General features: G+C 44.1%; 2 protein-coding genes across 2 annotated transcripts; both read left to right on the top strand.

Moving 5' to 3' along the window:
- Positions 1-12404: 12404 nt before the first annotated feature.
- On the top strand, positions 12405-77681 carry LOC111963573 (phosphatidylinositol 4-phosphate 3-kinase C2 domain-containing subunit beta-like). The gene is given in 34 exon segments (XM_023987119.2): positions 12405-12679; positions 29278-30220; positions 30512-30612; positions 31018-31178; positions 32155-32275; positions 35366-35405; positions 35407-35448; positions 35451-35480; positions 35638-35717; positions 36232-36295; positions 36488-36634; positions 36851-36884; positions 39921-40116; positions 43728-43850; positions 46058-46228; positions 46307-46415; positions 50487-50629; positions 54261-54449; positions 60158-60251; positions 60393-60487; positions 63641-63929; positions 66080-66172; positions 66289-66418; positions 66693-66829; positions 66984-67153; positions 67540-67696; positions 67789-67898; positions 68711-68912; positions 71342-71466; positions 71812-71929; positions 72545-72632; positions 73420-73526; positions 73730-73858; positions 73952-77681. Coding segments are annotated over 33 exon segments (4836 nt in total). The 5' UTR covers positions 12405-12679; positions 29278-29371; the 3' UTR covers positions 74144-77681.
- Positions 77682-80069: 2388 nt separating this feature from the next.
- LOC111963564 (protein phosphatase 1 regulatory subunit 15B) lies at positions 80070-85998 on the top strand. The gene is made up of 2 exons (XM_023987107.2): positions 80070-82534; positions 85706-85998. The coding sequence occupies exons 1-2, from the start codon at positions 80582-80584 to the stop codon at positions 85898-85900; spliced, it is 2148 nt and encodes a 715-aa protein (XP_023842875.1). The 5' UTR covers positions 80070-80581; the 3' UTR covers positions 85901-85998.
- Positions 85999-120260: the final 34262 nt, after the last annotated feature.

Below are 120260 nucleotides of genomic sequence, written 5' to 3'. Positions count from 1 at the left end.
AGTGTTATAACATGACATAATAAAGGAATGGTGGGTTATGATATTATAATGAAGACATAGCTTGTTTTAAAGACAATGATTGCATGTTCTCCCAATAACTGACTAATGGATGTTAATTTTGTGTTCATCAGTTACTACTATTCGGCTCATTTGTACAATCCAGTATCTTCCATTGATACCGGCGTTTACGCTTAAACATCTCAGCTGGTTAGACAACAATCAGACTTCAGTGTTTACAGAGATGTTAGTGGGAAAAGTTTAAATTGAAGTATATTAAGGCACGTTTGTTGAAGCTGGGTGTTTTTTGTGTGTTGCCATTTGAACCGTCTGTCTTCACATTTGGACTCAAGCGAGAAAGATAGAGGACATATCAGTCCACAGGAGTAGTAATAAGTGTCCCTTCAGGTCTGGCACTGTAGTTTTACTGTTTCAATAAGCACAAACTTGCAGAAAAATACCTATAAATTTATTTAATATATTAGATAGACTGTTTGGAAAAATAAATAATCCCCAATATTAAAATGTTGATTTTTTGAACCTACTATCACATTTGGTCGTCCTTAGATAATATATGAAGGTGCATAGTATTTATTGTAACAAAACTTTGTTTGGTCGTGGCCTCTGCTTGTTGTTTTTTTAAATTGAGAATGGATATACACAGCAGTTTGTTATGTCTTAGTCTCAATGTGTTTTTTCAAACCAAACATGTGGTGGCTTTCACACAAACCCATTATGTCTTAATTTGGTAATATTCCTTTATGGTAGTTTCTCCTAAGACGTGCGCACTTCAAAAACCTTTCTTGCAACGTTTGCTTTTATTACATTTCCATACATCAATGGCAGTTATAGCATTGTATTGTGGGTTTTTTCTGTGTTTGTTGGTTGGAATTCTCCTAAGGGGAGGTTTTCATGAATTTACTGTATGCACATTACCTCTTCTCATATTGGCCAGCTCCATGGAACTTTACAGTATTAAACTGGAAATTCCAAACTATTTCTGAAGATTTCACAATGTTTGCATTTGTCACAAATGTCCCAAAATGGAACCCTTTTCTTATATTAGTGCACGTACTTTTGACCTGAGCCTAAACCAGACCCCCCAGTAAAAGTAGGCACTAATAGGGAATAGGTTGTACCATTTGGGACAACTACCCATGTCTGTCTGTGGCATGTGCCCTCCCACTTTCTAGACTACTGGACTCTGTTCTTATTACAGTGAACACCCTCTCTCTGTGTTTTCCAGAAATGTGTTATTTGTGTTTAGGACGTGCTATCGTCAGTACTATGGCATTGGATTGTCTCCTGTAACCTGGCTTCTTTCTGGCTTAGTTGTCAACAGATTTTGTCTTTTTGAAATCGTTCGAGCCATATAACTATGCTTTTAGAACCTTTTTCTTTAGTAGTTTCTCAAACTTTTGCACCTTCAATTTCAGAAATAAGATTCTGTAAGAAAAGCTCCTGGACGTGGGAACCCGTTGCCGGAAGCTAAAGTCAAACTGTGAACACGTCTTCGCGCGTAGATGTGGGGTGGACGTGGGAGCCGGCACAGGTGGCACCGGACTGGTGACACGCACTTCACGGACGGTGCTGGGAGCAGACACAGGACGTACCGGACTGGGGAGGTGCACTGAAAGCCTGGTGCGTGGAGCCGGCCCAGGTGGCACCGGACTGGTGACAAGCACTTCAGGGTGGAGTGCGAGGAGCAGCACAGGACGTACCGGACTGGGGAGGCGCACTGGAGGCCTGGTGCGTGGAGCCATGCACAGGTGGCACCGGACTGGTGACACGCACTTCAGGACGAGTGCGGGAGCAGGCACAGGACGTACCGGACTGGGGAGGCGGCACTGGAAGCCTGGTGCATGGGGCCGGCACAGTGGCACCGGACTGGTGACACGCACTTCAGGGCGAGTGTGGGGAGCAGGCCACAGGACGTACCGGACTGGGGAGGCGCACTGGAAGCCTGGTGCGTGGAGCCGGCACATGTGGCACCGGAATGGTGAAACACACTTCAGGGCGAGTGCGGGAAGATGGCACAGGACATACGGGGCTGGGGAGGTGCACTGGTGGCCTGATGCGTGGAGCTGGCACAGATGGTACCGGGCTGAGAAGGCGCTCCTCAGCGCACTTGCGCTGCTCCATACTCCTTACCAAAACCTCTCTCCGGTATCTCTCAGTACCTTCCTCTATTGACTCCCACACAGGCTCTGGCACTCTCCACTGCACGACCGCTAGCTCCGCCGACCACCCCTCGTGCCCTCCCCKAAAAAATCTTGGGGTTGTCCTTGGACTTTCTGTGGGTGCGAACCCTGTCACAGTCCTCCCTTTTTTCCTTCCGTCTGCCGCCAAGGAAGGGTTTCGCATCCTCTCATGTCCTCCCAAGTCCAAAACGTCCTCATCTCATGTTCACGCTGCTTGGTCCTTTGTTGGTGGGATCTTCTGTCACGGTTGTGTGGAGCGACGGACCAAGGCGCAGCGTGATTAAAGTTCCACATATTTATTTACGCGAAACTTCCAAACAAAAAGAAACAAACAATGAACCGTGACATCAGAGGTGCCACATGCACTAACTCAAAACAAGATCCCACAAAAAAACAGTGGGGAAAGGGCTGCCTAAATATGATCCCCAATCAGAGACATTGCTAAACAGCTGCCTCTGATTGGGAACCATACCAGGCCAACATAGAACTAAAACAACCTAGATTACCCACCCTAGTCACACCCCGACCAAACCAAAATAGAGAATAAAAAGGCTCTCTATGGTCAGGGCGTGACATCTACGTGCTAAATATAAAAATATTATATAKATGTGCTAAATATGGTAAAAACAGAGACTACGGCACATGCACAAATGTTATTCTGAAACCAAAATGGTAGATGGCAGAATGGACACCCTCAGGTAGAATCCATCTGCAGATCAATTGAATTCATTTGGTTATGGTATTCAACCCCTTTAATGTTGTAAATCCTTTTGACATGTTTCAAAATCAGTATACTTTAACATCCTCTGGGAATGTCAAAGGGCCTTGCTCTCTGGGATCCTTGGGATGTCCCAACTCTGACGTTACCCCATTGAAGTTGACATTTTAAATGGTTAAGGTAAGGGGTATGTGTCACGATCGTGTGGAGGAGAGACGGACCAAAACGCAGCATTTGGAAAATAAGCCATCTTCCTTTTAATAATGAAGAAGGCAAAACGAAACAAAAACACTTACAAACTAACCAAAACAATAAACGACCGTGAAGCTAATAAACGTAGTGCACATACACATGCTACAAACGTTCAGACATAGACAATTACCCACCTCAAACGAAAGCCTATGGCTACCTTAAATATGGCTCCCAATCAGAGACAACAGAAACCAGCTGTCTCTAATTGGGAACCCATTCAGGCAACCATAGACTTTCCTAGACAACTACACACAACATAGACACAGCTAGACAACTATACTAAACATAAAGCCAACTACTCTAAATAAACCCCCTAAACCTTACAATCACCCTGGACACTACAAAACCCACATAAATACCCATGTCACACCCTGACCTAACTAAAATAATAAAGAAAACAAAGAATACTAAGGCCAGGGCGTGACAGTATGGTTAGGGTTGAGTAGGGGTTAAGGTAAGGGTAGGGGTTAAGGTTAGGGTACGTCAAATAATAGAGGAAATAGTCTCATTATCTCCTCATCTCTTCCTGTATGAGCATCCTTAAAGAGATCATCTGGACATCACGGGCTGCTTGCTGATCTAGGATCACGTCCCCCTTGTCAAAGTGATCTTGTTCATTATGAACCAAATGTTACATCTGATCCTAGATGATCACTCTTACTCTGAGACGTTTTATGAGTATGGGTCCAGAATCTAAGGACTGTTTCGTCTCTCATCAGAAACAACAAAGTWGTGGCCCTGTGGTTGTCTAGCGTTAGGGCCTCTGCCTTCAGGTTACACACCACTCGCCGCTCTGCCATAAAGCACCGTGTCCCTGGGCAGTAACGTAAGGATGGCGTGCATCTCACGGATAAGGCAACAAGCTCTTCCTTGAAAGCCTGAGAGCTGGTCTCTCCTCCATTCTAGCAAGATCCATGCAGTAGTACACACCACCACACTCACTTCCACTTTCCTGCCACTCCACAAACCCAAATGCTCTTTTAAGAGCCACCTAAATAAGTGCAAATAAGTGTGTGTGTGTGTGTGTGTTGGGAGGGGGCTGTCAAAACTATAAACTAAATAATGGTCAAAATGTATTCTCCGGGTGGCGAACCCACAATCTTCAATTCCACAGGTGGTAACTATAACTATTACACTACGAACCCTGTTCTTTAAAACATTGATTTCGACAGACCATTTAAATGGACKGTCTGGAAGCATTCGTTCCAAAAGGATTTTGTTCATTCACTCAGTACTGATTGAACGTTTATTTATCTTGTTTGGTTAAAATACAATAGTCTAGAACGGTTGATTTGTTGAAAGCAGACTCATTTTAATCACATAGCTTTTAACAAGTTAGCAAGCACGCCATTTTCTTTTGACTGCACACAGCATGGCACACAAATTCAGCAAGCAGAGAGGGGGTTCGATTAATCTGGCCAGCCCGTCATGTCATCGGGCAAAAGCGGAGAGGGAAGTCAGATAAAAAGCTTTTTTATCGAAAGCAATCACTTTTGCATGTGAAAACACAGAATTCTACTCATTACTACACTAAGTTTTGAGCCGACTTCTCCGTCGGACAGAGCAGGGAACCCGGCTCACACCTGGGAGGCAGCCAGGTTCCAAATCGAATTCAAAATGTCTACACGGGCACCCGGTTGAGATTAATCAAACCATCTCAATGATTCTGATGTTGTTATACCGTGTGCAGCACTATTTGACAACTTTTTACTTACGGATGGCAATTTAAGATTTTCTGGGAACACACTGAAAAGTAAATTGACACCGTGTTAATCAGTCAGCACAAATGTGGATTATAATGACAAGGCAGTAGAGGAAGCATATTCTGTGGCTGGAATCTATTCTACATGTTTGAAACAGCGATGCTTTCAGTGAGTCTGGTCAATTGTCTGATGCTAACATGCATTTGCACACTTGCAGTGCACAACTGAACTGAGGCTCGGTTTACATGTGCGTTTGGGGTTCAACCATTGATTATATGCGGTTCATAACTAGCTTACTGTTTCTTAACAAAGCAATTTGTTTTCTCGGCTATGGTTTGCTTTGTGGTCTTGGATGTTCTTAGCTAAGGAAATGTAGCATAGCTAACTGCAGTGTTTGCGAAGGATATACTGCTTTCTCCCCATCATTTGCCTGAAGAAAAGACAGAGAAAAATGGGGCTAAGGTCGGCTGCCTTCTGAAAATTCGTAGGCGAGTAAGTAAATCCCCTCTACCATCAGTCCTATTAGCCAAAGTGCAATCATTGGATAACAAAATGGATGAGCTCGAATCAAGGATATCCTACCAACAGGACATTAAAAACTGTAATAACTTATGTTTCACAGAGTCATGGCTGAACGACATGGATAACATACAGCAGGTGGTGTTTTCGGTCCATTGGCAAGATAGAAGGAAGTGGTCAGAGGACGCAGATGTTAACTACAGGACTGTTTTGCTGGAATATGTTTCAGGATTCTTCCGATGGCATTGAGGAGTACACCACATCAGTCACTGGCTTCATCAATAAGTGCATCGATGACATCGTCCCCACAGTGTCCATACGTACATAACCCAACCAGAAGCCATGGATTACAGGCAACATCCGCACTGAGCTAAAGGGTAAAGGTACCGCTTTCAAGGAGCGGGACTCTAACCCGGACGATTATAAGAAATTCCGTTATGCCCTCCGACGAACCATCAAACAGGCAAGCGTCAATACAGGACTAAGATTGAATCGTACTACACCGGCTCCGACACTCGTCGGAGGTATCAGGAAGACTGTGTGATCACACTCTCCGTAGCCGACGTGAGCAAGACCTTTAAACAGGTCAACATTTACAAGGCCGCAGCGCCAGACGGATTACCAGGATGTGTAGTCCAAGCATGCACTGACCAATTGGCAAGTGTCTTTATTGACATTTTCAAACTGTCCCTAGCCGAGTCTGTAATACCAACATGTTTCAAGCAGACCACCATAGTCCCTGTGCCCAAAAACACAAAGGTAACCTGCCGAAATGACTACCGACCCGTAGCACTCACGTCTGTAGCCATGAAGTGCTTTGAAAGGCTGGTCATGGCTCAKATCAACWCSATTATCCTAGAAACCCTAGACCCACTCCAATTTGCATACCGCCCCAACAGATTCACAGATGATGCAATCGCTATTGCAGTCAAAACTGCCCTTTGCCACCTGGACAAAAGGAACACCTATGTGAGAATGCTATTCATTGACAACAGCTCAGCGTTCAACACCATAATGCTAATCACTAAGCTAAGGACCCTGGGGCTAAACACCTCCCTCTGCAACAGGATCCTGGACTTTCTAACGGGCCGCCGCTAGATGGTAAGTATAGGTAACAACACATCTGCGACGCTGATCCTCAACACAGGGGCCCGTCAGGGTGTGTGCTCAGTCCCCTCCTGCACTCCCTGCACCCCCTGTTCACCCATGACTGCATGACCAAGCACGACTCCAAAAAAACATCATTAACTTTGCCTACGCCACACCAGTGGTAAGCCTGATCACTGACAACGATGAGACAGCCTATAGGGAGGAGGTCAGAGACCTGGCCGTGTGGTGCCAGGATAACAACATCTCCCTCAACGTGATCAAGACAAAGGAGATGATTGTGGACTACAGYCAAAGGAGGACCGAGCACACCCCCATTCTCATCGACAGGGCTGTAGTGGAGCAGGTTGAGAGCTTCAAGTTTCTTGAAACTATCATGGTCCACACACACCAACAGTCGTGAAGAGGGCACAATAATGCCTATTCCACCTCAGGAGACTGAAAAAAATTGGTATCGCAACTGCTCGGCCTCCGACCGCAAGGCACTACAGAGGGTAGTGTGTGCGGCCCAGTACAACACTGGGACCAAGCTTCCTTCCATCCAGGTCCTCTATACCAGGCGGTGTCAGAGGAAGGCCCAAGAAATTGCCAAGGACTCCAGCCACCATAGTCATAGACTGTTCTCTATGCTACAGCACGTCAAGCGGTACCGGATCGCCAAGTCTAGGTCAAAAAGGCTTCTTAACAACTTCTACCCCCATGCTAATCAAAAGACTACCCGGACTATTTGCATTGTCCCAACCCCACCCCCCATTTTTACACTGTTCCTACTCTCTGTTTATTATCCATGCATAGTCACTTTATCTCTACCTACATGTCAATACTACCTCAATTACCTCGACTAACCGGTGCCCCCGCACATTGACTCTGTAACCGAACCCCCTCGCTACTGTTATTTTATTGTTGATCCTTAATTATTTGTTATATTTCTTTTTTTAACTGCATTGTTGGTTAAGGGCTTGTAAGTAAGCGTTTCACTGTTATATTCGTCGCATATGACTAATACAATTTGATTTGATTTGATTTAATGTTGTGGTGCATGAACTCGTCATGCATGTTAGCTAAAGTTACACTTTTACATTTGCTAACGTTACCTAGCAAACATTAACTGGCGGGTGGGATGAAATGGCGACTGTGCTTGGATCTGAAAGTGCGGCAAGTGAAGTGTGTGACTTTTAATGGAAAATAATGAAATCAAAGAAAGGAACAAAACAAGCAAAAGTTGTAGTAGAAGACAAGGACTGGTCCAATAATGTATTTCTTGTTGGACTGAATTTTTTGGACAAGGAGTTTAATTTGGTAATCCATTTGTAATATCGAGAACAGTAAAGAAAACAGTGGGAAAGGTGGATTCAATCAAGGTGACTAGAAGCAGCCTTGTTTTGGTTAATTGTGTCGATGAAGAAGCATGCACTGGAACTGGCAAAATTGTCCACGTCAGAAGTAAAATGTAATGATCTTCGGAGCAGGGCGCCTGCCAAAGGAGTTGTAGCTGGAGTCTCGTTGGATATAGATGACGAGTACCTTAATCAGAAAATCCCAGGAGTGGTCAGTACATGTAATCTGACCTGTATGGTAGTTGGAAGGAAAGAGAAAAGCCTATCGATATTATTGTTGTTTGAGGAGACTCTATCTGAATATGTGAAGCTTGGATATATGATGTATGCGGTAAGAGCATTTGTGTCCAAACCATTATAGAGTGGGAATTGAAAAGGATATGGTCACGTGTCAAATGTTTGTAGACGGGAGAAGTATGGTATTGAAGAATCTGTGAATTGAGAATGTTGCAACTGTGGTGGGGATCATACTCTGGCTAAAATGGTTGCTCGCTAGCCTAACTTCCATTCATGGGCAACGTTAGCTAGTTAACATTAGCCTTCTACATCTAGCTACATATTGAACCTCCATACTCTTTCATGCCAGGGGCACAACAATGTATGAATTAATGGTTGAATCAGAATCATTGTTATAATCACTGGTCAGTACAGAGAATTAAATAAAACCACAAATCCAAATCCCTATCTCCATCCATAGCTAATTTAGGAAAGGGCCAACTTTAGCCAGCTAGCTAGCTAGCCACCGGCGGACAACAATTGTTTACACTTTTTTTGTCAAGGGAGGCCAAATGCTTGCTGGCTTCCTTTGCATTCAATGCTACTCATTTGGACCAGACAGCATCAGATAGATGGCCTACACATAGAGAGACAGAGTAGCGCTGTTTCGCTCGCTCGGATGCTTTATCCTGTGAGATCCATTCAGCCTCTAGCGAATTGAAGGAAAGTTATGAAACACAGAGAGACGAAAGCTAAAAAATTTGATATTTTTGTGTTGGATTTTTTTGGTAAATTTCTTGGGGAAGCCTGCTTGGCCACCATGAATGCGCACCACTGGTATGGAACCAGATAGCTGCCAAAAAGTTGAACGTACGTATCATTAGGATTGTGAGAAAACCCATACGTAAATTGTTAGATCGTTAGAAAAGCCATGCGTGAAACGTGAAACGTAAACGTTAAATGAGATCTGTAAACATACGTTACGACTATGAATTAATATTTACAAATTAAATTCTTACTTTACTCGGTTACAGGTATTTTTATACATACACATTTTTGTCAGGAATGTGGCATTTGCAAAGAACATGAACCAAAAGTAGCTCGTCAATCAAGCAGCTCTAGCCTACATGTTTTTATTTAACCAGGTAAGTTGACTGAGAACACATTCTCATTTGCATCAACAACCTGGGGAACAGTTTCAGGGGATAGGAGGGGGATGAATGAGCCTATTGTAAGCTGGGGATGATTAGGTGACCGTGGTGGTATGAGGGCCAGATTGAGAATTTAGCCAGGACACCGAGGCTAACATCCCTACTCTTACAATAAGTGCCATGGGATCTTTAGTGACCACAGAAAGTCAAGACACCCGAAAGACAGCAACCTACACAGGGCAATGTCCTGGAGCATTGGGATATTTAGACCAGAGGAAAGGTTGCTCCTACTGGCCTTACAACACCACTTCCAGCAGAATCTAGTCTCCCATCCAGGGACTGACCAGGACCAACCATGCTTAGCTTCAGAAGCAAGCCAGCAGTGGGATGCAGGGTGGTATGCTGCTGGCAACATTAGAGTTGCTTTGCAGCTTTCGGGTTTCATTTTCAAAATAAAAGTCTAGGGCTTGTTTTAAAACGGAATTTGATAACGCCGTTATACCAGTAGATGGCATAGTATAGGCTTGGGCCTATTGGGCAGAAAAAGCCATAAAAAGTACAACAACGAAAAAGATATCCAAAAAAAGAATTGCAACACAAGATTTGTTCAAGACTAATATGTTAGTCCATAATCGTAACATGGTGTTTGTGTGTTCACAGATGACATTTCACATTAATTTACAAATGTATTTTCTCATGATCCTAACGATACGCACGTTCAACCTTTTGGCAGCTATCTGGCTCCAAACACTGGCCAAAAGGTGGCAAGTCTAATGGTCCCTTTATGGACGCTGTAGTCTCGTTCTTATCTGACACTTAGCTATTGAGCTAGTTCTGAGCAAAACAATTGTCTGATGACCCTAATGCTAATGACCCTGTTAAAAATCTGGTATGTGGTTCTCGGTAACGGACTGATGGCTCGTGACGAGAGGCGGGATGTGTGTTGTGCACCTCCAATCAAGTCGATTTGCGAATTTTCATCTGGATTGGTGTCATATTGGCATAGATATGATGGTAGGGAGATTGAATTTAACATTGAGCTTCAACCAATACCTATATTTCACCCCCACAATAATTTGTTTCCTCGATTGTTTCAACGTTCTCTGAGGATGTTACAATACGTAGCCTACGGTACAGCCAATAAGTCTCAGGATAGCAGTCACTTTTTGTTGTATTTGGGGCTGTGTGATTGCTATCCACTAGTCAATCAGCAGCCAAGGTCGCCATGGATACAGCAGGTCAGGAGACCTAACTGCACAGAGGAGACACAGCTCCCCGCCTTTGTGCATGAGGGATGGAGGAACTATCCTCTTCTGCCACCTACTGGTCCATAAGGTGTAAATGCTGGGATGAATTGGCCAACCAATGATGATGTCATACATACAGGCTGTACTCAGCTGACTTTTCTACCGTTCTTTTATGTTGTATAGATGCATTGTTCATTAGAAACATAAAGACACCACATAATGTATTGACAAGGAGACAACAAATAAGCCCTTTTTAGAGTAACATATTTCTTGCCAAATCCATAATAACCAAGCTTTTATTGCCTGATTTGATGTGATGTCAGAATCAGACAACATCAGACTTGCTAAACCACAGCTGCACACACGGACACAGGCCACGCCAACATCAGGACCCCTAGTGATGAAGAGTCATAAGGAAGGGCAGAACATGTACTACCAAACATGACCACATAGTGGTGCTGCTTTCCTCCTGTTTAAAACAGATGTCAAATCCAGCTTTCACTATGGTCACTTCTTATCAACACTGGCTGACAACTCTACTGCACTGCCAGCTGAGAGAAAGACGGAGAGAGAGAGAGAGAGAGAGAGAGAGAGAGAGAGAGAGAGAGAGAGAGAGAGAGAGAGAGAGAGAGAGGGAGGGAGGGAAGGAAGAAGGGAGCTGTGTCTTTCTGTATATATTCTTTTCTAGAACTGATAACCTCATTTCATTTGTAAGGAAAGAATGACATCAAGATGAATGTGCTCACATAGAATATGACGTAGTTTTCTAAAACAAAACAAAACACAGACATATACAGAAATCAATTCAGTTCCTACTGTATTGTTTCCTATTCTAAATTTTAACACCTACTCATAACAGCTGGTGACTGGGTCATGTCACGCAACTTCCACTTGAATCCTGTCTATAACACCAGCATTTTGCCACATTGCTTTCAATCTCCTTCCTTATTCGTTATTATTCTTATTCTTATCGGTATTATCAGACTACTGATCACTTTCTTTCATTTTGAAAAAAGAATCAACATTGGTTGGCCTAAGTTTTATGCAGCTGCCTTCACTGACATTGGCCTACCTTGGTGCAAGGTAATAATGACGTGAGATGTTCCCTCAGAGGTGTCATGCCCATAGGGGGCACAATGTCAAGTGCCCCCTCAGATTTGTCCTTTTTTCCCCTTCCGATTTTAAATGAATTGATAGAATTTGTTTTTAAGCCCCGGTTTTATCTGTCAAATGTATTTTGTGGAGGTGGCACACTGACTGGACTCCTCTCCCTAGTAAGTGGTTCCTTCAAAGGTGCACCACTGAGCAAAGATATGCCTAGGCAGGAAGCTAGATACTCTAGTGTGTGCATACAGTATCATCAGTGGACGAGGAGAGAGTGTAGAGTTCCTTCTTGATGAATAAATACAACTATATACCAGTATAAAAGTTCCTAAAGAACCAATGTGCATCATTAATTAAAATGACAATTGAACAAGTAAAGAGGTATGCTGATATAACCTATGCAGGCTCTAGATTGCAGGATAAAACAGGTGTTTGTTTCAGGTGTTTGAAAAATGCAAAATTCTCCAACTTCAGGAGTGGGGATCAGCCCCCCTACAGACRACCACCCTCCATCCACATGTACTTCATGTCCCCTCTAAAATAATGGATGCATAACGCCCTTGGGTTCCTTTATACTTTATTTACTACGGAATAGTATTTAGGAATGTTAGTTTGTCTGGTTGCAGATTTTCACAGCTCTGGGGGTTTCTAACTGGGCTAGCGGGATCTCTAGGTTTGCTCAGCAGCAGTCACTGTGGATCATTTACGTATGAGGAAAGACAAGGGAAGTCAGGCAACATAGCAACAAGAAAAGAGGGCGCTGTTACTTACAAAAGCTGTCCGCCAGAGGTCACGTTCCTACAAGTAATTCCCACGCTCCCCTCCAGCCCCACACACACTGATGAGAGGGCGATGCGCAGCCGATCATCAAAACCTAAAACCTCAGCAACTCGCTTACAAAATAAGCGGGGTTTGGTGGCGAGAGCTACTGACTGTATTATTCAACAATTAGGGACGCGGGCGCCCTTTCGATTTGGTTAATGACAGATATATCGACAATATCAGACGCCGGATACCACTGCCGGATACCACTGCCGGGGAATTGTTTGATATATTTTGGAATCATTATTTGAGCAGACTGAAAGCAGAATAATTAGAATATTATGGCGGCCATAGATCTAGAGCAGGTAAGGGATTTTCCACCTGGAATTAACAATTAATGTCCACATACGTTAGCCTACAAATCAGATTACATATGTGTGTTTTGTTGCATGGTGTGTTTCGTGAGCAGTGAAGTTCGTAGCTCGTGTCTACTTGCAGTAAAATATCGACTGCGCTATATCGCTGCTTGAGCAGTGACGCTGTTTAGTGGCCGACGAAGCACAGTAGGCTATTGCTACGACTATTTTATACAATTCTAGTTATGAGAGAAATTATAATAAATCCCCTAGGCCTAGTTTGTGGGCAATAGAAAAACAATTATTCCAAGTGTAGGCCAACCTTAATGTGGTGTTACAATGTTGCAAACCTCAGCCATGCTATGGCTACAATAGTCAGTGTGACAAGTTAGATGGGCGCTACAGTGTAATAAACCACGCAGTGGTTGCACCAGCAAGCTTTCTGCTGTGGCATTGTTTTGAAGTCAAAGCTGTCAAATTTGTACGTAGTTGTATGCATCCGGCCATGTCATAAAATAGCCAACAAACAGTGATAACAAGCAGCTGCTGGTGTCCTAGGTTGCTGGGCTAATGGTGAAATTGTATAGTAGGGCTATTGGAGTTTTGACTGAGCAGGGGTGTATTCATTCCGCCAAACAGTTGGAAATGTTTTGCAACTACATCGAGCGTTTCTATTGGACAAATTCAGGTATGTCCCTCCCCGTTTCGTTCTATTAGCTTCCGTTCGAGAAACTTTTTGCAACCGAGTAGGCAGAATGAATACACGGCATGGCACATTTGTGACAAGCTAGTGCACGTTATACGGTAGGCATGTAATAAGCAATTGTAAAAACGTGGCTTAATTATGAACAATTTGCATACAATTTGCCAAGTTGTCATAAGTATTTTGTAAGTTACAGAGAAGAAAAGAGAACGAAAGGTTGTCAATTTATCCTCACACATCACCACACACCTTTCTAATGTTCTGTCTGTAATAATGAAAACATGCAGTCTGGCCGGCGATGCTTGTGTCAGCCTCATGTGCCGCCTGATCCCGTGAGGCTATGCGATATGACCATACACTGCAGATGTATTTGTAATAAACTTTATGGAGGCTGGTGTTATCCTTTATATCCATGTGACCTTTGGAATATGGGATCCAGATGCCCCAACCCAGAACACTCTCTCGCTCTCTATCTCTTCTCTCTCTCTCTCCCTCTTCTCTTTCTCATCTCTCTCTCTTTTCTCTTTTCTCTCTCTCAAACTGCAGCTGCTGTAACTCCCAGCCCTGTAACAACTGACATAGGATCAGTTCTCCCAACACCAGTCCTATCCTTAAAGAGACAGGTCACCTTATAAATCAAAGTCWGTTTTTTTGTGTTGATCTACATAATAATCTTACCTAATATTATTWTTTTTTTAAACATCCTATCACTCCCACACTTGATAAATGCAGGCCCTGGTCTAACGTGGCATAACGTTGAGTCCATATTCCTCAGTCTGTTTAACAGACCAGACCCTGCATTAGGGCCAATTCCACTTTAAGTGATGCTGAGACTCCAACATTTTTCCACTTTAAAATGTATGCCAAACCGAAACCAATGATTTGTAAAGTTAACCAAACCATACAACTCTATCCACAAGGATTTATTTGAACAATTTCCCCAAAGATTTGACAAAAACACATTTACTTGAAGAACAGTGCAGAGGCAAAGTGTGGTTATAGAACACAAACAACGATTTGCGTTGTTTGTGCCGTCAATCTGTTACCAAACTTTTTGCATTTGGACTGTACTTCGAGTGAATGTGTCTTTGTAAAATGTTCTGTGGAAATGATTACAAGTCGTCTTTGGCACCCTCTAATTCCATTCTGGGATCAACTGTCCCATTGTTCTGCTCCGAGCAGAGGAAGTGACGCGTATCATCTCTATGATTGCTTATAGCTTTACTCTTATTATACAGTAGCTGTACTGGCAGAGGTTAGTACTGGCAGAGGTTAGTACTGGCAGAGGTTAGCTCTGTCATGTCAGGTAGGGTAACTGCCACTAATAAAGTTGCTTATGAGAATTCAGAAAATATCCACGCCTCCCACTCCATAAATAATCCCTCTCCTATCCTCTGTTGGCTTTCTGTCGTGCAGCCTTATACACTGAGTGTACAAAACCTCAGGAACACCTACTCTTTCCGTGACACAGACTGACCATGTGAACGTTATGATCCCTTGTTGATGTTAAATACACTTCAATCAGTGTAGATGAGGGGGATTTATTTTATTTTATTAGCACCTCTTTTTGTCCCCATTTGGAGAAATCTTCCAAGAGTCCTTAAACATTCAAATACAATATATAATACAATCACATTTTCACATATAACACACTGTTACAAACAACAGACATAATACACTGACATATTGACCAGATGAATACTTTAACAGTCTGAAAGTATAGATTAAGGAACCAATCTACCATAGTCCTGCACAATCTTCAAATTGAGTATATTTACGTGGTTCTAAAGTATTGTTTGAGTTTCTAAATTGAAGGAGAGGAAAGAGGTTAAAGAAGGATTTTTCATCCTTGAGACATTTGGGCTGCRGAGTGGCGCAGCGGTCTAAGGCACTGCATCTCAGTGCTAGAGGCATCACTACAGACCCTGGTTTGATTCCAGGCTGTATCACAACCGGCCGTGATTGGGAGTCCCATATGGCAGCGCACAATTGGCCCAGCGTCGTTAGGGTTTGACCGGGGTAGGCCATKATTGTAAATAAGAATTTGTTCTTAACTGACTTGCCTAGTTAAATAAAAATTAATGGCATGAATTGTGTACGTGTGTTGAATGGGCAAGACAAAAGATTTATTAAGGGCCTTTGAACAGGGTATGGTAGTAGGTGCCAGGTGRACTGGTTTGAGTGTGTCAAGAACTGCAACGCTGTTGGGTTTTTCACGCTCAACAGATTCCTGTGTGTATCAAGAATGGTCCACCACCCAAAGGACATCCAGCCAACTTGACACAACTGTGGGAAGCATTAGTCAACATGGGGCGGCATCCCTGTGGAACGCTTTCGACACCTTGCGGAGTCCATGACCCAACGAATTGAGGCWGTTCTGAGGGCAAATGGGGGTGCAACTCAATATCAGGAAGGTGTTCCTAATGTTTTATACACTCAGTATATAAGGTCCTTTATTAGGCCCTACAGCGCAGCACTGTAATGGTTTAGTAGTCTACCCCACACAACAAGACCAACTGGCCTGACTACATTACAGCAACTTTTTGCTTATCTTAGGTCCTAACCTTTGTTTAGTGGGAGGGGCTGTAGCCTAAGTGATCAACCTTGAGTGATAATGTCAGTCCACCACACTGTACACCACATAGGCTTTATACCAGAGGATTGACCAATGGGGTAACCTGCTGTATGTAATTACGCTGTAACAAACTACTACTTGTCTCTCCTATTGTTTTATATGTTTGGGAAAACCGATAGGCTACAGTAATAGTCGTTACCCTGCCTGGACTAATGCTGACCAATGTGAAGCGTTGCCATGGTTTCGATCAGCACACTAACTCCTCCTACTGTGGACCTGAATACAGTGTGGAGAGACGTGCGGACCAATTCTCTATCTGAATGAGTTCGTATTGACATTGACTGTATCCAATCCACTGTATGGATACATGCAGATGCACACAGTCACATCTGTGGGTATGCCTGTGCATCGAATAGAGCGAGAGCGCTGCCGTGAGATTCATTCTGGTGGGAGAGGAGGAGCAGGGAGGTGTGGTGCTGGTAAAAGTGTGATGGATCATTGCAGCGTCACAACTCTGGACCAGCCCTGCATGGCATCAGCTGGCAGCAGCAGAAAAGGTTGCAACTATGGTGGCACACAGCAGCCTAGTTTGTGCGTTACGGTGTCCGTGTGTGGGTTGGTGGGGGGAGGGGTGGGGGCCATGCGGCGATGACAGCAGCCCCTTTGTCTCTGGCCTGCCAAGCCGTGTGAACGTGTCTGTCTGACCCTCCTCACGTGACACACGCGTCCTTTGTTCTTCCAATCTGGGACACCCCCCCTCGAATTGAATGGGATTACATCCCGATGGGGACAGATTCCAGGGGGTTGGATCTGGCCTTGGTCTCCCTTTCCCTAACCACCCCCTCTTCATCCCTCTCCAAACAATGTGGCCCGCCTCCATCTCCACCCCTTCCGTCCCATCTCCTCAGCCCCACTCTGGGTTGCCCCCCGCCCGGGCTACAGGCCATGCAGTCTGCCCCTGTATGAGGATCCATCTCACCCCCACCCTCTCATTGATCCCACTCTGGTCTGCTCCCCCCGGTACAGGCCATGCAGTCTGCCCCCTGTATAGAGGATCCATCTCCACCCCCCCTTCATTGATCCCACTCTGGTCTGCTCCCCCCCGGGCTACAGGCCATGCAGTCTGCCCCCTGTATAGAGGATCCATCTCCACCCCCACCCTCTCATTGATCCCACTCTGGTCTGCTCCCCCCCGGGCTACAGGCCAGGTCCTGCTGTCTCCTCACCCTGGGACCCAAATGACTGACACTTGCTGAGATTGAAGGACAGACCGTATAAGCAAGAATGGATTGAAGTGGTCTAGTGGAAAAATCATATCATATCTTCTTGGAGGGAGAGCCATTACAGCTGTCCTTTCTGACCACTCGGCGTGTGTGTGTGTGTGTGTGTGTGAAACATTTCTACACTCCAAAATGTCCAGGAATTTCACCAAAACAAAGCCGTGCGTGTGTGTGACTCTCCATCTGCTGAGGTCTGGAGCTGAGCCTGTGTGTATATACACGTCTGGATCTTGGTTGGCTACTTTATTAAAGGACACACTCACGCCTAAGCGGTCTCGTTCATTACAGTAATGGTGATCTACACTGAATGTACAAAACATTAAGAAAACCTTCCTAATATTGAGTTGCACCCCCCCTCCCCTTTTGCCCTCTGAGCAGCCTCAATTCGTCAGAGTATGGAATCTACAAGGTGTCGAAAGCGTTGACTCCAATACTTCCCACGGTCGTGTCAAGTTGGCTGGATGTTCTTTGGATGGTGGACCATTCTTGATACACACAGAAAACTATTGAGCGTGAAAAACCCAGCAGCTGCAGTTCTTGACACACTCAAACCAGTGTTCCTGGCACCTACTACCGTACCCCGTTCAAAGGCACTTCAATATTTTGTCTTGCCCATTCACCCTCTGAATGGCACWCATACYCAATCCATGTCTCAATTTAACCTGTCTCCTCACCTTCATCTACACTGATTTGAAGTGGATTTAACAAGTGGCATCAATAAGGGATCACAGCTTTCACCTGGATTCACCTGGTCAGTCTGTCATYGAAAGAGCAGGTGTTCCTAATATTTTGTACACTCTGTGTATCTTTCGAATGTTTTCCTGACACATCTCACCACCGACCCAGAATCTTAGAATGGAGCAGAGTGTTGAAATGGAAGCTGCAAGCTAATAGGGTGGATATTGGAAATGTATTGTAGTCAGAATAGTTTTCTCCATACCTCCCCCGTATCCTCTCTTTCTCTCTCTGTGTGTATGCACATTTGTTGAAACACACTGTATTGTGCAGTATCTGCTTGTCAAATGGCCCATAGAGGTTAGGTATTCTGAACTYAGCTAGCATATTCTCTCCGTGGGCCCTGGTCTTGACTGTCTGGCTGGGAAAGGGTTTATGTCATAATCTTCCTCCCATTCCCCAGGAAACACAAGCTGCACCACAAGGCTCCAACTAAACAGATAGGGAGCTGCCTCCCTCCCTGATCCTTCTCTTTCTCTCTTTCTATCTGGTTTCCCTCTCTTTCTTTAGGATTCCGTCACGCACAACATGCACGCACGCACACACACATTCATGCATACACACCCTTTGAGAACTTCCTGAAGGAGGGTGTTCTGGGCGGGAGGTCAAACTCTGGGTCTCTGTGGGAGTGGCTGGCCTAGTCTCCATGGTAACCAGGGTCAGGAGAGGTCGCGTGCCTCCATCCTCTGCTGTGAGGCCGTAACAGAGGCAGAGGAAACCAGAATTAAAGCTCTGCCCTTTGTCTCATATAGCTGAGACCCAACAGACAGACATCTGAGTGTTTCCCACACAGTGCTGGCCTCTGTCACAGYGAGAAAGTTTAAWGTTTTAATGCCACGTGCACAAGTATGCCTTTCTTGCATGCTCCAAACCCAGCAATGCAGTAATCAATATCAATGTAGCACTAAAAATAATATTAGGTAAAACAAAAACAAACAATCAAATGTAAAATAAGAACACAAGAAAGTTTGAAGCTATATTATGGCTGACCCCATTTAGTTGACTGGTCGATTGTTTGGTTTATAGGCTGTTGGTCGACCAAGATTTTTTTAGGTGAGCAGTCTAATATATATAAACAGTTGGAGTCGGAAGTTTACATACACCTTAGCCAAATACATTTAAACTCAGTTTTTCACAATTCCTGACATTTAACCAGCAAAAAACCCTTTCTTAGGTCAGTTAGGATCCACCACTTTATTTTAAGAATGTTAAAATGTCAGAATAATATAGAGAGAATGATTTATTTCAGTTTTATTTTCTTTCATCACATTCCCAGTGGGTCAGAAGTTTACATACACTCAATTATATTTGGTAGCATTGCTTTAAATTGGTTTAACTTGGTCAAACGTTCGGGTAGCCTTTCCACAAGCTTCCCAAATAAGTTGGTGTGAATTTTGCCATTTCTCCTGACAGACTGGTGAACTGAGTCAGGTGTGGCTCCTGGCTCGCACACACTTTTTCAGTTCTGCCCACACATTTCTATAGGATTAAGTCAGGGCTTTGTATGGCCACTCCAATACCTTGACTTTTTGTCCTTAAGCCATTTTGCCACAAATTTGGAAGTATGCTTGGTCATTGTCCTTTGGAAGACCCATTTCGACCAAGCTTTACTTCCTGACTATGTCTTGGATGTTGCTTCAATATATCCCATCATTTCCTACCTCATGATGCCATCTATTTGTGAAGTGCACCAGTTCCCTTCCGCAGAAAAGCACCCCCACAACATGATGCTGCCACCCCGTGCTCACGGTTAGGATGATTCTTTAGCTTGCAAGCCTCCACCTGGCTTGCAAGCCTCCACCCTTTTCCTACAAACATAACGATATCATTAGTCCAAGCAGTTCATTTGTTGTCATCACACGAGTAACATTTCTCCAAATAGTACAATCTTTGTCCCCATGTGTAGTTGCAAACCGTAGTCTGTTTTTTATGGGTTTGGAGCATGGCTTCTTCTTGCAATGAGCGGCCTTTCAGTCTATGAATTTAGGACTGTTCACTGTGATAAGATACTTGTACCTTTCCTCCAGCATCTTCACAAGGTCCTTTGCTGTTTTTCTAGAATTGATTTGGCACCTTTCGCCACCAAAGTAAGTTCATCTCAGGAGACAGAATGCGTCTCCTTCGCTGACGGTATGACCGGCCTGTGCCCATTTTTTACTTGCGTACTATGTTTGACAATAAAACTGTTTTTCAGCTTGGAAGATCTTCCAAGAGAACCAACATGGAGTCTGCAATTCTATTTTGATCTTGGCTGATTTCTTTTATTTTCCCATCATGCCAAGCAAAGAGCTACTAGTTTGGAAAGTAGGCTTGAAATAATCACGATACACCTCCAATGACTCAAAAAGAGTCAATACCTATGCAGAAGTTCTTAAAGCCCATACATCATTTTTGAATTTTCCAAGCTGTTTAAAGGCACAGTCAACTTAGTGTATGTAAACTTCTGACCCACTGGAATTGTGATACAGTGAATTATAAGTGAAATAATCTGTCTGTAAATAATTGTTGGAAAAATTACTTGTGTCATGCACAAAGTAGATGTCCTAACCAACTTMCCAAAACTATAGTTTGTTAACAAGAAATTTGTGGAGTGGTTGAAAAACTAGTTTTAATGACTCCAACCTACTAAGTGTATGTAAACATCTGACTTCAACTGTATATAATATATATATATATATTTTTATGGCACGAGACACGGTCATTCACGTCTATCTCAGTGGACTAATCCATTGCCAAGGCTGCGGGGATGGCACACCATTTACAGTTAATTCCCATAATTTCTAATCTACAATGTTTGTTTGGTTATGGTAATTTCTGTTAATGCTTTCAATATATTATTATGATGACAGTCTTCTACCATTCTCATTGTCAGAGTGAACACGTTGTTTGCGCACCGCACAACCTAGGCTACACTTGTGAGGAGAAAGTTTCCGTTTATTTCAGTCCATTTAGGAGTTGTCAATTTATTCATTGTTTTTTGTAGAGCTCCTGTCAATGTTGAGTAAGGACGCGCACCTGATTATACATAGAAGTAGGCCTAGGCTACCTGGCCTGCGCGCAAATGTAGCGTATTTTAAAAATCTTTCCAGCTCTCTCCCTTTCGATAACCACTCAGCATAAAAGGGGGAAAAAATGTAATGTTCTGATAGGGTGGAAACGTAATTAAAATAGGTCGACGTGATTACTTCTTATCCATTGCGCAAATAGCCTACAGCTATGTCTGGCCGGAGCTCACTGGAGCAGGAAACTCTGAGGGCCCAGAATATTTTATACATGTTGCAAGTTCCTTGCAGACAGGGCATGCATAGCCAATTTTGATTTATATGATATTTATTTTTATTAGGATATTTTCTACCTGCAGGCTGCAATGTTTTTATTTGTTGGCTTTATGTAGGCTATTTTTTACATAATTTGCAATGGCAATAGAAGTTACATTTAGAATTATGATTAACCACATGATAATGATTTTYAGATACAAATATTGTAAATTAAATGAAACTGTTGCACGAATATGTGTTTATAAAAAATAATAACTCGCATGCATATCGGTAGAAATTGTAAGATAAATTTGCACTCCAAATAGAAAAGGTTACAGACCCCTAGTGTAGCCTATTAGAAGCGTATCAACAGGAGCGTAACAGCATAATCTGTGAGGGCCGACAGCAGTGGGAGGAAGAGGGTCAGGAACTGTTTATTTTCTTTCTGGTTAGGTTATCTTGATCTCTGGSTCCCTCGAGTCATTTGTGTGTCTTAATTACTCAATCACAGTGTGCTTAAAGCATCAGACAAGCTCAGTAGCCTACATATAGTTGATTTTATTTAAAACAAATTGGGCGTGCTCTATATAGGGAAAAATACACGTTTAAAATTAGGGACACAATCGATTGGTCGAAAGAAAAGACGACTCTTAGTCAACCAAATTTTTTTGTTTGCGTTGGGACAGCCCTAAGCGTCCAATTCCATATTTAAACAATGTGCAGGATATTGAGTGATGAAGGAAAGATAAAGTAAGTGCTATTCAAAAACAGTATTCAGACCCCTGACTTGTTCACATTTTGTTACGTACAGCCTTATTCTAAGAAATTTATTAAATATTTTTCTCTCATCAAATCTTCACACAATACTTCCATAATGACAAACAAAAAACAGTTTTTAGAAATTGAGTCAAAGTATAAAAAATGTAAAACAGAAATACCTTATTTGGCATATAAGTATTCAGACCCCTTTGCGATGAGATTCGAAATTGAGCTCAGTGCATCCTGTTTTCCATTTTATCATCCTTGAGATTTGTTTTCTACACTTGATTAGATTTTCATCTTGGTAAATTAAATGTGATTGGACATGATTTGGAAAGCACACACCTGCCTATATAAGGTCCCCACAGTGACATTGCATGTAAGTGCAAAAATCAAAGCCATGAGGTCGAAGGGAAATGTCAGAGACAGGTGTGTCGAGGCCACAGATCGTGGAGAAGGGTAGCCAAACCACAGAGACTCTGTCCGAAAGCTAGCCAAACTGAGCAATCCGGGGAGAAGGGCCTGTCAAGGAGGTGACAATAGAACCTGATGGGTCACTCTGACAGAGCTCCAGAGTCCTCTTGTGGAATAGGGAGAACCGTCCAGAAGAAGACAACGCATCCTGCAGCCAGTTCACCAATCAGGCCTTTATGGTAGAGTGCCCAACAAGAAGCTATTCCTCAGTAAAAGGCACATGGACAAGCCTCTTGAGTTTGGCCGGAAAAGCACCTAAAGAACTCGGACCATGAGAAACAAGATTTCACATGGTCTGATGAATCCAGGATTGAACTCTTTGGCCTGAATGCCAGATCAAGTCTCTAAATGACCTTGATTGGCCCAGCCAGAGCCCGACTTGAACTGACAAAACATCTCTGGAAGACCTGAAAATGCTTTGCAGCGACGCTCCCCATCCAACCTGACAGACTTGACAGGATCTGCAGAGAAAAATGGGAGAAACTCCCCAAATACAGTGTGCCAAGCTTTGTAGCCGCATACTCAAGAAGACTCGAGGCTGTAATTGCTACCAAAAAGTGCTTCAACAAAGTACTGAGTAAAGGGTCTGAATACGTATGTTAAAGTGATATTAAGTTTTGTTTTAAATTATACATTTGCAAAACATTTATAATAATCTGTTTTTGCTTTTCATTATGGGGTATTGTGTGTAGATGATAGGGGAAAAAACAATTTAATACATTTTTAGAATAAGGCTTAATGTAACAAAATGTGTAAAAAGTCAAGGTCTGAATACTTTCCTAATTAAGATCCGGATATATGATAAACCAGAGTAGCATCAGCGTAAATTATTGTCTGTGAGTGTGTGTTATGAGCGCGGTGTGTGTAGGAATCGTGTAAATGTATGTGCGTGTTATTGTATGTTTGGAGAGTCAGTGTGCGTGATTGTGTAGAGAGTGCAAAAAGCGCTCATTTAAGCAATCCTTGCGGCTTGGAGATAGAAGCTGTACAGTAGGCCTGTTGGTGTCAGACTTGATGCATCGTACCGCTGTTGCAGCGAGAACAGCCTATGGCTTTGGTGGCTGGAGTCTTTCACAAGAATAGAGAGGTTTTGTAGGGAAGAGAGCTGTCATATGTACCTTCACAAAGTGTTTGAATCTGTGTGAGAGGGGGAGAGAAAGTGGTGTATAGGGTTAGAGCAACAGTAACCTATTAAAAAGATATCCGTAGCAATCAGGTTTGTGCAGTAGGCTATAGGCCCAATTAGGGCTGTGGCGTTCACAACATTTTGTCAGCCAGTGATTGTCAAGCAAATAACTGTCGGTCTCACGGTAATTGACCATTAATTAACTTAAACACATTTAGCATCTCCTGGATTCCACACACATCCTACAAGCCACTGATGCAGACCTTTGGAACATCTACATTTTTAAAAAGTCTAATAAATCCATGTCATGTAGTCTACACCTTCACAATAAATCCATGATTTATTTTAGACGGGTCTAATGAAGCATGATATGAAGAAAATGTAGTCTTTCTCAGAAGAAAATAATAGCATACTCTGTGTTGTCCTTATGTTAGGTCCTGATCTGGCTATGCCAAATGGCTGTGGGCTACATTAGTTCATTTAGCAGACAAGATTCCCTTACAATTCCTTGGCATGATTTTATAGTATGAAGAATACAATTGAACAAAGCTGAATAAAATAGAAAGGTTATTTTCTCCAAACGATTTGAGGGAGGATATTCTGTGTTGAGCGGTTAACAAAGAAATAGGTACTCCTATATGCTACATTTAGTTATTAATGTAACTTTAAATGTTCTAAAAACGTTGGGCTATATGTTTTGATATTGACTACGTTGGAAGGCTGCATGATGCGACTCTAATGATGATTTGAAAAAAGTTSCCTAAAAGGCATGAGCTCTGCTTTGTATTTTGCGCAGGCTGTACACACTTTATGTCTCTCATTCACAATTTGACAGGCACTTGATAATGCCTAGAATTTAACGGTGTCATCCCCTTTGTGTGGCCGTAATGCACCCCCCCCCAAAAAAAAAATCCATGCCTTTTGTGGCCGTTGTACGCTTCTCCCTGACTGCTGCGCCCTCCATCACGTGATCAGGTCTTTCTCATAGGCTACAAGTGAAGACACACATTGAGGACGCAACTGTGCGTGTCCTTATCCAATTCCAAAGGTGCATATTAAAGATATTGGAAGAACTGTCCACATTTACTTTTTGTTAGCAAACAATAAACAGTAGCCCTAACGCACAGCAAAAGCACTAGCCTACGTCAATCTACTATCCCCCATAGTACAAAAGTTGACCTATTCTGTGCGAGAAATAAATATTCCAAACATAGTCTGGGACAGTTGTGGGATGCGAAAGATCCCAGATTAATACAACCGCTAGCATCAAAAAACATTTTTTATGTATGCAGAACATTTAGCTTAAAATGTTGACAAACTATTAGGCTATTTATTCACACTATAAGCACAGCAATGCACAGGRTATATGCGCAAATGTTCCATTTGTGGAAAAACACCATTATCAAAAGTGACCGCAAATGCAATTGTGCATGTAATGCTTTTATTATAAAGGTGCATTTTATGGTGAAAATGATCTTCCCCAAACGTGAAACTCACGCGCTGTTTATGMATGCCAGTTAGTCTCTCATGAATAGTGTGACTATGATTCTAAAAAGTCCKCAAAAAAGGCATTGTTTCTTATGCTGGGCATCATTCACAAGTGATAATATATAATATATATTGTCACCCATCAGACTATTCTTAATTGAATATTGTCTTTACATATACTAAATAACATGTGTGACATTTGTTTTGATTTAGAATGGACCATTATCATGCACCTGTATCGAAACAGGGTCAGCTGGGAAAAATACATGTCATCTATGCACTTAAATAGCAAATGGAGGACGCTTTTCCCCGTGGTTCATTTTTATGCCAGCCAGCTAGGCCATTCTCCTGTTGTAAATATACGCAATGTGCTTAATATTAGGAAAGTTGATCAATAAATATAGTAGGCATAGCCTATAGAAKGCTGATCCTTCTATTTTTAGTAGAGGCCATCACTCTGTTTRCTTGAGCAATTGCKTAGCCTATTGAAATGTTGCGCAACAAGAGCTCATGGGCTCTCATGAATTGTTTGATTCGATTTTCGAGTACGAACTTGAGTTATAGGATCACACTGGTAATAGGTCATCATTTGTTGTGTTACTTGTGAGGCACAGCTAAGTGAGCATAAATTGAAGTCTCAGCGAAGGGAGAGCATCAGAGGGTCCGCCTCACTGTCTCAGCTCTCCCCCCTATGCTAAGATTGACCAATAAGAGTCTTCGAGCTGATGATGAAACTCGAGTCACACCGCATTATTTCTGCCTCATGCACAAATTCATGTTGTTGCTCCTAATGAACAGAGAAAGTGAAATGTTCCTTGATATAAAAAAACACACACAGCGCTAATCATAACGCCAGCCTATCGATACACTTTGCTACGCTTTCATATAAGGCGCAGTGCTGTTTGCAYCACGAGTGGAGAACTGCGTTTCATGTTCACAATGCTGAATAAAAACTTAAACATGAACTCACTCGTAAAAACCGCAGCTCTTTTCTGTAMTCGTTGACAGTCTCGCTAGTCATGGTTTTAGACGTTTTGAAATCACAGTATCAATGAGAAAGCTGTAGATATGATGATCTGAACAATCCAATGGACTAGCAGTAGCTTCAGACGCATGACACGGTTAAAAATGGGAACACTTTGCCTACCCGGCACGCAGGGCAGCTGAAACAAGTGCCCCTACTGTCAACATCATTGTTTTATTGTTTTTAATAGAAACGACCGTTTGGTGAACAACTGGGTTAGAGAATGCTGCCTCAGCTTCTCTTCCTCACACAGTTAGAGCGAGTCTGCAGAGCCTCTGTTTTTGTGTGTGCTGTGGGACATGTGCATGTTGTGCGCTTGCATGCATGCTGTGTGTGTGTGAGGCCATATTATGGGTTTAACATGTCCATGGGAGGTCAGGAATCTGGGCTGTGATACTGCTGAGTTGCAGTTTCCTGTCTGAACCAGCCAAGTCTGTTTTACTAAACATTAGTACCTATTCACAGTTTGTTAACCATGTGTCAATTGTTACATGCGACTTGTCCTGTATAAGACCTTTTGTTCTTTAAATAGTGGTTAATAAGCCGTTTATGCAGTCCTCCAAATAATGAAAACGTGAAGAAAAGGGGGAATCAGCTAGTTATGGGGGAAACAAGGATGCAGTTACATATCTAGGGCCGTATAAAATCTGTTTCATTTTTTCCCAAATTCCGTTTTCACCGTTTTTAGTTTCTCCAGGTTTCAGATTTTTCCCAGTTTTTCTTTTTTCTTTCAATCACACTTTTTTAATTGGATGTTTTAACTCCACAACAATGCTTTAAACCACAACAGGAGACCACTTTTGAGGTCTGGGAAAAATCTATTAATTTTATTTTGGGGGGTGTAAATACCATTTTAATTCAAGTGCACACCATCAAGAGACAAACAAATAGCCGCCCCATTTTAGGGGACCAAAAGTATTAGGACAAATTCACTTGTGTATTAAAGTAGTAAAAAGGGAAATATTTGGTCCCATATTCATAGCACGCAATAACTACATCAAGCTTGTGACTACAAATTTGCTGTTTGTTTTGATAGTGTTTCAGATTATTTTCTAGAAAATGTATCGTAAATAATGTTGTGTCATTTTGGAGTGAGAAAGTTAGACGCACAAATATTGTACCCCAAAGACGTGCTAACCTCTCACCATTACAATAACAGGGGAGGTTAGCATTTTTTGGGGTACAATATTTGTGCGTCTAACTTCCTCACTCATCATTGTCACGATTCATTCAGGATTAGCCGTAGTCATGGTAGCATTCACATTTAATGTAGACGTGTGTTTAGAAACATTCTATTCTTATTTACAATGAAGTGACTTAAACAAATCACCGCTGGATCGATGCAAATAATCACATCATTCTGCCAGGTTGACGTACTCTACTTTGTAGTTAACATTTCATTGAGAAGGTTTTTGTGGAGGCCTTTCCATCTAGCAGAAGACGGCGATCATTAGCATCATTGCTAACGGCTACACAAAGTGGTAGACAAACATGCACACGCGCACAGAGGCATTCCCGCGCCGATGCCTCATCAGAAAGTTGAAGGAAAATACAAATCGCTAATGCGTATTGTTCGTGCCTTGTCATAATTAACACCTTTTCTAATTAATTCAATACATTTTTGAATATTGCCGAATTCCGTTTTAATGTCTGRCACGTTCTACGCATCGCGGATTTGATTGCTCCCTGTATATCGCAATATTATTTTGGACGATATTATATAGAAACTTTGACTCCAAGTATCGATTTGTAATAAAAATACATGTTTTTCTAAGTAGCGTTAGCTAGCCCTAGTCGGCTCTACCTGCACCAAAACGCCGATATTTTTCATCCTATAGCTTGTTCACCATCTTCTTTTTAAGTGGTGAACCAACGTGTTTTCAACACTTTGATTTCCATGACTGATCATAACAGGGGTGAAAGTAAGCCATTGGCTCACGTTTTACCGGTATGGCGTACCCCACTATTTATTTTGCCGGGACGCCGTACCGGTAAAACGTGAGCCTATCACAATTAACACAACATGCCCAAAAAACTATAGGTTGTTAAACTATTATTTAACATTACTGCATGTCAGCCACATTAACATTTAGCAATTTTTATTTATTATTATAAAACCTTTATTTAACCAGGAAGGGCTCATTGAGATTTAAAAATCTCTTTTTCAAGAGCGTCCTGGCCAAGATAGGCAGCACCAAGTCATTACAAAAAATCCTTCAATTGACTGGAAACCGGGTGGTATTCGCTCCAAATTGCATTGTGGTTTGAGGAGAACACTTACATTTTATCAAGGRGGAGATGTGTGGCCGAGACCAAGGCACGCTTGGACGAATCAATTCAGTATACAAGTGTAGGCCTAATGACAATCGCAGAATGTCATTACAATAAACATAGGTGTTTTGTAACAGATGTCTTTTTGCATTCATCAAATTGTGGGTGTACAAAACAGAACCGGCTCCATATGTCGTGGACTCTACAAGGTGTCGAAAGTGTTCCACAGGGATGCTGGCCCATGTTGACTCCAATGCTTCCCACAGTTGTGTCAAGTTGGCTGGATGTCATTTTGGTGGTGGACCATTCTTGATACACACGGGAAACTGTTGAGCGTGAAAAACCCAGTAGCGGTCCAGTTCTTGACACACTCAAACCGGTGCGCCTGGCACCTACTACCATACCCCGGTCAAAGGCACTTAAATATTTTGTCTTGCCCATTCACCCTCTGAATGTCTCAATTGTCTCAAGGCTTAAATCCTTCTTTAACCTGTCTCCTCCCCTTCATCTACACTGATTTGAAGTGGATTTAACAAGTGACATCAATAAGGGATCATAGCTTTCACCTGGATTCACCTGGTCAGTCTATGTCATGGAAAGAGCATAATGTTCATAATGTTTCGAACACTTAGTGCAACGTGAGCAATATGTTTGGATCATCAAATTACAATAACATCTCAGTGTCGAATCACAATACATATAGAATCGTAAGAATCACAATACATATCGTATTGTGAGGTCACTGGCAATTCCCAGCRCTAGAATCAGCTGTGTTTTTGTAGAATACACCTGAAACTAAGAGCACTTGGCATCTGTGGTCTGAATGGCAGGACCGAAATGCATCCCTCTGTCTCACTTTGACTACTTCCTCTTTTTTTACTCTTTCTGATTACCTCTCTCTCTCTCGCTCCACAGAGCGTATTCTGAGGCCCATGTCTCTTCTCTGGAAGCCCTAGAACCCGTGTCCTTCTCCTCCTCTTCTGTTGGTGGTGGCTTCCCCTGTAGGAGCATGTCGGCAGCACAGACTCAGAAGGACGGTGAAGGCCCCTGGGGACTGGATTCCCTGGGCCTGAGCCAGAGAGAGTTGGTAATGGCTGAAGCTCTACAGATGGAGTATGATGCCCTGTCAAGACTTAAACAGGACAAGGGTGGGGAGAGCGAGGGGACCAGCAGCCAGGGGGTTGGGAGGTTACCTACGCTACCCCCTAGGGAGGGCCAGAGCCAGATCGATCGCCCCCTCCCACCCTGCCCCAGCCCTCTTCCTCCAGGAGGGAGTTTGCTAAGAGGGCTGTCTGGTTCGGACCCATTCCTCAACCACCTTCAGCCTGGGGGGTCCCACTCCCCACGTCCCTCCCCAGCCAGGGCCACTCCTCCTCTGGGAAGCTACAGCAAAGAGCCCCTCTATATCCTGGAGAGTTCAGGGAAGGGGGACTACCTGAACTCCAGCTATGGGCACTCAGGGTCTAGCTATGGTTCTCCTCTGACTCTGCTTAAAGGCTTCCCCCCTCCTCCGGATGACCCTCCTCCTGCTGTACCCCCAAGGACCCCTCTACCCCCCTCCACTGAGCCCTTCCCACCCTCCCGACGCACTGTGGCGCCCCGGGATGTCAACCTGTTCACCCCTGAGGTAGACCAGCCCAAACTGTCGTCAGGGGAGATGCTCAACTACGAGAGCCTCAACGACGCCCTCTCCAAGCTCAATGGCGATTGGCTGGCGCCAAGGGGTAGGCGGGCCAATGGGGACCAATCAGGGAAGCCGGTGGCTCGGAGTAAGACCCTCCCCCCTCAGGTGCCCCCCCGCACTTACGTACCTATCCAGAAGAGCAACAAGAACCAGCGCAGAGTGTCGGCCGACCCGGTAACTACTCACCCTATGACAGGCTCACTACAGATTCATTACGTCACTATGCATGACACAGCATTATTTCACATCTAGTGTTACCTCACACCCTCATTCRGTGTTTCCAGAGTCAAACCTAGACACAAATAAACGATCCTTGAAAGGTCTAGGCTTGTCTCCAGCTTACTCCAGTCAAGTCAGTCTATTCCAACGGAGTCCAGTCCAGCTGTGTTCTGTTCCGTGACTCTGAATGCTCTGTTACAGTCAGTTCTGTGACTGATCGTTCCTGTGTCTGTGTGTGATTGGCAGGTGTCTCTGGGCCCCAGGCTTAATGGTTTCGGCTATGAGCTCTTCCAGGTGTCAGAGGAAAGAGATGAGGAGGTGGCCGCCTTCTGTCACATGCTCGACGTGTAAGTGTACGGCCCAATCCCAAATCAACCCCTAAGCCAAACGCCCTATGCACTTGTGGAGATCTGAGAGGATTTGATTGGTATAAACTATATGGTGAAACTTCCACCTAGCCTATCAGAGTGCTAAATAGAGCTATTACCATATTGTTCACACCTGTCAGATCCTCTCAAATATCTACAAGTGCATTGGGCGTAAGGTTTAGGGGTTGATTTGTGATTGGACTAAAAATGTACCCTCTCGCCCTCAGTCAGGCTGTTTAGAACCATTCGTGTGCTGTGGTTTTGTTGTGGTTGTATTGTGGTCAGGCTGACTATAAGCAGTTATAACCATAACTGTGTGTTGTGGTTAATTCACAGTCAGCTATTTATTACCTTTTAATAACCATCCCTGTGTGTTGTTTTCAGGTTGCGGTCGGCGTATCCAAGCAACGACCGCTCTAAGAACTCTGGGTTTGTGTGGTCGCCTTCAGTGGGGCCCGAAGAGTTGCAACAGGGGTTAGGGGTCAGCGTCAAAGTTACGGTCATCAGCGACCACGCCAGAGAACCACTCACCTTCACCTGTGACGGTAAGATGCACATACTCCCACTCACTCATTCGCAAACACACACACTCAGACACCCCGCAGGTTCATCAGCACAGAGATCACTCACCCCTATTTTCATACACACAGCGAATGTCATGTCTGCTTCACTCAGTCCTGTCCAGGCCACTGCGGTTTTCCAYTGGGAATGTTTTGGCCAGTATCAGGGATAAAGGAAAGCATGTGGTTGGAGTTCCCTTAATGGAATTACACTGACCGGATCCCAGCCAACCAACTGTCTAATCTGGCCTCATTCATGGGTCTGGGAGAAAGGGAGAAAGAGGGGGAGATTTAAGGGAAGGGGAAGGAGAGACCGCTTTGGAAACATCACTGTTCATGCTARGAAGGCCTCCTCTCTCTCTGTTTCTCTCTCTACCTCACCCTGTCTCCCTTAGTGGTGTGTGAGACTATGTGCTGTGGGTACAGTAAGGTCAGCTCATGACTCATGATGGCGGAAGAGAGTATGTTTGCTCTCACTCAGAGAGATCGAACTGGCCAAGTAAACAGAGTCAGAGACCCCCCCCCCCCTCCATTCTCTCTCTCTTTTCTATCCCCATCTCTTGTCTGTCTTTGTCTCTCTGTCTCACCTCACCCCCCCCCCCCCTCTGTCTCAAAGTGGTTGTTTCCCTCTTTCTTCATTCTGTAAGATAATTTAAGATCAACTACAGCAATCAACACACACAGCAGTCAGTCAGTCTGAATCATTTCTTCCAGTACATCCGTCCCTGTGACTCTTCCTGTCAATAGAATGGTTGGGTCGGTGTGCACTGACTCAGTCCAGAGAGGTTGAATCAAAGAACCCACACATTCACCTCTCTCTCTCTCTCTCTCTCTCTCTCTCTCTCTCTCTCCCTGTCTCTCTATCGCTTTCCTCTTCCATCCACCCTCTCTCTCTCTTCCTCTGTTTTTGTTTCTGTCATGTACTGTAATTTACGTTCTGTTCCCCACATCTCTCTCTAAGGGTCATCTACAGTGGACCTGTTGATCTACCAGACGTTGTGTTATGCTAATGAGGACCTGGACCACATCGACGTCGACCACTACCTGCTCAAAGTCTGCGGTCAAGCTGAGTTCCTAGAGAAGTAAGGAGCACTTCTCTCGTGCCTTTCTCTCCTCAACTTCTTCTCCCTCTCTCTGTATCTCCACTCCTCTCGCCCATCTGTCTGCAATATGTGTGAATACTGGAAGAGGCGGCTGGGATTTGGCTTTTGAGTGTTTTTAAAGGGATACTTCGGGATTTTGGCAATGAGGCCCATTTATCAACTTCCCCAGAGTCTGATGAAGTCGTGGATACCAATTTTATTAGCATTGGCGCCATGAAACTACCGCTAACTTCCTTCATACTGAACACAGAGACATCGAAGTGGTGTCCACGAGTTCATCTGTCTCTGGGGGAAGTAGATAAAGGGCCTCATTGCCAATATCCCGACGTWTCCCTTTAATTTCCTTCACTGCTGAATAAGCTCCACACATGCCCTGTCAGTCCACACTCCATTGGCAACATTACACTATGCTGCTTCCCCTCMTTCTCTCCTCCCACGCCTTCCCTCTCTTTCCCTTCTTCCCTGCCCATCCCCCTCTCTCTTCTGGCTCCATGCCCACCCCATTGTGGATGGGTGCCAGGGGGCAGTCTGCCAACTCTCTGCCCAGTAGAGCTCACCCTGGCTGGGCTGCGGCAGCGATGGTGCCCCCCTGTCCCCCACTACTCCATGGAACAGGCCAAGCACAGGGTGGAATGAGTAGAGGAGAGCCAACTAATCATAACACATCACCAGCCATGTTAGTTGGGCCCGGAGGGTGGGACTGGGAGGTAGAGAGCACATGTACGCACACATACACACACACACACACACACATGCATGTGAATACAGAAACAGCTGTTCTATAAGACCGAGAGCCAGAGCAATTCCCCTCAGATAAACTGAGAAGAGCCTTGCCTTGGAAAAATCGCGTAGACCTTGGCTATACACTCGTACTCTCAGCCATATGTGTTTGTGTGTGTACCGTATGCATGTCTCAACCTTGTGTCTTTGTATGTGTGCGTTTTTGGTTTTACTATCCTTGTGGGGACCAGACGTCCTCACAAGGTTGGTAAAACAAAGGAAAATTGTGGGGATATTTTGCCGGGTCCCCACAAGGAAAAAGGCTATAGGCTTAGGGGTTAGGTTTAGGGTTAGGGTTACAATCAGGGTTAGGTTTTAGGGTTAGGGTTACAATCAGGGTTAGGTTTAGGGTTAGGGTTACAATCAGGGTTAGGTTTAGGGTTGGGGTTACAATCAGGGTTAGGCTTAGGGTTAGGGTTACAATCAGGGTTAGGTTTAGGGTTAGGGTTACAATCAGGGTTAGGTTTAGGGTTGGGTTACAATCAGGGTTAGGCTAGGGTTAGGGTTACAATCAGGGTTAGGTTTAGGGTTAGGGTTACAATCAGGGTTAGGCTTAGGGTTAGGGTTACAATCAGGGTTAGTTTAGGGTTGGGGTTACAATCAGGGTTTAGGCTTAGGGTTAGGGTTACAATTAGGGTTAGGCTTAGGGTTGGGGTTACAATCAGGGTTAGGTGGGGTTACAATCAGGTGAGCTTAGGGTTAGGGTTACAATCAGGGTTAGGCTTAGGTTAGGGTTACAATCAGGTTAGGTTTAGGGTTGGGTTACAATCAGGGTTAGGCTTAGGGTTAGGGTTACAATTAGGGTTAGGCTTAGGGTTGGGGTTACAATCAGGTTAGGTTGGGTTACAATCAGGGTTAGGCTTAGGGTTAGGGTTACAATCAGGGTTAGGCTTAGGGTTAGGGTTATAATCAGGGTTAGGCTTAGGGTTAGGGTTACAATCAGGGTTAGTTTAGGGTTAGGGTTACAATCAGGGTTAGCTTAGGGTTAGGTTACAATCAGGGTTAGGTTTAGGGTTAGGGTTACAAATCAGGGTTAGGCTTAGGGTTGGGGTTAGGATTTAAGGTTAGGGTTAAGGGTTAGGGTTAGAGAAAATTGGATTTTGAATGTGAATCAATTGTTTGGTCCCCACAGAAGATAGTAAAACAAATGTGTGTGTGTTGCGCGTGTGTGCGTGTGGGTGAGGCCCAGGCTATAGGAATACGTTTGGCTTTATCGAGAAAGAACAGGGCAGTGAGTTGGGGGTTAAACTGAGGAGAGAGAGAAGGCTGGAGTGTGTGTGTGGTTTGTGGTCCAGATATACACACTCATATAACTGAAAGGCCTCAATTATGGCCGTTTTTAACAAGCTCTGCTGATGTCTGAGGGCCGACCTAAACCTCAGGGATTTCCCCAGTAAAAACACACTATTCTATACACACACACACACACACACACAGTTGTGGGCCAACATGACCTTTCGTACCCACACCACACGCACCTGACACACACTCCTCCCCACTCTTCTCTAAAGTCTTCCTCTTCGAGAGAAACAGCCAGCTAGTGTTTAAATGTGTTTTACAGTAAGCTCCATTCCAGTACAGTGAATCTGAGCATATGTAATATGTGTGTGGTGTGTGGTGGTGTGTGTGTGTGGTGTGTGTGTGGTGTGTGTGTGTGTGTTGTGTGTGTGTGTGTGTGTTGTGTTGTGTGTGTGTGTGTGTGTGTGTGTGGGTGTGTGGTGTGTGTGTGTGTGTGTGTGTGTGTTGTGTGTGTGTGCGCGCGCACCATGTTTTGTGAGTCTGTGCACATGTGTGTGTATGTCTGTCTTTTCCACGTTGTTTTTATTTTCCTTGTTCGTGTGTGTGGACATGGCTGAGCAGCAGCAGGAAGTGGGTTTTCCCCTGATAACCTGCAGCTGGTAAAATAGGTTAGGACTTCCTCTGTGTGCTGAGGTCATGGTTTGTTACACAGCTTTGTCAATCCCAGCTTGACAGTAGCAGAGACGGAAGAGGAAACGAGACAGCCCACGCCTTCCTTTTTTCTGTGTTCAAATAGAAATCCATGAACTAATTAACGGACTCAGCTTGCTTTCCGCATCGGTGTCTATGGGAGAGCCACCCCTTAAGTAGACAGGAACTGCATTTTTTTTTTTTATTGGTAATGGCCTGAGTGAACTATCTTAATTTATCCATCATCTTTGACAGTAGCAGGGTTAATGCTATCCTCTCTCTTCTCTTCTCTCCTCTCTCTCTCTCTCTCTCCCTTTTCTCTTTCTCTTTCTCTTTCTCTCTCTCTCTCTCCCCCCTCAGTTCCCAGACATTGGCAGAGTTGGAGTATATCCAGCTGTGTTCTGAAGTTTGACTGGGACATCCGTCTCTTCCTGACCAAGAGAAGGCCTCTGTCAACACAGAACTGGCCGCACCGGTGTGCACACCCATGCCCACACACACACACAACACACACACACGGCCACAAACACGCATGCACACGACACACACACACACACACACACACACACACACACACACACACAGACAATCGTACGCACACACTCATCGTGTCGTTATGTTGTGATTGACAGGAGGATGATGATGACACGCCCTCTACGATGAACCACGGCATTCTGCTGCAGGAACGACCAATCAGACAGACCGTTACTAGGTGAGGGGGAGGGGCCTAGATCTCTCACACCACGAATTACATTAGAAAGCATTTAAAGGCCTTGAGCTGGGACTTTCATACCCTTGATAGTAGCTAGTTTCCGTCCAATTGGCGGCAGATTTTCATGCGAATATTCTAAACTCCGCAAAAACAACAATATGCGCATTTTCCCACCAGAAATGTGTTTCCATCAAATTGACTTGATGCGGATTAAAGGCTGTGCGTAATGATGCAGTGCCCATCAAAACAACTCTTTCATGGGAGAACCACACATGTCATAGTGTGACTCCAAGCATTCGTCGATGTGATGGTTATTTTATCAATATTTGCGCATAACACTGCCATTTGTTGCATAATAAATGTTTTACCGACTCAAAAAGATCCCACCTCGTCTAGTGTATTTTGTTTTGTCGACATTTGGAAGGTTTCCATGTTCTGACATGCACTTTACTCTCGTACAAAGGTTGGATAGAAACCTGGTTAGTGTTGTTGATATTGACTTGTGTTTGAACAGAGAGGCTTTGACTCTGCTCCTGGATACCTTTCACAACGAGGCTGAGTCCTTTCTACTATCAGAGGTAACCTACTACACACGCGCACACAAACACGCATACAGGCACAGACACACACACAAATGCACGTACACACACACACACACACACACACTGTCACAACACACACACAAACGAAAGCAAACATGTTTGGCTCTTTTATTTTGAAAATGTATGTGTGAGGTTGAAATCGCTCTGTTCTCCCTCCCCCCTCTGAAGGTGGAGCTTGTGTTGCATGTGGAACGGTTGGTCCAATCAGTGAAGGCTCTCTGCAGCTCGCTGGCTGCCGTGGAAACGCCTGACATCACCTCCGCCCTCAACCAGCTCCCAGCYTGCCCCTGTCGTCTGCAGCCTAGAGTACAGAAGGTAAACACACACACACACTGCCACATTTCAGATAGAAATGACCTTTAGACACAGCTCTAATTTAACCTTTAGACACAGAGAGTTAAAAAACAAAACTGAGCGTAGATCAGGCATAAATTAATTACCCATACAGTATTCTGTACACCTGTAACTCCAGAACCAAGGTTAGTCAATTTGTTGAATGCATTCTGTAACTGTATGAGTGTCTCTTCACAGGATCCGTCACTGCTGGCCATCAAAGAGAACAGAGGTAGGTTCCTCATGTCTTACTGTGCTACAACACAGAATAACACACAGACAGATACCGTAGCGTAGGGGATGATAGACAGGACAGACGGAGGGGAAGAGGAAGGAGAAAGAAGACAGAGAGAGGATGGGAAAGAGAAGAGGAAGTACAGACGGGGAGGAAAGAAGGAGATTAAATGATACTGTAGATGGGAGAAAGAGGACAGATGGAGAGGAGGATCGCCGGGTTATAGGGTCATGGGATGATGGACAAGTCTGTACAGTAGTGTGACAGAATTACATTTACATTTACATTTAAGTCATTTAGCAGACGCTCTTATCCAGAGCGACTTACATGTTGATATTGAAGGGATAGTTCACCCAAATTATAAAATGACACATTGGTTTCCTTACTGTGTAAGCAGTTTATGGACAATGTATGACTGCAATCCATGCGTCGGTTTAGTTTCCTGCACATGCTAATGTTTTAAGTCATGGGACCGATATTAGCATTTCTCATGATGCTCGAAAAATGCTGATATCGGTTCTTTGACTTGAATGGGGGCGGCAGGTAGCCTAGTGGTTAGAGTGTTGGGCCAGTAACCSAAAGGTTGCTAGATCAAATCCCCGAGCTGACAAGGTAAAAATCTGTCGTTCTGCCCCTGAACACGGCAGTTGACCCACTGTTCCTAGGCCGTCATTGTAACTAAAAATGTGTTCTTAACTCACTTGCCTGGTTAAATATACAGTTGAAGTCGGAAGTTTACATACATCTTAACCAAATACATTTAAACTCAGTTTTTCACAATTCCTGACATTTAATCCTAGTAAAAAATTCCCTGTTTTAGGTCAGTTAAGATGACCAGTTTATTTTAAGAATGTGAAATGTCAGAATAATAGTAGAGAAAATGATTTATTTCAGCTTTTATTTCTTTCATCACATTCCCAGTGGGTCAGAAGTTTACATACACTCAATTATTATTTGGTAGCATTGCCTTTAAATTGTTTAACTTGGGTCAAACGTTTCGGGTAGCCTTCCACAAGATTCCCACAATAAATTGGGTGAATTTTGGCCCATTCCTCCTGACAGAGCTGGTGTACCTGAGTCAGGTTTATAGGCCTCCTTGCTCTTTTTCAGTTCTGCCCACAAATTTTCTATAGGATTGAGGTCAGGGCTTTGTGATGGCCACTCCGATACCTTGACTTTTTTGTCCTTAAGCCATTTTGCCACAAATTTGGAAGTATTCTTGGGGTCATTGTCCGTTTGGAAGACCCATTTGCGACCAAGCTTTAACTTCCTGACTGATGTCTTGAGATGTTGCTTCAATATATCCACATACTTTTCCTACCTCATGATGCCATCTATTTTGTGAAGTGCACCAGTCCCTTCTGCAGCAAAGCACCCCCACAACATGATGCTGCCACCCCCGTGCTTCACGGTTGGGATGATGTTCTTCAGCTTGCAAGCCTCCCTCTTTTTCCTCCAAACATAACAATGGTCATTATGGCCAAACAGTTCTCTTTTTGTTTCATCAGACCAGAGGACATTTCTCCAAAGTACAAAGTACATGTCCTAACCGACTTGCCAAAACTATAGTTTGTTAACAAGAAATTTGTGGAGTGGTTGAAAAACAAGTTTTAATGACCCCAACCTAAGTGTATGTAAACTTCCGACTTTAACTGTATATATATATTTTATTAAATGGGATTTGTGCCACGAATGCTAAAATGATAGCATGTGGAAACAGTGCCAGGGAAACTAAACCAAAGCATGGATTGCTCTCATACCTTGTCCATAGACTGATTATAGGGGAAACCAATGTCTTTTTGTAATTTGGGTGAACCATCCCCTTAAGATCATACCTTAAGCTCTCCCAACAGCTTAAAATGTCTCCAATCACATCACCGAATTACTAGCTTTTCAGCAGCACAAGAACGTTGTGAAGCGGGCGGTCAGGTGTGTTTGCGTGGCATAGGAACCTGGATTGAGCTGCTGTACGGACAGTGTACCGAGATGGGGAAGAAGCTACACTGCTAAGCAGGCACACTGGTCTGTCACAGTAGCCCTACCTCATGTCAGAGCGGAAGTGTCCTTGACTCGCTGTGACGTACGCCACGGATGTCCCTCTTTACCGATTTCTCTGGCTGGGTCCCAAATGGCACCTCATTTCCTTTATATTGCACTACTTCTGACCAGGGCCCGTGCTCTGTTCAAAGGTAATGCACTATATAGGGAATAGGGTGCCATTTGAGACAAATCCCCTACCTCCCCCAGCTACACTCCGACAAACAGGAAGGATGGCTAATTTCATACAGGATACGCAGATACACTAACCACCTCCTCCATCCATCTGCATCTCTATCCGTCTGTCTGCCCTCATAAAGAAAGGGCTAATATTTCCGAGAGGTTGGATGTTGTTTTCCCTATAGGGCTGAGCTGCTCCACTGGATGTATGAAGAGACATATGTAAAGAGTGGAGCCCAGGCAACTGAGCTGTGTTGGCATGTCTGTATCCCAAATGGCATCCTATTCCCTACACAGTGCACTACTTTTGACCAGGGCCCGTATTCCCTACACAGTGGACTACTTTTGACCAGGGTCCATATTCCCTACATAGTGCACTACTTTGGACCAGAGCCCTATGAATGATGGAACTAATGTTTGACTCCTCTGGTAGTGTACAAACACAAGGCTATGAAGAGGTCAAATACACACTGTATGAAAGGTCATAGGATCAGTGTAGGAGTAAAGAGCTCCCAAGGATTAGCAGTAGGGTGATAACATGGCAATAAACTCTAAGAGCATGGACTTGGTGTTGTGTATTACTCTGACTCTGCTCTTAGATAACGAGTAATACTGACAGACAGCTGTTGTGAATCAGGAGAGATCTTTAAAACATGCTAAGTTCTGCACACAGATTGTTACTAACATTTATTATTTAAGGTTTTACTTTTAAAGCTTGTGTTAAGTGGTTGTTTAGCCCTCTTTAATTGAATGCATTTAGAGAGTGTCTGCTAAATGAAGACTCTGTGAATCTAAATGGTTTGCTTCCCCTTGCAGAGAAAGTGGTGGAGAAGCTGACGGCAGCCATTTTGGATCTGGTGGAGCTGTACTGTAGCACGTTCAATGCTAACTTCCACACCACGGTGCAGAGCAACCGGCACACGGCACCCACACAGGAAGCAGGCCTGGTCACCAACGTCCTGTCTTTCAGCGTCTACGCTGCTCATCGCATCCCCATCACATGGGCTGCCAGGTAAAACACATACTGTACACTCAGGCACACACAAACGCACGTAACCAGTAGTGTAAAGTACTAAAAATACTTTAAAGTACTACTTAAATAGTTTTTGGGGGCATCTGTACTTTACTTAGCTTTTTATATTTTTGACTACTTTTACTTCAATACATTTCCAAAAGTATTCATTACATTTTGAATGCTTAGCAGGAAAGGAAATTGGTCCAATTCACGCACTTATCAAGAGAACATCCCTGGTCATACCTACTGTCTCTGTTCTGGCGGATTCAGTAAACACACATGCTTCGTTTGGAAATGATGTCTGAGTGTTGGAGTGTGCCCCTAGCTGTCCGTAAATAAAAAATACAATCGTGCCATCTCGTTTGCTTAATATAATGCATTTGAAATTATTTATACTTTTACTTTTGATATTTAAGTATATTTTAGCAATTGAAAAAAAAAAAACATTTACTTTTAATATTTAAGCATATTTAAATACTTGTAAACTTTTTACTCATTTTCTATTAAGGTATCTTTACTTTTACTCAAGTATGACAATTGGGGGCCAGCTGTTCAGGCTGGATTTCCCCAGTATAATCCAAGAGGATTACATGGTGTTATGGAGCATAGCAGCATACATAGAGAACCCTGAGAAACAGCCTCATCTGCCACCCCCCCCAAAAATAACGATTCATCCCCTTTTTCCTCCCCTCCCTTTACCTTTCTCCCCATTTTCACTTCCCTTTACTTCCCTATCCTCTCTTCCCTCCCGTACCACGTTTTCCCTCCTTTTCCCCATGCCATCGCTCCCTCTATATTGGCCTGTGTATTCAGCTCAGCCCAAACCCTCCCCCTGAATCTCCATTCATATGTCTTCTCTCAGTAACTGCTCTTTCCTCTCCTCTCTTCTCCACTGGCACAGCTCCATAACCAGGGCCAGATGCACTGCCACCTCACTATTCCCATACATTCTGTCCAATGCATTCTACACACTTGTCCTACCATTCCCCCACCCTCACCCTACAGCCTTATTGCCCCTACCACTGTCTCTGCCCCTGCACTTTCCCCTGTCTCCACTGCTGTGTATTGGAATGGCCCTGCCACTCCCTCACCCCCTTCCAATCACGTGAATGGTCCACTGCTCCACCCCCACTCCCCTCGCTGAACCCCAGTTTGCTGTCTCCTTTGTCTCCCCTGAAACTGTTGCTGGCACGTGATTGGTTCCTGACAAAGGGTGATTGACAGCCTGGGAACCCTGCATGACCTCTGACCTGAGGGGTGTGGCCGAGCTCTGATTGGTTGCTAGGCACTTGTCCTGTGTGTGTGTGTGTGTGTGTGTGTGTGTGTGTGTGTGGTGTGTGTGTGTGTGTGTGTGTGTGTGCGTGTGTGTGTTGTGTGTGTGTGTGTGTGTGTGTGTGTGTGTGTGTGTGTGTGTGTGTGTTAGAAAGACACTAAAGGTGTGTGCGGAAAAACTGATAATTGATACCAAAAAGTATCTGATAATCTCCACACGAGTTGATATCAATCTGCAGTGACAAGGTTTTCCAGATAGAGTGCTATTGCTTGTTAAATCCCTATTTCACTGTAAGACAAATAACATGGTAGCATTATTCCCAATGTTATTACCCTTTAATTACTATTCAGTCTGATGGGTAATTAATGAAATAAGTACATTTAATAATAATACGCCTAATACATCTCAACTTTAGTTTGGGAGTTGATAGCTTAAACGGTGAAATGATTTTTTTTTTTTTTTTACCATTCTCGCCTATGGCCCTTTCGTGCCATTGAAATGCATTGGTATCCATAGCAATGTCTCCGTTTGGGCTGCTCAACGACGAGACATGAGAGAGCTGTTAGCTGGCGTTAGCTAGCTACTTTTCTAGCTACTCTGACAAACAGCTGTAACTTTTGATTGGTGACAGATAATTATCTTCTGATTCCAGATTTGAATGCAGGTAAGTAGACCAATATGTCATACCCTCTAAAGTTTGTTATCACTTATTGGGAAAATGGTCAAAGTAGCTGATTTATGTAAAAAATAAATGGTATTGTTGTGTCCACAGTGAATGGAATAGGAAAGGGGGATACCTAGTCAGTTGTACAACTGAATGCGTTCAATTGAAATGTGTCTTCCGCGTTTAACCCAACCCCTCTGAATCAGAGAGGTGCGGGGCACTGCCTTAATCAACATCTACGTCATCGGTGCCCAGAGAATAGTGGGTTATCTGCCTTGCTCATGGGCAGAACAACAGATGTTGACCTTGTCAGCTCTGGGATTCGATCCAGCAACCTTTCGGTTACTGACCCAACACTCCTAACCGCCAGGCTACATTGGAAGTCATGATGTCACAATGGAAGCTTTAGAATGTTGAAGAAATGCCATGAAAGTGGATGAAGTTTAATAAAAGTGTAATAGTTCAAAAAGTATATATAGTATCAAAAAGTATATATAGTATCAAAAAGTATATATAGTATCAAAAAGTATATATAGTGTCAAAAAGTTGTATACAAGCACAATATCAGACCAGTCGGCACGTTTTAAAGTTAGCTTAAACGGAGTAAGAGGAGTAGCGTTGTAAATAATAGTAACTATAAGTCAGAATGTAAGCAATGTTTGAAATGTTTGAAATGATTATATTTTAGTCAAATATTATATCTATTTGGGCTTCTTGCGGTCAATTTGCAGTCTACAAATTATTTGTAATTATTTGTTCTGGCCGTCCGACCATCCGCTCAGGAAGAAATCGGTCCGCGCCAGAATCTAGTTGATGATCCCTGTAGTACTAGTATATAATATTATAAATGTCACATATATACACTGAGTGTACAAAAAATAAAGAACACATTCCTAATATTAAGTTGCACCCCCACTTTTCCCCTCAGAACAGCCTCAATTCGTCGGGGCATGGACTCTACAAGGTGTTGAAAGCGTTCCACAGGGATGTTGGCCCATGTTGACTCCATTGTTTCCCACAGATGTGTCAAGTTGGCTGGATGTCCTTTGGGTGGTGGACCATTCTTGATACACACAGGAATCTGTTGAGCGTGAAAAACCCAACAGTGTTGCAGTTCTTGACACAGTGGTGCGCCTGGCACATACTACCATACACCGTTCAAAGGCACTTACATTTTTTGTCTTGCCCATTCACCTTCTGAATGGCACACAATCCATGTCTCAATTGTCTCAAGGCTTAAAAATCCTTATTTAACCTGTCTCCTCCCTTCATCTGCACTGATTGAAGTGGATTTAACAAGTGACATCAATAAGGGATCATGGCTTTCACGTACATTCACCTGATCAGTCTATGTCATGGAAAGAGCATTATGTTCATAATGTTTTGTACACTCAGTGTATACTCTAACATACACTGATATACACTACACAACTGACACACACTCTCACAAGAGAATTCCGTTCATTTCCCCTAGTCAGAAGACATTGATTGAATTGAACACAGACCCATGAAGAAAAGTCTTGTTTGTTATGCATAATTTCACATGACTCCAACTTGGTCCTCAGTTACTTGTAATTATAGCGTTTACATACATAGGCCAATGGGGTTTCATAATGACTATCATCTACTCTGTTGTCCCATTGGCTGATCTCCTCTTCCTCTTCCTGTTAGCTACGAGGGCTTCTTCCTGTCATGCTCTCTGACCCATGGAGGGGTGGAACTTTGTGCCCCGCAGCACACCAGCAAACAGCAGGTCAGCAAGTACCTGTTTCACCTGGTGGTCTGGGACCAGAGGTATGTACCCAAACACAGCCTGTAACCACAGGCCTTATAAACATTTTAACCAATCAGAGCCAGGTACCTCAACCAACCTCACAGCCTATTAAAACAGACCTAACAGACACCCAACCAATCGTTTAAAGGAGATTAGTTACAACCCACAAATAAAAACATACTGTAAACGGTTTACATCTGCTTCAATAAGCTTGCGCGCTTAGTTACAATTTGCGGGTTGTAACTAATCTCCTTTAGAAGAGATGTGAAGGTAGCTATGCAGCAGCATCCGGTGGCTATTTTCTGATCTCTCCACCTCTACCTCGTGTCCTTAATGCATTGTCCCTGGGGCTATTTTTCTGATCTCTCCACCTTCTACCTCGTGTCCTTAATGCATGTCCCTGGGGCTATTTCTGATCTTCTCCACCTCTACCTCGTGTCCTTATGCATTGTCCTGGGGCTATTTTCTGATCTCCCCACCTCTACCTCGTGTCCTTAATGCATTGTCCTGGGGCTATTTCTGACTCTCCCACCTCTACCTCGTGTCCTTAATGCATTGTCCCTGGGGCTATTTTCTTGATCTCTCCACCTCTACCTCGTGTCCTTAATGCATTGTCCTCGGGGCTATTTTCTGATCTCTCCACTCTACCTCGTGTCCTTAATGCATTGTCCCTGGGGCTATTTTCTGATCTCTCCACCTCTACCTCGTGTCCTTAATGCATTGTCCCTGGGGCTATTTTCTGATCTCTCCACCTACCTCGTGTCCTTAATGCATTGTCCCTGGGCTATTTTCTGATCTCTCCACCTCTACCTCGTGTCCTTAATGCATTGTCCCTGGGGTATTTTCTGATCTCTCCACCTCTACCTCGTGTCCTTAATGCATTGTCCCTGGGCTATTTTTCTGATCTCTCACCTCTACCTCGTGTCCTTAATGCATTGTCCCTGGGGCTATTTCTTGATCTCTCCACCTCTACCTCGTGTCCTTAATGCATTGTCCCTGGGCTATTTTCTGATCTCTCACCTCTACCTCGTTGTCCTTAATGCATTTGTCCCTGGGGCTATGTTTCTGATCTCTCCACCTCTACCTCGTGTCCTTAATGCATTGTCCCTGGGGCTATTTTCTGATCTCTCCACCTCTACCTCGTGTCCTTAATGCATTGTCCCTGGGGCTATTTTTGAAGACACTGTTGTTGGGATCTTTTTTTAGCGTCTATTGTAAGGATATTTTTAATCCTCCGGTATCCGGGTGGATTTAGCGTCCTGGTGGATTATCAACCCTGAGTAGAACTAGTGGTGCTGAAATCTCCAGATGTGACTACAGCAGTGTAAAGCCTTCACTCTAAAACACCACTTCCCGAGAAGATTGCTTGACCGTGTCCGGCTTGATGGAGCCACTTAAGATAAGATGGAATAAACACGAATAGGCCAAGTTTAGGGTTGCAAAATTCCGGGAACTTTTAATTCAAAGTTACAACCAACAAACCAAGAGCTGTTTGAACAATCCTCCAACCGGGATTTGGGGAAAACCAGGGAATTTATTGAATGTTCCCAGGAATTTTGCAACCTTAGCCATGTTTAATTCTGTCCGGAGTGCTTTGGACAGGGAGTGCAGCGATCTACAGCTTTGTAAGCTAGCCTTCCTCAAACAGCTCTTGGTTTGTTGGTTGTATAAAAGTCCTGAATGTAAACTGTTTGGCTGGACATCTTATCYTGAGAGGCTTTTATATGAGGGACCCGTCCATAATGTAGCCTACAGTCTGGCCGCATAACTGAAAATGTTTTCTTAGCTAGCGACGCATGCTAATAGAGCCCCCATTGGCAATGGTGTGTGTTTTATAACGCGGCTATTTTTTGTTAGCAAAACGCTAGCTTCTTTCATGCTAACTAGTCTTTTGAAGTWTCAGAATTCCAACAGAGTTCTTAATGTGTTCTTCTCTTTCATGTTGAGAGCACACGGGTCCCATGTGGATGACACAGGGCTAAATATAATAGATGGATCATTTACTGTTGACTAACAGATACAGTGGCACTCCGAGACTACTCTCTTGTAGTAAAATTTGAATTGACTTTATACTGCATTTCACAAGGACTCAAGTACAACTCTCTCTCTCCCCATCCCCCACCCTCTTTCCTTTTCTATTCCTCTCTGCCCCTCATATCCTTCTTTACCCTCCTCTCCCATTGCATCTCTCTCCTCTCCCTCCCCCCTGTCCCTCTCGCCCCCCCAGGGTGTGTTTCCCAGTGCAGATTAACCAGTTGCCAAGGGAGACCCAGCTGACGGTGACTCTGTATGCCAGCGCTCTGCCACCCCCTGGAGGTGCGGAGGAGAAGGGCAGCAAGCAGCGGCGGAGCATCGACTCTCTGGGCTGGGTCACCATGCCCCTCTTCAACTTCAGACAGTGAGTAGCAGTTCAGGAGGCTCTGTATGTCTGTGCATGCGTGTCGGTGGGATGACCGTCATCCTGTGTCTCCCCCAGCATCCTGACGTGTGGGAGGAAGCTACTGGGTCTGTGGCCTTCCAACCCAGGAAGTAACGCTCGCTCCAGCTTCCCCAACTTCAGCCAGCCTGACAGCGTCATCCTGCAGGTAACTGGCCTAATCTCTCTCACACGTACGCAAGCTCACACACACACACGCTCACACACACAGACACGCGTACACACCATTTCTCCTCCTCCTCGTCCTTCCTTCCTCTCTCTTATCTGCGTCAATTTGTTTTTCAGGGTGTAGTTCCCTATTTATTATCCACTTTTTTTCACTCTCAATCTCTTTCTTTCTCTTCCTCTGCTCTCCTATCCCTCTCTCTTTCTCTCGCTGCCTTTTACAGCATACTGTACTGTATGGGGACTTATAGAGAGATTTTTGACTGATCTTCTGCAATAAAACATCTACCTTAGCTCCTGGTCCAAAGAGCAATGTGAACGCGCGACCACAACACCACACACACACACACACACACACACACACACAACACAACCACACACCCACACACACACAGCACAGCACACACACACACACACACACATATTACAGGTACAATACTAGTTCTCTTGGGTGTGTTAACATATGAACGTTTGGTGACTTTATGGCCTGTTTTAGAGCTGTGTAGCAGTAATGGTGTTAAGGGGATTTTCAGGTGAACAAAAGAGATGAGCATTCGCGGATACAATCAATAATAAATCAATCTGGTTTAATACAAGTTGCAACAGGGAGACACCTCCAGAACAGAAGCAGAGAAACATGTCCCAGTATATACACAGCATCAGGAAATCAAAACTACTTTGTCAGCCGCTAAAGAATCACGGTGTTCCACAGAACACAACAACAATCTGTCCTTGGCCTTTGGACCTCAATCCCTATAAACAGATATAACTTTAACATACAGCATCGAGTCTAGTGGCCATCAACCCGCACAACCAGAACACTTGAGATCATGTGTATTACTGAAAGGGGAAACGCATCTCCTAATCGCTGCCTGCATGTACCTATCTACCTCAAAACCATCAGAATGGAGAAATACATTTCACTTCAAATGTATTTTTTGCCATTCTAGAGTCATGCACTACTCATAAAACATATTTAGAACTTGTATTTTTCAGAAACGTAAAATACTGTTAAAAATAAGTACAATATAGTGATATGATACAGTATTTTGGCCATACCGCCCAGCCCTGTGTAGTACACATACACACAGATGTAGACCTTTACGCTCACACAGAAGCACATGCACGCACACACACACACACACACATGCGTGCGAGCTGCTGCTGCTTGCCGAAGGGACCTGAAAGTAGGTCAGATAGCTCTGCTCTGGCCAACAAAACTCGCCCTTCATATTAGACTCTCTATACCCTCCCTTTTGACACACACATCCTCTTTTCTCTCTATCGCTCTCTCTCTCTCTCTCTCACACACACACACACACACACACACACACACACACACACACACACACACACACACACACACACACACACACACTCACAGTGTTTCCTCTCAGCAGTATTGTAGTGTAAACTCAGTCCCTCCTGCAGTGCCAACCCAGTGTGTCACAGTGCCAACTGGCCCGTGGCTCTGGTGCCCTATGGCTTTTTGTCTCAGTGCAGTGGCCTGTGTTCAAATGAGATGTGTGTGTGTTGCAATCAGTCTCCTCATTAGCGTGGTGACATCATTTGAGGTTTCGTTCTTCATCACTGACGGCAGATCACATGCTTACGCACACATACGAACATCGCATAAGACACATCTGGGGCCTGGCGTCCATCTGTCTCTCATTAACCCGAATGTAACCCCCRCACGCACACGTGCACACACACATACACACGTGCACACCGTCTAACATTACCCTCTGACTTTTTTCTCTTCGTTGTTTTTTRACATTCCTCTCTTCTTCTGTTTAGGCCTCTGTCTTTCTTCCTCAAACTCTTTCCCCCATTGGCCTGCCATGAGTTTCAGTCTTGATCTCTTGGCTTTTCTTATTTTTCTTTTAATCMCTCTCCTACTTTCCTTGGATGAATTCCTCACATCATTCTGTTCCTCTCCTCTCCCCCAATCTCTTCCATCTCTTCATCTACCCATTACCTTGTCCATCTGCTCTGTAACAGTCAGGTCAGAAGTCTATTTCTACTCAGTGCCTTCGGAAAGTATTCAGACCCCTTGTCTTTTTCCACATTTTGTTACTTTACAACATTATTAAAAAATGGATGAAACTGGGAGTCGGGAAGCTAGTTCAGGGTGTCAATCATTTAATGAATAAATGAAAAGATAATACAAAACAAGAAACACGAACAACACACAGACATGAAACAGAAACAATGACACCTGGGGAAGGAACCAAAAGGAGTGACAAATATAGGGCAGGTAATCAAGGAGGTGATGGAGTCCGGGTGAGTGTCATAATGCGCTGATGCACGTAACGATGGTGACAGGTGTGCGCCATAACGAGCAGCCTGGTGACCTAGAGGCCGGAGAGGGAGCACAGGTGACATAAACAAAAGAAATCCTCAGTAATCTGCACACAAGACCCCATAATGACAAAGCGAAGACAGGTTTTTAGAATTGTTTGCAAATTTTATACAAATAAAAAACAGAAATACCTTGTTTACATAAGTWTTCAGACCCTTTGCTGTGAGACTCTAAATTCAGCTTGGATGCATCCTGTTTCCATTGATCATCCTTGAGATGTTTTTACAACTTGATTGGAYTCCACCTGTGGTAAATTAAATTGATTGGACATGATTTGGAAAGGCACACACCTGTCTATATAAGGTCCCACAGTTGACAGTGTCAGAGCAAACAACCAAGCCATAKGGTCAAAGGAATTGTCTGTAGAGCTCTGAGACAGGATTGTGTCGAGGCACAGATCTGGGGAAGGGTACCAAAAACAGTTCTGCAGCATTGAAGGTCCCCAACAACACATTGGCCTCCAACATTCTTAAATGGAAGAAGTTTGGAACCACCAAGACTCCTCCTAGAGCTGGACGCCCGGCCAAACTGAGCAATCAGGGAGGTGACCAAGAACCCAATGGTCACTCTGACAGAGCTCTAGAGTCCCTCTGTGAAGATGGAAGAACCTTCAAGAAAAACAACCATTGCTGCAGCACTCCACCACTCAGGCCTTTTATGGTGGAGTGGTCAGATGGAAGACACTCCTCAATAAAAGGCACATGACAGCCCGCTTGGAGTTTGCCAAAAGGCACATAAAGACTCTCAGACCAAGAGAAACAAGATTCACTAGTCTGATGAAACCAAGATTGAACTCTTTGGCCTGACAGCTAAGTGTCACGTCTGGAGGAAACCTGGCACCATCCCTACGGTGAAGCATGGTGATGGCAACATCATGTTGTAGGAATGTTTTTCAGCGGCAGGGTCTGAGAGACTAGTCAGGTTGAGTCAAAGATTAACAGAGCAAAGTACAGAGAGTTCCTTCATGAAAACCTGCTCCAGAGCACTCAGGACCTCAGACTGGGGCGAAGGTTCACCTTCCAAGCGGACAACGACCCTAAGCACACAGCCAAGACAACGCAGGAGTGGCTTCGGGACAAGTCTCTGAATGTCCTTGAGTYGCCCAGCCAGAGCCCGGACTTGAACTCGATCGAACATCTTGGGAGAGACCTGGAAATAGCTGTGTAGCAACGCTCCCCGTCCAAACGGACAGAGCTTGAGCGGATTTGCAGAGAAGAATGGGAGAAACTCCCCAAATAGAGGTGTGCCAAGCTTGTAGCGTCATACTCAAGAAGACTCGCTGCTGTAATCGCAGCCAAAGGAGCTTCAACAAAGTACTGAGTTAAGGGTCTGAATACTTATGTAAATGTGATATATTCGTCTTTTATTTTTAATAAATGAGGAAACATTTCTAAAAACCTGTTCTTGCTTTGTCATTGTGGGGTATTGTGTGTAGATTGATGAAAAAAAAAAGAATTGAATCAATTTAAGACTAATGTTGTAACGTAACAAAATGTGGGAAAAGCAAGGGGTCTGAATACATTCCGAAGGTACTGTATCTTGTTTAGATTAAGCTGTAAGAGATATAACGATTTAAATCAAACCATATCGATGTTTTATCCATTTGAAGTACATTTCCCACCTCACAACACTTCAGGGACCATCTTAACGTTGCCGTTAGTGTGGCGCCTAACCTCTGACCTCTTCCTGTAGGTGGACTTTCCCACGTCGTCGTTTGAGGTGCGCTTTAGCACCCCCCCTCCCGCAGAGTTCAGTCCCCATTATGACTTCTCCAGGCTCGACCAGCACAGCCAGKGACAACTGCAGGATGTACTGCACAAGAAGTCACTCTTCTGGTGAGACTACTACACTGTCAGTCAGTCTCTCTCTCACGCTACCTTTCTGCTCACTCACTCCATGGAGTGACAGAACAGCCCTGGTAGACTGACGTCCATTATTACCACGTCGTTATAATGTCTCTGTTTACGCTGCATTAGAGAGTATCGTGTGTTTTTGTGCTCGTGTTCAAACCCAACAGCTGTAGACGTTATTGAGGGGCGTTACTAGGTTAGTAGTAGCCTGAAATCCAGAACCTGTTTTAGTGGCATTCCACTCCATGTAGTTCGTGTCATGCTAAACATGGCAAGGAGTGGAATGATATCTCAAACAGAATGGTACCCAGGCTAGGTTAGTAGTGGACAGAGCAGGAAGACAGACAGGAGATGCAATGCTGCTTGAAAGTATGCGAACCCTACAGGGCTGGTCATTATTTTGCTATAAAATATTCAAATAAACATAGAAAATCCTTATCTGAACCCCAATTTGTAATAAAGACATTCCAAGTAAATGACAGAAACAAAGAAATATGATATTTCCGTTGTTTATTTAACAAAAGTGGTTTATTTAACAGATACTCAGATTTGATGTGTGCAAAAATATGTGAACCCCTTCAGTCAATAGCGTGTGGCACCTCCATTAGCAACGATAACTTGGAGTAAACATGTCCTATAGCCAGTAATCKGTCTCRGACATCTGTTTTGAGGGATTTRTCCCCACTCCTCCTTACAGAARTCAGCCAATTGAGTGAGGGTTGAGAGGTCTCTGGCATGAACTCCCCGCTGCAGGTCCTGCCACAGTATCTCGATTGGATTTAGGTCAGGACTTTGACTTGGCCAATCCAAAACACAAATCGTCTTTCTCCTGAGCCATTCTTTGGTCGATTTGCTTGAATGCTTTGGGTCGTTGAATGCTTTGGGCCCAGCTTTAACTCCTTGACTGATGGCCTGACGTTCTGTTCCAGAATCTCCTGGTACACCTCAGAATTCATGGTTCCCTTAAATGATGAGTCGTACAGGTCCAGAAGAGGAAAATCAGCCCAAGATCTTGACATTCTCACCACCATCCTTGACTGTTGGGATAAGGTTATTTTGGTAGTAGGCAGTGTTGGCTTTTTGCCAAACATAGCYGTGTTGATTCTGACCAYAAAMGTCAAAAATGTCTAGATGTTATGTTTGGGTTGGCTTTTACCTGATTTATTATTGGGGATATTTTGGAAGGGCGTCCACTTCTAGGCTAAGTTGCTGTCATGTTAAGTGCTCTCCATTTGTAAATGACTTGCCTCGCAGTGGACTCATGGAGCTCAAATCCTTTTGAGATGATTTTATTGCCTTCCCCAGACTGATGTGCTCTCACTACCCTTGTCCCGATGTCCTCTGAGATCTCCTTTCCTCTCGGCATGGTGTGCTTTGCYTTCAGGTTTCTTATCTGTATTTATGAGAGTCCCGCCCAAACTCTTTACTAATGATCTCTCCTTTCATTGGGTCATTTGGTACCCAATTATTTACACACCTGATTCTACTCACCTACTTGATTTAACCAATGGAACTTGGGGCTCACTTATTTTTGCACCTGCACTAATTACTTTTTTATTTTATTTTTCTAWTACACACATGATTTCCTTTTCACCKAAATATGGTATTGGTAAATATAAACCTGTAATGTCAGATCAAAAAGACTGGATCTGATTAAATGAAGATTTCATGGTAAAAACKAAAAAATATCTCATTTCAGCAGGGGTCCACATACTTTCAAGCAGCACTGTATGGGCAGTGGGATGCACTGGGAATGGTATTGGGGGAGGGAGGGAAGAGGGGGTCRAGTTGATGAGTGATGTCATAGCAGCAGCTGGTGGTGAATCCTCCCCAGATGATATTATACCCCCTCTCTCCTCCCCCCTCTTGTCTCACCATCCCCCTCTCCTCTTTTGTCCCGTGTGTGTGTGTGTTTGCGTGTGTGCACCATTTACAAAAGAGATGAAAAGGTCACTGAATATTAATCAGACCGGTGATCTGAATTCCTAAGAGAGGTAGAAAGAAACTAGGAGTGTTTGTGTAGCTCCACTGGCCTTCTCTGAGGAGTGTGTCGACAACGTTTAACTCAACCCTCCCTGGATATAGAAGGGTGTGTGTCTGTCTGTTTGTATGTGTGTCTATTCACCATATCTCAGTATAATGTTTAGCCCATTAGTGGTTGTCATAGTTTATGATCTGTTTCCTGTTTGTTGTGAGAGAGATAAACAGAACAGTGTTTATCTTGGACCAGAGTGTGTTTTGTTTACTTCCAAGCAGGATCCTTTTTCTGGGGCTTTGGAGCGTGCCTTTAGATGGAAGGAAGGAAGATGTGCTGTTACCTGTGTCTGTGTCTGTGTCTCTGTCTGTGTCTCTGTCTGTGTCTGTGTTTCTGTCTGTGTCTGTGTCTCTGTCTGTTTGACGTTCACTTTGAGATGGGTCTCCCTCCCCTCTCTTTACCTCTAAATAACGGAGGCTTTTGACTAGAACGTACAGTGTGCACACATTCAGAACTTCAACAAATGACCATTTATGGTCAGGATAAGTTTAATATGACAACTACCAGCAGATGAAGACGAACGGATACATCAGTGTTGGCAAATTATTCTTTAAAGAACATTCTCTTAAGGTGCAGTGTTTCCAAACAAGTGTACTGGCTTCAGTGCCATCCAGTATCAGGCTCCAAGCAGGAAGTAGATTAGAGGAGCTCATCCAATAGCAACAACTGTTGTCCAGCTGGATCATCCAATCCCAACAATGACACAGTATATTCAGCCAATGTAAACAACCGTACCAAGGAGAACTCAACATACGTTAACAGCCCTCTGCCCTGTGTGTGTCTGCTAGAGCAGTTAGAGAAACCTGTGTGTGTTGATTTAGGCAGAGATTCAAACAAATATGGATTAACGTGTGTGTTGCGCGTGCGTGCGTGCGTGCGTGCGTGCGTGCGTGCGTGCGTGCGTGTGTGTGTGTGTGTGTGTGTGTGTGTGTGTGATGAGAATGAATGTACTCACTGACCTTTTTGTTGTCAGTTGACATTTTCACGGTTTCTCCACGAGGTACATCTACTGTTTATTCTCCCTTACCCCAGTCACTGTATCTGTCTTTATCGTTCTTCCTCTACCTTTTGTCTCTCCTCTACTCCCTCTCTCCATCTGTCCCCCTCTCCCTTACACACCCGCTCCGATCAGTCTCTTTTTGTCTTTGGTTCATGCCCGTTTTCAAATACAGCTCGATKGTTTTTTTTCGTTGGTGTAACCGCGTTCGAATGAGGGTGGCCAAAGCYAGGAGAAACAGAGTAATGTTATCATGAAGACAGAACATAGACATCATTGATACGTGTTGGCCACATTTATACAAAGGTAATCTATCTTTTCTTTTTTCTTTTTTTTTTTTACAGTGGAAATGGCCATCTAATGCTGCAGTAAACAACACCCCACTCTCTTTCCCTCTTTCTTTTCCTTTCATTGTGAGAAAGTATTCCAAGTATGCATTATTTCACTCCCTCTTCCCCTCTCTACCTTTTACCCTCTCTACCCCTCCCCCTCTCCACATCCKCCTCTCTTTCTCTCACTCTCAAGCTAAGTATGCATGTAAGGTGTTTATATTTCTCCTCGCTCTCTCCCCTCTATCTGTCCAGGTTGACTCCAGAGGACAAGCGTCTGTTGTGGGAGAAGCGTTCGTTCTGCCAGTCAGAGAGTGGTGCCCTGCCCCTGGTGCTGGCTAGTGCCCCCCGCTGGGAGTGGGCATGTCTGTCAGATATCTATGCCCTGCTCCGCCAGTGGGCATGTCTCAACCACCACGACGCACTGGGCCTTCTGCATGCCACGTAAGGGGACTGTGTGCGCGTGCGTGTGTGTGGTTGCCAGGCAATGGTTTCTGGGGCAGCACTCGCCAGGGAAATAGCCACCTTGGCAACAGTCAGCAGGCAACGGGTCACCAGAAGGCCTGCGGTTGCCATTCGACCTTGTCATGTTGTGTTAGGACTGTGTAAACAACAGACACATTGGCAGTTTGGGGACATGGTCAGAGACGGGAGTGGACCAGACTAGCTTAGAATCCTGTTCTGGAACATAAACACCATGAACTCACCTCAGCAGGGCAACATGCAAAGCATCACATGCATCACTCGCCTTTTAGAATTACAGTTCAAACATGAATGAGGATGTTAGCAATTGATGTTGTTCTTCAATAACACAAACTCCAAAGCAAATCAGGGGGAGAAAAATAGGTTTATTTGAGGTGGACAAATCATAGATGTTTTGCTGGGAGATATATGTTCAGTCTCCCCTGTCCTCAGCTTTTCTCCACCAAACAAAGAAACAGGATGCCAAACAAAGAAACAGGATGCCATAACCCCCCACCCTAGCCTGAGGTTGACCAATCAGAAGTCCTTGCAGTACAACTGGACCAATGGCCAAATAACAAGTATCCTGCCCCAGACTAAATGTACAGAACGTAGCACACACGTAGCTCTGAGTTCAGGAGTGACAATCCACAGATTCTAAACAGATGTTGAACTGAAACCCAAACTCCTATTAACATTGACAATTCCCTATTGATCGTTAATTCTAGTACTCTCATCCTCTGCATTGTGTATTTATCTGCAAAATATTCATATACTCCCCCTAGACCATTTTAGAAATAAGTATAGTTAAAATGTCTTTTTAGAAAACAACAGAAAGCATGAAAAAATAGACAGAATATAAACATTAGCATTAAGCATAAAATCGTTCACATTAAACACCTTGCATTCCTATAAAACACAAAGGGCATATTTTAAATGCTGTTGCAATAAGACATAGATTTCACACAAAGTTATAGAAAAGAGGTATTAACAGGTGTGTTACCACATCTGAGAGAGCATGGTTCATTACAGCACCGAGGACAGTTACCACGGGCGCATTGACCACAATCATGAGGCTTGGTGTGACGATGAAGACCCTTATGATCCGAACCACATTCTTGTGAACACCACTGACACCCATCTCCAGAAGGACACGGTTGATGAATCTTATGATATTCCCTATCACGTAACCGTCGGATTTTAGCAGACAAACATCGGGGCAATAGCACACTTGATAACCTAGATGAGGATGAGGAAAAATAACCACAGCTCCCACTATTGGAAGTATCATGCTCACCAAAAAACTTCCCCATGTACCAAATGTGGAAGAACCACATGACTAAGCCTAAATCATCTAGATTGTAATCATGATATTTAGCGCCCTCAGTCCTGATCTTTTGGATTAGGTCAGTTATTTCCTCAGAATGATCAGGAATATTTGTACAGCCTCCAGCACCAATAACAGCACACCCCCTTGTGCGGACAGAAGATAATCAAGGGCCAAACGATTTCGCATCGCCCCAGTCCGAATGGCAACCATCTCGGCTGTAACTAACTCAACTCTCAGCTGTACTATTAACTAGGGTTTCCAAAGAGTTAGCTATATTAATAACTTCCTGTGCTATTTTAGAAATAACATTAGAGGGAAAAGCAATCGCAAAGAATCTCTCCGTTTCTGTAATCACACGTTTATGACGCTGTGAAAAAAGAGAATGCACAGAATGTCTTACGTACGACATATCCCAAATAACCCGACCCTAATAACACGACAATAATAACCCGACCCGTGCCACAACTTTGGTAACCAGGAATAGGCGTAGGATCCACAGATAAAGTAAGTCCCAGGAGATATTATACCACGATCGATGATATTACCGAAAGTATTGGCATAAAAAGTAGCCCTAGTGCCATTACTGAGTGTCAATTCAACAGACATTAGACATTCCACAACCTTAGTACTGTCACAAGCAGATAGATAGATCTGTTGTCTGATCACACTCACTCTGTCCTACTTTGACAAACGTGTCCTGGTGCAGTTGAGACAAATTCCGAGAGAATGACCTATTAAACCATAACCACCCAACCGAGGCWTGTGTAAGAACTAGGTAAGGTGGTCGCTGATTAGTGTCATTGGTAACCTCAAATGAAGGAAGGTACCTATCACTCCAGGATGTCAGCTCCACCCCCAACTCATCCACATGTTGTTGAATGGACACCAGGAGTCTCAGGCCTCCTTCAGGCCTCCTCCAGCACCTATCTTCAGATCTAGGTACTCTCGCATGTTGATGCGCAACATTCTTACCCCAATTGGTACCAATARGTGTCTTATACCAATTAAGATCCCTCCATATACCCAACATTTCACTCTGGTTAAAAGGAATAGCCCCTKATGGAATACCTGCCCTTGATGTGAATGGTTCGTACGTACAAACCCAGCAACTACTTTGACTACTGTGGCTTAGTGGAGAGAGAGAGCTAGAAACGTATTGACGCCCGAGTGTCCCTCATCRATATCTGTGTCAGAAATGGAAACACAACCCACYTCCTGTATTAGGAGGAAACTCACGAGGAAAATAATTTCAAACGTCTTCCACTTGTCTGCAAGACAACAATGTTCAATCGTCCTATTGTCAAGGTAATCATTCACCAAGTCCTTCAAAAGTGACCAGCTCTTCCTCACTGGTATCAGTCCCACATAGYTAACTATTAGAAACGATGTTCTGACAGTCTGCAGGTAGCGAGGAATTCTTCTTCCGTTCCYCTGGTTGCACTTCACCGGTGATCTTGTATCGTTTCAGGTACAGTCAAGGAATATTGCTGCAGCCCCAGACGYTAGATTCTCATAACCTGTAACGAAGGAAACAAAAAAAGTGAAAGTAACATGTCCTGGATTGAAGAGAAATTGATATTTCACKGAGATTTCCCTAAGTCAGCATGTCCTGARTTAGGGAAAAAAAGTTGTACATTTCACCTAGATATCCCTATTATGACGACTGCGGTACACAGCATAGAAGCTTATCAGGTTCTGATCATCTTACTATGCTTCTTCACCCGAAGATTGYCCCCCGATTGCTAGTCAATCAGTTCTATTCTCCAGGCTCCGCTTTGTCATCAAAATGGACAACKTTGCAATGAATGACATGTATCCATCGTGATTTRCCCAGGACTTTTACTGCTGACCTTGATAAGGACCTTCCCATTTTGGCCCTAATGTCTCTGTCACATATTTTTTTACCATCACCCACTGTCCTGGCACTACGTCATGTCCCCKCTCGGGAGMTATTCCCCATTAAAGAGTTGTATGCAATAGTTAAGCATTGTGTCACTCATAAAGTGAACTRCTGTTTTTCTCAAATCTAACGTGCCTGGTATTATCACATTGTCCATTGTAGTAACTACCCATCCTACCTGCCTCACACCRCGCTCCATAATGCTTGAACCYTCTGTYTATYAGATAAACTCAGGTTTTTCCAACGAGTGACTCTATAAACCCGTCAGAGAGCTGATCCAAAACCAACTCAKAACAGTCGTGTTCAAGTCATGTGGTATCTGGAGGAAGCACCAGAGTAGCTGGATTACATGGTCTCTTTTCAACTATACCCATGTCCCATAGATCTTTAKTCACTACTTTAGTAGCGTCCATAGCTTCCTTGCTAATGGGATATTGTTTTGTGCAAGGTYGGGCAACACCTGTCAAGCACACTGYTTCCATATCCAAAGTTCCACACTAYTTCTTCTTCGTAGTCCAAATAGCATTGTTCTGAACTGTAGAGCCTGCATCAATCTTCATTGGACCAATAGAAATTGATAATGGTTTGGTTTGTTTCACATCTGTCTTCGTCTCCCCCCCCCACTCCTGTTGCTCTCATCTTCTTGCCTGTGTACTGAGGACATAGCATATATGTTTTGCATAAGATATGGGCAATACAGTGACTTCAGCACCCGTATCTACAAAAAAAATCTACTGCAAAGTTGTTAACAATCATGTTCACATATATTCCATCTGATTTCATATGTAGACCAGCTGAGATGGGACGTAAGAGGGGGTTTGTTAGTTTACCTCCACAGCATCCAGCGAACTCTGCTGCTGAGCCGGAGAGACCTTCTTACATTTTTTGCAACAACATTGTGTCGTTAGGGCTGTTGTCCTGWTTCCATTTTCCCTTAGARGGACCCTTCTTCTCCTGGCCACTTCTCATAAAATCATGTTTTCTTTTCCGACATTCTCGTTGCCAGTGAAACGGAAATCCCGCAATAATAACATACACCAGGTTTCTCTTCTACTGTACGAATAATGTTGTTGGTTTCACTCGGAACCTGCACATCTCTGATACCCACGTCTCGTGGATGCTTTAACGTTTTTGACCATTCATCCAACTGTTTTGGAGATGCTGATTTGTGTGTGATTACTGTCTCTAGAGGTTTGTCTTTACTTCCTTTTACAGCCTGTGTTCTGGTTGGCCTAAGACATAGTTCGTCACTGCTGTCAGAATCTGTTGACTCAGTGCCAGGCAGTGCTGACCAGATGCTTGAAACCTGATCTGCCGTACACAACTCAATGTGAGGATAGATAGATTGGAGAACAGAGAGGCCACAGGTCGGGGTCACGTCTGACTTTTTCACCTGTGTCTCCTGCTGCAATAGGGAATTTCTCCTTTTAAGGTCTTTATTTGTTCACCAAGAGCTTTCAAACGATCCTTTTCTCTCTGCATTGTCATAATATTAACTTCCAACGTTGTATAATATATATATCTATGTTTATATATTTATTTATCCCCTAATATATATATTTATATAACCCCTTTTGAGGACTCAAACCTCTTCTAGAGCACAAATTGTTTCTGTAGGGCCTGGCTACCCATAACTTATGTTCACCACTAAGAGCTTGTTGAAGGATTACATTAACCACACGTGTAAAAATTGCTACTTCACTAGCAACTCACTTCTATGCAACAAGAAGGTCTCACAAAAACAGAGGCCTCCAACCTTTTAATAGAGTAACAAAGGACTAAACTCTGTAATAAAACAATGGACTTGAACGCTTATACATCACAGATACATATCACTCATTGCATGCACTATTTTAACCTGATTTGGTTCTTTTTAAATGATATTGGTCTTGACTCACCCAGCAATTCTGCCATCAATCAGGGGATTAAGAGTTGACTCCCCAAAGTGGGTTGTGCGTAGCCTTCTCTCTTTACTCTGGATCAACACACAGTTGATACATTTTTCTAGTTGTTGTTGTTCAGACCAAATCATCCAGGTCACGGCACCAAGTGTTAACAATTGATGTTATTCTTCAATAGTACAAATTCCAAAGCAAATCAGGGGGAGAAAAATAGATTTATTTGAGAAGGACAAATCATAGATGTTATGCTGGGAGCTAGATGTTCAGTCTCCCCTGTCCTCAGCTTTTCTCCACCGAACAAAGAAACAGGATGCCACTTATAACCCCCCGCCCTAGTCTGAGGTTGACCAATCAGAAGTCCTTGCAGTACAACTGGACCAATGGCCAAATAACAAGTATCCTGCCCCAGACTCAATGTACAGAACGTACGACACACGTAGCTCTGAGTTCAGGAGTGACAATCCACAGATTCTAAACAGATGTTGAACTGAAACCCAAANTCATTTTGGATTGAAACAATGTAATAATTGAATGCATAATGGATTCAAATGTCTGTCAGCTTCCCTGATCAGGAGCTGAGGCGTACTGCAGTACAGTGGATGGACTCCATCTCTGACCCTGAGCTGCTGGACTTCCTGCCGCAGCTGGTGCAGGTAACACCTTTATAAATGCTTAATGAATGTCTTACGAGCACTTCACAAACACCTTATCAAAGGGCTATGTGGAGCTATATCCATATTTCTTACACCTATCCGTTGCATCTTTCTCTAACCATCTCTCTCGCTTTCTCTCAGGCTCTGAAATATGAGTGTTACCTTGATAGCCCGTTGGTACGTTTCCTGCTACGGAGAGCCATAGGGGACATGCGCATTGCACACTACCTCTTCTGGTGAGACCTATTCAGATATCAGCCATACACTCAGCCTTCTCTGTCACACACAACTTGATGTAGGCTCTCACAGACATATACACATGTATACATGACACGTYCAGTGCKTTCAGAAAGTATTCACACCCCTTGACTTTTCCCACATTTTTGTTGTGTTACAGACTGAATTTAAAATGGATTAAATTGAGATTGTGTATCACTGTCCTACACGCAATACCCCATAATGTCAGTGGAATTTTGTTTCTAGAAATCTTTTCAAATTAATAAAAAATGAAAAGCTGAAATGTCTTGAGTCAATAAGTATTCAACCCCTTTGTTATGGCAAGCCTAAATAAGTTCAGGGGTAAAAATGTGTTTAGTAATTTGCATGGACTCACTCTTTGTACAATAATGTTGAACATGATTTTTGAATGACTACCTCATCTCTGTACCCCACACATACAATTATCTGCAAGGTCTCTGTCGAYTAGTGAATTGCTAACACAGATTCATCCACAAACACCAGGGATGTTTTCCAATGCCTCGCACAGAAGGGCACCGATTGGTAGATGGGTAAAAATAAAATAAGCAGACATTGAATATCCCTTTGAGTTACACTTTGATGGTGTATCAATACACCCAGTAACTACAAAGATGCAGGCGTCCTTCCTAACTCAGTTGCCGTAGAGGAAGGAATCCGCTCAGGGATTTCACCATGAGGCCAATGGTGACTTTAAAACAGTTTCAGAGTTGAATGGATGTGATAGGAGAAAACTGAGGATAGATCAACAACATTGTAGTTACTCCACAATACTAACCTAATTGACAGAGTAAAAAGAAGGAAGCTTGTACAGAATACAAATATAATACTGCAAAATATTTGGCAAAGCGATTTACTTTTTATTCTGAATACAAAGTGTTATGTTTGGGGCAAATCCAATACATTACTGAGTACCATTCTCCATATTTTCAAGCATGATGGTGGCTGCATCAGGTTATGGGTATTCTTGTAATCGTTAAGGACTGGGGAGTATTTCAGGATAAAAAATAAACTGAATGGAGCTAAACACATGCAAAATCCTAGAGGAAAACCTGGTTCAGTCTGCTTTCCAGCAGACACTGGGAGATGAATTCACCTTTCAGCAGAACAATAACCTAAAACACAAGGCCAAATCTACATGGGAGTTGCTTACCAAGAAGTCAGTGAATGCTGCGGAGTTACAGTTTTGATTTAAATCTGATTGAAAATATATGGCACGACCTGAAAAAGGTTGTCTAGCAATGATAAACAACCAATTTGACAGAGCTTGAAGAATTTTGATGAACAATCCAGGTGTGGAAAGCTCTAGAGATTTATCCCCAAAAATATATTTTAATCCCAGTTTGTAAAACAACAATGTGGGAAAAGTCAAYGGGTGTTAATACTTGCTGAAGGCACTGTATGTAAATGAGATATTGCTATATTTAAATTTCAATAACTGTGCAAACATTTCCAAAAACATGTATTCTCTTGGTCATTATGGGGTATTGTGTAGATGGGTGAGAAAAAAATTAAGAATCAATTTTGAATTCAGGCTGTAATGTGAAATAACTCAAGTGGTATGAATACTTCCTGAAGGCACTGTACATACAACCACCTCTAATTCACATAGACTTCAGTCATTTCATGACTCACATTCGCTCACAGAAACACCCCTTAATCATACAGTACTGCACTGGAGCCCATACATGACAATGCAGTAATGTACAACGATATCATTGACACTTTGTATGCATGTTTGTTCTGTTGAAGACATGTCGCCACCTGCTGGACAGATTGGGAAATGCCAGAACAAACTTTATGTAGTATACATTAGGATTTTCAGAATGGATTCTTAAAAATGACTTAACACAATAGCATCAGAACACAAAGTACACAATTTAATATATTTACACAATATACAGTACTGCACAATGGACCGTAACAGAGAGTTGCAGTCCATTTTAGAATGGGTGGCTAGTAATAAACTAGTCCTGACSATCTCTAAAACTAAGAGTATTGTATTTGGTACAAATCATTCCTTACGTTCTAGACCTCAGCTGAATCTGATAATGAATAATGTGTGGCTGTTGAGCAAGTTGAGGAGACCAAATTATTTGGTTTTACCTTGGATTGTAAACMGTCATGGTCAAAACATATTGATTCAATGGTTMTAAAGACGGGYAGAGMTCTGTCCGTGATAAAGAGATGCTTTGCTTTCTTGACACCACYCTCCACAAAGCWAGTRCTYCWYGCTCTAGTTTTATCTTGATTATTGCTCAGTTATATGGTCAGGTGCTGCAAAGAATGACCTAGAAAAAACTGCAGTCGTCCCAGAACAGAGCGGCACATCTTACTCTTCACTGTAAGCAGAGGGCTAATAATATGCATGCCGGTCTCGCTTGGCTAAAAGTAGAGGAGAGACTGACTGCATCATTTTGGGATTTTATACGAAACATTGTGTTAAATTCCAAATAGTTTTTAATGTCAAATTATACACAGCACTGACAGACACCCTTACCCCACCAMGCATGCCACCAGGGGTCTTTTCACAGTCCCCAAATCCAAAACAAATTCAAGAGAACATACAGTATTATATAGAGCCATGATTGCATGGAACTCCCATCTCAGATTGCTCAAGTGATCAGCAAACCTGGTTTAAAAAACAGATAAAGCAACACCTCACGGCACAACGCCTCTCCCCCATTGGACCTAGATATTGTGTGTATGTACTGATATGTAGACTATGTGTGACGTTTGAAATGTATGTAGTTCTGTTCTCGAGCTGTTCTTGTCTATTAGTACAGAACATTATGTCATGTTTCATGTTCTGTGTGGACCCCAGGAAGAGTAGCTGCTGCTATCACAACAGCTAATGGGGATCCTAACAAACTACTAGTACCAAGTATGACCAATAGCCAGGTAGATATTGTCCCTTTGGAGTACTTCAGAAATGCGTTCTTCTTTCCTACATTACTTTAAGAATACAGACCTGAATTGTTTGAATTTGTGAAAATTATAGGGTAACATTACTTTTACCACCCGATCATTTATAGATCTGTGCTTGCCTCAAGGAAACAAGGAAGGATGGATACACGGCAATTGTTATAAAACAGTTTCTTTACGTGTTTTGAACCTCTCTCTCACTCTCCAAGGTTGTTGAAGGACACTCTGCAGGACAGTCAGTTCAGTGGGAGGTACCAGCACCTGTTAGCAGGCCTGCTGTGCTGTGTGGGTCGGGGTCTCAGGGAGGAGTTTGACAGACAGTGCTGGCTGGTCACCATCCTGGCTAAAGTAGCCCAACGTGTCCGGGACGCCTCTCCCTCCAGCAGACAGGCCATCCTTCGGGAGGGACTGGAGGAGGTCAGGCAGTTCTTCTCAGTCAGTAGCAGCTGCCGTCTCCCCCTCAACCCTGGCATGCTGGTCAAAGCCATCAACATACAGGTACGTGTTTTGTTTTTTTCCATATTTTTTTTTTTTGACAGGGAGTCAATGCTGAGACCGAGGTCTGTTTTCCAGATGCACCACAATACACATAAAAATACAATAAACCCATTAAACTACATGTAACAGTCTAACTTTAGACCGTCCCCTCGCCCCGACACGGGCGCGAACCAGGGACCTTCTGCACACATCAACAACGGTCGCCCACGAAGCATCGTTACCCATCGTTCCACAAAGGCTGCGGCCCTTGCAGAGCAAGGGCGAAACTCACTACTTCTAGGTTTCAGAGCAAGTGACGTAACTGATTGAAACGCTATTAGCGCGTACCCGCTAACTAGCTAGCCATTTCACATCCGTTACACTCACCCCCCTTTCAACCTCCTCCTTTTCCGCAGCAACCAGTGATCCGGGTCAACAGCATCAATGTAACAGTATAACTTTAGTACGTCCCCTCGCCCCGACCTCGGCGCGAACCAGGGACCCTCTGCACACTCAACAACGGTCGCCCACGAAGCATCGTTACCCATCGCTCCACAAAGGCGCGGCCCTTGCAGAGCAAGGGGAACATACTTCTAGGTTTCAGAGCAAGTGACGTAACTGATTGAAACGCTATTAGCGCGTACCCGCTAACTAGCTAGCCATTTCACATCCGTTACATACACATTCATATACACAATGAAATGCACACTATTATACATGGGTGCCACAGGGTTCAATTCTTGGGCCGACTCTCTTCTCTGTATACGTCAATGATGTCGCTCTTGCTGCTGGTGAGTCTCTGATCCACCTCTACGCAGACTACACCATTCTGTATACTTCTGGCCCTTCCTTGGACACTGTGTTAACAACCCTCCAGACGAGTTTCAATGCCATACAACTCTCCTTCCGTGGCCTCCAACTGCTCTTAAATACAAGTAAAACTAAATGCTCTTCAACCGATCGCTGCCTGCACCTGCCCGCCCGTCCAGCATCACTACTCTGGACGGTTCTGACTTAGAATATGTGGACAACTACAAATACCTAGGTGTCTMGTTAGACTGTAAACTCTCCTTGCAGACTCACATCAAACATCTCCAATCCAAAGTTAAATCTAGAATTGGCTTCCTATTTCGCAACAAAGCATCTTTCACTCATGCTGCCAAACATASCCTCGTAAAACTGACCATCCTACCGATCCTCGACTTCGGTGATGTCATTTACAAAATAGCCTCCAATACCCTACTCAATAAATTGGATGCAGTCTATGAAATGGGGCGATAATGATTAAGATCACTACTATCCCCGCCCTTATGGAGTGGCAGCACAAGAGATGATTTCCATACTTGGAATATTTCCTGATAACAATGTTAAATAAAACATGAGGGTTATTGAGCCAATAATGATGGGCGCTGCACACGTAAGCAGACCAGGATCCAATTGGTCGCCCCCTGTGGATTTATTGTTGTCTGTGGCTAGCAAAGCATCCAGGACTTATTTATCTGTAAATAGCCTAAACGAAAAGCTTTGACTATCATTTCTCTGATKATTCWGCAAYTTWCRCCTATCAGCATCCAYKCCAATATCATTGTGAATAGGCTTAGAAGTTCCTTTCAYAGAGATAGCCCGCTGAAATAAAATGGTGATTTAAATGCATCAATGATGGCATTTTTGTCCYTAATGAAGCCTGTCTGAATTAAGATGTTGGCAGAGAGGATGAAGAACTTCAGGGATTTGACAGTTTTCCAGAATTTAGCCYGGTTCCCGTTATAATGGGAGAGCGCCTTACATAATAATCAGATTTAACCTTTCTGATTCGTGTTACACAATGATTCCTCAGTTGCTTAGAAGCTTGCCAGTCSGGGCCTAAGCCTGTGTTKCTGRCATTGACCCAAGTATCATCTCTTTTATGAATGATAATTCCCTGGTCAAATGTAGGATACTGTAGGAAATGGGGACGCATGCCCGTGGTTTGTTTGCATACATGCTAATGCACAGTGTCTTTGGTTGCTTGTGTGTATGTCTGGGTGTTCTGTGTTCAATCGTAGTATGTGTATGTTTGTTTTGTGTTTAAGTGTGTGTATGTGCTCCTGTGTGTGTTTTTAGTCTGTATGTACGCTCCTGTGTGTGTGTGTATTTGATCTCTAATCCTTTCTCTCATCTCCGGTCTGCAGTCGTGTTCCTACTTCAACTCCAATGCCGTGCCCCTCAAACTGTCCTTCCAGAACCTGGACCCTCGAGGAGACAACATCAACGTCATCTTCAAGGTACACATTCAAAACTACWGAATCAACAAACCACTTAATTGTGCCTTTCTGAACCCTTGTTGACCTTCGACATCTGTGACCTCTGTGTCTTGTGCCCTTTGACCTCTGCTTCCCAGTCAGGTGATGACCTGCGCCAGGACATGCTGACCTTGCAGATCATCCGCATCATGAACAAGATCTGGATCCAGGAGGGACTGGACATGAGGATGGTCATCTTCAGATGCTTCTCTACTGGACGAGGCAGAGGTGAGGAGGGAGGAAGGGAGAGAGGGGGGAGGGGGGGGTGGAGATATGAATTGGGGATGAGTTACAATACTGACTCGCTCCCCACTCTACCTATCTCCTCCCCCTCTTTTTCCTCCCTTCTATCCCACCCTCTCTCTACCTCTTCCTTCCCCTCTCCCTCCTCTCTCCTGTTCTCCTCTCCCTCCTCTCTCCTGTTCTCCTCTCCCTCCTCTCTCCTGTTCTCCTCTCCCTCCTCTCTCCTGTTCTCCTCTCCCTCCCCATCTCTCTCTGTCAGGTATGGTGGAGATGATCCCCCAGGCTGAGACTCTGAGGAAGATCCAGGGGGAACATGGAGTGACTGGTTCCTTTAAGGACCGCCCCCTGGCTGACTGGCTACAGAAACACAACCCCACAGAGGACGAGTACGAGAAAGTACGGTCACTAAAGTGCACGCACACAGTTTTTTGCATGCACGCACGCACACACACATARGCACACACACTCTCTGTCTCGCTTTGTCTCTCGCTCTCTCTCTGTCCTACACACTTTGACCTGTAACCTCTAACCCTGTTCCATGTCATGCTAGGCTGTGGAGAACTTCATTTACTCGTGCGCAGGCTGCTGTGTGGCCACCTACATCTTGGGTATCTGTGACCGCCACAARGACAACATCATGCTGAAGACCAGCGGTCACATGTTCCACATCGACTTCGGCAAGTTCCTGGGACATGCACAAATGTTTGGCAACATCAAACGGTGAGCCCGGGAGGCAGAGAGGACGCTGGGAAATGTATMRRCAACTTCAATTTAATCCTCTGTCCTATCGCTAGGACAGAGGATCACAACTTTAGCCACTTAGTCTTTGTTTTTGGCTATGCCTTACCGGAGGGTCCMTGCTATCTAGAATCCTTTGGATGTCCCAACTCTGATGTCACCCCATTAAAGTTGACATTTAAAATGGTTACGGGTAGGGGTTAATGTTAGGGCTTAGGGTATGGATGTCTCAAGGATCCCGGGAAACTGTCTTTTTCTGATTGGCAGACCGATAAAGATGGTTCTGTTCCTATTGTTAGAGACCAATGGCCCCGTGTTCTGATTAGCGGTTCTCCCTGTGTGTGTGTGTGTGTGTTTGTGATTGTCAGGGACCGTGCTCCGTTTGTGTTCACCTCTGACATGGCCTATGTCATCAACGGAGGAGACAAACCTTCCAGTCGCTTCCATGACTTTGTGGACCTGTGCTGTGAGGCCTACAACCTCATCCGCAAACACACACACCTCTTCCTCAACCTACTGGGACTGGTGCGTACACACACACACACACACACACACACACACAAGCACACGCACCCGTGCGCACACACACTGATGTTTTCCTGTGTTTCCTGTGTAAGATGTTGTCATGTGGCATCCCTGAGCTGTCTGACCTGGATGATCTGAAGTACGTCTACGACGCGCTGAGACCTCACGAGTCCGAGGCTGACGCCACCATGTACTTCACCAGGTACACACACACAAACACACACACACTTCTGTTTCAATGTCTGACGTCAGATAGTGCGACGGCCGACTGCACTGATCTATCTGATAACTCGCAAACACCCATGGGATAGCTAGAAAGAAGTTCAGCTACAATATGCTGTCGCAAATGTTACCACGGTGACACCATCCACTGAACCCCCTTTCATTTTCACAAGAGTCAGATCATCTTACAAAAAACGATAAACCCGTGGCTAATATTTCCAGTTTTCACTACCTCGTTCTGCATTTACTGTAGGTGTTTTTTGGTGGTAGAWTAATTTATGAAATTCGAAATGTGCATGAAATTTTGCTCGCTGCGTGCTGGCTGAACCAGTATCAAATCAATCCATATGAATAAGGGAGGGATGCTAACAACGCTAGTTCACACACTCAATGCTGAGTACACCATCTTGCTAGCTGGCTAGTGTATTGGAGTTCTAGCAAATGTTCACGATATCTGTTCTGCCCTGATTAATGCACCGAGTGCTATAGCACGGGCGAGTTCCACATTCTACATGACAGATTGGTTGAGGGACGAGCGTCACGTAGGAGTGATGCCATCTGACATGAGACTATGACTCCTGTATATAACTCTATACTGTAGTCCTATAGACCGTATAGTCATAGACTGTGTGTCTCTGTCTGTTTTTTGCATTTGTCTGCTATGGTTGGTTATCTCTTGTTTGACTCATTCCCCCCCTCTCTCTCTCTCCCTCTCTCGCCCCTCTCACTCTCTCCCCCCTCTATCTCCTCTCTCTCTCTTTCTGTCTTTCTCTTGTGTCTCTCTTTCTCTAGGTTGATAGAGTCCAGTCTGGGCAGTGTTGCAACTAAGTTGAACTTCTTCATCCATAACTTGGCCCAGATGAAGTTTGCCTCATCTGAGGAGCATCCTGTCCTCTCCTTTGCCCCTCGGGTTTACACCCTCAAGACTGATGGACTCATCCGCAACCTCTTTGTCTGCCGACACATACGAACCTACAGCCCCAGCAAAGGATACGTAAGTCTACAGTCATGTACACCTACGACCCTAGTAAATTAAACATACGTAAGTCTACAGTCATGTACACCTACGACCCTAGTAATAAACATAACGTAAGTCTCAGTTGCATGTCACATAGGAGCAAGGGATATTTAGGTCATACCCTATACTACATATACAATAGGAGACCAGCAAATTAAAGCTTTGTAAGAGTGTCTAAACATATGCAACTAGACCAGGGTTTGCAACCTTGACCCTATGAGGCCGGAGAGCCTGCTGTGGTTTTCTGTTCTACCTTGATATTAATTGCGCACACTGGTATCCCGAGCGTCATTATCCAGTCACTTGAGCCTATGAGGGAACATGAGGAAAAAACAAATAGCAGTGGACTTGCTCTCGAGGTCCGAGTTGAGTTTGAAGGTACCTACACACCAAGTATAGGCCCAGCAAAAATATCAAATTCAAACTGCCTTCTCCCTAACCCTTACGAGTATAGCCTCAGTAAAGGATACATCATGTAAGATGAACTTTTCTATGGTTTAAGCAGCGCCTCGGAAACACTACTGCTGCAGGCATGGGTTGGAATCTGGCCCCACTGCTGTTTTCAGCAACTCCTCTCTGTCTTTCCTCTCTATCATAGCCCCCCCCAAAAAAAATATATGTTTAAAAGATCAATTTGCTCTAGTATGTAATCCTGTGTAAGCATACAATCAAAACACAAATCAAATCAATCAAATTTGTTACATGCGCGAATACAACCGGTGTAGAACTTACCGTGAAATGCTTACGTATAAGAGCCCTTAACAAACAATCAGTTCAAGAAATGGAGTTAAGAAAATATTTACTAAATTAATCTAAGGTAAAAAGTTCAAATAATAAAAATAACATAACAGGCTATATAGAAGGTGGTACGGCTGTAACGGCTGGTAGTCACTGTGCGGGGTACGGTTAGTCGGGTATGGGTTAGTCGGAGTAAATGTCACAATTGTAGGTATAGGGTAAATGACTATGGAACATAGATAATAAAAAACACGAGTAGGCAAGCATTTACAAAAAAAACTAAATGGGGGGGGGGGTCTTTTAAATAGTCCAGGTGGCCATTTGATTAATTGTTCAGCAGTCTTACGGCTTGGGGGTAGAAGCTGTTTAAAGGAGCCTTTTGGACTAGATTTGCGCTATCGGTATCCATTGCCGTGCGATAGCAGAGAGAACGGACCTATGATTAGGGTGACTGGAGTCTTTGACAATTTTTTGGGCCTTCCTCTGACACTGCCTAGTATATAGGTCCTGGATGGCAGGAAGCTTGGCCCCAGTGATGTACTAGGCCATGCGCACTACTCTCTGTAGTGCCTTATAATTGGATGCCAAGCAGTTGCCATACCAGGTGGTGATGCAACCAGTCAGGATGCTCTCAATGCTGCAGCTGTACAACTTTTTGATGATCTGGGGACCCATGCCAAATCTTTTCAGTCTCCTGAGGGGAAAAAGGTGTTGTCATGCCTTTTTCCAGACTGTCTTGGTATGTTTGGACCATGATAGTTTGTTGGTGATGTGGACACCAAGGAACATGAAGCTCTCAACCTGCTCCACTACAGCCCTGTCGATGTGAATGGGGGTGTGTTGGGCCCTCCTTTTCCTGTAGTCCACAATCATCTCCTTTGTCTTGCTCACGTTTAGGGAGAGGTGGTTGTCCTGGCACCACACTGCAAGGTCTCTGACCTCCTCCCTACCACTTTTGTGTTGTCAGAAAACTTAATGATGGTGTTGGAGTCGTGCCTGGCCATGTAGTCGTGGGTGAACAGGAGGGGACTAAGCACGCACCCCTGAGGGGCCCCGTGTTGAGGATCAGCGTGGCAGATGTGTTGTTGCCTACCCTTACCACCTAGGGGAGGCCCATCAGGAAGTCCAGGATCCAATTGCAGAGGGAGGTGTTTAGTCCCAGGGTCCTTAGCGATGAGCTTGATTAGGTGGCCATGATGGTATGAGGGCCAGATGGGAATTTAGCCAGGACACCGGGGTTAACACCCCTACTCTTACAATAAGTGCCATTGGATCTTTAGTGACCACAGAGAGTCAGGACACCCGTTTGACATCCGAAAGACATCACCCTACACAGGTCAATGTCCTGGGATATATTTCTTGAGACCAGAGGAAAGGGTGCCTCCTACTGGCCCTCCAACACCACTTCCAGCAGCATCTAGTCTCTCATCGAGGGACCAACCCTGCATAGCCTAAAGAAGCAAGCCAGCAGTGGGATCCAGGGTGGTATGCTGCTGGCACTTCATGGCTACCAAGTGCTACAGGGTGGTAGTCATTTAGGCAGGATACCTGCGCTTTCTTGGGCACAGGGACTATGGTGGTCTGCTGGAAACATGTAGGTATCACAGACCCAGTCATGGATAGGTTGAGAATGTCAGTGAAGACATTGTGTGTGTCCCTCTCCCCAGGCGTTTGTGGTGAAGGTGGAGCGGGAGGGCCAGCAGGGGTCAGTGTTGGTCCAGAGGAGCTTTGAGGAGTTCTATGAACTACACAGTAAACTACGCCTCATCTTCCCCTCATCCAAACTACCCAGGTAACACGCACGCATGCACTTATGCACACACACACACACACACACTGTGTGTACAGAGAATGTCGCCCTTCTCTTGAAACAACAGTTAACTCTAAGTAGAGGAATAGTGGAATAGTCAAATATTTCTGATAATAATGGAGTAGTAATCTCTCGTGGACAGACTGCGCATCTGACCAAATTCCGCTACATTTTAGTTCTGGATTAAACGAGCTTAATGGAATCTAAATAACTGAAAGGAAATGATGTCAGTGGTATTCTATCTGTACCCATACTAACTACCTACGGTAACTAAATGTAGCAACTGTAAAGTGAAACCATGACAAAGTCCTTTGCTGCCCCTCCCAGTTTCCCCAGCCGCTTTTTGATTGGGCGGTCTCGAGGAGAGGCGATGGCTGACAGGAGGAAAGATGAGCTGAACGGATACGTCTGGCATCTGGTGCATGCTGCGCCAGAGGTCGCCCAGGTAACCAGTCACCTCTGACCTTTGGCGTGTTCACTAGACTGTCATCCTAACCCTGTGACATCCCATGTACAGTGGTTAGTGTAAATGACTGTATGAAACTACTGCGATTCTTAAATTGACTGTATTATTTTTTTTCTAACTGACATCATAAATATCCAGACGTGCACTTGGCTCATGAAAAATATAGAGGCAGAATGACCGGTGCAGAGTGTCTGTGTGTCTGTGGTTTCAGTTTGCCTGTGGGGTTTCTTGGAATTCAGCCCCTCCCTTTTTAGAAGCAGCGTCATATCAGCTTTACAGACTTAGACACACATGCTGTGTCAGGGCGGGTACTGCGGGCCCATATCAGAACTGCCCAGCCTCTGTGTGCTGGCAAACTGTCGTCCACTGTATCCGTAATAGAACAGTTTGACAAACTAAAACACAAGCTAGAATTGCTAGCCCCGAAATATCAGCCTTTCATTTTTCCGTTTTCAAAATGTTAATCTGCTACCTGTAAATGAATTAGGCCTCGTGGAGGTTGGCATATTGTTGTTTTTCTGTCATTAACTGAATATACACTTCCTCATCCTCCTCTCTACCCACGCTCTCTCTCTCTCTCTCTCTCTCTCTCAGTGTGACCTCATCTACACTTTCTCCATCTTCTGCAAAGAGAGCGAGAAACCTGGAAAGTGGTGAAACACACTGCAGAGCAAACCTGCAGGTACACACAACACACACACACACACACACACCACACACACACACCACACAACAACACAACAAGTATGTGATTCATCAGATGACTCACTGACAGGATCGATAGCTAATGATTGGAACTGTTATTTTAATGAGGTCATTTGCACAGCATGTAGGCACAGGGTTGAAGTTCATCGCTTACTAAAACCAAACGCCACAACAAAGCAGAGCTGAGTCCAGTGTACTGCCAGCATCAGCTGACCCCGGGGCTCTGTGCCCTTAGCGACGGGAATAATAGCCTATGTAATAACTTTAACCAATCATAGACTAGGGTCTTATCATGCGCTGTTTGAACAACYTGTCGGCAATCACACAGCATGTCAAACACAGAGGTGTACACAAACACTAACGCACGTCTCTTAGACCATGCAGCATTTCTTGCTATGGGAGCAGTTTTCAGTTCATACTTATTGCACAGTTGTATAGTGCGATGTTATGGTTGCTGTGTTTGGTTACATTGATGTTGACCTAAGGGTCATGGGTTAGGGGTTAGAGGTTAATGAAACTCTAGCTCTGCCTGATTGGCTTTCTAATGAACCTACAGCACTTACAGAGGAATAGAATCACCTATCTCTGTAGCTCCATCCCTCCCTCCCTCCTCCCTGGCCCGTCACACAATACGTGGACACACACTTCCTGCCACTATAAACACACACACTGTAGGCAATAGACTTATTCAGATCCTACATTATACTCTTTCAGCTCCAAGCACATACTCTGTCTGAGTCTCTGTCTCTCTCACCCAACTCCAGAGATCTGTTGGGGTCCAGTCTCAGGCAAAGTGGTAGGAGAGGTCAAGCTCTCCATCTCCTATAAGAGTGACAAGCTCTTCATCATGGTCATGCACATACGAGGCCTGGTGAGTGAGTGTGAGTGTGAGTGAGTGAGTGTGAGTGAGTGAGTGAGTGAGTGAGTGAGTGAGAGAGTGAGTGTGTGTGTGTGTGTGTGTGTGTGTGTGTGTACGCTCAGCATACTGATTGAGAACGTAATGCTGTTTAAGTTGTATACTGTTATTGTGGATATACTGACTACCCCCCCCCCCCCCCCCTCTGTCTTTCCCAGCAACCCTTGCAGGATGGGACAGACCCTGACCCCTACGTCAAGCTGTACCTCCTCCCAGACCCCCAGAAAACCGGCAAGAGGAAGACCAAGGCTGCGAGACGCACCTGCAACCCCACCTACAACGAGATGGTGAGGAAATGTTCCTAAGTACAAAATAAAACAGTTAATTCATCTTACAATGAAGTCAAGAAGACAAAATGTGTCCCTACTCTCTCCCCGTAGCTGGTGTATGACCGTATCCCTCGCGGGGACCTGCAGCAGAGGGTGATCCACCTGCGGGTGCTGGGGGAGGGTGCGTTCTGGGAAAACACCCTGCTGGGCGAGGCCTTCATCCCCCTGAAGACCCTGACAGCCGGGCAGTGCTGGGCAGACTGGCACCAGCTGGGCACGCCCAGCACCGACTCCACACGCTGAGAATGAGAGTCGGAGGTGGAGGGTGAGAGGGAGAGAGGAACGACTGATCAGGTTGTGCGTGCACACAGGTGTACGTGAGTGCGTTCAGTTGTTATGGTCAGAGTTGTCCAGCTTCTCGGGATGGTTTATTCCCCCAGTGGGGGTGTGTGTGGACCCYTATCCTGCCCAGGTGGGATGTGTGTGTCCTATGTAGGTTTGAGGTGTGTTTGTGTGTGTCTGTAGACTCATTGACTCATTCGCTCCCGAGTGGTGCAGCGGTCTAAGGCACTGCATCTCAGTGCAAGAGGCGTCACTATGGTCCCTGGTTTGAATCCAGGCTTGTATCACATCCGGCCGTGATTGAGAGACCCATAGGGCGGCGCGCAGTTGGCCCAGCGTTGTCCGGGTTTGGCCGGGGAAGGCCATCATTGTAAATAAGAATTTGTTCTTAACTGACTTGCCTAGGTAAATGAAGGTTAAATTAAAAAAATATATATAATTGACGGTCAATCGTCACTGGACACTGTATCCATGGGACTGTACTGGACTGTATGGACCTACTTTAAGACTCTCTGATTACCATAAGGGATAACTGGAGCATGTGACAATAAGTGAAGATAACCAGTCTGTTCTTCTGGTGACTCTTGACTTCCAGAAGACTTTTCTCTGGTAACAACATGGCCTCCCAAGACCAGGCAGCACAGAGGACCAGTGGGAGGAAGCAGAGGGCATTGTTACTCTGTGAAAACATGGACCGCATCTTTCCCCTTTTATCTAGGGCCAATGGAGAGACGTCCATCTTACCGCCTGACAAAAAAAGACTTTGAAACGGGTGTAGTCCCCTCCAAAGTCGTGTCTTTTAAAAGAGAACCTTAAGTTATTTATTTTTCAAACGTTACTCTGCTGTTAGTACAGCTCCATTTTCAAGCTATGTTTGGTTGTGTGGTGTGTGTAAATGACTTTGATTTCCGTGTGTGCCCCAGATTTATGCAGATCGGGATATGTGAATTATGTTGGATCCAGTCTTTCTGATTTGAGAGAGAGAGAGGGCGTAGATGCTTTTGTATCGTTGTGGGGTAGAGATGTACAGTACCAACCGGACCTGCCTATGGTTTGGGTCCACCCTAACACATTAAAGACTCACGTGACTTTAGTCCACTCAGCCTGGTTCAGTAGCTACTCTACCGTAGWACCTGTTGGAGTGTGCGCTGGTTTGAGTGTGTGTGTGTGTGTTTGTGTCTCCCATTGTCCCATTGTTGACTAGCTGTTGTAATCCAAGCCTTACCTAAGCTTCATTTTGCCATTTGATGATAATTGACACCGGTCGCTCATTGAATTTTAAATGTAGTACTGTGCAGTGACACAACAAAGTTGTCTTAATGGGAGAATCCTGAAAATCTCAAACGTTTGTTAAAAAAATGTTTCTTATATCAATTCCTTTAGAATATTTTGTTGTTGTTGTTGCATGAGTGCTTCTACGCAACACATACGTGTGTATGTCTATGTGGGGAAAATCAAACGATTTGCTGGCGTCACAGATAAACTGCCTGAGCAAAGAAATGCTCTTTCGGGACACGAAACTCTCCCGCCATTCGACTGTATGCAGTGGAAATGTTTCACTTGGTTTTATTTCTCATGCATTTTGAACTTACATTTGACTTTCGTGGCTTTTTCAAACTACAAAGTGATCCTGTTCGTGTGTTATACAGCACTGTAGCTATAAGAGGAAAAAAAGGGAACAATGACAGAAGTGCTGACGAAGCAAATCGAAGATTTGACTACGTGTACATTGCTCAACTCATTTGTGTCTTTCCTTGGGAGATACTCAGTGATTTGATAATTTGCCATTTTTGGCATCGATATCTCACTCTCGTTATCTTGTGTAAGAGCTGGACACACTGTCCTTYTTTCACTGGCAGACAGACACTGTGACCTTTCGCAATGCAAAATGGCCATTTTCAGTGGGAAACTCTGCTTGTGGGCAGAGTTGTTGCTATCGAGAGGGGAATATCAAGGTTAACTCATGAATTGAGCGAGAAGCGTTGACCTGTAAACAAAATATAAATAACTAGGATAAGGTTTATTCCTGGTCAGGAAAGAACAACCCCTGGTGATATATGGTTAACCYGTGAAAGGAGTTTCTAGAACAGAGCAGTTATCTGTAAGATAAGGACATCTCGGTGTCCGATGTTTTCAGATCACAATACAGTTACAGACGAATACAGGTTAAGGCTGGCTTTCTAAGGTGTTGAAATGTAACGCGGATTTTTTTGGATCATTAAACATACCAGCAGCATCCGTTGGAAGGAATATTTAGATACTATTTGTTTTGGTTTGGTTGCATAGGCTTTGACATGACATACCATTTCACCAGCCCTGTTTTAAAAGCATTCATATTTTTTCAAAATCTCTGAAATTTTTTCTTCATTCAGTATTCATAAAGAGTAGCTACATTACTGTTTTAGAAACAAGGGCAGGCAGTTTGAACAGGTGTGTGTMAGAAATGACAAGAGGAGCTCTTCGACTAAAGGTTAGCCTATCTGAGGCTGAAGTGCAGTAATCACACAGCACCAGTATGCTTAACCCGAACCAACCAGTTTAACCACTGCTCTCATTCTAAAAACACAACACTTTATTTGACTGCCCTTTTGAATGTGTCTGGTGGATATTTACATATTTTGTTTGATTTCTGGAACAGGAAGAATATTCCCTGGGGGTGTTTCACTACCGTCTGAATGGCTATAATGTGGCTATAGGCTCTTAGTGTGACATTTTTAAATTATTGAAAGATTACTTTCTCCATATTGAGTGTTGGTATTTGTTGTGTGCTAAAAGGCTGATGACCAATATTAAAGTGATTTGATTTTTATTTCTCCTTGTGACAGWTGTACCACTTTGGGGGAAAGGAGGAATACCATATGGCTTCCTTCTCCATGTCTCTTTTTCTTTCTGGTCTTGACACTCTAGCTAAGAGTAGAGTCAAATATGGATCTCTATGCAGTATAGGGCTCTGGTTAAAAGTTTTATGGTAGAAATGTTGCTCTTGCCTAACAGACCAGTGATTACGAATGGAAGAGACCAGGACAGGGGTTAATTGGAAGGCATTGGGACTCCCAAACCAAGCACCTAGTAAGTACCAAGTGTAAATCTGAAAATAATGTATAGGTCTGAGCAATATAGTGAAAATTCTACCAGGAGGTTCCTCTCTAGTTCTTTCAGATCTATGTGAAGTGCCTAGGGGTAGGGGCTAGGGGTCAATTTGGGACTGGGCAAGAGTTTGACCTGAGTCCTTCCAGGTCAYCTCCAAGGGACTGAACTCTGACCTCTATGGAATGCTGGGAAAACGGGACCGAATGTAAGTTCAAAATGAACTGGATCTTGTGTACTGTAAATACTGAGAATATCATTAATGTGATTTCTTTCTTTTATTCAGGATATAGTTTTACCCCACTTCTTATTCTTTAGACTTTAAAATTGTATTGCATTTTCTTATTTTTTGACCATGTTTTGTAATATTGTTTGCACTAAATAATAACAAAATAAACTTGAATCTAAAAGACGCGTGTGGTGATGTGGGTGTTTGTGTGAGCACTGTTCTATTGTGTGTGTTTCATCTGATGAAAGCACTGTGTAAGATGAAACATCCACTGACTCTGCAGCAGTTGTCTAATTACCATGAAAACCTAACTAGTCACAAAACTATGGGGGATCGGATTAATGATAATTAATGGCATAATTAAACCTCAACTTCTGTTGAAGGAAAAATCATTTTCTGCAGATACAGCATTGGGGCTAAGGTATGGGTGGCGACCATGATATACCCCATTATTTTTGATAGAGGTAAGATTGAATCAATAAATTCCCTTTCTGTATCATAATACACCCTCCCCTTCTCTCTTTCTGAAACAGTTTCATGTGATTTTATTTGTTAATCGTATCAATGCCATGCCCTTATAATCCTTTTCACTATGAGGGAGAGAGGGAAGATATGCTACACCTCAGTCAGTCTGCATACCTCTGTGTCCCAGCACACCCAGACAGTCAACTGTGTAACAATCAGATTATTATAAGTGTGAATCACCCTGAGTAAATCTCTATGTGGGGAAACAAGGTTCACCATTGCAGGGGTGTTGCTCAGACAAGATCTGCTGGCTAAAGCTGAGAGCACACTGATGATGACCACACAGAAACTTAAATACAGTATGATGAGAGTGTATGACATTCAACAGCTAGGAGTCAATGCCCCATACCAGGCATACTGTACGGGAAAGATTCAAGTTACACTGTGCTAGGCACTAATAAAATAAATCAGGGCACCCACATAAGTTTATTTACCTAGGCAAGTGAGTTAAGAACAAATTATTATTTACAATGACGGCCTACCGGGGAACAGGGGGTTAYCTGCCTTGTTCAGGGGCAGAATGACAGATTTTTACTTTGCCAGCTCAGGGATTCGATCCATTGTATAAATACAATGTATTATATTGATTTTGGTCTGGACACTATTTTTAATGCTATCTCTGGCAACTTTCAGATGAGTGGACACTAATTTTGCTGTYAAATATATACTCTTTCATGTCTGACGGGGAGAGATTGAAACAAGAGGCTTTGAGAAATAAACCTTGACGGATCACAAAGAGAGCACTTCCATGAGTTGAGCATTTCCTCCTGATGTGCAACCCTCCTTTTAAAAATGGGAATTGAAAATGTTCTTGTCATGAATATTTGATGCCTTAGAAGACCGTACAGGCAGCACTCAGAGAAAATGGGACATGATGCATACATCATAAATACATGCATGGGTGGGTGGCCTCCTACAGGACACACTGCTGCATCAAAAGTTCAGCAGAGCAGCAGACACCTCTCACAGAATAAACCAGTAGAACGCTAATGGCTTCAAATGGGACCAAACACCCATTCTTCACAGCGATCAGGACCACCGTGGGTTTGCTGCATCACTTATTAATCACATGCTCCAGAAACGTGAAAGATAGGCTGTTGTGTGCTGTGTGCTGTGTCAGTATAGTAGCCATCCATAGGCCTTCTGTAACTGGAGGGCAACAGAGTGGAATGTTAACTTGATGCTAAACACACTAGTAGGCCTATAGGGGTCTATATATGATTCCAAGTCGTGATGTATGGGTTGATTTCAGAAATACTATACCCTATGCCAAAAGTATGACATAAGATGCAATATTTCTAACTTTTCAGTTTATCTTGAAACCCAATATTTTTTTATTCTGTGTGAAGTATCACCAATTCAACACCTGTCACACTGGGCTTTTTCTATACACTGCAGGAGTCAGGGACTTGGATTCACTTCATTATATAACCGGGACACTGCGTGTCTTGCAACATCGCCTATGTGGTTTACTGACGCCGGTAACTCTGCGACGGTCCCTAAACAGTTCTACAAAGGCTCTTTCACGACGCCCCCTAAAGTTTCTGACGAAATCCTCTTGTGAAAAGCGGGCAAGTGAGTAGCCGTACAAGGAAATGAAACAACGATTGAGAAAAGAGGAGAAAGCGAAATAATAMCGAAATAATATATTTAGTTGATATCTAGATAAGACTATTATTTGTCTTACGGTGGCATTCGATTAGGTTCATTGTAGCGAGTGAATATATAGTCCGTTCGTTGAAGTCTCTTTTTCAGATCACTGATTGTGGCGCAAAACCTCCATTGGTTAGTGCTAGTAGCTAACTTAGTTTAAGTTCTAGTTACGTGCTGGAATTCAACCAGCTTTTTCTCCAGGCAAGACCAAAATGGCTTTAATATCATCGTTTCACCTGGATTTATCCCTATGTTATGACTCGTCAAGTCTCTGCTCCGTTTCTACCGTCACGACCGCTGTTTTTACGAATCTTACTGCTCGAAAGAATATGAGAGTCGCGGACAACATGGACGATGCTATTCAGAAACCAAAGGAGAGCTAACCGGTATGCTATTGCTAGCCTTCTGTAATGGATAAGYGACCGTAATGGAATTTTCACTGATCTGAAATGCACACCAAGTTACTAGTTAAATTATCAGATTTGTCGCTAACAACAACTGCCAACGAAACGAACAGAATCTCAAATCAAGATAACGTCGTTTGTTACCGAGCATATTAACAGCTGTGAAAACTAGCTACCAAGTTACAAGTTCTTGCTATCCTTGATTGCCAGACCTAAGTTTGGTCGTAATGAACTCTCAAGCTAACGTTAGTTGTTTCATAACAACGTGTTAACATTGTCCTGGACGTGTACTTAACTTAGTTAGCTAGCTACAGTAACGTTAGCTAACCAAAACGCTTACATATTACATTTAAGTCATTTAGCAGACGCTCTTATCCAGAGCGACTTACATGCTTAGACAAACTGCACAACAGCCAGCAGTCAATTAGTATTCCTTATTAAAACTAGTAATTTAGTTATCTTGCATAGCGACAATTTGTTTGCCACAAGCCAGTATTACGAATGTTTAGGAACATGAATCGCGGGGAATACTCTTCTGGGGTGCAGACCCCATCCACTGCCGCAGGGCATGTAGTGGCCTCTCTCCGGCAACCAAACCAGAACAGCTCGTTGATGGGCATGTTCTCCGTGATTTCTAGGCCTGCCTTGTCATTTCTGCAAAATTATTTACCAGGGCGCCCTCGYAATCCTGCCCTGGCCGACAGTGTGTCAGGGTGGGTCAGTTGGGATTTKAACCAGAACTTTGTAGAGGCAGAAAGTGCGTTTTTAGGACAACTGGATGACATATTCCCTGGAACTCCGCACCATGCACACCACCTACCGTACCTGCAATACCAGCATGGGCTACCAGCGTCAGGTTATAGTAGTATGAATTGGTTGACAGCAGATTCTCTTAGCGAGTTAGGGATTCGAAATMCTGCTGAAATGGACTTACATTTAAGGCAAACTCCGGTAGGATACCTCGCAACCGGTTTTCTCAGTAAAGTTTTGTTGAACGCAGSGTCGTCTCAGGAAATTAAACACACCGAGCAAGGGCACGTCCTTGGCGGGGATAGTTTTTCATCAGACGCGGTGACAGCCAGGGCAAAGAGTAGTACCGCTAGTAAATGGTGGGGCGGGCTTTGGGGAACCGATGACAGTGCTCAWGGGTTGCTGTTAAATTTGTCGTCGAGCAAAGAGAGGACTGTGGAAAACAATCACAACCGCAACGTCCATTGTCGTCAACCAGAGTGTGGCACAAAGGCCGCCGTTACCATGCCAACAGAGCTGTTTGTACAGTGCAATGATGGCGAAAGGACTGGACCCTTCTGCCACAAAGAGGAGCCAACGGACAATGGAAGCCTTCAAATGGCCACCCGGACAGAATCTCTCCCTAGCCCTGATGTTCTCCCCTTAGATCACCGGGAAACAGTCTGTACCAGAAGTCATATTGTCAGTGTTGCAGCTGTCACTGCCTTCAGTGAGTTGTCAGCTCTCACCCCTGACCAGGATAATGGCTATTCCAGTCTGGAAGAAGAACACTCTACCTCCAGACTGTACATGTTGAGGCTTCCCTGTGAAGAGCTACAGGGGATCACAGAGAGAAAAGAGACCGACACACCAACACAGGGGAGCTCTGGTAAGAGGGAGCCGGAGAGAGAATTGGGTGAGACGGCCTTCACAGGAGGGATGGAAGGGGAGGAGGAGGTTGAGGACCCGGACGTCACAGACTCTGAGGAAGAGGAAACGGCGTCCGCTTGGCCCCCCTCCACACCGTGCAGTAACAAGGCTATCGCCTACATCATGGGCAGCCCCTGCAGTGATGACAGCCAATCAGACGACTCGCTCAGCGAGGATGACGATGGTTTCGACGGCTCGTCACAATTCTCAGATTCCGAGGTGCTGGATGAAGATGAGGAGGATGCATCTGATTCCGAGCGGCCAGACTCGGAAACGGAGAGACTGTGGACCTCACTGTGCCAAAGCAGGGATCCRTATAACCCCCAAAACTTTACCGCCCCCCTCCTCACCAGCCCTAGAACCGTCCTGTCCACCTCTACAGCCACAGCAGCCTGCTCCCTTGAAGCCTCACCTCCAGAGCAACCCCCCTCTCCCTTCTCCTCCTCTCCCGCGGAGGAGTTTGGCTCTGGGGATGAGTCCAGTAGCAGTGAGGTGGATGAGGCTGAGAGCCTGAGACTGTGGAACTCCTTCAGCTCCTCCTCAGACCCCTACAGCCCTTTCAACTTCCAGGTCCCGCTCAGGACTAGAGATACGACAGAGGCAGGTGCAGGGACAGGGGCACGCTGTAAGAGGAGCAGCAAGACAACCCCATGCTCCCCCCGTCATGAACAGGGACAGAGCCACTCGCCTCCCCAGTACAAGAAAGAGGCAGCAGAGGAGAGGCTAGACAGTGGCTTCTCAGAGACCCTCTCCTTCCCAGAGACCACCACCATGGGCTGTGTCACAATAAAAAAGGTCAGTATGACTTCAGACACTGCTCTCTCTAGTGGAGAGTTTGTAATAGGCCTAAATAATGTTTACACACACTCTTATACATCTCTTCCTTATACATATTTTTCAAAGAATTGTAGGTAGTTCTATTCTTATCAGTCAAATTGTCATCTGTGGACCTTGGTCACTCGCGCTCTTGTGACTGTTGTAAAATGTGCAAATCCATTGACTCATAAAGTATTGAATCTTCCCACTCAGCTGTCAGAAACGGCTGTATTTGTTAATGAGTAACGGAAGAGGAAGTCTTTTATCTCCTGTAGTGTACTTGCTGTATTAAAACAGTATGTTACACTCTGCCACTCCCCATTTTATCGTTCATAGATGGGTCCAAGAGTTTTTCCTGACCATGTGAGTGAGGTGATGTGACCAGAGTTTTTCTAGGTCAAGTCAGGTCACGTGGTTTATTTGGATCCCCGTTGGCTTTTGCAGAAGCAGCAGCTACTCTTCCTGGGGTCCACAACAACAACAAAAAACACCGAACATGACGCCTAACAGAACACTGATACACTGACAGAAAAGGAATGTCACACAAATGTGAAATATGATATACAAACAATGCAACCAAAAAATGATACAAACAATACCACTCAAGAATAATGTGTCCGTGTGCATGTCCACTCACAGTCCCTGCCATTCCATTAGTAAAAAAAAAATCAAAAAAATCTGTATTTCAAAAGTAATTTTGCTGTTTGCTTGCGCAATTGGAGATGTGAGTTTCATGCAATCATGGCTCTGTATAAAACTGCGTTGCCCTGAATTTGTTTTGGACCTAAAGAGACCCCAGGCGGTATGTCTTGTGGGGTATTTCTGGGTGTCTGAGCTGAATGTTATTTGATTATGCAGACAATCGGGCATTTTCGTCACAGTAATATTTATCGTAACTAGAAGAGAAGCYGTTAATCTCTCGTCAACCCTCAACTAGGGAAGATTGGCATGCATGTTGTTGTTAATCCTGTATGTGCAGTTAAGGGCAAGGCGTGCTGCTCTGTATTGTGCCAGCTACAGCTTTGCTAGGTCTTTCTGTGTTGCACTTGGCTATATTACCAGACAGTAATCAAGATGGGACAAGACCAGATTCTGAAAAAATAGTACAGTTGATTTTTGTCTAAGAAATGCAGAACAGCTTCTTTTTTTTAACAGTCACATCAGCTTTAGCAATATGACTTGACCATGATAATTGACCATCCATTGTTATACCTAGGAGTTCAGCTTCCTCAACTTGCTCAAAGGTCACGACCTTTATGTGCATCTCCAGTTGAGGTTTAGCTCTTAGAGAATGTTTTGAACCAAATACAATGCTTTTGGTTTTAGATGTATTTAAGACCAGTTTATTATTAACCACACATTCTGATACTGACTGTAACTCCTTATTTAGAATTTCAGTGAGCTCACTGGCTTTGGGTGCTGACATGTAGAGTGTGGAATCAGCCACATAAATAGTCATTCTAGCTTGGTGTAAGACCAGCGGCAAATCATTTGTAAAAATAGAGACGAGTAACGGCCCAAGGCAACGGCCATGAGGGACACTGCACTGTACATATCGGACGTTAGAGATGCTTCCATTGAAGAACACTCTCTGGGTTCTATTGGATAAATAACTCTCCAACCATTTGATGGCAGGTGACGTAAAGCCATAGCAAGTAACTTTTTGTCAAAAACAATTTAACATCAAAGGCTGCACTGAAATCTAACAATACAGCTCCAACTATCATCTTGTTATCCATTTCTTTTAACCAATCATCAGTCATCTTGAGTCGGTGCAATAGTCAAGTTTAGTGCCCTAAAAGCTTGTGCCCTCCGTTCATAAAAACAAATAAAAAACMTCCTCTGTTAGCGACGTAGCGCATCGCTCAAGCTCCATATCCAATGTGGCGATCACTGTCAGGGAAATTCTTATGCTGGTTTTTGAACCGGTGTCATTCTGTGTGTGTGATGGATTTAGAACGTTGGTGTCTAATCAGTCAGCATACAGACCAGGAAAAGAGCATCCGTGTTTACGTCTCCAGGGAGACGCSTCCGAGAGACACCGAGCTGATTTAGAGAACCTCTGGAGCTCTATAATGGCTGGAAAACCATTTTTRARGATAGACATTTCTAATCGAATGAASTCTAATGCTATGAGTCCGTCATAGGGCTTAAGCAGACCGTGGGACAGCAAATTGACAGCTGTTAGACCGATCGCAGTGAGAGTTGTGAAACGTGCCTTTCCAAGGCTGCGGAATGGAAGACAATCACCATGGGAGTAGACTTAATCATCAATGCATAATCCCACGGATTTCTTTGAAATGCTCGGGCTTCATTTTCTCCATGCCTGTTCTATAACATTATCCCCCTATTATGAGCACAGAACTGCCACGTTACTTAGCAACAGTGATAACTGGGCAAGACAAGKGGGAGGGAAAGAGATTTCTCCGATGGCCTTATTTATTTTTTTCCCTTTCTCTGGCTTGGAGCGTCAGCTCATAACCTTCTCGCTCCTGCAACGTTTTCGCAACCCTCCAGCCCATGCCAAGCAGATTTCAGTGTCTTTCATCTTTGGTTCATAACCTCAGCTCTGAATACTGTATGTTAGTAGCCCCAGTCTGCAGTACTCAGTGGGTTGCTGCTTATGCAGGTGATTTTAGTGTGTCTGTGATGCGCTACGGGCCATCCATCAAACAGCCATTTCATGGTGATACTAATTCAGCTTCTTACCCCTCTTTGCCTCMCCAATTTCTGCTTCTGCCCGAATGGCTGCTGTTGTAGCAGGCTAGATGTATAGTTAGTTTGGAGGGAAAAAAATAAAGTAAAATATGTGCAGAGAGCTGGAGCAAGTGTGATTTTCCATGTGTGTGAATGTCTGGGTTTAGACCTACAGTTTCTAATGGAAGTGTTTTTGGACTTAATTGTAGTCCTGGGTTTTGGATGCATTGTCCTTTCAGAATATTTAGCAATATAACCCAGTGATGCTTTTTAATTAAATATCCCCCGGGTGTTAATCAACGTATTTTATTTTAAGCTGAAATGTAGTTTCAGTGACCTGTTGAAAGTTGAGATCTCTGTTGTCACATTTCTCTGTCTCCTGCAGGTGTGTTTTAGTGAGGAGGTTGTAGTCGTATGTTAAGCTGATTTTTATGTTGTTCTGTRGTACTCCAGGTGTGTTTCTGTGACACGGTGGAGGAGTTCTACGCCAGCGAGGACGACGAGGACCGGTGCGGGCCGTGGGAGGAGCTAGCCAGAGACCGCGCTCGTTTCCTCCGGCGCGTTCAGGATGTGGAGGACGACATCGGCTACGTCCTCAGCACTACCTTCCGCGTAGCCGTCTACCAGAGACTACAGCACCACAGCTGATCCTCACCCCTGACCTCTGACCCCTAATGTCCTACKACACTTCTGATCATCTGTCTTGTCTCTCTGTGACCCCTGTAGCACCAGTCCCATCTTCAACAGAATGCATCAGAACTTCTAAGTCATGCTTCATCCCCTTCCCTGTCGACCCCCAACCCTCATCTTCAACCTGGGTGTGTAGAAAAGATTACATCAGAGCGGTTGAGAACCTCCATCCCTCCTCATCCCCCCCTTACTGTCAGTCTGGAGTGTTGGGGAAGATGTGATTAAAGACTTGCCCCCTCTCTTCACTGCCATCTTCCTGATCGTTTGCTGTTTTTCTTTAACCTCAGTGGAGTGATGACCTAATGTATGATGTGATTCAGGATGACTGCTAACTAGGAGGTGTGCTGGTAATGTAAAGGTATAAGGGCTTGCTGGTTCCAGTGGGAGAAACTCAGTCGAACACAGAGCAGGTCTTCTGCTGGGCTGTGTGCTCAGTAACCTGACTGAAACGCAGAACTCTGCACTTCAGCCAAGACTGTTTCTTTTAGTTTTAAAATTGCTTCGATTTTTATTTTATTTTTCCCCGTTGGGTTTACTGAACCTTTCCGTGTTGCGCCGGGCTTCTCTCTCTGACGCGTGCTATCTGGGTCTCTGCCTGGTAGTGTTCTGTTCCATGTTAACCTGATCCCTGGCCCTGCCTACTGTCGTGTTCAGTATTTAAGATGTTCAGTATGATCCCCCTGAGCACCCATAGCCAAATGTCACACTGCTCCCCGGAGCTGAATCGGGTTTGTTAAGAGCTTTTGGAAAACAAACCTGGTTTGAAATAACAGAAGAAAAAATWAATCATTCAATGCTTCCTGTAAGCCATAACGAGCAGAGTACCCGGATGTTGAAAGTGTTCTATTTGATCATAAGCGGAGTGTGTAAACCTACAGTATGTTAACGTGTAAAGCTTCTATACTGTATTGATGGTAAAGTGTTGAAACCAAGCCTCTGTTGATGTGGGCTCTTCCTGGTTTCGTTCATTAGCCATTGACTTCAGTTCTATCCGATGTATTATTAGCTAACTGCAAAGWTAACCCACCTCTGCCCTCTGTTGGCTCTTCCTGTATTTACACCTGTAGATTTCCTCATAACAGCCCACAGTATGAAGACACTAACCATCATAGAACAGACAATAGCATTGCTCTGCTTGTGGCCTATCCAGTAATGTACAAGGCAAGATTTAAAAAAATATATATATTTTTTTTTCTCTGGCTGCTAGCAAACAATCAGTAAAGGCTGAAGTGAATMCTTATGGGTAAGGGTGAAATGATTTGCATGATCCTTGCATCTTTAGTGGCGTCCTCGTCTACCTCCCTTAGTCATCACTCTGTGGTTTCCTCTAACAAAACAATATTGCTTTAATCTGTTTACAGTTTGCACCAATGGGTTTCCTTCAATACTGTGTTTCCCTTCTCCAGAGCTTGCATCCATCAGTGGTCATCTAGGAAAGGAGACGAGGAAAGCAAGCGCTCTACGACATCTCCATTTATAGATGACCTATCCCCACTATTTATTAACCCTGTAATGCCTGTACAGACCCAGTGTTGTGTTACTCATTTTGAGGTGTTCATTTCTCCTATGTGGCTGAAAGGGTTCGTCGCTGGTGTGACCAGGTTGGAAAGAAAGCAGGGATGTGAAAATGCATGTTGTTCTGAAGTGATTCTCAGTATCACGGAGAAAATAAAATATATAAAAGATGCGTGGAACTGAAGAATATAACTCATTTAACTTGGTGTTCTTTTAGTCAATACAGTTAACATGAAATTGATTTATTTTTGTAAAATATTTTAGGATGAGTTAGTAGTTCTACACTGTTCCTTAATAATATACATTTTGAATTAATATTCAGTGAAAATAAATCTTCAATTAGGAACAATGTTTCTGTCTCTTTTCTTGCACTACATCTCCTCGTTTTAAAGAATAATTTGCCGGTCTTATTTGGTTTGAATGTTGACACTGGAGGGAGGAAGAATTGGGAGACCCGTTATTCTTCCTGGAGACACAAGATGACCAGATGAATACGGTCATCGTCGTTATAAAATGCTACTACATCAAACACGATGGCGGTGTTCGAAGAGTGTCAAATCCATGGTGCATTGTGGGTAAATTGTGACTGACCTGATCTACAAATAATGAGTAGTTAATTAAGCAAGGTGATTTGTAGTTTTACGCAGCACATTTCTTTCTGAACGTCCTATAACGTTGCATGCACCGGACCTGTACTAGGCCCCAGTATTTAATATAGTCGGTGGTAGTGCAATCCCTAGCAACTGGAGCCAGTCAGCAATGTGAGGTGCAGTAAGAGGTAAGAACATGCACAGATGCAGACAGCTGTCAGAGAGACAGTCTCCCCAAAACATCACAGGCATACTCTGCCTGGAAAGGATTATAGAAAGATTAGCATATTTTTAGGACTGATTTGGACCCAATCCTTGTAGAGGCACTTAAAATGAGGTATGAGATTGGTGGRTGAATATATGGAGATAAACAAATCCTTATGCAGATCCTTTACACGTTATGGATAGCAATCATTTTAGTGGGATACGATATTGTCAGTGGTATTTTGTTGTAATTACTTTTATGCCCACAGGAGTGAGCCATATTCTCAAGTAATCATTCTCAACCACTAGAGGTCGCTCTTGCTTGTTATTACAGTTATTACAGAGCACCAGTCGATCCATAGAGACAAACGACCAGTCTATGGAATGGAGAGAACAGTCACTGTGCAATGGTTTTCAGCTAGACGACCAGAAATTGTGATTTGCAGTGTAATAACATGACCAATTTGTATATGAATGAATTGAAATTCATTGCACTAGCCTTTTTTGCAAACCAAGCATACACTAAGTCTATGTTCATTTATTATTGGTAGAAACTGTGAAAATGTGTAGACGGATACGCCCAAATGATGTTGATTGCAGATTTCATTAGTTTAATAAGTGTATGTCCTCCCCGGTTTTTGTGGTTACAGCATTATCAAAATATGAAGAACTGATCAAATCTGAACCAGTTAAATTGAGATTTGTCTATATTTTCTCATATGACATGTGTGGCCTTTTAAGCTCAAAGTTTGATCTGCATTGTGTTCTTTCCATTCCACTGTCTGTTAGCTGATCTCCTTTTGTCCTTCTTCTTCTTTTGTCCTTCTGAGAACTCTATTCTTCTGAGGTAATGTGRTTCTCCTGCAGGGACATCCTGGGGGGACTGACCAATACTGTCATCTCATTGGCTCACTGGGATGCCTGGGGGTGGTGCCTAGGATGAGATTACAGYTCTCCCTCTTTCGCTCTTTCTCTCTCGCTCTAATGAAAGGAGGTTTGAACAGCCGTGACGTCACCACCCGCCACCGATCCAAAAATCACTCTCACCCCTCCCTCTCTGTCGTTCTTCCTCCATCCCTCCCGCTCCCCTCCATCTCTCTCTATCTTCACTGCTTACAGAAGCACTGCAGCCTGGTTGGGCTCATGTGACATTTAAATACCCTGGCATTTTCGACTGGGCATGCTCCGTTGCATCAATCGGTCGCTCCCCCTCCTCCTCGTCTTCCCCTCATTCCTCCTTTATCCATCCTTTCCTGAGGAGACGATGCCTATTATTGTCCTGTATCCCTGCTCAGTCACGCTGGTGCCTGTAGCTACTGGGGCTGTTGTCTCGCTCTGTTTCTCTCTGTTTCTCTCTCTCTCTCTCTCRGGTTCTCTGACTGACCGAGAGTTGTCTTTACCCTGTTAGTGTGAGGACGTGGAGGGATAGATCGACAGTGTGTTCTGCCTGGTCACACTCTCTCTTCCCGTCTCCTGCTGTCTAACCGGGCCGACCGCCCGCCTGCTGCTCTCTGCTCTCTCCTGGGATGGATGGATGTACACTGTTCTAGCCTGACTGTCTGACACCCTCACTGACTGACTACGAAGGAGGAGGAGCACACTGAACACATCAGCAGGTGGCTGGTAAGGGACACGCAGATTCATAATGTGTGTGTGTGTGTGTGTGTGCACGCGCCAGTGCATTTGCAACATGTCTTGGTTTTACGTGAACAAGCTAGTGAGAGGGAACGCTAGTGAGTGTGTGTGGTTGTCCACCACACTACACTGTGTGTATTTGTTTTAATGCCTACTGTGTGTTGCTTTGTGTTGATGTCGATGGTCATAGACTGTGTCTATATTCCTGCACACAGTTTTTGCTCTCTCTTATATTACAGAGACAGGGTTGGTTCAGAGGGATAGAGGTTGGCTAGGGGTTGAAGTAATGGTTGTGGTTGGATGTGGGGGCTCAGATGTGGCTGGCACCAGTAGCCAGGTTGTTGGTGCCAGTTTTGGTGCCCCGCTGCAGATAGTCTGTCAGTCAGGGACCCCAGCGGTGCCACCACCTCTTCTCTACACACCACACACACACACACACACACACACACACACACAACCACACACACACACACACACACACACACACACACACTCTGCATATACATTCACACATACAAAATACTTGCTATAACACTCGAGCCATGCATGTTGATGGGTGATGTTTGGCAGTGCTCTGCTGCATGCTAAACGCCTCATGGCAGGACTAAGCCCGTCCAATCCAATCCCAGACAAGCCCGGCAGAGCCGATCTGAGCCAAAGCATGGGGGATGAGGTGGACTTTGATTCAGAGGATAAGCGTTATTGACTTCAACAGGCGCCTGTCCTGTGTGCTGTGTGTGTGTGTGTGAGTTAGTGTATGTGTGTGTGTGTGTGTGTGTGTATGTGTGTGTGTGTACGTGGCTCTAGGTGTCTGAATAACATTGCCATTAATACACCCTGACAGTGACGGAGGAATTAGACTGACCCTTTAATGCCCTTAGCGTTAGGGTATTGTAGTGTGTGTGTGTGTGTGTGCATGTGTGTGTGTGTGTGTGTGTGTGTTTTGTTTCAGTGAGACTCTGGCAGTTGCTGGCAGTTGAGGTGCTTCTGATTTAGGCATTAAACTGGATTTGTGACGCTTCTCTAAGAATGCGTGTGGATGGACACATACACACAAACACACATGCACGTTCCCACCCACGCACACACACACACGTCCTGTCTGTTGGCAGGTCACACTGTGTTCTGATGGTGATTGTTAGCCCTCTGCCAGGGGTGCGGCCTCAAATGATCCCCAGAATAGAGCCGTATTTGCGAATGACGTCCCCCTTCTCTGTCCCAAGCACCTCTGCTGACAACACTGCTGTCTGTTTGGCTGTTTTCTCACCTTGTCTCTCTCTGCCACTCTCTCTCTCTCTCTCTATCTCACCTCACTCTCTTTCCCTCTCTCTCCCCTCACTCTCTCTGTCCCTCCTTCTCTTCCGCTGGTTGCTGTGTGTTGATTGGTTTCTGGAAGGTAAATAGAACTGTTGTCGTGCATTTCCATGGCTGTTTTCCTATGATGACTGCAAGATGTCGTTTGTAATGGTTTTGCTGAGCTGTGAGTGTGTGTGTGTGTGTTTCTGCAGGGAGTGGGGTTATTGCTGCAGTGCTTATTGCTGCACCCTCTCCGGCAGAGGGTGTGATCAGGAATTTAAGCACGTCTCAGTGCACACACACACACACACACACACACACACACACACACACACACACACACACACACACACACACACACACACACACACACACACACACACACACACACACACACACACACACACACACACACACACACACACACACACACACACTGGGTGGAGTGAATACAGTTGTTCTCTGCAGAGGACTGCTACAGAACTACAACAACAACTCCCTCCCTCCCTTCGTTTCAACCTCTGTCCTTATGTCAATCCTTACCGAGTCGTAGAAATGGGTTTGCAGGTTACAATAACATCTCCTCGGCTTATCAACGACGTTACTGAGAGGGATGTGGGATATGTGTTTGAGAACGGAGCGAATATACACGGAGTGTACAAAACATTAAGAACACCTTCCTAATATTGAGTTGCACCACCAAACTTTTGCCCTCAGAACAGCATCAATTTGTTGGAACATGGACAGGAAACTGTTGAGCGTGAGAAACCCCAGCTCTGTTGCAGTTCTTGACACACTCAAACCGGTGCGCCTGGCGCCTGGCACCTACTACCATACCCCATTCAAAGGCACTTAAATCTTTTGTCTTGCCCATTCACCCTCTGAATGGCACTCATACACAATCCATGTCTCAATTGTCTCAAGGCTTAAAAATCCTTCTTTAACCTGTCTCCTCCCTTTCCTCTACACTGATTGAAGTGAATTTATCAGGTGACATCAATAAGGGATCACAGCTTTCACCTGGATTCACCTGGTCAGTCTYTGTCATGGAAAGAGCAGGTGTTCATAATGTTTTMTACACTCKGTATATATACTGAACAAAAATAAWACGCAAGATGCATATGAGGAAATCGGTGAATTGAAATCAATTCATTGGGCCTTAATCTATGGATTTCACATGACTGGGAATACAGATATGCCTCTGTTGGTCACAGATACTTAAAWAAAAGGTAGGGGTCATGGATCAGAAAACCAGTCATTATCTGGTGTGACCACCATTTGCCTCATGCAGGGCGACACAGCTCCTTCGCATATAGTTGATCAGGCTGTTTATTGTGGCCTGTGGAATYTTGTCCCACTCCTCTTCAATGGCTGTGTGAAATTGCTGGATATTGGCGGGAACTGGAACACGCTGTTGTACACGTCGATCCAGAGCATCTCAAACATGCTCAATGGGTGACATGTCAGGTGAGTATGCAGGCCATGGGAGAACTGGGACGTTTTCAGTTTCCAGGAATTGTGTACAGATCCTTGTGACATGGGGCTGTGCATTATCATGGTGAAACATGAGGTGATGGTGGCAGATGAATGGCACGACAATGGGCCTCGGGATCTCGTAACAGTATCTCTGAGCATTCAAATTGCCATTGATAAAATACAATTGTGTTCTTTGTCTGTAGTTTATGCCTGCCCATAACATAKCCCCACCACCACCATGGCACTCTGTTCACAACGTTGATATCAGCAAACCGCTCGCCCACACAACGCCATGCACACTGTCTGCCATCTGCCCGGTACAGTGTAAACCGGGATTCATCCGTGAAGAGCACACTTTTTCAGTGTGCCAGTGGCCATTGATGGTGAGCATTTGCCAGCCGAAGTCGGTTACGACGCCAAACTGCAGTCAGATCAAGACCCTGGTGAGGACGACGAGCACACAGATGAGCTTCCCTGAGCCGATTTCTGACAGTTTGTGCATAAATTCATCGCTTGTGCAAACCCACCGTTTCATCTGTGGCCTTGTGTTGTGTGACAAAACTGCCAATTTTAGAGTGGCCTTTTATTGTCCCCAGCACAAGGTGCACCTGTGTAATGATCATGCTCTTTAATCAGCTTCATGATATGCCACACCTGGATGGATTATCTTGTAAAAAAAGAAATGCTCACTAACAGGGATGTAAACAAATTTGTGCACACAATTTGAGAGAAATTAGCTTTTTGTGCGTATGAAAAAATGTATGGTATGTTTTATTTCAGCTCCTGAAACATGGGACCAACACTTTACATGTTGCATGTATATTTTTGTTCATTGTATATATATATACAAAAGTATGTGGTTACCCCTTAAAATGAGTGGATTATTTCAGCCACACCCGTTGCTGACAGGTGTACGAAATCGAGCACACAGCCATGCAATCTCCATGGAGAACCATTGGCAGTAGAATGGTCTTACTGAAGAGCTCAGTGACTTTCAACGTGGCATCGTCCTAGGATGRTACCTTTCCAACAAGTCAGTTCGTCAAATTTCTGCTCTCCTAGAGCTGCCCCAGTCAACTATAAGTGCTGTTATTGTGAAGTGGAAACGTCTAGGAGCAACAATGGCTCAGCAGCGAAGTGGTAGGCCACACAAGCTCACAAAATGGGACCGCCAAGTGCTGAAGCGCATAGTGCGTAAAAGCATCAGCACAAGAAKTGTTTGTCAGGAGCTTCATGAAATGGGGTTCCATGGCCGAGCAGCCGCACATAAGCCTAAGATCACCATGCACAATGCCAAGTGTCGGCTAGAGTGGTGTAAAGCTCGCCGCCATTGGACTCTGGAGCAGTGGCAACMCGTTCTCTGGAGTGATGAATCACGCTTCACCATCTGGCAGTCCAACGGACTAATCTGGGTTTGGCGGGAAATCTTAACCCTACAGCATACAATGACATTCTAGACGATTCTGTACTTCCAACTTTGTGACAATAGTTTGGAATTAATGCCTAAACTTAACAGTGGAGTTGTTTTTGTTTTAACTCTATCCCAAACCTTAACCCGTACCCTAATTATTCGGAATTAATTATTCACTTGGCCTTCGAAAAGTTTATGTTTATTTTGGGGAAGGCCCTTTCCTGTTTCAGCATGAAAATGCCCCCGTGAGAGGTTCACACAGAAGTGGTTTGTCAAGATTGGTGTGGAAGATGTTGACTGGCCTGCACAGAGCTCTGACCTCAACCCCATCAAACCCCTTTGGGATGAATTGGKACACCTACTGCGAGCCAGGCCTAATCGCCCAACATCAGTGACCAACCGCACTAATGCTCTTGTGGCTGAATGGAAGCAAATCCCCGCAGCAATGTTCCAACATCTAGTGGAAAGCCTTCAAAGACGAGTGGAGGCTGTTTAGGCAGCAAAGGGGGGACAACTCTTATTAACGCCCATGATTTTGGAAAGGGGGGGGTGAGAAGTTTGACGAGCAGGTGTTCACTATTTTTAGGTCATGTAGTATGTGTATATATATATATTATATATATATACAGTTGAAGTCGGAAGTTTACATACACTTAGGTTGGATTCATTAAAACTCATTTTTCAACCACTCCACAAGTTTCTTGTTAACAAACTAGTTTGGCAAGTCGGTTAGGTGTATGTAAACTTCCGACTTCAACTGTATGTAATCCGACATTTAATCCTAGTATAATTCGCTGTTTTATGTCAGTTAGGATCACCATTGTATTTTAAGAATATGAAATGTCAGCATAATAGTAGAGAAAATTATTTATTTCAGCTTTTATTTCTTTCATCACATTTCCAGTGGGTCAGAAGTTTACATACATTCAATTAGTATTTGGTAGCATTGACTTTAAATTGTTTAACTTGGGTCAAATGTTTCGGGTAGCCTTCACGAGCTTCCCCAAATAAGTTGGGTGAATTTTGGCCCATTCCTCCTGACAGAGCTGGTGTAACTGGTCAGGTTTCTAGGCTTCTTGCTCACACGCTTTTTCAGTTCTTCCCACAAATTTTCTAGCGGTTTAGGGTCAGGGCTTTGTGATGGCCACTCCAATACCTTGACTTTGTTGTCCTTAAGCCATTTGCCACAACTTTGGAAGTATGCTTGGTGTCATTGTCCATTTGGAAGACCCATTTGCGACCAAGCTTTAACTTCCTGACTGATGTCTTGAGATGTTGCTTCAATATATCCACATCATTTTCCTACCTCATGATGCCATCTATTTTGTGAATTGCACCAGTCCCTCATGCAGCAAAGCACCCCACAACATGATGCTGCCACCCCTGTGCTTCACATTTGGGATGGTGTTCTTCAGCTTGCAAGCATCCCCCTTTTTCCTCCAAACATAACAATGGTCATTATGGCCAAACAGTTCTATTTTTGTTTCATCAGCCAGAGGACATTTCTCCAAAAGTACAAACTTTGTCCCCATGTGCAGTTGCAAACCGTATTCTGCTGCTTTTTTTATGTCAGTTTTGAAGCAGTGGCTTCTTCCTTGCTGAGCGGACTTTCAGGTTATGTGATATGGACTCGTTTTACTGTGGATATCATACTTTTGGACCTGTTTTCCTCCAGCATCTTCCAAGGTCCATTTGCTGTTGTTCTGGGATTGATTTGCACTTTTTGCACCAAGGTACGTTCATCTCTAGGAGACAGAACGCGTCTCCTTCCTGATCGGTGTGACGGCTGTGTGGTTCCATGGTATTTATACTTGCGTACTATTGTTTGTACAGATGAACGTGGTACTTCAGGCGTTTGGAAATGTCTACCTAGGATGAACCAGACCTGTGGAGGTGTACCATTTTTTTTTCTGAGGTCTTGGCTGATTACTTTTGATTTTCCATGATGTCAAGCAAAGAAGCACTGAGTTTGAAGGTAGGCCTTGAAATACATCCACAGGTATTTTCCAATTGACTCAAATTATGTAAATTAGCCTATCAAAAGCTCTAAAGCCATGACATCATGTTCTGGAATTTTCCAAGCTGCTTATAGGCACAGTCAACTTAGTGTATGTAAACTTCTGACCCACTGGAATTGTGATACAGTGAATTATAAGTGAAATAATCTGTCTGTAAACAATTTTTGGAAAAAATTACTTGTGTCATGCAGAAAGTAGATGTCCTAACCGACTTGCAAAACTATGGTTTGTTAACAAGAAATTTGTAGAGTGGTTGAAAAATGAGTTTTAATGTCTCCAACCTAAGTGTATGTAAACTTCCGACTTCAACTGTATATATTTTTTCGTAATATAGTGGAGTGTTGATGCGTAAAGGGGATGATGATTAGGTGATGACACACATATGTTCACACACCACCCCTGATGTCACCCTTATCAGTCAGAGGGCCTCGCACATGCTCAGTGAGGGCCGTTGATGCCAAGCACTATCTTAACGAGTTTAGCTGTTGGTTTAGCTTGAATCTTGACATTTCTATGAATGGACACCTGTCATTTTGTTATCTAGTGTATTCAGATGAACTGGGTTGTGCACAACTGTGTGTGGGTCTCTCCCTCTCTCTCTCTCCCTCTTTCTCTCTCTCTCTCGCCTCTCTCTCTCTCTCCCTCGCCTCTCTCTCTCTTCCTCTTCTCTCTCTCTCTCTCTCTCTCCCTCTTTCTCTCTCCTCTCTCTCTTTCTCTCTCTCTCTCTCCCTCTCTCTCTCTCTCCTCTCTCTGTGGGTATGTGTCTCTCTCTCTTCTCTCTGTTTCTTTCTCTTCTTCTCTCTCTCTCTCTCCTCTCTCTCTCTTTCTCCTTCTCTCTCTCTCTCTCTCCTCTCTCTTCCTCTTTTTCTTCTCTCTCCTCTTCTCTTTTCTCTCTCTCTGTGGTGTTTGGCTGTGTGTGTTATCCTTTACTGTACTTATCTGTCAGCGCCCTCCACTCTAATGTCATTAGTGTGTGTGCGGGTGTGTGTTTGGTGTGAGAGATATAGAATGTAATTAAGGATAGTGAACAAGGCTTCATTCATAGACAAACTACCTATAGACAGTCTTTCTAGATCTGTACGTCTCTATGTGTGTGTGTTACATGTGAATGTAATTTCTCTGATGGATACCGGGCAGTGAGGATTAGAAGGTTAAGCCGCTCATCCTTCACCTTCCTGAAACACCCAGGTGTTTCATAGCAACCCGTAAGTAAGTGAAGCCAGGCAACCCCTCCATTCTGGGAGAGGAAGGGAGGACAAGGAGAGAGTGAAGAGAGAGAGGGGGAAAGCGAAAGAGAGGGGAGAAGAGGAGGAAGTGTCCTGACAGAGGAAACGGCGGGACGGTGTGCGAGGTGCAAAAATAAAAATGAGAAGGAAGATATCCAAGTAGGGGGAAGATAGATAAAGTTAGATGAAAAAAATTCGGGATAGAAGGACGGTTTCCATACAGGGGGAGATAAAGGAAGAGAGAGAGGGAGAGGGAGGAGGGAGGGATCGATAATGCTATGTGCAATCACTTTGTTCACCCTTTCCTCTGTCCTTGACTTGCATCTTGTTTAAGCCTCCTCCCCATACATTCTATTGATAGAAATGGGACCTCTCAATGCACTGTGTGTGTGTGGTGTGTGTGTGTGTCTTTGTTAGTACTGTATGTGTATCCATGTCTTTGTCTGCTCTGCTCCTCTCCCATGTGGCGTGTGTGTGTCTGTGTTATTCATTCTGGGACAGACTGATGCTCTGTGGGTATACTGTGTGTGTGTGTGTGTGTGTGTGTGTGTGTGGTGTGTGTGTGTGTGTGTGTGTGTGTGTGTGTGTGTGTGTGTGTGTGTGTGTGTGTGTGTGTGTGTGTGTGTGTGTGTGTGTTGTGTGGTGTGTGTGTGTGTGAGAGAGAGAGATGGGCTTGTGTGGGACAGCAACATGCCCTCACAGTCTTACTTCAGAATCCGACGTTGGTACATAAACTTTTCGAAGGCCAAGTGAATAATTAGGGTACGGGTTAAGGTTGGGATAGAGTTAAACAAAACAAACTCCACTGTTAAGTTTAGGCATTAATTCCAAATGGTTACGGTAAGAGTTAAGGTTTGGGATAGGGTTAAAACAACAACATTAAAATGAATGCGGAGCTCGTAGGAACAATTTGTTACATTCCCTAAAAACAAACCTAGAAGTCGTCGCTCAACAGAAAAGGGAACTAACAAAGGATTCACTTTGACAACCTAACCAAAACAGAAGACGGTTTCAAATGTGTTCTGACTGAAAGTTGGGTCCTAAAAGACACCTATCATGGATATCCACTAGATTTGCCTCAGAAAAGGTAAAGGATACAACCTACACAAACTTAGGATAGGGAGTTGRAAAGAATATGGACCAAACTACATGCACTCAGAGCTGGAGCTCACGGTATACGCCCATCCCCCATCCCCATCCACCATCCCCATCCACAACTGCTTAAAAACCACAAGCCTACATCATGGTAAAAGGACTCACCGTTGCCCCTAGTGGCCAGTTTTTGAGTCATCTCCCGCCGTCCTGGGTACCTGGATGGACGTCGAATTTCGCCTTGGATCTTGAGCCGCCTGGCTGGGGACAGAGGAGCAGGTGGTGTATCAGGTGGTGTAGCAGGTGGTGTAGCAGGTGGTGTAGCAGGTGGTGTAGCAGGTGGTGTAGCAGGTGGTGTGGCAGGTGGTGTAGCAGGTGGTGTAGCAGGTGGTGTAGAAGGTGGTATATCAGGTGGTGTAGCAGGTGGTGTATCCTGCCAAGAGCCAGGCAGGCTGCATACAGAGTGTGTGTGTGTTTGCGTATGTGCCTCGCTCCTTCGTCTCTCGCTCTCAGGCAGCAGTTGAAGGATATCCACCTCTAAAATAGGATTACAGTAAGATACCACCTAGGATGCATTTCAATAGTCTAAAGTGTCACCTTGTCTTCCTTCCTTCATCTGCACCGGTATAGGAGAACTGAAAGCACATTAACAATACACAACCACTGTTTCGGCGAACACCTCTTCTATATAGATGAAGTAGAGGAGATGAGGAGTTAGTGTGTGTGTGTGTGTGTGTGCGCACACTTGCCTATATGCTTGTGTGTGAGGGCTGTGAAATGACTGTTGAGATATGATTTCTGACTGCAGACTCGTTACAGAATGCAATCTGCTGGGAAACAGCGGGAGGTCACACGCGCACACGCACACACAGTCTCTCTCTCTCTCTCTCTCACTCTCTCTCTCTCTGTTTGCTCTGAATTGATTGAGCAGGGAGCTGGTTAGGAGTTAGGAGACAGGGAGGCATTGACAAGCGCGCCCTCTCTGAGTCTTTGGGTGGCGAGGGCCCATTACAAACGCTCTTTGATTTCTCTAGCCTTCTTAACCCCAAGCTAATTTGCATCGTCGCACCCCCCTCGGCTGTAGCAGTTTAATGACAGTAGCCGTTTATGCTGTGTCATTTCTGAGGAGGGTTTAAAAGCCACATCAGCGGGTGCTGAGGTTCAGAGCTCAGTATAATCCTCCCAAAGGCCCTGACTCTAGCAGATATGCTCATCATGGGGGTCGGATATGCTCCTTTCTGCTGCAGTGGAAAAGACCCATCCCTTTGATGTGGAAGAATTTTGCTACTTGATCGCCATTCTCGAGCCTCAATCTGCCCCAACACACAACACACACACACACCACACACACACACACACACACACACACACACACACACACACACACACACTATTAGTCTTGTCGTTAGCTTGTCCGATCCGTCACCTGGCTCTACCCAGAAAGCCCCATAGAGTCACAGTCAGTAGACTCCCCAGAGTTCAGACTCCCTAGTCTCTTGTCCCTGAGGTGTCCTGGGTTCTCCTGAGGCTCCATGGTCAATCTAATCAGAGCTAGTCCAGGACAGACTTGAGGTAAGACATGGTCAGYTGTAGTATAGGCACCATGCCAGGAGACTGTCCCTGCCCCTGTCCCTCTCTCCTCTCTCACTACTTCTTTACCTCTTATCCCTGTTTCTCTCTCCCTCCGTCTGACTCTTTTTCATCCTACCCCTCTGTCCCCTGCTATCTTTCTTTTCCCCTCAATGGCTCCCCCCTCTCCCTCCCCCTTACCCTCCARCTCTCCCCCTCCCTCTGTCCTGTCTAAGGCCTCATGAATAGTAATTTCTCTCTCTGTTCCTCCCCTGCATGTAGATGACAGTCTGCCACAGCTTCACCCTGGACCAGGTCTCAGCCCAGTCAGAAAGCCCCAATGTCTGGCCTCATCTCAATGTACTGTTCTGTACCATAGATGGATTCTTTTAGTCTCACACTGTATACACTGTTATGTTAAGTATATCAATTCACACTTTATTCATTGCTGTATAAGAGGAGTAGTATTTACGTGTTTATAATGAGTGTTAGTCTAAATACTTTCAAGTCTTTCATTTGATGACGGGACATAACAAGACATTAGTGGCCATTTTGAGTCAGCAAAGACTCACGTCTAGGGACCTGGGGTTGAGTAAGGCTCTATTGGTTAGTTAAACGTTGAGTTATGCTAGATTGGACATTCATGCACACCCCACAAGACATGCCACCAGAGGTCTCTTCACAGTCCCCAAGTCCAGAACATTCTATGGGAGGCGCACAGTACTACATAGAGCCATGACTACATGGAACTCTATTCCACATCGAGTAACTGATGCAAGCAGTAAAATTAGATTTTTTTTAAATGATGAAAGTCCACCTTATGGAACAGCGGGGAGAGAAAGGGATGGGGACTGTGAAGCAACACAAACATAAGCACAGACACATGATAACATACTCACTATACACACACATGATAACATACTCACTATACACACACATGATAACATACTCACTATACACACACATGATAACATACTCCACTATACACACACATGATAACATACTCACTATACACACACATGATAACATACTCACTATACAACACAATGTAACATACTCACTATACAAACAACATGATACATACTCACTATACACACACATGATAACATACTCACTATACACACACCATGATAACATACTCACTATACACACACATGATAACATACTCACTATACACACACATGATAACATACTCACCATACACACACATGATAACATACTCACTATACACCACACATGATAACATACTCACTATACACACACGTACACACACATGATAACATACACTCGCTATACACACACATGATAACATACTCCACATACACACACGTACACACACATTGATAACATACTCACTATACACACACGTACACACACATGATAACATACTCACTATACACACACGTACACACACATGTATAACATACTCACTATACACACACTACACACACATGATAACTACTCACTATACACACACGTACACATGGATTTTGTGTGTGTAGATATGTGAACTCGAGTATGGGCCTGAGGATACACACTTAGTGTGTCGTGAAATCTGTTGTGAATGTATCGTAATGTTTTTACATTGTATAACTGCCTTAATTTTGCTGGACCCCAGGAAGAGTAGAATAGTAGAATCCATAATAAATACAAATACAATATAAATTGGTTGTGAAACGTTGAGTTAGGCTTGATTGGTTAGTTAAACATTGAGGAAGGCTTGATTGGTTAGTTTAAATGTGTGTAACGCCACTAATTGAGCAGCAAAAAGAAATACGAACATGCACGCCTAGGAACACACACACAGCTGGGCGTGTGAGGGAGTGGGACAGATTTGGAGAAAAGAAAGCTCAGAAATCGGTTATGTCCATGTGTAGATGCCCCTTGACCTAAAGGAGGTTTCCTAAGCCCGAGATATAATTTAGACTAAACGATCCATTAACACCACAATGCCCTGCCCTGCCCTGCCATGCCCTGCCCTGCTCTCCCTGCCCTGCCCTGCCCTGCCCTACTGTCCATAATCTCCAGCGTCATAAAAATAATCCCTCTGTTGTATTCTCTCTATCTCCGGAAGTATGACCCACATCACAGACATAATACACAGACCTGATATTATTCCCCTCCACCATTAACCTGAGCAGAGAGCACCCAGGAAATATAAACTCCTGCTTTATAATCTCAACCCTGCATCTCGCCCCTACTTTCATCATTGTTGTGAGGGGACAGCAGGGGCAGATTGGTGGATGGACGGCTTCCTTTCCTCTCAAAACCACATCTAATTGTTCTCCACTGTTTCTACATGCCTATATTAAGTCAATATCTGCTTCCAACTTTCCACTTTGACTGTGTGTGTGTGTGTGTGTGTGTGTGTGTGTGTGTGTGTGTGTGTGTGTGTGTGTGTGTGTGTGTGTGTGTGTGTGTGTGTGTGTGTGTGTGTGTGGTTGTGTGTGTGTGTGTGTGTGTGTGTGTGCGCACGTGTTACTACATAGAATCCCAATCTGTTCTGTGAATGTAGCTGTCGCACTCTGTTTTTGTATCCTTGGGCCGCCGTCTACGTGTCCCAGCTCTGTCCCTGAATAACATGTTTTGAGGGAGAAAATAAGAGAGGGAGAGAAAAGGAGTGCAGGAAGAGAAGATATAACAGCCTCGTGTGTGCGGCTGACTCATAGCGGATGTGCCAGTTCGCACATCATGTCCTAACACATTGATAACACGTCCACAACGCACTCACAACGCACTCAGACCACACATACAGTAGCCTGTACAATTATTAATTCCGGCACATGCCAGGTGGGCTGGTGGATTTTTTGCTCAGTGGGCCTGTCTAGTTTAAGTATTTCGTCTTAAATGATCATTAGGCAGAGCCCCACCTGTTTTGAGCATCACACTTTTATGTAAAAAAAAGGTTTTGGGCATTAATATCAGTTTACCAAAACAATGCAAAAAAAATGTCATTGAGTTGATAAAGCCACATACAAAGATGGTCTCTTTTTTGCTTTCTTGAGTAAGGCCGCTCCAAAATGCAAGTGTTTCAGCCTAGCTCAGTGCTTTCTGTGGCGGTGGGACTAGCCAGCAGAAAATACAGAGCGTTGCGCCTGATTGGCTCAGTTTTCTGTCATGATTGGCTCAGTTTTCTGTCACTCATGGGACAGTACGTCATCACCAATTCTACGGTTAGAGCTCAAAAATGTTTGCCCCTTTGCAATACAGTTATATTAGAATTGCCCATCCAAGAAGGCTCAAGGTCATTGGCCACAGATATAATGACATCAAATCACGTTATATCTACAGTAGCTTTGATTGGACTCAACATCTTACTTTCAAAGTCTTAGCTAGCAGTCATTATGAGTTGTCATCAAGTCGACAATCTACTGGCAAATCCTTTTTAATCCTTGTCATATGAAGATAAATAATGAAGAGGAATTATAGATAAAATGTATCGGTGCTCATCGGCCATTGTACATAAAGATTACAAAAGTTGGAAATGGCAAATTCAACAATGAGTTGTTTGGAAGGAATCAATGGATAACTGCAAGCATTAGCATGCTATTCAATGGAGTGGCTGTGTGTTTTTCCCCCCGAGTTCCCAACATAAATCCAGAGAATGACAGACTTTGATGACAAAGTTTGATGAGAAAATTTGCCAACAAAGGACCGCTGAGCCACCTTCACACGTTGTCACGCCCTGGCCTTAGTATTCTTTGTTTTCTTTATTTTAGTTAGGTCAGGGTGTGACATGGGGAATGTTTGTGTTTTATCGGTTTTGGGTGGTTATATGGTAAAGGGGGTGTTGGGTGTAGTGTATGGGTTTGTGTTGAGTGTATGTGTCTAGCTGTGTCTATGTTGGGTGTAAGTTGTRTAGGAGAGTCTATGGTTGCCTGAATGGGTTCCCAATTAGAGACAGCTGATTTCTGTTGTCTCTGATTGGGAGCCCTATTTAAGGTAGCCATAGGCTTTCGTTTGAGGTGGGTAATTGTCTATGTCTGAACGTTTGTAGCCTGTATGTGCACTACGTTTATTAGCTTCACGTTTGTTTGTTTTGTAAGAGTGTTTTGTTTTCGGTTCTCCTTCTTCTTAATAAAAAGAAGATGGCTTATTTTCCTACTGCTGCGTTTTGGTCCGTCAATCCTCCACACGATCGTGACACACGTTGAGTCCAAAAATGTCCTTTATGCTTCTACATAAATGATGTATTATGCAAGGGAGAAATGTACACTGTACAGTAGCTAAGAAAGTAATACTAAGTGTATGTTGTGTAGTAAGCTGTTAGTAGCCCATGTGCCTCACCCTAATAGTTTGGTTTATTTTCACCAACACGGTATTGTAAACACATCGTTCGTGGCCCGGTGTGTGSTTGTTTGAAAACTTTTTTTGTACAGCTTTGACAGTGCTACTGATAGTAGTGGTGATGCTTGGCTTGCATGTGCAAATTTATATTCATTCTATAATTTAATTGTGTTATTTGACGTGTCAAATTAAAGGCTTATTTAATGCGGCAAATAGTGTTATAGGACGTGTATCTTTTTGGACACGCAAAGACCCAAACGGCGTTTAATGTGCCTCACCCTAATAATTTTGTCGATTTTCACCTCTTAATTTCGCCTACTGTTCTAACTTGGTGGTGCACAAATAGCCTATAACCTGTTTTAGAGAAATGTAATCATTGAATATTGTAAGAGCTTTCATTGTCTGTTTATATGCCACATTTATTTATCCTACGGTTGTAACTTTGTGTACAGGGAGAATACTGTACGAACGGCCCATGTTCGGAATTCTGTCGCTGTACATTTCAAAAGTGCTGAACAAATAGTTATAGTGACTACGTCCATCCTAGTTAGCTCATTAATGTCTTGATCGAAATTACGGATTGCCTCTTATCCGCTTGTCGTCCCCTAATGCCATAGTTTGCACGTCTTATTTGTCAGTAGAAACCACATTTGTTRAAGCAAGTCAGCCATATCAGCTGTGATTTTATGTGTAGTGGCTTTGCTGGCAGGCATTCCACTTTTTTTTGCCCCACCAAGATTTACATGCTAAAGTTGTCAGGTTTTGGCCAAGACTGTTCGGGTTTTGGTCACTAGATGTCCCCATTGCACCTTTTTTGTACCTTTTGTTTTTCTTGCTCTAATTATTGTTTGCACCTGTGTGTCGTTCCCTTGTTAGTATTTAAACCCTGTGTGTTCCTTAGTTCCTTGCTCAGTGTTTGTAAGTTAGCACCCAGCCCCAGCCCAAGCCTTGTTTTATTCAGAGATTTCTCTTGTTGGATTTTCCAGAGGTTCTCTGGTTTAGTTCTTGTGTATTATTTGAGTAGTCTTTTGAGGTTTGTTTTTCCCTGCTGTTTTTTACCACTTTGTGGAGTTTCTTTTGTATTTTGGAGGATTTCCATTTTGTGCCTTTTGGCTTTATTTTTGGACATTGTGGATTTAGTTTCTTTGCCTGAAGATTTTGTTCTATATTAAACCACTATCGCTAGTACTGCTGTGTCTGCCTCATCTTCTGGGTTCTGACGATTATTAGTGACTGTTTCTCGCACCGGGTCCTGACAAAAGTCGCCACTGTGTAGTTGGCAGTCGTAGTAGATTCCTTTTGAAGAATGGATTGAGAGACAGCGGAAGAGCGAGACAGAATATTTACGAGTATTAGAGAGAAACAAAATAGATTAGTAAATATGAGAGCGAGAAAGAGAGAGAGAGATGAGTGCTCCATCTGCAAAGTCAGTCTAAATCTCTCTGTGATGACCTCATCTATTCATCCCGCTAGAAACACTTCTAAAGACCTCCCCTAACACACAGCCTTTGACTGATCAAACACAATACCCCCCCCCCCTTTCATATGGACTAATCCTAATACCCAAGATCTACATAGACACAACTCAAACCACAAGACCCAGAGAGGGGTGGGAGGATTACCACGACAAGAAAGATATGAGAATAGGGCAGAGCTCCTGTTCTCTCCCTTTCTGTCTCTCTCTCTCTCTCATTATCTCCAACTCTCGTTCTTTCTAATGACCTCTCTTTACCTCTTTTCTCCATCTCCCTCTCTCTACTCTCCCTCCCTCTCTCTACTCTCCCTAAGAGATTTGAAAGTCTAGGTTTGAAATCAAACACGTCACCAATTACTGTTCCAAATTATTATTTTTTTAAAGAAAGAAAATGGTCAGATCCTTCACCCAATTCTGGCGCTCTAAACATGTGCACATTCCCATAGGAACACAGCCATAAAAGCGCAGGGCTTGTGCTACGTGCCATGTGTTAATTTCTCATCTTACAGGAATGATATATTGTACACATTAAGAGAAAAACTTTACCTAGCCATTGATGTAAATATATATCCTGTCTGATTCCATAGTTCATCCACTTGATAGCAGTAGGAGACCACATGATGTCTCGTGGCCACTTGAAACCAGTTGCGTCTGGCTTGGCTGGAAATCTTAAAATAACCTTATTGTTTTAAATAACACACAGACAGGAGAGGAAACTTCAAAACTATTTTCCCATTCATTTGTCCTATCGTAAACGACGAGCATAGATCAARGGCGCATGTGGAGGATGCATACAAGGTAAAGTGGATGGAGAAGGAAATGCATTACTTTCCAATGACAATTAGGGTGTACCCTTTCCATCCATACTATTTGTGACTTGACATACATTGCATACTCTATGAAAATGAGCACAGTGGATTATTTATGGACTTTATGGGGTGGGAGGTGGGGTGGACATGGACTGTAGCTTCCAAATGATATGTCACTTTCTATATTCTGACCAAAACTATTTGGGTGGGGGGGAGTACCCTCCAAAGTCTTTGGACCCTGTACTGGGTCCAAAACAATAACTCTGAGTTTAACAGACTAAGTATAGCCTTCTGTGTTTTATGAAATGGTGTTGCTGCTGTTTATTGCTGTGGAAAAAAAAAAAAAATATCTAGTTGTTTCAACTAATTATTATTAAGTTACTGGTTCCACAGCTTATTTTTAGTTTACTCAACTTTTCGYGCGGTACCGGAATTTAAAATGTTTAGTTCTCCCAAACTTATCTCCAAGTTGAGAAAACTTCCTACAACTTCAAATGACGTGTTTGCTCATCTTCTCATATTCAACCCCAAATGATTATTTTAGACATGGTGGCGAAACAGGAAGATCGGTATGCTGTGAACCAAGAGATTGTGAGTTCAAGTCCCAGTTGAGGACATGTTGATTAATAATTACTGCATAAATGAACATACACAATGTAGTCATGCATGTCAACGTGTGTAAATTATGTACGTTGAAAACATTGTATGTTAAAAGCACTGTTTGTGTGTGTGCAAGTACTTCCTTTTTTAGATGCCCAACATTGTGTCATGAATGTGTCAGGATGGCCGCCCCGTGTTCGGTTGTTAGTGCCGGGGACGTGATGTATGAACTCGCACATCCTCTATGAGTCAGCCGCACACACCAGGGTATTATATCTTCTCTTCTCTTCTCTTCCTGCACTCCTTTTCTCTCCCTCGCTTTTTTTCTCTCCTTGAAAACATGTTTTTCAGGGACAGAGCTGGGACATGTAGACGGAGGCCCTTGCATAACAAGCGGTGTGACAGCTACACACACACCCGCACACCCGCCCGCACGCACACACACACACACACGCACGCACGCACGCACGCACGCACGCACGCACACACACACACACACACAATACAGGCATGTAGAAACAGTGGAGAACAGTAGATGTGGGTTTTGAGAGGAATGGAAGGCATCCATCGGGCCTGGAGTGAAGGTGTGGCAACTAAGGTATGGCTAGAAGTGTTAGCTAAGGTGTGGTTGTCTACCTCTGTGGTAAACACAGATACACATTGCTGTAATAACTAATATTAAGGGCGGGATGAACCGGTGTGGCGACACCCACACACGCTTCATCCCTGAAGCAAGCAGGTGCGAGCTCTGAGTGTCTTCAAGTTGGGACATGCTATGGCTTACGCCTCACAGAAGTCAAAGCCAAATGCTAACAGTGTACTGCTAACAGACAGGTACATTTAACGTTAATGCAAACGGCCACTAATGCTAGAAGCTGACGCTAATAGCTTCTGTTAGCAATGTGGGTACAATCGCTAGTCTGGACTGGTTGCAGCTAATTCATTACACCTGAAGCCAGGAAGAGATCCATCTTTATTGAACGGGGACACTTCGCTTCCTGTCTGAAACATGACAGGTCAGGACAGGACAGYTCACTCCTAAAGGTATGAGAAGAGAGGGGGGAGAGGATGGGGGAGAGGCTTGATGGGAGGAGGGAGTTAGTTCTGCTGACTCGGCCAGAGATTTCAACAAATACTGTAGAGCTTCCAATGATTCTCGGAGAGCCTGTCCAAGATGGATGTTGCACTTACATCAGCCTGTTGCACTTACATCAGCCTATCTGCTTTATAAGTCATCTGAAGTAAAGATGGAGGAGATGGAGAGTGAGAAAGGTGGACACGAGAGGTTTAGCTAAGAGAGAGAGAACCACTGAGATACCAGAACAACAGGAGACGAGTTGGCTGTTTTATGGTGTTCCCCTCACTAAATCCAGATGTGTCTGCCATAGATTGAACTGACAATGTGTGTGTTAGTCAATGTGTGTGTGTATGCGTGTGTGTTATGATGAGATGAGAGACCGGCTGAATTTGCAAGGGTGTGAAGTCTGCAGGACAGTATGTGTCTTTGTTCTCCCTCTCTGTTTGTCTCTGTCTACTACCTCTCTATATCTCCATTCCATCGTTCTCTTCCCCTTTCTCCTCCCACTTTAATTGTCCATCGCTCAGTCTCTCTATTGTGTGTTTGTGTGTGGTATACTGTATAGTGATATCTAGTGTATAGTGTGTGTGTGTGAGTGTACAGTGTGTGATTCCATGTGTGTGTGAGAGAGTGATGGTTCAGATTACAGCCCAGTTAGATAGCAATCTTACTGAGGCACCTGCCCTCTCTCCACACACACYCACACACACACACACACACACACACACACACACACACACACACACACACACACACACACACACACACCACATCGCCTGTCCCGTTTGTCTCAGTCTCTCTCTCTGTGCCATCCCCCTCTCCACCCATACGCCACACGGCTAACACTTGCATAACAGATCTCTCTCCATCTTCTCCTTTCTCTGATGTCCACCCATTCATTCACTTATCTATTCTCTCCATTCTCCCTGCTACTCCGCCATGACTGACACACAATGGCTGACACGGACGCACAATGGAGAGGGGGAATGTAGGCTACTGGAGAGCCTGAATGAGGAAATAGACACGCGCCTGCAGCAGAGAGTAGAGAGCTGAGGGCAGAGGGGACACTCTTTCGCTCCATCTCCTCTATAAGATCCTCTTGGCTCGGTTCTCCCTTGCTCCTCTTCTCTTACCGGTTAGGCCAGAAAAGTAGCATTCACTTCTCTGTATTCCTTTCATGTGAAATCTGGGTTAAGTGAATAAGAAAGCGTGTCCATTATATGATGGATTGGAAAGGCATTGCAACTACTCAGCCTTGAATTGGGCTTAGAAGGCATCCAAGTAATTGGCCATGATTGCATGGAACTCCCTTCCATCTCAGACTCCCTTCCATCTCATATTGCTCACGTGAACAGCAAACTTGGGTTCAAGAACCAGATAAAGCAACATCTCACAGCAGAACGCCTGATACAGGTATGTAGGCTATGRGTGACGTTTTAAATGTATGTAGTTCTGTCCTTGATGTTCTGGATTATTATTTTATTCCGATTTTTCAGGGGGTGCCACAGCACCCTCAATCAATCAATCAAATGTATTTATAAAGCCRTTTTTATACCAGCCGATGTCACAAAGTGCTGTACAGAAACCCAGCCTAAAACCCCAAACAGCAAGCAATGCAAATATAGAAGCACTGTGGCTAGGAAAAACTCCCTAGAAAGGCAAGGCTCTGAGGGGTGGCCAGTCCTCTTCTAGCTGTGCCGGGTGGAGATTATAACAGAACATGGCCAAGATGTTCAAACGTTCATGGATGACCAGCAGGGACAGATAATAATAATCACAGTGGTTGTAGAGGGTGCAGCAGGTCAGCACCTCAGGAGTAAATGTGAGATGGCTTTTCATAGCCGATCATTCAGAGTTAGAGACAGCAGGTGCGGTAGAGAGAGAGTCCAAAACAGCAGGTCTGGGACAAGGAGTCATCAAGCCAGGTAATCCTGAGGCAAGGTCCTAGGGCTCAGGTCCTCTGAGAGAAGAGAGAGAGAAGGAGAGAGAGAAAGAGAGAAAGAGAGAGAGAAGGAGAAAGAGAGAAAGGGAGAAAGAGAGAGGGAAGGAGAAAGAGAGAAAAAGAAAGAGTGAGGGAAGGAGAAAGAGAGAAAAAGAAAGATAGAGAGTATTAGAGAGAGCATACTTAAATTCACACAGGACACTGGATAAGACAGGAGAAATACTTCAGATATAACAGACTGACCCTAGTCCACTGACACATAAACTAGGCTGAGACAGGAGGGGTCTGGAGACACTGAGACAAGGCCAAGTATAGCCCATGAAGATCTCCCCCACGGCACGAACCCGAGGGGGGCGCCAACCTGGACAGGAAGATCACGTCAGTGTACTGCAGGAAGCCAGTGACTCAGCCCCTGTAATAGGGTTCGAGGCAGAGCATCCCAGTGGAGAGAGGGGAACCGGCCAGACTACATACCCCTGGGCCAGACTACACTCAATCATAGGACCTACTGAAGAGATGAGTCTTCAATAAAGATTTAAAGGTCAAGACCAAGTGTGCGTGTCTCACATGGATAGGCAGACCATTCCATAAAAAATGAGCTGTATAGGAGAAACCCCTGCCTCRAGCTGTTTGCTTAGAAATTATAGGGACAGTAAGGAGGCCTGCGTCTTGTGACCGTAGTGTACGTGTAGGAGCAAGCCCATGTAATGCTTAGTAGGTTAGCAGTAAAACCTTGAAATCAGCCCTAGCCTTAACAGGAAGCCAGTGTAGAGTGGCTAGCACTGGAGTAATATGATCACATTTTTGGGTTCTAGTCAAGATTCTAGCAGTCGTGTTTAGCACTAACTGAAGTTTATGTAGTGCTTTATCCGGGTAGCCGGAAAGTAGAGCATTGCAGTAGTCTAATCTACTGTAGAAGTGACAAAAGCATGGATACATTTTTCTGCATCATTTGTGGACAGAACGTTTCTGATCTTTGCAATGTTACAAAGATGGAAAAAAGCTGTCCTTGAAATATTCTTGATATGTTCGTCAAAAGAGAGATCAGGGTCCAGAGTAACACCAAGGTCATCACAGTTTCATTTGAGATGACTGTACAACCATCAAGATTAATTGTCAGATCCAACAGAAGATCTCTTTGTTTCTTGGGACCTAGAACTAGCATCTCTGTTTTGTCTAAGTTTAAAAGTAAAACATTTGCCGCCATCCACTTCCTTATGTCTGAAATACAGGCTTCCAGGGAGGGCAATTTTGGGGCTTCACCATGTTTCATCGAAATGTACAGCTGTGTATCGTCTGCATAGCAGTGAAAATTAACATTATGTTTCCGAATGACATCACCAAGAGGCAAAATATATAGTGAAAACAATAGTGGTCAAAAAACGTAATCCTTGAGGAACACCGAAATTTACAGTTGATTTGTCAGAAGACAAACCATCCACAGAGACAAACTGATATCTTTCCGACAGATAAGATCTAAACCAAGCCAGAACTTGTCCGTGTAGACCAATTTGGGTTTCCAATTTGGGTTTCTTCCCTCGGGCTATGATTGCAGGCATATGCTTTGTCAGTGGCAGTGATGTAGGGTTCAGCCAGGAGTTGATTGACAGACGGAAGAGCGAAGGAAATGGTAGGAAGGACGACCCAGCTTCAAGTGGTTTCATATTTCACATCCTACGTCACAAAGGCTCAGTGTCCGTGGGAACCAGGGCTATTGCTCAATGCAAGCCACTTCGATTAACGGTGTCCACAGATTGATTTATAAGTGAAAATGTTGGTCGGAACTGGTACCAGAACCACGAATGTCCCCTAAACAGGGGACTTTACATCTAAGAGGTTTTAACCCTAATTGTTCCTGTATGTCACTCTGGATAAGAGCGTCTGCACATTTTRTTTATTTTTTTTATGTAATGGGGTTCCTAATAATATACCAAATACCAACTACTGTAAGCCAACTGTGGGAAGTGGTCAGATACTGAACATTATGGTTTGCGTGGTCACATCGAATCCYTTTACAGAACAAACTCATTGTAATTATTTGAAATCAAATCAGATATTTTTGGAACCTCACAGTCCCGACTTTCAGTGCTGATTGTGATTGTCTGCTACCCAATGCCGTCTGGATTGTGTAACTTAATTACTTCAGCTGATAGCGATGATGATGGGTTAACGTGACCAATCCTGAGTCTTCCTGTTAGAACACGGTTTAGGAGGATGAGCCCTGATCAGTTGTTATTAAGTAGAGTCTCTGAGATATGTATTTGTTGTTTAGCCTCAGGCCTTATAAAGGGTTTAATTGGCATGCAAAGGAATTCAACACATACACACACACACACACACACACACACACACACACACACACACACACACACACACACACACACACACACACACACTGTTTGAATGCAGTGGGTTGTGAAATCTGATGCTGCTCTTGCGTCTGTTTTCGTTCCCTGCGCTCCACATTATGTGACCCAGGCCTCTCCCTCCTTGATCCTGCGTCTCCACTCATCAGGGGTCTTGTGTTTGGCTCTGTTGTGGTGCGGTGTGATCCCCTTTCACTGTATCTGTACCCAGTCTGTTGATTTCTTTGCTCCGCTGTGTGAGAGTTTAGGCATGGTGGTCCATTGGGTGTATTGTAGGTGCAGGGTATCCAATTGCCTTCTCATCATGACACTGTTTCATGTGAGACATCTGCCGTGAGGGAAATCTAATCGCTATCTTTAGTTTGAGATACATCATTCAGTCTTTCATTTTAAACTGAAACATGTTTGTTCACAACAGTGGTCATCTAGGAACTAATCCTCACCTTTTCTTTCGCTTTCATTTTCTTTTCCCTTTCCTTTGCTTTCTTTCTTTGTCCTTTCCTTTCCTTTTCTTGTCCTTTCCTTTCCTGTTTCCCTTTCTTTCCTTTCCGTTCCCTTCCCTCGCTCCAACACACACACACACACGAAGCAGTCACACACACACACACACACACACCTGCTTGCTCAGGGAGTGAAGCAGTGAGACTCAGCTTACTGACACTTGATTAGTAGTTTCAAGTTTTAATGTCACATGCACAAGTACAGTGAAATGCCTTTATTGCAAGTTCTAAACCCAGGAATGCAGTATTCAATAACAATGTAATACTAAAAATAACATAAGGTAGAACAAAAACATCATAAATAAAAATTTGAAATAAGAAGAACACGAGAAAGTAAGTAAGCTATATACAGGGTCAGTTCCAGTACCGTATTTACACTGTGCAGGGACACTGGATCGATAGAGGTAGATATGTATAGGGCTAAGGTGCCTGGTCATCAGGATATACTGTATGATTACAGTTTTTTACAATCACTTTGGCACTAATTTCGGAACCTTGATGTCATTTTTCAAAACTCTAGACACAAAACTCACAACCAATGATCAAAATGCACATTTTTCAAAACTCTAACACTTTTTSCAATTGTTTGGATACAATACACATAAAGCTAAGATCATTTGTTCATTGAACTAAAATCACCTGTTCAAAATGACACAATTTAACATCAAAGTATTACCATTTCAAAACGCAATTCACACATTACATCTAAGATGACTGTCTATTAATTTCATTACAATMATCTAACTATTAATTGATACAACTGCTCAAAATGATAAGTAACTGTTGCATTACTCTTAATCCATAGTTTTATGGAAACTGACAAACAATATTCCATGTTTAGATCATGAAAGTTTCAGGATAACGAGATCCATTGAGACCAATTACCGTGGAACATGAACCAGTTGGACTACATTATCTATGGATGTAATATTTCATCATCATTCCTTATCAGACACTGTTTCTATGGTCCCATGTACCACTTTTCCAGACCATGTTTTCAGATTTGACATTACTGTACACTCACCGGCCACGTTATTAGTACACCTATCTAGTACTGGGTAGGATCCCCTTTTGCCTCCACAACAGCCTGAAGAGATGCCCTTAAGAGATGCCCTTCTGCACACCACTGTTTTAAATAGCTGTTATTTGAGCATTTGTGGCCTTTCTGTTAGCTTGAATGAGTCTGGACATTCTCCTCTGACCTCTCTCATTAACAAGGTGTATTGTCCACAGAACTGCAGCTCACTGAATGTGTTTTGTTGATCGCACCGTTCTCTGTAAACTCTAGAGACTGTAATGCGTAAAAATCCCAGGAAGGCAGCTGTTTCTGAGATGCTGGAATCACCATGTGTGGCATCAACAATCATACCACGGTCAAAGTTGCTTAGATTACACATCTTGCCTGTTCTAATGTTAGGTCGAACAACAACTAAAAGCTCTCTACTCTATATACTCTATATATTGAGTTTCAGGCAGCCACATCATTCGCTGTTCGAATGTAACCTTCCTTGATGAGCTAAATCAGGTCTGTAGAGCTGATAGCATGACCTATGTCATTGTGTGGGATAATGTCAGGTTCCACCATGCTCAAATGGTGCAAGCATGGTTTCAGGCCCATCCACAATTTACCACCCTGTACTTACCCCCATACTCTCCTTTTCTTAACCCGATTGAGGAATTCTTCTCCACATGGAGGTGGAAGGTATATGATAGGCGCCCTCACGAACAAGCCACCCTTCTCCAGGCCATGGATGACGCATTGCAATGACATCACGGCAGACCAGTGTCAGGCCTGGATTCGCCATGCCCAAAAATTCTTCCCAAGATGTTTGGCTAATGAAAACATCCATTGTGATGTGGATGAGAACCTGTGGCCAAATCCACAAGACAGGGTRGATGGAAATATAGAAGTACAGTAATCAATCTTTTGTTTAGCTTTTTACAGCAAGCCAGGTGAGGAACACTGCAGTTGACCTTTAACTGTTTTTTCTTTTTTTGTAGCTAATTATTTTTGCTTTGATTCAAAGAAACATATGTTGTGATTTTATTGTATTTCATCAATGAATGTCATATTTTATTCAATGATTCCACTGCGTCTGTAGTATTCTCTCTACTAGTCCTTTTACAGTGATGTATTTACGTSTAGTAGCATAATGAAACATGTATCACCTATTTTGGACTACAATATTTAACGATTGTACAAACAACTACACAGTGAAACTATCGGTATCTTGTGTGTGGGTGATCTAAATGAATGTTCCTATGGTATTTCATGATAAATTACTTATTTGAACCTATGATTCTGCAAGTGCAAGGTTTCTTTAAAGATATGAATGCACAATGCAATGTTTTGAACATTGGACAGCCTGTGTTACAAGTGATGACCATTTTGAGTTTTGTGTCTAGAGTTTTGAAAAATGACTACAAGGTTCTGAAATTAGTGCCAAAGTGATTGTTAAAAACTCTAACAGAGTAGCAGCAGTGTAAGTATGTGCATATTTAGTGTGTGTGAGCAAATTATGGAGTGTGAGTGTGTGTGTGTGTGTGTGTAGGGCCCTATGTGTGTGTAGGGCCCTGTGAGTGTGCATAGATAGTGCAAAAATAAAATACAATGGTAAACTCAGTCTGTGTAGCCATTTTGTTAACTATATAGTTGGCTATTTGGCAGTATTATGGCTTGGAGATAGAAGCTGTTCAGGAGCCTGTTGGTGTCAGACTTGATGCACCGGTACCGCTTGCCGTGCGGAAGCAGAGAGAACAGTCTATGGCTGTCTATGGCTTGGGTAGCTGGAGTCTTTAACGATTTCCCGGTCCTTCCTTTCACACCGCCTGATATAGAAGTCCTAGATGGCAGGGAYCTCGGCCCTAGTGATGTACWTAYCTGTTTGCACCACCCTCTGTAGCGCCATGCAATCGAGGACGGTGCTATTGCCAWACCCAGCAGTGATGCAGKCAGTCAAGACGCTCRRACTGGTACATCTGTAGCACTTTTTGAGGATTTGAAGGCCCATGGCGAACCTTTTCAACCTCCTGAGGGGGAAGAGGCACCGCCGCGCCGTCTTCATAACTGTGTGCATATGTGTGGACCATTTTAAGTCCTTAGTGATTTGAAAACCGAGGAACTTGAAGCTCTTGACCTGCTCCATTTCTTGCCAAGGAGCTGATTGCATGCCCCTCCCTCCGTTTCCTGTAGTCCACAATCAGCTCCTTGGTCTTACTGACGCTGAGGGAGAGGTTGTTCCGGCCCCACACTGCCAGGCCACTGCCATCCTCATCATCGCAGGTGATCAGGCATACCACCGTTACATTTTCAGCAAACTTGATGATGGTGTTGGAGTCGTGCATGGCCATGCAGTCGTGGGGGAACAGGGAGTACAGGATGGGACTAAGCACACACCCCTGTGGGGCCCCCGTGTTGAGGGTCAGCGTGGCAGAGGTGATGTAGCCTACCAGCACCACCTGGGGTCGACCCGTCAGGAAGTCCAGGATCCAGTTGCAGAGGGAGGTGTTCTGTCCTTAGTGCTGAGCGATTAACCGAAATGTTGGTTATTTGTTGTTTTTTAAACAACTAATCGATCGACATCGTTACATTTTTCGCATTCCATTTAATTTCTTCTGTGAGCTCAATGCTCATATTGCGCTGTATTTCTCTAGAGATAAATCAATAACACTTTATTTGACACCCAGCAACCATGTCATAACGTGTTATGATAATGGGTGTCAAGTAAAGTCCTACCGATAAATGTAGTAGGGAGTTGTAGTTTCCAACAGGCCAATGCTCTACATAGTTTAGTGCAGACAACATGATCATTAACTACAATGACCATAATCCATTGGGCGGCTACTTGTCCGGTCTGTGTTTATTTTACGACTGCTACAATAGAGAAAGAATAATGAGTGATCAAGAGGGGATACATAGAGAGCAGTTGCTTCGCAAAGGAATTGGTATTCAGCAGTCATAAAATTGTGTCTTATTTACATTGAAGAACTACTAAAATAGTAATTTTGTCAGACAGCATAAGAAGCAGCTCTATAGAGATGAGATGATGACTTATTAAATAGTAAAGCAAATGTAATATGCACAGCAACTGAAATATTTGATTAAAGTCAAGTTATGTGAATAACTGATGGTTAATAAGTGATAAGCAGTACTTGGGAAGTCACTACCATCATGGGACTTTTAGTAATTGTTTTATTCTGTGTTGTCACAGCATTCAACCCACATTATGTATAGCGCATTTAACGTTAAAGCAAATAACAGATAATAGAAAGCGAAATCAAAAATCTAGTCCTCAATAAAGCACTAATCGCTCAGCACTATCAGTCCCAGGGTCCTGAGCTTGGTGACGAGCTTGGAGGGCACGATGGTGTTGAACGCTGAGCTGCAGTCAATGAACAGCATTCTCACGTAGGTGTTCCTCTTCTCGAAGTGAGTGAMGGCAGTGTGGAGTGCAATTGCGATTGCGTCGCCTATGYATCTGTTGGGGCCGTATGCAAAGTGAAGTGGGTCTAAGGTGTCTGGGATCATGGAGTTGATGTGTGACATAACTAGCCTCTCAAAGCACTTCATGATTACAGATGTGAGTGCTACAGGGCGGTAGTCATTTAAGCAATAAGGCCCGAGGGAGTGTGGTATATGTCCAATATATCATGGCAAAGGGCTGTTCTTAGGCAAGACACAACGCAGAGTTATTTTGGCCATGTACCAAAAAACCCCAAGGTGCCTTATTGCTATTATAAACTGGTTACCCAATGTAATTAGAGCAGTAAAAATAAATGTTTTGTCATACCTGTGCTATACGGTCTGATTTACCACGGCTGTCAGCCAATCAACATTCAGGACRCGAACCCCCCAGTTTATAATGTGGCATGAAGCCTTAGAGTTACCGTGAACAGGAATGATGGTGGTCATCTTAAAATKATGTGGGAYTTACAGACTGGGACAAGGAGAGGTTGAAAATGACTGTGAATACGCCTCCCAGCTGTTCTGCGCCTGCTCTGAGAACGAGCCCTGGAATACCGTCGGGGGTGCCTTTGCCAGGGTTGACCTGATTAAAGACCTTACTCATGGTCGGTCTTGGAAAGAGAGATCACCTAGTCCTCTTGGTCGGTGGCGGCCCTCGCCCCGGTCGCGATTTTGTGACTGTCAAAGCGTGCATCAAAATGCATTGAGTTAATCTGGTAGAGAGGCATGGTTGGGCAYATCATGGCTGGCGGAGGAGAGAAAGAAAGGGAGAGATAGAGATCGAAGGGAGAGAAAAACAGACCTGCCGACTTGGCAATAACATTTAATCATCCCCCTCTCATCCTGCCTGAATTCTCTGCTCTACTTCCACACCTGCTCAGTCCCTTCTATCTTCCTTTTCACTCTATACTGTCCCCTCCTCTTCTTGTTACTAGGCAGAAAGTAAGACTGTGTAATGTCTATGTAATAACATGTGTGTAAAGTTTGGGGCCAGTCAGTCAGCAGCCTTAGAGGGACTTAGCCCTTATGTGACAGTAGCAATACACGGGTCGATGGGGGGGGGGGGTGTGGAACCATATTCCTGTTATATACTATGAGTGGAACCATGCCCTTTATCCATCTCTCTCTCTCTCTCTCTCTTCTCTCTCAGTCTCTCCTTCTCTCACTCTCTCTCTCTCTCTCTCTCTCTCTCTCTCTCTCTCTCTCTCTTAGCTTCTCTCTCTCTCCTTCTCTCTCCCTTGCTGGCCTACTGTGATTGCGTGCCTAGTGCAGTAATCGCTTCAGAGGAGCTGCCATGACGGAGGACTAAGGGTCTGGCTGACTGGGAGGCAGGGATCCTTCTGACTGGATGCTAATCAAGCCTGCAAATGCTAACCCTTTAACTCTAATGAGGCGACGGAATTAAAGTTGTAAGTCATGACTGAAGAATGATAGCCCTGTGGCTGTGTGTGTGCGTTTTGGAGTCTTCAGAAAACATCCTGCAGTGCTGTGTAGTTCTGGAGGGGGGAGAGGATTGGGAAGTGTAGTTTCTTGAGGGGACTGCGGGGTTGTCATGGCATCGCTCATTACCCTACAGCCCCCAGTGAGGCTAAGAGATGGAGAGAGAAAAGAGGAGTAGAGGATAGAGGAAAAASGGAGAGGGTTTCATAGAAACTGAGTAGGGAACAGAGGGATAAAAAGAGGAATAATAAAAAGAGAGAGGCACACAGAGAYACAGAGAGAAAGAGAGAGGAACGTGAGAGAGGGAGAGAGAAGGAAAGAGCGAGTGATAGAGGGAGAGGGCAAACGGCACTATTCATAGGATGGGAACTGTTGGCAGTGTGTCTCTCAGGACATGACGGTGCTGCCAAACATCTTCCCAGAAGAGCTTTCTCTTGCTGGGTTGCTGGGGTCAGCACGGCATAACCGCCAGAGGACCGCCCTGTCCTGTCTCACCCTCTCTCCTGCCATGCTAGATACTCTCGTTCACCTCCCCCACTATCTCTCTCCATCTTTTCTATTTCTTTCCCTATTCCGTTCTCTTCCCCTTTCAATGTATTCATCTCTCTTCCTCTCCCATCTCCTCTCAGTCCCTCTCTTTCTTTCCCTGCTCTCTTTCACTCTCCCTCGTCCCTCTCTCTCCGTCTCTCTCTTTCCCTCACTCTCTTTAAGCCTCCTGTTTAATCCAGTTGTATCCAGTCCATCCTGCCTCAGTGTTGTGGGAAAGGCAGCAAGGCAGGGAGGCAGTTTAGCCTTTCCTTCCCAGTGTTTGAGGCCGTATCTGTCCCCCCTATGTAAATGTCAATCCAGAAATACACATCAGACATGGGCTTGCCTCACTTAGTAATGCCGCTGGTCTCATAGAGCTGGTTTCTCTGGTGAGATGGAGGGATGGAGAGATGGAGGGATGGAGAGATGTAGGGATGTTGAGATGGAGGGATGGAAAGATTTAGGGATTGTGAGATGGAGGGATGGAGAGATGGAGGGATGGAAAGATGCAGGGATGTTGAGATGGAGGGATGGAGAGATGGAGGGATGGAGAGATGGAGGGATAGAAAGATGTAGGGATGGTGAGATGGAGGGATAGAAAGATGGAGGGATGGAGAGATGGAGAGATAGATGTGTGGAGTGGTTTCAGCTGTCAGCGTTGTGTGATTGGCTCGTGAGACTCCCAGAGGAGCAAGTGAAAATAACCCAATCACACACACACATGCACATCACACGTCTGTCCCTGACAGCTGGACCCCCATATGGACATAAACATGGATGAGTGAACACACACTCAC

This window comes from Salvelinus sp. IW2-2015, linkage group LG1 (genome assembly GCF_002910315.2).
Source record: "Salvelinus sp. IW2-2015 linkage group LG1, ASM291031v2, whole genome shotgun sequence".
In the NCBI taxonomy this organism is placed as follows: Eukaryota; Metazoa; Chordata; class Actinopteri; order Salmoniformes; family Salmonidae; genus Salvelinus; species Salvelinus sp. IW2-2015.
The sequence above is the reverse complement of the archived record's forward strand: the minus strand, read 5'-3'. Positions and strand labels throughout refer to the sequence as shown.